At 33.8% G+C, this 144,179-nt stretch overlaps 12 protein-coding genes and 3 long non-coding RNA genes across 24 annotated transcripts; 9 read left to right on the top strand and 6 right to left on the bottom strand.

Moving 5' to 3' along the window:
* Window positions 1-5,539: 5,539 nt before the first annotated feature.
* Window positions 5,540-19,610, top strand: LOC121114849 (macrophage mannose receptor 1). The gene is made up of 20 exons (XM_040708939.2): window positions 5,540-5,655; window positions 5,714-6,046; window positions 6,120-6,284; window positions 6,343-6,582; window positions 6,659-6,859; window positions 6,917-7,183; window positions 7,241-7,399; window positions 7,460-7,690; window positions 7,751-8,134; window positions 8,196-8,369; window positions 8,465-8,730; window positions 8,798-8,913; window positions 8,975-9,463; window positions 9,515-10,586; window positions 13,276-13,617; window positions 13,677-13,863; window positions 13,915-14,358; window positions 15,615-15,692; window positions 15,829-16,011; window positions 19,409-19,610. The coding sequence occupies exons 1-20, from the start codon at window positions 5,595-5,597 to the stop codon at window positions 19,420-19,422; spliced, it is 5,406 nt and encodes a 1,801-aa protein (XP_040564873.1). The 5' UTR covers window positions 5,540-5,594; the 3' UTR covers window positions 19,423-19,610.
* A 31-nt stretch (window positions 19,611-19,641) lies between these two features.
* On the top strand, window positions 19,642-22,424 carry LOC121114856 (uncharacterized). Of its 3 annotated transcripts, XM_071887414.1 has the most exons (6): window positions 19,642-20,282; window positions 20,354-20,608; window positions 20,663-21,625; window positions 21,693-21,838; window positions 21,917-22,168; window positions 22,234-22,424. In XM_071887414.1, the coding sequence occupies exons 1-6, from the start codon at window positions 20,141-20,143 to the stop codon at window positions 22,297-22,299; spliced, it is 1,824 nt and encodes a 607-aa protein (XP_071743515.1). In that variant the 5' UTR covers window positions 19,642-20,140; the 3' UTR covers window positions 22,300-22,424. The 3 variants fall into 3 exon arrangements, with proteins under 3 accessions (XP_071743515.1, XP_040564896.1, XP_040564912.1); XM_040708962.2 differs by having other exon boundaries at window positions 20,354-21,625; XM_040708978.2 differs by lacking the exon at window positions 22,234-22,424 and having other exon boundaries at window positions 19,737-20,282; window positions 20,354-21,625; window positions 21,897-22,089.
* Window positions 22,425-22,532: 108 nt separating this feature from the next.
* LOC121114877 (alpha-1,3-mannosyl-glycoprotein 4-beta-N-acetylglucosaminyltransferase B) lies at window positions 22,533-25,414 on the top strand. 2 transcript variants are annotated; one of them, XM_040708996.2, is made up of 5 exons: window positions 22,533-22,719; window positions 22,818-23,112; window positions 23,275-23,417; window positions 23,492-23,763; window positions 23,813-25,414. In XM_040708996.2, exons 1-5 carry the CDS (start codon window positions 22,694-22,696, stop codon window positions 23,848-23,850), a joined length of 774 nt encoding a protein of 257 aa, XP_040564930.1. In that variant the 5' UTR covers window positions 22,533-22,693; the 3' UTR covers window positions 23,851-25,414. The 2 variants fall into 2 exon arrangements, with proteins under 2 accessions (XP_040564930.1, XP_040564922.1); XM_040708988.2 differs by having other exon boundaries at window positions 22,536-22,719; window positions 23,492-24,112.
* Window positions 24,162-25,166, bottom strand: LOC121114893 (uncharacterized). The gene has a single exon (XM_040709007.2). It carries the CDS (start codon window positions 25,164-25,166, stop codon window positions 24,366-24,368), a length of 801 nt encoding a protein of 266 aa, XP_040564941.1. The 3' UTR covers window positions 24,162-24,365.
* A 3,751-nt stretch (window positions 25,415-29,165) lies between the features above and the next one.
* Window positions 29,166-31,698, top strand: Nhe1 (Na[+]/H[+] hydrogen exchanger 1). The gene is made up of 5 exons (XM_040709030.2): window positions 29,166-29,832; window positions 29,913-30,152; window positions 30,208-30,350; window positions 30,434-31,283; window positions 31,354-31,698. Exons 1-5 carry the CDS (start codon window positions 29,369-29,371, stop codon window positions 31,511-31,513), a joined length of 1,857 nt encoding a protein of 618 aa, XP_040564964.1. The 5' UTR covers window positions 29,166-29,368; the 3' UTR covers window positions 31,514-31,698.
* Snap29 (Synaptosomal-associated protein 29kDa) lies at window positions 31,550-32,754 on the bottom strand. Its single transcript, XM_040709019.2, has one exon. The coding sequence runs from the start codon at window positions 32,595-32,597 to the stop codon at window positions 31,896-31,898; it is 702 nt and encodes a 233-aa protein (XP_040564953.1). The 5' UTR covers window positions 32,598-32,754; the 3' UTR covers window positions 31,550-31,895.
* Window positions 32,755-42,072: 9,318 nt separating this feature from the next.
* On the top strand, window positions 42,073-92,970 carry LOC121114820 (uncharacterized). Of its 3 annotated transcripts, none has more exons than XM_040708909.2 (3): window positions 42,073-42,533; window positions 87,351-88,770; window positions 90,712-92,970. In XM_040708909.2, exons 2-3 carry the CDS (start codon window positions 87,526-87,528, stop codon window positions 92,371-92,373), a joined length of 2,907 nt encoding a protein of 968 aa, XP_040564843.1. In that variant the 5' UTR covers window positions 42,073-42,533; window positions 87,351-87,525; the 3' UTR covers window positions 92,374-92,970. The 3 variants fall into 3 exon arrangements, with proteins under 3 accessions (XP_040564843.1, XP_040564835.1, XP_071743500.1); XM_040708901.2 differs by lacking the exon at window positions 42,073-42,533 and adding an exon at window positions 54,699-54,918; XM_071887399.1 differs by lacking the exon at window positions 42,073-42,533 and adding an exon at window positions 54,945-55,256.
* Window positions 64,810-70,437, bottom strand: LOC121114834 (uncharacterized). 4 transcript variants are annotated; one of them, XR_005863352.2, is made up of 4 exons: window positions 70,106-70,437; window positions 69,270-69,426; window positions 65,766-65,935; window positions 64,810-65,670 (listed from the first exon to the last, which is right to left on the bottom strand). It is a non-coding gene; the product is annotated as an uncharacterized lncRNA (long non-coding RNA). The 4 variants fall into 4 exon arrangements; XR_005863353.2 differs by lacking the exon at window positions 70,106-70,437 and adding an exon at window positions 69,487-70,096; XR_011779430.1 differs by having other exon boundaries at window positions 65,766-69,842.
* Window positions 71,220-71,688, bottom strand: LOC121114843 (uncharacterized). The gene is made up of 2 exons (XR_005863355.2): window positions 71,564-71,688; window positions 71,220-71,451 (listed from the first exon to the last, which is right to left on the bottom strand). It is a non-coding gene; the product is annotated as an uncharacterized lncRNA (long non-coding RNA).
* Window positions 92,971-94,143: 1,173 nt separating the features above from the next.
* On the top strand, window positions 94,144-97,049 carry LOC121114813 (uncharacterized). The gene is made up of 2 exons (XR_005863346.2): window positions 94,144-95,897; window positions 95,963-97,049. It is a non-coding gene; the product is annotated as an uncharacterized lncRNA (long non-coding RNA).
* A 19,564-nt stretch (window positions 97,050-116,613) lies between these two features.
* On the top strand, window positions 116,614-120,324 carry LOC121114792 (major vault protein). Of its 2 annotated transcripts, XM_040708873.2 has the most exons (4): window positions 116,614-116,755; window positions 116,819-116,929; window positions 117,519-117,999; window positions 118,054-120,324. In XM_040708873.2, coding segments are annotated over exons 2-4 (2,580 nt in total). In that variant the 5' UTR covers window positions 116,614-116,755; window positions 116,819-116,927; the 3' UTR covers window positions 120,151-120,324. The 2 variants fall into 2 exon arrangements, with proteins under 2 accessions (XP_040564807.1, XP_040564802.1); XM_040708868.2 differs by lacking the exon at window positions 116,614-116,755 and having other exon boundaries at window positions 116,763-116,929.
* A 48-nt stretch (window positions 120,325-120,372) lies between these two features.
* Phf5a (PHD finger protein 5a) lies at window positions 120,373-120,932 on the bottom strand. The gene has a single exon (XM_040708886.2). It carries the CDS (start codon window positions 120,779-120,781, stop codon window positions 120,449-120,451), a length of 333 nt encoding a protein of 110 aa, XP_040564820.1. The 5' UTR covers window positions 120,782-120,932; the 3' UTR covers window positions 120,373-120,448.
* A 721-nt stretch (window positions 120,933-121,653) lies between these two features.
* LOC121114785 (uncharacterized) lies at window positions 121,654-122,748 on the top strand. Its single transcript, XM_040708855.2, has 4 exons — window positions 121,654-121,840; window positions 121,919-122,044; window positions 122,108-122,347; window positions 122,413-122,748. Exons 1-4 carry the CDS (start codon window positions 121,746-121,748, stop codon window positions 122,657-122,659), a joined length of 708 nt encoding a protein of 235 aa, XP_040564789.1. The 5' UTR covers window positions 121,654-121,745; the 3' UTR covers window positions 122,660-122,748.
* On the bottom strand, window positions 122,671-124,386 carry LOC121114777 (uncharacterized). Its single transcript, XM_040708841.2, has 8 exons — window positions 124,218-124,386; window positions 124,087-124,157; window positions 123,934-124,025; window positions 123,758-123,882; window positions 123,531-123,695; window positions 123,129-123,472; window positions 122,947-123,067; window positions 122,671-122,884 (listed from the first exon to the last, which is right to left on the bottom strand). Exons 1-8 carry the CDS (start codon window positions 124,297-124,299, stop codon window positions 122,784-122,786), a joined length of 1,101 nt encoding a protein of 366 aa, XP_040564775.1. The 5' UTR covers window positions 124,300-124,386; the 3' UTR covers window positions 122,671-122,783.
* Window positions 124,387-124,552: 166 nt separating this feature from the next.
* On the top strand, window positions 124,553-126,342 carry LOC121132089 (uncharacterized). Its single transcript, XM_040727537.2, has 8 exons — window positions 124,553-124,556; window positions 124,622-124,755; window positions 124,825-124,894; window positions 124,963-125,168; window positions 125,222-125,390; window positions 125,464-125,854; window positions 125,915-126,029; window positions 126,098-126,342. Exons 1-7 carry the CDS (start codon window positions 124,553-124,555, stop codon window positions 125,928-125,930), a joined length of 990 nt encoding a protein of 329 aa, XP_040583471.1. The 3' UTR covers window positions 125,931-126,029; window positions 126,098-126,342.
* Window positions 126,343-144,179: the final 17,837 nt, after the last annotated feature.

The raw sequence follows: 144,179 nt of genomic DNA, 5'->3' as shown, positions 1-144,179 counted from the left end.
CTGTAACGGATAAGAAACGTTTAAGTCAATTATACGTAGTATGTCTTCATTAAACATTTTGCTAATAAATACTTTCGTTATACCCTCAAAAATCATAATAAAACAGGCAGATGATAATCACATAAGTATTTTAAAGAATGATACCATATGTCTTTTCCCCCCTTCTCCTTGCACGCGTTTTTGTCTACAATATTATCAACTTTAGTTATGAGTAGTCTTCCTATAATGATGGGTTTGATGTTGTCAAACTAACAATATAGTTCGTCTTAAATTTACAGAATAGAATATACATTTATAAAGTTATTTATTGGGAAATTATATATTAATAATATACAACAATCTCTCTTCCTTCATGTGTAAATAAATAAATAGTTTAATTTAAAGATATATTCTAAACGGTACTCTTTTAATTGAGTTGGAATCGATATTTACTTTGAACTCTTGATCCAGCGACAGATACAATTGCACCACTGTCATATGTAGCCAGGGCCGTACGTCAGTATTGCGCTTTGTCCGCTTCAGCGGACCACAAAAAAAAAAACCTTACTCAACCGTCCACCAATCATATAGGTATGTAAATATAGATGAGAAAAGTTGACGGAATCTAATGAAAACAATCGAGGAAACTTCTTGGAGCTTTTGTCCCTGCGTTCACACGACAATCATATTCTCAAAGATAAACTGGAGGCCGAAGTCAAAAAATTTGGTTCAGCTGGGGCAGGTTTTGCCAAATGGAATTCACCTGACATCCAAAATGAGCTGATAGAGATTATAGCATCCAAAGTGACGGAAAATATAATTGAAGATGTCAAGACTTGTGCCGGCGATGATGACTACTGGTTCTCTGTGATTGTTGATGAGACATCAGATATGTCAAACACGGAGCAGTTCAATCTGTCACTGGGATATCTGACGAGTGAAGGCATCAAGAAAGAGAGCTTCCTCAAGTTTGTAAAAGTTACCCAGATTGACGGCAAATATTTGTTTGAGAAGATTCACGAGGCTGTCAAGGATCTTGGCCTTGACCCAGCCCGCACTGTCTCCCTGGCCGCGGACGGTGCCTCCAACATATCCGGCATCAAGAAGGGTGTTGCCGCCAGGTGGAAGGAAGCAGCCCCACTGTGTGCCTACATCCACTGCTACGCCCATGTCCTCAATCTTGTAGTCAATGATCTTCTCTCAGATATAAGCCTGTTGAGAAATACAATGGGGACAGTACACACTTTATACAACTTCATTGAAGGGTCACCAAAGAGGTCAGCAATCTACAAGTCGGTGAAGATAACAAGTAAAGATGAGGAGCATCCCAAGGTAATGACCCTGAAGAACCAGTCTGCTACCGGCTGGAGTCTCCGCTACGATGCTGTACACGCTGTATCTCTAGGGATGGTCAGAATCATGAAGACCCTTATAATAATGAGAAAAGATAAAGATACATTGTCGAGTTCAACAGCAACTTCTCTGCTCAACAGCATCTTTAGTCACAAATTTGTTTTTGGCATTCAACTGTTGAAGACACTCCTCAGACACACATCTAGCTTGTCAAATGAACTTCAAGGCAGAAAGGTTGACCTAACAAAGGCCTGGAAACACGTCAACCTAGTGATTAGGACTCTTGAAGATCTTAAGAATGAGAAAATCTTTGAATCAATCTGGAAACTTGCTGAGTTGAAGTCGTCTGAGATGAAATCAGTATTTGACCAGGAGGACTCAATTGATTTGGAATTCAAGGAGGCGAAGATTTCAAGGAGAATAAAGTGGAAAGGAACAACTGAATCCTACTTCCGTGAAACACATTTCGATGTTGCAATCAATAAGATTGTATTAGAGCTTGAGAGCAGATTTGCCACCGACGATACAAACATCACAATGGATCTCATTGCAATCGTCAATGACAGTGAAGTGGAGACCTGTGTCATTGAGTGTGTCGCCAAGCACCACAGACTTGAACTCGAGCATCTCCAGTCAGACCATGCAATCTTCCAGCAATTCAAGGTTAATATTATAATGTTTCATTTTGCATTATATGTTTAAAATTTATGTTTCTCTAGGCAGATATTGACACAGAAGACATGGTTTCGTCACAAATTGCTGCGGAGTTAATAAGCTCGGGAGTGTTCCGCCTGATGCCGGAGCTATACAAGGTGATCGTTATCCTGGCCTAAAATGTCCATCCGCAACAGTGAGGCGGAGCGGTCATTCTCCTGTCTCAGAAGGCTCAAGAACCACATGAGGACCACCATGGACCAGGAGAGGCTCTCCTCCCTCACCCTCTTGAACATGGACAGGGTGATGGTGGACAAGGTGCTCCATGAAGACATGGACAGTTTGATTGACACCTTTGCGTCAAGGAAAGAGAGGAAAAACTTCTTCTTCTAATCATGATAAAGAACACATGCATTTTTTCTTCATTTTTTTCAAACACATCACCACGTATACATGCGAGTTAAGAACATCAAGACTTGTGAACATAATTTATTTTCTGTCGATGTAACCGTTTCATGGTACATTATAATCTTGTTCATTATCTTCATCCGTTATTATTTAAAAATATTTAAGGAGGTTTAAATTGTTTGACTTAATTGTATAGTTCAAAAATTTTCTCTCATTCTTGCACCGTGCATTTTATACTCCATTATACTCCTTCCTTTATGAATAGGTCGTCATTGACTTTCCGTCTAGAGTTTTTCCTTTTCATTTTATTTTCCCCAATGTTTGCCTGAAGAAAATAATGGTCAGACAGTCCATTGGACAATATTCTTGCAAGATTTAATCTATGCTGTAGCATTTGCCCTGTTTAAATATCCCACGTTCACCACTGAAAATCAACCGTTCACCCTTGTAAAGCGGACCGAAAAATCTTCCTGACATACGGCACTGGTTGTAGCTATTATATTTTTGAAGTAATTTCCATGACATTCAATGCATCAATGAGTAATTTATTTAGTTCAAATTTTTGGATAGAGTTGATGATCGAAATAGAGTTTTCTTTTAGACACTTGCATACTCTTGCATAGTGGCGTCTCTTAGCACATCTTGTGCATTCGACGCATTTTGCAAAGCAAACTTTCCCATTCTTATGAGGAAATTGGAATCCTCACTGTCTACACAATCTTTCTTGGCTCTTGTTCCACGATCTCCTATAGCTTTGACTTTTTCGATATATGTATATATATAATCCACATGACTTTGTATTTGTGTTAACACCCTTTAATACTAAATCATTTAGACTATTTTGATTATTCTTTGCCGTTTCTACTATTCTCCATTAATATATAGTTCACATATTTTATTTGCATCATCAAATCATCTTAATTGTGCTTCTCAATACAAATGGTCAATATAATATTGGTCATTTTATTATTTCTATGGATAAATTTTTGGCTATTTCTCCACAGAAATAATATAATAACTACTCTTTTAATAAACTATTACTATCAAATAAAATAATAATAAAATAAAATATTGTATTGATTTTTATAATATGTAATTCATTTTTAAAAATGGCGAAGAAATAATATGACAGTGATAGTCCGGGAGTATAAAAGATATAAATGGAAGTTGGCATGATTGAATAATTTGCCAAACTACCAGATGATTTCAGCCCTCTTTTTCTCTTTCTTTTAGGAAGAAAGGTTGGGTGATACAATCAAGGTAACGACGTGTGTTGAAATAAAAATAGAGTAATATTGTACAAAGTCAATGAGGTTTTGCCATTTGATTTTTAACCATAAAATATACACCTCCCCTTACATGAGGAGGTTAACACTTGTTTCACTCCAGATATTAGTAGAACTCAAGGTCAATAGAAATACAAGGTCATACCAGAACGCCAGTACGACTGGTGTTTGATTTCCACCACGCTTTTATTAGTGACGTCATAGTGTATTAGTAGTTGCGTGTTTTGTCAAAATCTGTTTTTCTAGCCCAGCAGTAGTACAATAAATTAAATTGAACATTCTAGCAATAGTGACGTGTTAGACTATGAGTGGTTGCGTGTTCTGTCAAAATTTGTCAATCTTGCCCAGGAGTCAGTACGATACATCAAATTGAAATTCTAGCAAGCCCGAGGAAGACTTGAGGCTTGACTTAGACTCCATAGCTAAGTCTTGTCTAGCTTAGCTAAGTCCATCTTCTGGAATTCGAATAAGCATCTTCTAAGAAGTAAAATTTATTGCACAATCATATCAACACTCCTAATTATATCTCCAGAAAATAACTAAACAGTACTTTTAGCGGACAAAAAAACTTTATGTGTACCAAAACATCTTTCAGCTATTGATCACGTGTGTCCTCGTTTCGATTCTTGGTTTAACACGTCGTTACCTTTATTGGATCAAGCGACCTTCCATGCAAAAAAATTAAAAAAGGTCCCGAAATATTCCGGTAGTTACGCAAATCAGTCAATCACACCGAGAGCTATTTATTCCTTAATTACTCCCAGACTATCATTGTGATATTATTTCTCAACCATTTCCAAAATGAATTATATATATATATATATATCCAACATGTATTTATAGAAATAATAAGAGGGTTAATATATACAGATAATATGCGACAAGGGATCAAGGAAGAATTTGTATCCCTGTCCTTTTGGAAACGGAATATAAGTGTAGAATAACTTATTACTTCGTTTATTTATCAAAAGAATAAATTATGAAATAACCATGACATATCAGGTCAGAGGAGGGCATCAACAGCTGGCAATACAATGAGTAGGGTATTTTTTGTGTTTGTGATGTAACACCTTGTTAAAGCTTCATCCAGGACGACCTATTAAATAATAAACAAAAAAGAAGAAAGAGTACACGCAACAACCGTTTTTCCTTTTTTAATTTTTAATCGAAGTTTTTCGTTACAAACATATCAACTCTAAGGACTCTACTGAATTAAGACCAATTTTCAAATCAGAATATTTGTTAAATAAAAAGGGGTTGTCGAATGTGCTATTTCTACTTTATTAAAGCTTTTTTATTTTATTTATTAGAGCTTAAAATACTCCAGATTTTCATATTGATAATATATATGACGTCTACAAGTTGTAATATTACTAACAAGTTATAAACAGATTATAAAAATTCCAAACAAAAAATGAGATTAAGCATTTCAATTAAGTTTTTTTATTTTTTTGACAAGCTAAATGATTGGATTTTGAATAAATGGTTGAGAGATTAAAAGAGTAACATTTCCCTTCAATAATAAGAATGATTCATTCACAGGTTTTTGTGGCACATTAAATGGTTCAATTCCTTCGAGTTCTATTAATTATAAGTAAGTAATATCTGCTTGATTTTAATAGATCAAAATACCATCGATAAATAGTTAATAATTAAAGAGATTGGTGTTATAATTAACAAAGCCAGTTTAATACCAAAAAAATTGTAACTTGAACAAAAGATATTATTAATAAATGAAATAAAAATTTATAAGCCCCTTCGAATATTAAGGGAGTTTTTAATTTTTATCTCTTTGTAAGTGCAGGTTAATTATTTTTCTAAAAGATATAGACAACCGCAAAAGTTTGATAAGTCTTTTTACTACAAAATTGAACAAAAAGCCTTGTATTAGTCTATTACGGGATTATCAGTAACATGCCAATGAACTGGAGATTCATTTTTTTCATCCTCTTGTACTACTTTGAGTCAACAATTGGTAAAAACTGTATTCTCCATGAGTATAATATGTAAATTCTTTAACTTTTTAATCATAGGAGACGAGTGCCCTAAGGGATGGATCAAGTCAAGGAGAAATGTCTGCTCATTTGGACTTTACAATATTGCGATTAATTATACCTCTGCCTTAAGGTATTGTAGAGAGATTCATAATGCAGGGATAGGAGACTTTGAGGATATGGATGAACTTGAGATGATGAGTCTGCATATTCAGACAGAATCCTTCATTCGGTCCTCTCCATGGATGAATAAAGTCCATGATTTAAGAAAGGTCGAAGAGGGAAAGGAATGCACTGTTCTCACAAAAAAAGGATCTCTTTCCCGTATCGATTGTTCTCAAAAGAGGGGAGTTATCTGCTCAAAATGGAATGGTACGGGATATTCGGAAAAAATCCCAAGATCAATATAATTAATTGCTAAATGTTAATCTATTTTTTTCCATAGCTGAATGCCCCTCATCTGACTATGTTAACATTGATAATCAATGCTACACTTCCATCCAAAACCCTAAACAATATAAAGACGCCATGGGATTTTGTACGGCTCTTTATAATGGGGGCACAATCCTTCCAATCATCAAAACCTCAACACAAAACTCCTTAATTGCAGGTAATTAAAACTAACTTCTAAAAAACCAAATTTAAAACATAAAGCAAATATGTTTAAGAACGATTTGGATCCGTGAGACGATGGATTGGACTCAGAATGAGACCCGACAAAGGGTATTTTCAATGGTCCGATGGAAGTATTCTTGAGGAGAATGACTATTCAAATTGGTCTGGAGATGGAAAGCCACCTAATATAGAAGACTATCAAAATATAGTCTGTATAGTGATGGGAGAGGGAGGACTTTGGTTCATAGAGCCTTGTGATGTGGAAAAGGAATTCCTTTGTCAATTAAATCCATGTAACGTCCAAATGAGGGATTATATTATAACCTAAGTAAATGATATATTTTTTTAACTATCTAATTTATTATGTAGATGACACAGTTCCACCAAACTGTAAGTCTAATCATGACTTAAAATGGATTGAAGATCCTCATAATGGACTTTGCTATACAGTGATGCACAGTCTACTGAAAGGAGAAAATGCAGAGACGTCTTGCCGTTATTTGAGTATTGGAAGTAACACAGGAACCTTGGTCTCCATAATAAATCCCTTACAACAGAGGTTTTTCGAATGTAAGCCAACCACAAGTGATATATACAATTTCTAACATTTTGAATTGATTCTCTTAGCTCACTTACCGAACGACGGGTATTCTGGAACCTATTGGGTTGGATTAAGAAACGTAGAGGGAACTTTCACTTGGTTGGATGGAAGTCCCTATGGATTCATGAATTGGGAGGATCAACCAAGTTATGAAAGAAATCATGAATGTGTTAATATGGTGATGAGGGGAGGATCTGGTAAATGGAGAACAGAAGACTGTGAAGAGAGGCTTCCTTATATTTGTCAAGTAAAGGGCTTTAATTATGTAGATCCACCAGAGCCTCCTTCAATGAGTAAGTTTTCTTAGGGTTTATGTTTTTCTGCGATTATTAGTTATTTTCATTAATTAGATAACTGTCCAATTGGTTGGATTCGAGGAGGATCTCAATGTTTTTACACATCGGAAAAAAAACTTAAATTTGAAGAAGCAAATCAGTTCTGCATCTCAAAAAACAAGGAATCTACCCTCGCAATACTAAGAGATCCAAAAGCTATCGAGGAAATTAAAGGTGAATGCCATTGAATTAACTTAGACACTAATATGAATTGTCCTAACGAATTGATTCCAGGCACGGTTCACAATCACTCATATTTCATTGGATTAAATGATATTAAGACAGAGGGAAACTATGTTTGGTTGGATGGGATAACTGATAAAAAGGAGGAGATTCCATGGGCTCCACATCAACCTGATGATAAAAATTCATCTCAAAACTGCATTGTTATGGATTCAAGCGTAGAAACATGGAATGATGTATCCTGCAATGAGGAAAATAGATTTTTCTGCTCAATGGAATACAGTAAGAGCATTGATAGTTATTTTTAGTACACCTCTTATGAAACCATTCAAATATTTGAAGCTGTATGCCCTCCTCATTGGACCCTTTACAACAATCGTTGTTTTTACCTATCCAAAGAATCTGTACAATGTGAAGAAGGCGAAAAACAATGCAAAGCTGAGTCGTCTCAAGCATCCCTTGCAAGCATTCACTCGTCACATGAAAATGATTTCCTTAAACATTTAAATCCCATTACTACAATTGATATATGGATTGGCCTAAAGAAAAAGTCGAATGAGGAATCATTTGAAAATTGGAGTGATGGAACAAGTATTGATTTCACAAATTTCTCAGATCGTGATGCTTCAATAGATGATGATCAATGTGTACGACTCAACACAAACGGATATTGGTTTCCGGAGGACGCAAACAAAAACAACTTTTATAGCTGTTCCCTAGAAATTAGTAATTAGATTAAAAGGAACTTGAACAAAGCTCATTAAAAAGGTTTTTGCTATATTTACAGCCCATTATATGAATTGCCCTTGGGGATGGAAGAAATCCAGGGAGTCTTGTTATTTCTATATGGATGAAGAGCTGACTTTTCAAGAGGCGTTACACAAATGTGATGATATACATGGATACTTGGCAACGATTCCAAGGGAGGAGGCTCAAGATTTTATTTATTCAGAATTTAAAAGTACGTATATAGAGACATATGAATCTATGAATTTACCATTAAGGGATGTGATTATAAAACAATTAATTAAATATAATATGTATAATTATTATCAGAGACTAGGTTGCAGGCACCATGGGTTGGTCTAAGTACGTCAAAGACTAGTAACTTCTTTCTTTGGAGTGATGAGTCTCCGACTACTTATACAAATTGGAACACAAATTTCCCAAAGCCTTTAGAAGGGACTAGCTGTGTACTCATGAATTTTCAGAATGAAGGAAAATGGGAAAATGTGGATTGTGACCACAAATCACAAGCTGTGTGTGAAACACCCATTCAAATCTCTGATCTACCCCCGTCAAGTGATGCTGGATGCACGGAAGTAAGAGAAAATACATACATATCTATGTATATTTTAAGATATTAAAAATACTCATGATTTTTATTAGGATCAAATGGGCTACGAATCTTTCTGTTATGAAATTTTCAAATCCAAAGAGAACTATTACAATGGAAAATTACATTGTACAAATCTAGGTGGTCACTTTATCACAATTGAGAATGAGTAAGAGCTTTTCCTCTTTTTTAACCTAGATTATAAATATAATTTTTATCTCTAATCTTAGAGTGATCCAAAACAAATTGATTCCTTTTATAAGTAACTCTGGTTCGAACTTTTTTATTGCTCTGAAATATGTTGGAGGAAATTGGGTCTGGGATTATTATGAAACTCCACTTAGAGATTTTGCATACTGGGCTCCTAATGAGCCAAATTTAGAGATAGATGATCCGGAAGGAATCTGTGTTGAAATGATTTCAAGGGATCATTTCCTTGGAAAGTGGAAAACAGTGGGATGTAGTAAAAAGAACGAAGTCCTTTGTCAATTTTCACGAAAGGGTCATACACCAAAACCTCCAACAACAAAAGAGACTCAACAACCAACGATGGACCCTTCATTTAAATGCCCTCCTAGCTATCAAATGATTCGAAATAAATGCTACAAGTTTTTTAATAAAAGTTATAAGAATTTTGAGATGGCAAGACAGGATTGTGGAATTTATGGCGGAGACTTAGCCTCTTTTCAGAGCCTAGAAGAGGAAATGGAAGTGAATAGGTAAGCTAACAAGGGATTTCATATCTTGATCAATTTATTTTAAGCATACAGATACTTTGTGGATTTTGGACTGCCGAAAACATTTATAGGTCTAGCCGAGATCTCAGGACTTAGCGGATTCCGTTGGCTCAACTCATTCATTACATATGGCACGTATACCAATTGGGGACCATTTGAACCTAAGTGTCCAAATTACGATAATAATTGTGCTTTTATCATGAATACACAATGGTCGTGTGGAAGCTGTCAGTTGGAACTAAATTACTTTTGTCAAGTGAACCCTAGTGATCAAGACTTTACTTCAAATACACCTTCTCAAACAAACCCTCCACAACCTCAGTGTAGCCCAGGAGTCGATGATGGATGGTTTGTCATTCCGCATCATGACTCCAATGTTTGCTACAAGTTTAGTAAAAAAGAAAAAATGAATTGGTATGAGGCCCAAAAGTTTTGCCGGAGGCAAGGGGGTGATCTTGTCTCGCTTCATCAACCATCTGAGAGTGAATACTTATGGATTCATTATGCGTCTTCAGAATATGGCAAAGATGATCCATGGATTGGACTTAGTAGTATTGGTCATGAGGGAGAAGGTGGATTGTTTGGCTGGAGTGATGGCTCTATTTTAGATTATTCTAACTGGAAGGAAGGAGAACCATCTGATCACATGGGGATGGAGAGTTGTACCCACTTATACTTATTACAAGAAGGTCTATGGAACGATGATCACTGTGGAAAAAAGAAGGGATACATATGCAAAAAGTTTAAATTCCTTCATAGTACCACAGAAGCATTGCCCACAACTATTCCCTCAGGGCATTGTCCAGAAGGAGATGCAGAGTATGAAGGACACTGTTACATCCTTCCAAAAACAGGTCCACTCTCTTGGCATGAAGCCCATAAGCAATGCATGGACAGAAATTATGATCTGCTTAGTATTCACTCACCTCAAGAAAATGCATTTGTGACCAGCATACTTTTGTCAGAAGTACAGACTGAAAATGTATGGATAGGTGCAACAGATCAACATGAATATAATGTATTTACATGGTCTGATGAAAGTGACTTGGACATAACATTTTGGGGGCAAAATCAACCACAAGGCATGGAGAATAACTTCAATCTAGTAAGTCAGTTTGCGTAAAATTAGTTTCAATCATATATGAGTGTGGTAGGAAAAGTTTCCTATCTTGAAATGAAGATGGCAGTACACGTAAATAAAAGATAGTGACATCTATCTAGCATCTGCAGATAGTTAATCACCAGAGTTTCAGCCATTTTGGACGCACAGTTGTTATATAACAGTCGTTTTAGTAAATTGATATAACTTTTTTTTTGATAAAAAAAAATCTGAGTTTTTTATTTTATTTTTCAACATAGCCTTCTTCTAATACTAAACAATTCTCCCATCAGATCTCCTGATGTAACCCGTTCTGTATGTAACTTCGAAGGGAGAAGTGTGCAGAGTTACAAGGAGACGGTGTTGAAAAATAAATTAAGAAAATCAAACTTTTTTTTCTTCACAAATATACCCACTCGTATTCTCATATAACTCATTCAAACGACTGTTACACCACATGTCCAAAATCCAAAACGGCTTAAACTTTGGTGAGTAACTGTCAAACAATTGCTAGATAGACGTGACTAGCTTATAATTACGAGTGCTGCCATCTTCACGTTGAGGTCGGTAACTTTTCAGACCATTCTCCTTTTTAGCGATAGATTGTTTGCTTAAGAGCGTGGATATCGTGTGGTTTCATGTTAGCAATTGCAGGGATAACTTTTTGATGTACATACAGAGGGTTCTTAAGAAAAAGGGGGACTCATGAAGTAGCTTCAGATAAATACTCACTTTTTTTTTTTTTAATAATAAAAATTTTTATACAACAAAACTTATTAATAAAGCCTTTAATAATTTGGTCACTCAATATGACCGCCATCATCACTAATAAGAGCTTCCACAAGCCGCCGGAAAACCTTGCATAAGTCAATCACAAACTCTATGGATATGTTATCTAACGCAGAAACGGTGAAGGCCTTCAGTGAATCAATACTTAAGCGGGAGCTCTCTTGGTCTACCTCTCCAAGGTACCCCACACAGCAATGTATGGTGTATTCAAATCGGGCTGATGTGTATGATGGTACACCATCATGTGTCTATGTATAACTTATTTCCTGTTGAGGAAGAAAGGGGCATATTTTTGCAATTGGCTAGCACAAAGACCATACTGGGGGGATGGTTTGGTTAAGTACACCCTCTGATACTTTTCTGTTGCTTTTGCGAGCCAGTGGGGATTGTACCAATGGAACACTTGAAAATCTCCTTGCCTTAGAAAATTGTGGATACATAGTTATTGATCCATTTCTTGACTTTCTTGCACCTCTCAAGCCTTCTGGCCTTCAAAGATTATGTCAAAAGGTAGCGGGGATCCTCGTGTATGATAACAATCCCAAGTCGTCCTTTACAGACCTATTAATGGTCTCTTCCGCCACTAAGAACTCGTGGGAGAGGTGATTCATGGATTTCATGGGGTCGTCCTTGATCCTCTTCTCCAGACTGGCCCAAACTCATAATTCCTTCTCAAATTTTATCCTCTACCTCCTGCTTTCTTTGACAGGATTTTTCCATTATTTTTCTTTATGATCATCTTCAAAACAAAGCTCCTTGAACTCTTTACAATGTCCATAATCTTTTCCACACTAATTCCTGCGTCATTGATATCAGAGATCCGCTGCTTTTTTGCTTCTTGCTCACTCGTGATGAAAAACCATATATATAAAATACATAGAGTGATGATACTGAGAGATAAAGAGAGAGTTAATAGTTGACCAAAACAAACCATCACATACTATTTCCTGCTATAAGCTCAAACAATTTTATAATATAGCCTTTATAAATTATATCGGTTTCAAGGAAATAAATAGGGCCTTTCAACCTAATAATGATCACATCTTTGTTTCATCCTCTGAATCAACCCATATATTCACACTAATGAACTCTAGTTCGAAATACTATGGAGGCATAAAGTTATATCATTTGGGAAAAGTGAATGGGAGAGTATTCAAGGGACAAAAGTTCGGAGCCTACTCTTGAATGTTATTCAATTTAAGAATCAATTATCATTTTTTCTTAAATTGCAGTATAGTTAGAATAATCTCACAAATCTATCAGTAATATGTTGTGAAACAAATTAAATTATATTTAAATTTTAGAAATTGGAATAAATATAAATATGATTCATAAAATGATCTGTTAAAATACTTTATTAACCTATTGACATCTCTAAATTGATAAAATTATGGTAATAAATTATTATACAACAATAAATATTTAAAAAAATAAAAATATTTGAAGCATCCTCTGGGTTTTTAACATACCCTACTATTACAATTAGAATGTTTTGGTCAACTATTTATCATTTTTTGACGGGATCAACTACTTCTTCACATCATCACTCTATGTGAAGAAGTAGTGACATACTTTATTATTGTTATTTAATGCACAAAAGACCAACAATGTAATGTTAAAAAAATAACCACAAAACTTCCTCATAATAATGAGAAAACAAGGGTTAATTACCAGTCTCCGTTTTTCTTACGAACCCTGAATGACATATAAACTGTACATCATTGTATATAAACTTGACAAAGTCAAGGAAAAAAATAGCTTAAATTCCTGCCAGTAACAGCTGACGTGAAATCATGAGATAGCAGCTCTCTCAAGAAGAAAAAAAACTTCATCACCCCATATTTTATCATTATGGTTTCACAGGTAATAATACTATAACAATCATTTTAATTTATTTTCTTCAAAGAAAAGAAATTGCGTTTTCATCCGTGTCAGCAATCCTCATGAGATAGGAACATGGGCAAATGAAGATTGTTTTCTAAAAAATATGTATATTTGCAAATCTCCAGTGAATCCAAAGATACAAACCAGTAACTTTAAACTTCCCACCTGTCCAGAGAGATCTGACTTTGTCATCTTTAACAAAAAATGCTTCAAATTTTTTGATACAGAAATGTCATGGCACTTTGCACAATATGTATGCAACAGCCATTCCGCATACTTGATATCTATTCATGATATACAACTCAACGGATTTGTCACAGCTTTTTCAGAAAAGGATTCTTGGGTAGGCCTTTCGAGCTCTGGGGTAAGTTGTATTTTGTACAAGAATTTCATTAAGGTGCATTATCATACCTGTTTACATAGTCATCACATAACTATTCACTCTATTGGGAAGACTATAGTTTTTACGACTATGCAAATTTCTTTGAGGATGAAGTGATACATCCTGAACGGAGTAACTGCGTTCAATTAGAATACATGACCGGAAAATGGAGGGTGAAGGACTGTGGTGAGATGCACTCATTTGTTTGCCAATTAAGAAGTCATGACGGTAATAACGAGCATTAAAAGTAAGCTAAGTAACATATATTTGTCATTAAAGGCACCGTGGATCCATCTTCTATCACAAATTGTCCACCCTTCCCGGACTGGAAGAGTACTCCATTTGAACATTGCTATTTATTTGAGACAGGAGATGCCGTTTCTCATGAAAGGGCACGACTGTATTGTGAGGATGTAGGGGGTACACTCGCAGGAATTCACTCCAAAGAGGAGAATCAATGGCTGTTAGACAACATTCCACAGGAGCAAGGGACTGAGGGTAATTGGATTGGAGTCTATAGAGTCATTGATGAAAATGGTGAAATTGATCAAAATGTGTTTCATTGGAGTGATAGGGAGCCTTATCTGGGAAAATACACAAATTGGGCACCTAATGGACTAATAGAGCAGGGATTATTTGGCGTATTTTTACCACTCACAGGACAATGGAGTCTTGTTCCAGACATGTTACATAGGAAATCATTTATTTGCAGTGCCAAAAAAGGTCAGTTCTTGATTTGATGAATATACTAGGCACCATAGCTATTGACGCTGGTAAAAGGGCGCTGTATCTACCCACTAGCTCAACTTTGATCTAACCTAATTTTACATACAATTGACATTGGCAGAACTGTTTCACTTGAACCGTAACTATAAATGGGTGCATAAAGGGGGTACATCAAAGAGCATTGGTTACTGAGTTCCGTGTGGGAAAGATCAATTCGGAATTTACAGAGTTCAACAACATCCCCCACAATACCCTCAACGATACAAACGAGTTTTGACGATGTATCTCGAAGATGGTGCTGATCCTGATGAGTTTGATGTAAAGAGGGAGAAGAAAAACAATGTGGTAAAGTGCATCGTAACGATGTCGTGAATCAAGATATCGTCAACGATAACATAGACTGTCTAAGAGAGCTATAACTTAAGAAATTGGGTTCTTAAAATTCTTGATGAGAAAGATGATGTAGAAATACATCCAATACAAGTCCTACTGGGGTTTTATGGCCACTTCATGAGCCAAGAGACGAAGGAGAGGCAATACGTGTAGACAAAGAAACTGTTCATCAAGTTCAAGAGTCCTTTCTCAGCGAAAATCATCATCTTTTATTGGAACTTCTCCAAGGACCAAAAATTGAACCAGAAAAACAATTGGTGGTTTCCTGCCACTGTGATGGTCCTTGAGGTTGTGAGCAAAAGGGCAACATCATACCTCCCCACATTTTCGAGACTAGCCTTAGAGTGAACACTGATGTATACATCGACGTCATGAAGAACGTGGTGAAGCCTTGGATGGATCAGGTTACTTTAGGAGAGCCATATCCCCACCCACACCTAGAAGAAGACCCAGTATTGTCTTTTTGAGAACCTCTCCTACTACTGGGACAAGGATGTCTGGCTCCTAGACTTTTTTATGGAGTCTGACTGAGAGGGATACTAATATATACCACATAGAAAAAGGAGTTTCTCATGGCCTCCATCATAGATGTGTTCCACAAGATTTAGAGGGAAGAATTTATGAACACCTATGCACGTGCCCGGTGCCGGCTGTTGACAGTGATTTTTTCGTTAAATCTAAACAATACATATTAATAAATATCCTCAGGCAAATTCAAGTGCTTATAATGATTTTTACCAAAGATATGTAGAGTTTTGTAAAATGTTAAAAAAACGGCGTCAATAGCTATCGACATCTCACCCAGTATTTGTATATTATGAAATATATTAGTGCCATTTATCTTTTCTTTTTTTTTCCAGTGAAACCTTATCATCCCCATGTGAATCCAACTTTAGATCCACCCTCCACTAATTCTACAGAGTCTCCAAAAGGGAATAGTAAGTGTTTCTATCATTAATCTCAGAGCATGTTTCTATCTTTTAATAAAATAAAATAATCCCACATACATCAAAATTATTTGATATCATCATTATTTAAACATCAAGTTCTTAAAAAAAAAAAATCTATTTTCAGATTCGTCCTCTGTAGGTTTGATTGTTGGAACCTTTGTTGCCGTTCTTTTAGCAATTATAGCTTTAAGTGGAATAGTTTATATTCTAGAAAAAAAGAAAATTATTCGACTCATAAGTCGAGTTCGAAAGCCTACTTATAAAGTTCGATATCCAATGTCTGTATCAAATGTGTTACATCGAGAAGGTAAATATCTATGTGTAGCTGGTTAAATAATATATATTAGATTTGATTATGATGGCAATATTTTTGCACCGGTTCGGGTACTAAAATTTGTATTGGCATTACGATACTTTTTTGACTACAAATATAAAACAAAAATGTTGCAGTTCAAAAGAACATATAAGGGCATCCACAGGACTTTTGTCTGGACTTATAGATTGGGAAACTAGTCCATTCTTGGGCTAAGTCATAAATTTAATTACATTATAAAGAGAAAAATTTCAAAAAGCATAAATTTGGACACTACGTCATCGGTGGAACAATTTTTTGAATGATATCATGGCGTTGCATGTACCAGTTCCAATATCCATTTAGCACGCTGTTACCTCACAAAAAATAAAATTAACTTTATGTTTTGTTGTCAACTGTCAATGTTTCTGCTTTTTTTTTCTGCAATCAGGTCTTCAACGTTGATTGGGCAAATTAGAATCGCTCTCGTTAAGTAGCGAACGATTCTCAACAATCGAATAATAATTGCACAGTTGGAAAGAATTGGCTAATTACCAACTGATTTTGTGTCTGTATTTTGTGTATAGTCGGATGAAAGGTTGTATGATACAATAAAAGCATTTAGTGGAGTACCGTTTCCGATGCATCAGTATTTTGGTACCACTACAGGGTCGTTCAGATAAACCTGGACTACTTTTAACTGCATCCTTATCAATAAGGAAAGTTAGTAGAGATTTCAAATTTTATTTACAAGTTCTGATAATACAAAAGAAAAAAAAAATTGAATAGATGTGTGCCATTTTCGCTAATCATTCGCTCGATACGAGGCCTAAAGGATTTTCAGGTATTGACCATGTCCGCAGGGGAGACTTTGTTCCAGTACTTGATGATGGAGACCTTCAAGGAGTCGATTCCATTGTGTGAATTGGCAGAGATCTTCCTCTCTAACTTTCCCTTAAAGAAGTAATCAATGGGATTAATATCGGGGGACTTACAGGGCTAGGTCTGGTAATTCCAAAATTGCATCTTCTCTTCTTTCAAGAAGTTTTGGTCTTGCAGACATTTTGAGAGGGGACCAAGTCTTATTGAAAAAGGAACTCGATACCATTGGCTTCAGCTTTTATCCAAGGTGTCACTCGGTGAGACCAAGGTTAATATAAATACAAGGTTAGACCATGACGTACTCGGGCTTGCTAGAATTTTCAATCTGATGCATTGTACCTACTACTGAGCAAGATATGCAGATTTTGACAAAATACGCAACCACTCATAGTATATGACGTCACTATTGATTTTTAATTTAATGTATCGTACCGACTGCTGGACAAGAAACCCAGCAGATTTTGACAAAACACGCAACCACCCATTTACTATGACGTCAATATTAAAAGTGTGATGAAAGTCAAATATCAACCGTACACGCCTTATGGTATAACCTTGTATTTCTATTAACCTTGGGTTAGACAGGAGTTTACAGTACCTGTCAGCAACCACTCTCTCCTTTGGCTCAAAAAGATGGGGGTGTGACACTGCCGTTGCTCCCAATGTCCCTTTAGGTGCATTGGCCGGAAACTTTTTTAAAGACGTGGGGGACATTAGCTCTCTCTATGTCCAACCCTCTGAATGTTGTTGAATCTGTCTAGTGTTGTGTCAGTAACAAGGACCACTGTCCAGTCTAGTCCGGTTTCCTCCTATCCAGTCTCACTTGTTGGTCCTTAAAGAAGGTAAAATCGTGACATCAATAAGGGTGTTGTTTCTTTTTTTAATGATTCATTATGTAATAGAATCAATTAATTACTAAGTAACAATATAGTATGTTTGTGTTAGAATTTAAAAAATAATACTTTTTACAAGATAAGTACAATAACCTTAATATAGATTTCATATATCTTATGTGGGTTAATAAACCATCGATATTTCTATGAAAAATTGCAAGGACCGATAGTTAAGGACTTGTCCCACGGACCGAAGGTCATAAGCACCCGTCTCAATGATCGACAGTCCTAAGGACCGGACATAAAACTGGACTGGAACGAATAAATAAGGACCGACGCAGCACTAGATCTATCGACATTCCATTGTTTCTTATCCGAATAAGAGATGATGTGGTTATAATGGGACTTGAAATCGATCAGCAGTTTTCTTCCGTGGGCAGACTGGGTGGCATTCATTTTGTCTGGAAGGATATGACCATTGTAGAAGCGGTATGACTTCATCCCCAAGTAAGTCTTTATGATCCTGGAGACTGTTGCACGGATTGCTTGGCACTTTTTGGAAAGAGCGTGAATGGTAGTCCCAGGAGATTACTTCAAGGAACGTTTCAGTTCTACAAGGAAAATGGGAGTCCGTTTATCAGTACGGGACTTGTGGGCTTTTCTTTTGTATGTCACCTCTTCCTTTCAGCGGTTGTAGACGGCGTAGACTGTGCTCTTTGTATATCTGATCATCTTCTTGATGTACGCTGGGCTGTGTCTCGCGCAAGCAAATTCGATGATGGTTTTCCTCTGTGTCTCCTACATTGTAAATTCTTGTTTTGAATTAAAAATTCCGCAACTAACTTTAATCTAAGGCTCGACCTCTCACTTTAAAATTGAAATAACCGACTTAAAGACTTTCCTTATTGCTCAGGATGTGTTAAAGATGGTCCGGATTTACCTGAACGACGCTGTATAGTCTCAGTATACATGTTGTTACTTTTATTGGTAAAAGGTCCAAAATCAGTTGGTATTCAGCCACTATTTTCCAAAAGCAGAAACATTGACAGTTGACATGAAAATACAGTGTAAATTTTGTTTTTGCAAAATAACACCGTGTATATAACCGGCCTATATAATAACTGGATGCACAACCTATACAATAAAAAGTAGAGAACAAGAGAGGTACTCTCCTACTCTTGGAAGCCAACTTGAGTACCGATTTTAAAAGTCGGGAAACAGTTATCGTGATTAACTTTAGTCATAAAATTAATTACTTATAAGACAATAAGGATGGTTTGGGTGGATCTTTTTCGTGGAACATTTGAATATATGGATATGAGTCAACTCATAGTTCTATTCAACTCCTATATGTTTATGACATTAGGATATCCCGGATATCCATAATGTTCAGGGACTTCATCTTTTTAAAAAAAGGTTATTGAGTGTTACCTAACATGGCTGCCGACAGCTGATGGTTGACTCTCCTTTTCTTTGCCTATTGAGTATCCAGTTATTATATAGGTCGATGGTATACCGTATAATTCTATTATAATATATATAGGTATATATATACTTTTACAAGTTAAGTAACAACGAAGGGATGCCAAATGGTTGCTTATATGTATTATTTTACGTCATATGGGAAGAATTATATTATTGGTCAGCCTATTATTGATATAGCTACGAGTTTATTATATATATATTCTTATTTTCAGATCCTGATTTGTAAAGACTCTATCTCTATGTCTTTTAGGAAAGCAAATTATATATATATTTAATTATTTCAGTTTCAATTAGTATTTTTACATATTCATAATAATTATCAATGTACAAATTTATAAATTCTTGTTAAATGATCTCCATAGATATAGGACAATTATTATATAAAATAAAAAAAGTCATTGCTTTACTTATCTACATATGTAATTAAATGTGTAGGAGATAATGTGAAAACATCAAGTGAATAAATTCATCAAAAGAAATATGAGAATACAGTTTGAAATGTCGTGCTGAAGGTGCCAATTTTTTGTAGGTATTTAATTATAATAATTGAATTAATTATTTGGTGTAGGTGAATGACTAGAGACGAGAATATTAGCTCATCTCCTTCTTTATTTTTATATTTTGATGGATGGTTCATTATGGGCAATTATTTTTGAATATGTGTACAAAGGGATTAAAGAGCCTCTTTCCCCATTCGTTCCCCGTCGGCTGAAAGGTAAAACTACGCCTCAGTCTCTCCCATAAGAGCGAATAGTGAATTCAACAATAAAAATAAACCTGACTTAACCTATAAATACCTTTTTCATTTGGTAGAACGTCAGCATTTCAAAAGAGTTATCTCTTGAGTGAAGAAAAGTGTATTAGCTCATTGAAATTTACTTCTAGTCTTGCATGCAGATACGTTTTTTTTAAATAATTATAAACCATCATTTCAAAATTTTAAAATGATGAGAATCCGTCTACCCACTCTATTAATTTTTGTTCTTATGATACCCGTATGGGCTCAAAAAAAGAAATTTTGGTGGTTAAATCAACCTGGTGTATTTTCTGAATCGATGGATGTCTCCTTTACGACTCGAGGCTCTGGTAAATATAAGTTCCTAAAATATGTAAAATAATTCATCACATATATATTCCTTGTTAACCCAATATTACAGTTTCTCAACGCTTGGCACAAGGCGGAGGCTTCAATGATGGCGGTGGTGGATCTAGCGGTAGTGGTGGAGGCTCTGGCGGTGGTGGAGGAGGCTCTGGTGGTGGTGGAGGAGGTTCTGGTGGTGGTGGTGGAGGCTCTGGGGGTAATGCAGGAGGCTTCGGTGGTAGTGGAGGAGGCTCTGGGGGTGGTGGTGGAAGTGGAGCTGGAGGAGGAAGTCCTGGTTTTCAGGGAAGTCCAGGTTTTCCGGGAAGTCCAGGTTTTCAGGGAAGTCCAGGTTTTCCGGGAAGTCCAGGCTTTCCAGGAAGTCCAGGCTTTCCGGGAAGTCCAGGCTTTCCGGGAAGTCCAGGTTTTCCGGGAAGTCCTGGTACGCCTGGTTCAATAGGTAATCCTGGCTCAAAGGGTACTCCAGGAACCCCTGGCTCAAAAGGTACTCCAGGAAACCCTGGTTCAAAAGGTTCTCCAGGAACGCTTGGCTCAAATGGTACTCCTGGAAGACCTGGCTCAAAAAGAAAACCAGGCTCGAAGAAAAAGCCTAAACCAATCACAAAACCAGGCTCAAAGAAAAAGCCTAACCCAAAAAGAAAACCTGGCTCAAAGAAAAAGCCTAGCTCAAAGAAAAAGCCCGGCTCAAAGAAAAAGCCCAGCTCAAAGAAAAAGCCCGGCTCAAAGAAAAAGCCCGACTCAAAGAAAAAGCCCGACTCAAAGAAAAAGCCCGGCTCAAAGAAAAAACCTGGCTCAAAGAAAAAGTCTGGCTCAAAAAGAAAACCCCGACCACAATCAAAACCTAAGCCTCAACCTGTGAATCAGCATCATTACCCTATTACTACTTCTTATGCCCCATCTACACCCCAGGTTTTTGATAGCTTACCTCAACCCACCATAACAACATATCCTGTTACGACAACGACCTTTACACATCCAACTCAAACCATAACAACATATCCTGTTTCAAATGAACCTACTGTAACATACATAACAGACTTACCAGTCGAAAGAGAAAGCTTTGATTCGCATCCTTATCCTCAAAAGACGGTCAGTACAACATATATTGATGATGACACCGTGGTTCCAAGTACTTCATATGAAGTTTCATCCTATCCTACTTCATTTCAAGATGATAATATTTACTCTATAACTCCAAGCAATCCTGCAAGTGGAACAATCAAAATCACTATTGACTGTGCAAAAGGCACTTCTTGTATAAATAATGAGGTCATTATTAGTACTGACCCTCATGGAACATCCTCTTCTTCTACATTACAGCCTGTAGAAGGTAGAAATTATGTTAATTTTTCTATTCATTTCAATTTGTTCATATGCTTGTTTTTCCTCAAATCCAGAAACTCTTTCCATCTCTCAACCAAATGCTCAAACAAGCTATTCCTATGAATCATCATCAAGTTCCATTCCTACAACGAATATATATTCGCATTCAGCACCAAAAGAGACTACATTTACTACAAGTCATTACTCATCCCCCAGAAATGTAAGAACTTATTATTAATACGATAATGTAGATATACTCTGATCTCTTACGATGAAAGCTTTTATTATTTTATTTTAGACGTTTAAAAGTAAACCAAGTCGAAGAGTAATGGTTCAAAAGCCCAAAAACGACCCTTGGGTCATCAAAGCTTCTCAACGTAGAAAAATGCATCAAACTTTTATACGCCAAAAACAAACCTTTTCTTCGAGCTCTAGTTGTCCCTCTGCAATGAAATGTGTTCTGAAAAAGTTTTGCAATTTCCAAGGTGTAATGGTTAATCGAGAAGTGACAACTGACTCTAGATATGACAATATTCGTGTACCTCTTATTGTAAGTATCTACTCTGTTAATTAAACATTATTTATTATTGAATACATATATTTATTCTCTCTTAGCCTTGTGGAAGCGGTTCCGTTTGTTGTCGAGATCCTAGTTACTGGGATCCATGGCCTCGAAGCTAAAAAGCGTAATTCGATCAGAATAGTTTTTTCTATATATATATATAATATTTGTATTACATAAAATATATATATTATAAATTGTTTTTATGGCTCAATAAAGAAATATTTTATGAGGATACATTTTATTTATATAGAGTCATTATTGGGATCAATTAAATGTCATATAAATACATATAATAATAATTCCTTTTTGTATATAATAGAAGTCCAGATAAGCATTAAGATTTCTACATTTATTGAGTGATGTATATCAAATTAGGTATATTAAACTGTAATCTGATGCCTGTAGAAATTGTAATTGGTAACCTCAGAAAAATATAACAAAGTCTTAAAACAAGCATAAAACTAACAACATACTTGGTGAAAAGTCCAAAGGTTGAATAACATCCGTCCAATGCAATTTAGTAAATCAAGTCAAAGGTAGGGAGGACATTGTATTTTAGATTTAAATTAATCTCTGAATGTACCAAATTATTCATTAAAAAGTTTAAATTCTCTATTTTTTCTTCATTCAATAGAAAAGGATTAGATAAAGGATGTCGGATACGAATGATACTATATTTTATCATCTTATTATTGATTCTAACCCAAGTTTATACTCTTCAATACATATTATTTCGTCAGTACAAAGAGAATTTGTTTTCCCAAAAAAGTGAATTGAGCTCTAGTGTCATTGAGAATGTCCAGGATTTTTTTTCGACCGAAGATAAATTTGATAGAGGAGTCTTTGAAACAGTGATAGGTATCTCGTCAGTTCCAAGAGAAGGGCATGATTACTATCTCGAAACCTTAAAATCTCTTCTTGGAGATCAGGTTATAAATGAATCACTTAATATACTTAGTTTATTTCCATTAATGAATTATGTATTCCCAACTACATATAGATTTAATTATATCTTATTTAAATATGGCTGTAAAATCTAGTAAAATAGTATTCCCACAATGTTGAACTAAGTATTTTAAACATGATCATAGAAAGCTTCGAATGGTGAGTATTTATTTGTCTTTATGGTTTCTTCATTCAACCAAACCCTTAAGGCAAGGATCAAGGCAATGCTAGAAAAGCATTTCAAAAGGGACATTCAAAAAGGATTACTCTACGTTTTCTCCCCTAATAAGTAGGTAACTTATAAGCTTTGCATAAACCCTATGAACAAATTTAAGTAATATATAATATTAATAAATTTCTTAGGGACTTTTATCCCCTGTTTACGCTTGAAAATTTCGATAGGAACAAAGAATCAAATTATTACAAATGGAGAGCCAGGCAAAGCTTGGACTACTCTTATCTTTTTGACTTTATTTACCAACGCTTCTCTTTCAAAAGCTATCTACACTTGGAGGATGACCTATTGGTCACAAACTCGTATTTAGGTAAAATGAAGAACTTTATTGATCAAGTCAATAATTCCACCCGTAAATCTAACTGGTCTGTGATGAGCTTCAGCAAGTTAGGATTCATTGGTAAATTATTTAAAAAGTCGGATCTCCCCTTTTTGACAAATATGTTCAGGGCATTTTACAAAGAGACTCCTTGCGATTGGATATTGAACATGTTTATTTACGGGCGAACAACGGATTGTATGGTCACTCAGGATTTCTTTGGAGCAAGGGAGTCTGCATGCCTTAATAATCGGGTTCCCTCATTGAGCCCTTCTTTATTTCAACACGTGGGCCGCCATTCCTCACTACGTGGAAAAATTCAAATTTTAACGGATGAGGACTTTAATGGTTAAATGTTTAGAGTTGAATGGGACACAACATACTCATAGTGTAGAAATATATGTACGTCATGAACATGCGTAAAATTAGACCAATGATCGGATACATAAATTAATAACATCGTGAAGGGAACATTCTAATGAGTTTTTATACAAATATATTTTTAATTGATAAAAAGAAAGTATTGATCCATAGATAAATTTTTAAAGCTTCAGAGTTTACATCGGCTCATCTAAAGAGTAATAATAATATTAATAACTATTATTATTTAATGACATCAGTCTGTAGAGAATGAAAGAAAAAGCTCCAAGATCCTGTCAATAATGCTGATTAATAATTCATTATTAGACGGGTGGAGCAGCCACGTTGAATATACGATACTTGGCCGAAATATTATCGGAAATAATGTGTTGGATCTTTGAAGGGGTGACAGTTTTAGAAAGGTTCTTTTCCTTGGAGTAGTCAATAGTCCAAAAATGTCCTCTCCCCTTATTTTCCGGCCGAGGTACTTTCACAAAGGAATGATTCAGAGACAAATTGTGTCGAATTGAGTTCTGCCAGTTCTTGCAGTCCATTTTGTAGTATGGATAGCGGGCAGAGATAGCTTGATATATTTCATTGAGAGTGAGGCGTTTGTTGGGTGCACATCGTATGACTTCCGTGATCATAGCAGCGTAGGATAACTTGGGTTTTCCAAATGTATTTGTGGATTTGATTCCTCCTCCAGAGGTAGAAGAAGAGGATGAGGAGGAAGTGAGGAAGTCGTTTGATTTGGTTATTTTGGACTTTTCAGGATATTGGAGGATAATATAGCGTTGAGGAGAACTATTGGCTCTGGGATTGGAGGCATCCTTCCCCTGTTCACTGAACTTAGCCAAATCAATGGCTGTTTGAAGGTCTGTATCATGGGAGGTACCGGAGTCGATCACAAGGTTATCGCCATAGGACAAAGAGTCGTTATCCGTAATGTATGCCTCTTCATAGTAGCAAATTGGCTCTTCCTGAACCTCTTGCACGGGAGCAGTGGATTCGGGATCGAATTCATATCTCTCCTCAAATTCACTTCCATTTTCCTGGATCACAATCTCCTCATTCATAATGTCCGGGACGTCACACGTCAACTCTATCTTAAAGTGAGAATCCATCTCAAAACACGGCGATAAGTTCCAAAGGAAATCTAATAATATAATTCCGTCAAACCTTAACAGCCTCACTCCTGAGCTCTAACCAAAAATTCTTAGTCTCATTACTTGGCTAAGAGAGTCCAAAATATCCGGCTTTTCCTTCGTAGTTTATTTCTAGTAGTTCTCGATGTTTATTTTCTTTAAAAAATCTGGTCTAAACAATTCTTCACAGTATATAAAGGCGCATGGATATTTTTGACACCATGAAATACTTTAGTTTATACCCCAGCTCAGTGCTCTAATATTATATATAATAATAATGATATAAATATAAGATCAATGAGTTCTAATGCTATCTGGAGGAGCACAAGCTCCAATCACGCAACCTGTTCTGATGAAAAACATCATTTTTGATAATAAATTCCATATGGTTAACTCAAATTAACTTTGTACAATTATAAGGCTATAATATTTGTCGTAATTGTAACTTTCTATGAACATCACGTGGTATTTAAAGCTACTCTTACATTTTGGGATAATATTTAAAATTCTAAAAAAAATATTTTGAGCAAAATAGGATTTATTGACTTATTGCGTACAACTCAAAATCAAAGTAGATTTTTTTTAAAGGGTTTTTTTAAAGTAAATTTAAAAAAAATTATTAAAGTAATCATTGAAATTGATGAAGATACCATTCAAAAATAAAGTGTCAACTTCAGTTTGGGTTTGTAAAAGATTATGTAGTAAGCTTCATTCAAATAATATAAAGTAATATTCTGCATTCATCATTGAATAATAATATAATTAATTCATAACGATGATCATTTGTATTTTAGGGATAGAAAAATTCATATAGGTTTTATCGATTACTCATAGTCATATGCCCAATTCAAGAGTTTAGAAGGATAAAAATAATGTAGTTTTAAGTTAATTGAGCCAGGAGTTAGTAAAATCGCATGTATTTACGCACGGAGTTGATTAGATTTGAATAAGTTTTATTCAAATAATATAAAATGTTGCAATGATATTGTAATTAATTCATAAGGATGAACAAGATTCTTATTTTGGTGCAGAAATATAACCAATTGGAAACATCAATTAGACTGTATCGATTTTCTATATTCCCATTGATTGCTTAAAATGATAAAAAATAGTATGATTTTTATCAACTGGGTACAAATATTCCACTGAAGTAATAATTATGGCTGATGAATGAGTCGGGAGTGGGAAGAGTCACATTTATATTCTCTCAGAGTCGGTTTGAAACACAGAGAATATGTAAATTGATATATGATTTGGAGTCACAAATTTTAAAATAGCTGCAGATTCGGAGCTAGGATTTCTAAATATTATAGTCCCGACCTCTTGAAACTATTTGAATCATACACTCTAAGATAAATTCAAATTTTCAGTCCCTAAAATAATGAATATACATAAAAACTTCATCAGAACTACACACATCTAAGAATCAATTATTCTTAACTTATAGATTGGAATAATAGTTTATGATTTTGGCTCTAACTCTAACCATTTGAATTAAACGACTTCAAATCCATTTGAGTCATTGTGCAAATACACTCGACTCTATCGACTTTATGAATTAATCACATTATTATTCAAAGAGCAATCGAATAATAAAATTAATATGAATATTTATTAGTTATTTGAATGAAAGGATAACGATCCTGTACAAACCTGACCTGAAGATTTATTTTTGAAGGGCAAATTAGTTTGATAATTTGTTGAACATTTAAGTTAGAAACCCCTTTGATATATAAATCTACTTTGATTTTGTACTATATACATTCAGTCAAGCTATCTTTTTTTGTTAAAGAACAAATTTTTGGGATCTCAAATATTATACCAAATGTTAGAGTTGCTTAAAATACCACGTGATATTAAGAGAAAATTACAACTCCGACATATACTAATGCTTTATAATTTTTTCCAAAGTTCATATGAGTTTACTAGGTCGAATTCATCATCAAAATTGAAGTTTTTCACCACAACAGGTTGCGTGATTGGACCTTGTGCTACTCCAAATAGTATTAGACCCTGGGAATATATAAAGGGGGACTTACAACTTCTTTTTGACTCACAAAACCTATGGACTCGAGTAGGTACAACTTTGAATTCCATTACTCAGTAGTCAGCAGATGAAAGGAGGTGAGGGAATTGTGGATTTGGAAAGACATTTCATTCATCTCTCTTAATCAGATTTATGGATCTGCATCCTTCTCGTTCCTAGGAATATCCAATTCAAACGTATTCTTATACTCTCTTCAAGGGATATCCACTTCTAATGCGAGATCCGTTGAACAAGTGCTTCACTCGGTCGGTTGATCTTGTACCCTTTAATAGAAGGATCGTTGATTGTTGCCTCTTCATGTAAGGTCTGTGATGGTGACTTCGTATCTCGTTAATAATTGTCCCTATACATGAATTCCTCTAGATCTTCTACGGAATCATCGTATACTTCTAGATATAAGAACTAAGGAGTTCCCTAAAACGATAGAAAGGCCCGAAGAGAAATAGAGAGAGTTATCATCCTCCATCCACAGTCCTTTCTTTGAAATTATTTAAAGTCAACTCTACTTTGTCTCCTACTCTTAAGAAAACTATTTCATTAATAAGAGTCGCTCAGTTCTCTTGATGTATTGTATATATTGCAGAAATCACTCATTGGAATCAGATTTATATCCATTCCATTTATAAGTTGGACTTATACGGATAAATATATAACCTGGACACTTCAATCTCACGCCTGATTTCTTTATTACTACTTAGTCTCTTACGTCATTGGAAATAAGTGGAAGATGATCATAGACTCGTTAAGATAATTCTATTCTGATATTACATATAAATAGTTATTTGGAACTGGAGAGTTCCACAAAAAGAAGTAACTCCCGAATGAATGAGGAACTAAGAGTTATCATTTCTCATCCACAGCTCCTTCGTTGAAACTCTTGAAGCCTGTTCCTACCAAACTCGACTTTTTTTCATCTGTTATTCTTATCAAAATATTTCATTGTTAAGAATCCTTCAGTTTCCTTGATGTATATAATGCAGAAATCCATTGAAAAAGTATAAGTCAATCTTATACTCTCAATGAATATGCACCCTTTTTTCTCAATACTTTTGTTTGCAATACATATTAGATTTTGCTGTTATCTGCATAAATAGATTTTGTGAATTGTTGAGTGCTAAGTGATTATGTTATAACAAATCATAAGTTGCCTCTTAACTTATTTATACTTATATTGGAAAACTTTAATATAATTGCAATTTCGAAACTTAGTCTTAATCATCTTCTGAAAAAACGAAATTGCTTATCACCATATTGGAATATTAGGCACATGATAATTTAGGGTCTCCACACTAATAAAGATTATTAATACGAAGTTATTCATTCCCATAACAGTTCTTCTATTTAATTATTATTTATTTTAACAATACCACTTAATGACAAAGATATTCTCATTTATCATTGATAAGAAGCTTAAAACAGCGGAGCATAACAAAAAATAATGGCCAAAAAATGTAAATTTATAGCCAACAAATTTAAGGACGTTCTTTTTTTATTTAATTTCAAAGGATCAATAAAAAAGAAAAGGAACCATAATTGACTGAATTAATATTTTGGAAATCTATCAAAAAATTAATCACAAAGTCTTTTAAAAAGTCATTATATTTAAACGTTTGCTCCAAAAATAATTCTAAAAAAGGAAGAATTTATTTATCTACTTCTTTCACGCAACCTTCGATAACAAATTTATTTTTATAATTTAATAATGACTTTACTAAGCAGTGCTTAGGTACTAATATTTTTTTATTTAAGCTACATCATGAATTCAGCATAGGATAGTAAGATCAAATCCATCAAAAAAAAAAAAAAACCTTTGGATTACATAAAAATATGTGTTTCATTCGATAATTATACTTTAGAGGGAGTTACTTATAATATTATTATATATGTGACGTCATATCATGATGATTGAATATTGCTTTTTGATAATAAACAATCAATTTGTCAACATCATCACCTAGTTAATTAACAAACGTCAACAGATACCTAAATGTTACTTATTAAATAAAATTAAAATAGTGTTAAGTGTTAACTTAACTAATAACTTCTCTTGTATTATTAGTATAATACTAATCCATCAATTATCTATCCAGACCGAATCTTCAATGAAACTTTCTCTGAAGTTATACAATGAACCATGAGACCGAGCTATTGGATAATATTGGCTCTCCTTTTCTTGACCTTTTCCGTGAAAGGCGAAGAGGCAAGGAAAGAGGGAAAGAACACAACACATCTTCAGAGCCAAAGTAATTCATCAACGACAGAGAAAACCTCCGGAAATGAAACAGAAGAAGGTTCTTCGAACTTCCTTCCAGCGGAAGGGGATGCGGAGAAGGAGCATTCAAGCTCTTTGGCCATTCTGTTCCTCCTCTGTATAATCATCATGTGTATTTTCTTTATTCACTGCGTTCTCAAAGCAGACAAGTGTCGATTCTTACCCGAGAGTCTTGCCATCGTTTGTTTCGGAGCGGTTGTGGGTCTATTTATGAAAGTCCTTCCCATTGAGGACATTAAAAAAGTGGAGTCCTTTAGTCCAAACGCCTTCTTCCTTGTTCTTCTTCCACCCATCATTTTTGAATCCGGATACAATTTGCATAAAGGTCTAGAAACTCCTCCCCCCCGAAATTAATCATTCCAACAAGAGTATTTGTAAAAATAATAATATGTATTAAAATTTAGGTGACTTTTTTTCAAAATCTGGGATCCATTATGCTTTTTGCCATTGTGGGAACAACGATTTCTGCTCTCGTTGTTGGAGGAGGAGTATACCTTTTAGGTCTTGCGGATCTGGTCTACAAACTTGACTTTGTTCAAAGCTTTGCTTTCGGCTCTCTCATCTCTGCTGTAGATCCTGTTGCAACCCTTGCGATCTTTCAAGCCATAGACGTGGATCCTATTCTCAACATGTTGGTATTTGGAGAGTGAGTAGAGGTTTCACTTGATAAACGAAAATATAAAATAAATCACTCATTCCAGGTCTATTCTAAACGACGCCGTTGCTATTGTTCTTACGTCAACTGTGATAGAATCTGGGAGTGAGAGTATGGTGGATCTTACAACGGGAGAGCAGGTTATTCATGGAATTTGGAGATTTTTAGTAGTTTTTGTGGGCTCTGCTGGTGAGTCTCTAGTTGTTATGTAAATGTTAAACATTCAGTCATTTCTAATTGTAATAATTTCCACCTTCTCTCCTCTACTTTAGGAATCGGAACCCTTGTTGCTCTCATTAGTTCCATATTATTGAAATATGTAGATTTATATCACAATCCTTCTCTTGAGTTTGCATTCATGGTTTGTTTTGTTTATTCGCCGTATGCTCTTGCAGAAGGGATTCATCTCTCGGGTATAATGTCCATTCTCTTTTGTGGAATTGTCATGAGTCAATATACGCACTATAACCTATCACCAGTCACTCAAATCACTATGCAACAAACAATGAGGACTCTGGCTTTTATGTGTGAATCTTGTGTGTTTGCATACTTGGGCCTTGCACTTTTTAGTTTTCCTCATCGATTTGAGTTAGCTCTTATTGTATGGAGCATCATGTTTACTTTGATTGGTCGGGCATTAAATATATTCCCTCTCGCATCTCTATGTAATCGATTTCGTCAGCATCGCATTACAAAGAAAATGATGCTAATTATGTGGTTTTCGGGCCTTCGGGGTGCAATTGCATATGCTCTTGCTCTTCATTTAGAGTTTAACGAGGATACAAGGAAAGTTATAGTTACTACCACACTCACAGTTGTGTTATTCACCACTATGATCCTTGGTGGAGGCACGATGCCTTTGATGAAATATTTGGAAACAAAGAAAAAACCCAAGAAAAGATCAAGGAGACGAAGAAACAGTGAGATTCGGAGACGTAAGGAAATCTTGCTTTCAAAGACATTTGAAATGGGTGGGGCTCTCGAATCCTCTGAAGTATCCCATTTGTCAGAATTGACGGAAGAGGAAATTGAGACCTCCTCAACTTTCAAGATTGGTAAAAAAGAGGTCCGAGGATTCACTTATTGGAACTTTAAATATATTAAACCCTTTCTTATTCGAAAGTAATTAACAATCCATCATAATTTATGACATACATTTATTTGATCTTTGAATATTTTTGTTGCATTTCAGATTCACGCAAAGAGAACTCAAAGATGGAAAGAGACAGGTTACGGAGCTCACAGATAAGTGGTTCAAAGACATCCGAGCCTCTCCGCTTCTCCTTTCAGATTCAAGCGAGGAGAGCGATTTGGGGATTTGCAATCCAGCTAGTAACCCTATTGATATCTAGTCTTATGTTTATCTTTTAGAGTCGGTAGAGAGAAAATAAAAAAAAAAAAAAAAAAAAAGAGACATATTTATTCAATTTTGTTGAAGTCCTGATTTTTTTTTTATTTATATATATATATAATAATAATTAATTATTTCTTATAGTTGACATTAAAAACTTTAAATACAAACTCAACAAAAAGGAAACACAGTATCGAATAATATAATACGTAATTGACTATAAAAGGTGATTGAATTATTATAAAATATGATAGGGAGGAACAATTATTTCATAATATAAAAAGTCTGATAGTTTGAAGCATTAAAATAAACAATGGTATACGTTTGATAGTAGTGTCTCGGGGCTTTGGAATGTCTCAAACGAGGGTAATATTGGTCCTCTATTACTTCTTGAGTAATTTGTTCATATCCTTATTTTGCTTCTCTATTCTCCAAGAATTCTTAGCCACGCCGTCATCAATACGATCTATGATATCATTGTGTTCGTCCATTTCCTTATTAAGACCATGAGCTAACTGTTTGAGGCGAGAAAGACCCACAGACATTTCATCTAAATTTCTATTGAGAATCTGCTCCGAATTATTGCCATTGTAGTAGATGGGTGGATGTTGAGAGGTTCTAAGCGAGGCGGGATTGTGAGAAGAGGATGTTGTTGATATGGGTGGCGACATCTCAGGAGGAGGAGGTTTTTTCCGATTATTATTAGAATGATTTGTTCCAGAGGAAGAGGGTGGGGCTGCTCGACTGTTTCTTCCCGAGAAATAGTTCATGATCCCCCCTAAAACAGACTTTGCTCCTTGAAGATGTCTCTCGGATTGAGTGAGAGTGGAGTTGATATCATCCAATCGACGCTCAGTGGATTTCAATTGATCCTTTTGACGATTCAGCTCTTCTGCTGTGGCAATCCCTACTTTTTCAGATTCATAGAGGAGGCCAAGACTCCGATGACTTGAGTCCAGGGTTCGTTCCTCAATCTCTCGACGGGCACGAAGGAGCTCCTGTTGCCGTGATTCCACATTGGGGGATGCTGGATTCTGGGGTCGGCCTCTAAGAAACTCTTCGTCAGAGATTTCACGTCCATTCATGTCTAATCAGTGATGGATTAATGATTATCCTCCACGACTTTAATACTAATAAGTAATTTTTTAATTTTATAACTAAGTAACAACTAGGGATTTGACAGTTCAGACAAACTCAAGAACTGATAAAATGAAATTCTTCTACATAAAAGCCAATAGGATATCGGCTAACAACAATTATTCTTTTTTCTCTCTCTTTTCTTCTATTTGATATACAGGCGCCATCTACCGGCTCGTTTATCAATAGTTGTCGATTTATTATTGTCCATAATAAATTAAATGAATAGCGATAATTTGTATAATTTAAAATGATACAAATTGATGTGACTCCTTCGAATTAAAAAAGTAATTTTGACAAATAATGATGACATTATCTGAAATACTCTATACTCGTAGACTTGGAATATCGTGTATATAAAAATTAAAGTAGTATGATATGGGCGTTAGAATAAAGTAAGCTTTACTGGAGAGGACTTTGAATCATTGACATAATTTCTAGACAGATGTATAACACATTTAATTATGGAGGTTATTCACTCACTCATAAGTAATAAAAAAAATGAGTCCATAGATTAGACGGAGAGCTAAATTAATAAAATTTTCTCCCTGATATACGAAGTATAAACCATAGGTATATAATATAATTATAAACATAAATATAAGTTCTAAAAAGGGGAGTGAATTGTCCAAGAAAGAAAGTGTGTCATTTTAAATGTTATCTATTCTTTACTTTCAAGGGAGGACTAAATCATTTAACTTTTTGGTGATTCTTATTTAATACGAGTTAAGTATACTCGGGCCTAGGAGGGAGAGGAAAATCATATGAACAATCGTATGCAGGATTATTATTTGTATTATGTTTCTTTGTTGTTTTTTTTTTGGGGGCTGGAATTTTTAAAAAAATTTAAAAATTTAAATTTTTGGAAATTTTTTTCGAAAACCTATAGCTATTCACAAAAAATTAAACTTTTGTAAACAAATTTCAAAAATTATATTTTTGGAAAAAAAATTCTAAAATCTATAGCTATTTACAAAAAATTAAATGTTTTATCAATACATATATTATGTGTTCTTATTGTGAATCATTTGTAGCGTCTGTCATATTAAGTTATTTGAAGGACGTACTCATGCGGCCTTCCAATCATAGTGCTAAATAAATTGGCCCACTTTATCATGTATACAATCATGTTCTACATACTACAAATATCTTCTATAATACAAATTCTTGCACTAGAATTTAAAAGTCCCAAAATTCAAAAAAGGAGACAGATACAGACTGTAAAAATAAAATAAAAGTTGTTCAGAATTCAAAGTAGGGTACTGAAGGATAGGTTTCAGTGGGATCAAACCAGATTCCTGGGCTCTTAAGGGCAAGTTTCAATTTGGGCCAATATGTTGATTTTGTTCATAGAACAAGATCGATCCCCGTGTCTAAAATGTTTATTTTAGATATTGGTTGTAGATCTGAAAATTCACCAAAAAAACCAAAAATCCAAATAACGATTTATATTGCTAACTGAAAAAGGAAGAATATATATTAAATTAAAAATACGAATAATAAAAAAAAGAGTTAAGGTAATTGACTCTATAGGAAGTTGAAGATTAACCAATTAGTCTTAGAAAGTATTTTCATCATGGATGAAGGACGAATATATTTATTCATGAACGTCTCAAGCACCTGGACTGGCATAGTTCACGAATATATTATTTTATTTATATTAACAGTTTTCAATACAGATTATATGAGTTAATATATATAAATATTTATTCACAATAGGACCATTAATAAGAACTCAAGATTTAATAAGCTCCAATATATCACCATTATAATATACATTAATTATTTCAAAAATAGATGCACACACCAGAAAAATTAATATTCATAACTTCAACATTATCAAATTGAAGTTTGGCAACCTTTCTGGATTTGAGCTAGTTGTCAAATGATTTTTTTCTGCCTTCCTGTCAGATGTTGTCATTGAGTTGGGAAACCAAATTTTTGGCCATCACGTTGAAGAGGATTTGTAAAATCTTGCCAAGAATGTTTTCCCATTTGTGACCTTGATCACACAAAGTATCAACTATTGCTTTGATTGTAGTTTCTGATTTTTTTTTTAAATCTTTATGGTGGATTTCTTTGATAAGAGCTAAGTTAAGGTATAATGTAATGATGATTTAACTCCTAGAAAGTTTATGGGAATTCTGAAGTATTCTTGCCTTTGGAAGCAGTTATAAATATGTTTAAAATTGTGTACAGGATCGACGATGAGATGAACTTTTCTATTGATGTTGTGTGGGTGAGTAATTGAAGTCTGGATCTAACCACCACAAAAAAAATGAGTGAAGAACTTCCTGTTGACTGTGTAGTTATCAACGAATACACCAACATCAATAAATCCGATTTGATTGAGGTTTTTCATAATTAGAGTATATTTGCTATAGATGAATTCAGCGTTTAATTTGGCAACCAGTATAGGAGCCCAAGAACTTACCCCTAACAAACTCAACTCTTTCTGTGGAGTAGACCTCATCAATTATAAGATTAACATTAAGCTCTCTGCTGTTGAGATATTTGATCCTTGTTCCAAGATATTCAACTATAGATGACGGTAGTCCAGTCTCTACGGTAACTGCAGTAGACAGAGTTTTAGGATACTTGGGACATGGAACTGTAAGGTAATTCAACTTGAAGATTTGATCATAGAAGGCCGTACTAACATTTTGCCACAGAAGACAAACAGAGAGAAGACAAGGTAAAAATCTCCTTTTGTTAGTTTTCTTGAAGAGTAATTTCATCTGTGCAATGATGAAAGACAGTTTTGAAGAATGAATTGGCTCCAAGTCTGGGATACAAGTAGTTTGTTCAATAAACCCATGATTATTTCATAAGTACTTTCATTATTCAAGAACTCTTTTGATCCTAAATACGCAGCAATGTTAATAACTTCAGTTACTGATTTGATGACATTAGCCTTTGTGGTAAGACTGAACTTATTGCTTAGTGTATATGAGGCCCATGAAAAATTGGAAAGGTAAGTTCTTCTTGAATTTCAAGGCTAGCCTTAATATCAAGGCCCCTACCTTCAGTCGCTTCCGGCTTAACAAGGGTCAATTTGGGGGATTCAATGAGTATAAATTCCGTCGGTAATGTTACAAGTAACAACTAATCATAAAGCTCGTTAGCAGTTAGCACCTCTTCTTCTCAAAAAATTTTCAGCTCCAAGGCTTCCTGACTCTTTTTTTCGAGCTGGAGTCGTAGGCCACTAGTAGATACTCGGTAGGTCTAGGAAGAAACGTAGGGGAAGAGAGGCAGATCGGAAGGTTTGGGCTCACTGAAGGCGCATTATCTTTTTTCCGTCTTCTGAAATGTTAAGTAATTCAATTAAGTAAAAACAGCATCCAGGGGCATAGTACTGTCATCCCATTACCTTAAACTTAACAGTCACGGTCGGAATACTGAAGTATATATCTTTCACTACTGAAAACAATGACTAATCAATTTTAAAAATAAGCCGTGTGTTGGAGCCGGCGTGCTTTTTTTTATTCATCTGCATGTAGTCTAGATAGCTTGAGATGTATATAGTTTATTATTATCAATGCTGTAAATCCGGTGTGTTTTTTAGCTGGTACAAATTGTACAAAAGCAGTAAATCCTCAATTTAATAGAGTTTGATCCCTTAATTCCAAATATGACCTTATTTTTTCTCTCAGAGCCTCGTGGCCTTCAGAAAAATGTCATATATATTTTTTTATTTTTTGCTATTTTTTTAAGGTTCAAAAATGTTTTATGCCCTCGGTGTTGAAGATAGGGATACGATACATTATGTTAATATATTTTAAAGCCGAGAGTTAAAAACTTCTAAAACCATTTTTAAAAAGTCTGCATCATACTTATAACTCGAGTTATCTTTGTTTAAAGTGAAAAATATGTGCTTTTTATTCAGAGGCTCATAGCTTCAAGACGACTAGATTCAACAAGTTTAAAAGTATCTCATTGAACAGCTGAAAGTATAAACTATATCGTTGTCAATTTAAGATAAGGCCATGACAATATTTCAAGGATAAAACTCATTTTTGAATTGATCTCATAATAAAAGTCCATTGTGCATTAAAAGAACTGTGATTTTGTTGGATAGTGCTATTATTCTATATAGGATGAAGAAACTTCATTACTATTATTTAAAGTAAGAGACCGCAGCCCGGAGGGCCTAGCTTACGGAGCACGGCTAGTTATACTAATAATTATAAATAATATAAATGTTTCGTTTTTTACGAGAAAGATCCAGATTTTTATTCTAATTCTCTTAAGTCTTACTATGATAATAAGGATGGAGTGAGAAATTAACCATATTATATGGTATACTCAAAGAATATGTTCTATTACCTATATATAAAATAGATTTTTTGTCCGTGTGGGTGTCCTTTATAGGTGCCCACACCGTTGGACCTATGAGTTTGAAATTTTGTGGTAGTGATTTTCGAGGGAGTCATATAAGGGGGGCTTATGCTATACACAAAAACCGTTTTTTGGAGCTCAAGGGGAATAGATAGGGGGTTGATCTGGAGATTCGTTTGTATATAGTTTGATTTGATCAAGTTGATCACTTCTCCTTTTTTTCTTATTATTATTAATCTAGAATATAATCAGTAGATATTTGAACTTTAAATACTTTACATTGGTGACTCCGACGTGATTCGAAAAATGCCCCGAAAGCAAACTTCACCATTTGTGTCTCCCCAAAAACAAGCATAGTCGATTAAAACGGAAGAGGAGAATTTAACAATGGCCGTTGCGGAACTCTGCCTTCCTAGGTTCTGTTCTTCGGATGTTGAGAACTGGTTCCGAAGAATTGAACTTGATTTTGCGTTGAAGGGGTTTTGTCATACCAAAGTTATATACAGTTTTATGGCGTAAGCATTGCTGGGTGAGGTTTTCAATATTATTTCTATTAGTGAGAAGAATCTCACTTATGAAGGAGCGAGGAAATCTATATTAGTCCGATATGGGCTATCATCTTCTTCAAGGATAAATAGAATTGTCAATATGATGTTTGATACTTCCGGGCTCTCGAGCATGGAGGTCAAAGATGATGTTGAACGTCTTCTGGATGAGGAATACCTAAAGGATTTACGTGAAAGTTTGATTATAGAGGCACTAATAAGGAATGCTCCAAAGGAACAACAGGGATATTTGAGAGCACAATCAATATTTACGACTAAGAATTTCACAGACATATGTACGGCTGCGAAGGAAGTCACAAACACTTCCATTTCTACTGTCGAGGATCCATCTTCTTCTCCCACTGTCGCACCTTTGATTAAGAAGAGACCTAGCGGACGGAGTCTTTTCGAAGTTCTCAACATCTGCAAAATTTAGAAAAGTATACTATTATCATTCACAATTTGAATTGAATGCAAGTGTGTGCTCTGGTCCTGATTGTCATTTTAATTCATTGATTAAAAAAAAAACTAAATTGTCCTCCATTGCATGGGACCGAGGCATTAAATAAACCTTCAAATTTCTTATTAATGAACGACAATATAAATTCAATTAATTTTCTTGTAGATACGGGTATCCAGGTATACATTATATCCCCGACGAATTGTAAAGATTTCATTCGTGCAAAAATGCCACCTATCTTTGGTTGTGGAGAGAATCCAGTAGAAGTTCTCGGTACTAAAACTCCAAGGGTATAAATAGAAAATCTAGGAACTGTCTTGTAAATTTGCCAATGGAAGTGCTTTGTTCCTCAAAATGTTCAATACACGGTCTGGTTGACCTTGACACCCTATGGAATGTAGATCAGAGGTGGCTTATTGTTGCACTATGTCACACCCACCCAGACCATCCCTGAGCCTGGTCATTGTCGATAAAGCAAATTTTCTCATTAGCTGGAATGTGTTTAAGGTGTCTTGCAATAATCCGGTCATTATGTTTATTACATGCCTTTTCTATTGTGAATATACTTTCTCCTGTACATTTGATAAATGTCCGCATAAATCATGCGTAGAAATTCATGGTCATGAATGGGTTTTGTACAATTCAATTTATCATGCTCAATAAAGGAAGTATATAGTTATTAAAATATCTATATTAGTTACTCAGCAGTTATTTTGAGTTCAAAAAGTAAATGAAAATATGACAAATTCTATTTGAATTTAAAAGTCTTTACATAATCCATATTATGTAAAGTGATCAGGATTATATGCACATGCAACAGATAGCCAATTAGATTTATTCGTCCCTCTTAAAATGTATCACAATTTATATACAGCGTTAAATTTATAGCTATTTTTTTCAGTTGGACATATTCAGTCCCTCTATACGGAAGGGAGTACGGGTAAGTATTACACCACACCTGACTAAATTTTGGTTGCAAATTTGTAGAAAAAAATATTTTTTTCTCAGAAAAGGACATTATGTTGTCAAAATTTTGATGTTTATGACATAATTGAAAAAAGTATTTTCTTAACATAAAAAAGTAATTATTTTTTTATCTTCTACCAAAATTGTCAAAGATTTGTCAAGAAGAAACAAAACCACAATATCCCCAAAGAAAAATCCTAGTAACGACCCTGAACATATTTGCCGTTAAAAAATGTTGGGAAAATGAGTGAGGTCTAGACCTCGCGGACCTCATACCTGTCTACAGCTTCGATTATAATATTGATGAGGGTTAAGAAATAGGATTTCTCTTTTTCGATTTAAGTATTAGTTGAATCCTTTGTCAAATAAGGTATATGTGGCATGTCGGATTTGTCAATCTGCATAAAACTTAACCTGTTTTTTGATATGTAAGAATGCTTTCTCCGCTGAGTCAAGAGGGTGGGGGGGAAGCAAAAGTACATTCCCCCTCCACTATTATTATTTAGACGATAATATCTAGGTCAAGAATACATGCTGAACACATTAATATGTTAATACATAGTCATAATACCTAATAACACCGAAGCATATGTTAAAAGGAGGTTAAGTGGAGTTTCGATTTCCTTGCCTTATTGGAGAAAAAATATTTATAATGCCTCTTCATTATATTATACTGTCAAATGCGAATATGAGAATAATTCAATTAAAATGTTTATCAACCAATAATACTTTACACCATAAACAGGGCACTATAATCTCATGAAAGTGGAGTGAGACTCACACATTTCTAACCAATGTCAAGCTCTTACGTCACACATGGCACTTATCATGCATTTGTATTTTGTTCTCTATTATCAATCATGTTCATGAGTAACAATATGGCGGACCAATCGTTATTATTTACTCCTCTCTATTTTGCAAATTTGCAAAGAGTTTAAGAGTCTTTTTTTTAAATGTTCGGATGAGCAATGTTGTAGAACACATAATTAGCTGTCGATTGCTGAAAAAAACATTGTCCTAGTCCCCACCGTGAGAAGACAGTACGAGTTATAATGTCTCCATGCGGTTGAAGGTAGGGGAGGACCTCATACATTCTCCAGGAAAATCCTCTTCGCAGGAAATCCTCTTCGTCCGTCAACTGCTTGAAGTAGACCTGGAAGAAAAAAGCAAATTCCACAATTGCTGTCATGGCCAGGAAGATTAAAAAGTCCCCAATTGCAGAGTGCAGTACTATAAAAAAGGTAGGAGGAAAGTCTCTATGGCGTATTCCACAGATTTTAAAAACAGTACACCAGAGAAAAGTCCGTGTGGAGCATGCAAAAAAAACCCTGATCCACCTTTAGGGAACCTGTGGACTCATTGTGGTATTTTCTTATGAAAATTCCTTTACTCATGACCCTGTCTTCAGCATGAAAAATGATCAAGTAGTGACATTTGGGTATGTAGCATAGGATCACCGATATATCTCCACCACCAAACACACTGCTTAAGTGAGGATGTTAGGTCTCGTGTGGTTCCCTTTAGGATACAGGCTGATGAGTACGTCAAAATTCTGCACACTAATGTTCTCCCATGGATCAAATCCATGGTTAAGAATTGTCCCTGGGTATTTCGACAAGATGGAGTACCTGCCTACACCACAAATGAAAACCACTTCTACAGCAGCTCCCACCACAGCCTGGGGCTCACCATCAATTCCGAGCACAGATACATTGACTAAAACATTTTTTGGGGGTTCACTTAATAATTAATAAACTTGTTTCCTATTGCACTCAGGATTCTTCCATTGACTTCAATACTTTATGTGTTAAACTGGGTAAATAAATTAAGGTTGGTCCGGTAAAGGGCGGATTTAAAATCACAATGTTTCAAAGGGAGCCACCAAAACTCTTTATTATCAGGGTCTCAAAATTAAAATCAAGTACGTGTTATTATTTTATTCAAAGCAGTGACACTGGAACTATAAGGCCTAGGGGCCATTTCCCCTCTATATTTGAAGAACTTTTATAATTATATCAATAAAAATGTTTGTCATACAAAAACATATTTATATTTCAAAATATTCTTTTTTTTTATTTATTAAATGTATAGGTTATTCGTTCAAATTTAGTCTATTAAAAAAAATTGTCTCTTCTAAAATAAAAGTTATTTGGCAGAATATTAAAAAAATATTCTGCCAAAAATGTCATAAAAAAAGCCCAACCCCGCCCTTCCTCTCGCCGAAATAAAATTCTTAGCCAGGCTCCTTGAAAATACATTCTGGTCGCCCGTGGTACAAAGTTGATAAATAATTTGATATTATTCTAGTATTATTGTTCATTTGTAAGAGTTTATTTAAAAGCTTGTGATCCCAACTGAGTTTCATCAACTAAAAATCACCTTACAAATCAATTTCAAAACTTAAAAGCCCTCCAAACTACTTTGCCTAAAAGCAACATGACGCTTTAGAAATCTGTATAACTTTTGGATGTTATATTCAACGTAGAATATTCTTAAAAAATCAGAGTTTGATGGATACAAGTATTTTTTGAATCTTTCCACGGGCCTTTGACTTTCTTATCTCATTTATTTATTATAATACTGTAAGAAGATTCGTTCACTTGACAATCCCACACTTGATGAGATCGAGAGAGAAAAACAAATTAATCAATTTTTGCTTTGAAATTAATTGCAGATTGTCTTATATCATTGAACAGATTACCCATTTACACTCTAAGTAATCAAAAAATGAGAATATTCTTTATTCAATTTGGACATGATCAACATTTTTACTAGAACCGAGGAGTTGCTCTTATCCAGATTTTGAATTGTATATACAATATGTATAAATATTATCTCCTGAGAGATTACTCTCGAAAAATAAAATGACTCCTGGGAAGGAGTTTACTATTTTTAGAAAGCAGTCAGGGGACTTATTGGATCATGGTTGGTGTAATTACACTATTTTATACATTTTATCGTGTCATTCCCTTGGGTTGATTTCAAATGACGTCATTTGCAATGTTTCTCTCTTTATTATCAGGCAGCATATTATTCCTCTTTTTTCTCCCCCCTTCCTCCCTCCCTCCCTTTTCAAAAAAGAAGAAGGCGTGCAAAAGGGGGAAAGAGAAATGAGGGGGAGAAAGAGGGGGGGGGAAAGGGAATTGTTGAGTGAATTTCGCCTTCTTCTGACTCCATATAACTTATAAGAACAAAAAAAAAAAAAACTTCAATAAATTGCCGGAATTCCCTTTTTGGGCCACTCGGTGCTTTCACTATGGAGTAGTCATCCTCCTCCTCTTCTTTTTCGTAACAATAAATAATGATGGATCAGTGTAGTGTTTCTGTTTGAGATGTTAGTAAAGTGCTTGAAATGTCCACTCGCTTGATGGTATGCAGCTGAAGGCTATGAACTTCCCCTTCACTCGTCCTCTTCTTTTTCTTCCTCATTCATCTTGACAATGAGCAATGACGTCGTGATGATTATTCATCTTCTTTTTTGTTGGAGAAGAGAGCTTCTAGCTTCCTGAGTGTTTCTCCGAAAGTCACTAATCTATCTCAACTACTCACTATCTCCCACCTGGTACCGACATACGGTAAGAAATTCAGTTTTATTCCTCAACCGGTTCGACCGACTAGCTATGAAAGATCAATTCCTACCCTAATCTCACTCAATCTCTGATTTTCCTCCACACAGCTGACCAAGGTTGAGTGTTATATCCTGTTATTTGTATCAAAAGAAAAAAATAGGCATAGTATTTATAATTAATCTCACGTTCTCACGCCGCCACACATTGCATCTAATTTAGATCAAGGGGTATTGCTAACCTTCATCATTTGAAAAGTTATCAACACCGTAATGTAAATTGGTTTATTATACATATATATTAGGTTGGGGAAAAAGTAATTTCGTATTTCCTGTCCCTTTTTAAACGAAGTATATTTTGTTCCTTATTCCTCACATCGGATTATACGATAAGTCGTTATAAAGGTATGAGTGAATACTACAAATTCAGTCGGGAATTATCGTGCGTCGAGTCTCAAATGAAGAAATTCGCCATATTTTACGTCTTTACTAACTGAAAGGGACAAACGCGTCGAAAGCGACCAACAAATTTTTTTATGTATACTAGGCCGATTTTCTCTCTGTTCCTTTGCTCAAAAGTTGTTCAAGTACTTTTGTTTTCGAGTTACTACTCAATTCTCCCCTCTATTGTGAACAACTCGACCATTTGAAACTGGTGATGGAACAACACCACTGTTTATGACCAAAATATTTTAAATGTAAGCTGCAGCCCTTCCCCATCATAAAAGCCTCAAAACAAACAACAAGTGCAGTTAATTGTCGAACCTGAAATCAATAAATATATTTATATTTAGAAAAAGTACTGCGACCTGCCTCTAAATAGTCATTGAAATACTCATAATTGATCAGGATGATGTTATACATAGAAAAAGTTATAATATTTTTACTATAACAAGACAAATTAAAAATTAATCTGGTCAGCATCAGCCTCAATGACAGCCTCCCACCCCTAGCACAGAATGTTAACATAGTTGGCACTGTTGGTTAACGGAGGTCTTCAAGGCATCAATATTCGGGTGGCGAACTTTGCAGGCCTTCTTCTCAATTTGCCACCAAATGGAGTAATCAAGGGGATTCATATCTGGGATCTGAGGGGGCCAAAGGTTCTTGCATCTCAAGCTCATATTGCTAACCATCCTTTCTTCTACAATATTAGCAGTATGGAACTGCTTCATGGTCTTGGGAGTCTATGGGACAACGTTATCATTCAATATTATCAATTAGTCGACTGTGGGTAACTGGTATCCAACAGGAAAACAAATTGGAGGCATTTTTTCTCCAGTGGCCGGATGTCTTGTCTTGGTGACTACTGTCCTGATGTTGTTGTCAGCCTTACCAAAGCATATCACCCGATCAATTTTCTTGTTATAAACAGGATCAAGGGTGAAGGTCTTTTTATCAGAGAAAAAAATTACCCAGTTGACGTTGTGCTTGAGACAATTAAAGAGTTATTGAAATCATTGAAAACTGAGTTCTTCTTGACGTTGTTGGGACAGGAGTAGCCTCTCAATTCTTCTAAGCGTCCTTCCACAAGCCTTTCGGATGGCCTTGTCCACAGTAGACCGATGCACCTTCTTCTTAGTGTATTCTGACATCTTCATTGTTGGGTTGACCTTAAAGGCCTCTATGATGTCTTCACTTTTGGGAGTCTAACACTTTTGGGTTTGCCCTTAAGGTTGTCCCCCATCAGCCAAACGATTTCAGATCCGACAGACTGTGGCCTTGCTGACGTTTAAGGCATTCTTGACGGCCGCGTTGGTCCTCCTGTCGTGGATTAAATTGCCTATGATGGCTCCATTGCGACATGTACGTAATTTTTGTTTTCAACATGTTCTAGAATCTAAGTTATTCAAAAATAATGGGAACTTTGAGATTTAATCAACAACACCTATTCAAAACTGTATTTGTAGAAGGACTCCTTCCTTTCTCTACACCCGGTATCATAACTTTTTTCAAAACTTGAGAGCCGGGTTCATTGATGTCATTATTTATTATGCTATTCATGCCATGTAGTTGTACGATTTAAATACTGAGAATCCTGTAATATGCAAGGGGTTTAGTTCATGTACAAACTCTTCATTTTGATTCTGAACTCTTACATCGGATGTCCATATTATCAAGTCATACTCCTACAATTTTGATTCCAAAGTCCGATCAATTATTAGAATTTGAATTATTCTGACAGTAGTTCCTGTTAAGACACGCATAGATGGATAGAAATTGATTCAAGATGACCATAAAAACTCAAAGTAATAAATCTACATACATTTTTCATAATAATTTGTATCCTAGGAATATAAAAATACTGAAAGAGTAACTAAATTTTTTGGAAACTTTGAGAAAAGAATTAGAAACACAAAGTTGGTTGCATGAAAAATATCTTCTGAATAGATGTTATAATCGAACTATCTCTCTAACATAATTTTAGGGCGTCCGCAGGCATATATTTTAGGGCAGGCTCGGTTTTTTGATTTTTCGAGGAAAAAAAAAAATATCAAAAAATTAAAATTTCTGGAAAAAATTTCAAAAATTAAAATTTCTGGAAAAAATTTCAAAAATTCATAGGTATTGACAAAAATTAAATTTTGTGGATTTTTTTTTCTAATTTCACAGCTATTCACAAAAATTAATTTTTTGGAAAAAAAATTTCACAAAAAGAATAAATTTTTTGGAACAAAATTTCAAATTTTCATTTTTTTTTCTCTGCCGCATAATTTGCCTAAATGACCTTTTTTTTTTTTAATATATTTTTATCCAAAAATTAATTTTTTTGAAAAAAAAAGTTAACAATTCCATACTTATTCACAAAAAGAATAAATTTTTGGAACAAAATTTCAAATTTTCATTTTTTTTTCTCTGCTACTTGCCTAAATGATCTTTTTTTTTTTTTTTTTAAATATATATTTAAAATAAAAAATGTTTACCCATATTTTAATGTAAAATTTTGTCATCCTTACTAAAAAAAAAAAATCTTGTTAAAACAAAAATTCCCTATTTTTTATGGAGAGGCTGTAGCCACTGCGGACTCCTCGGTAATCAGTTTATTTCATTTAATATTCAGCTTTTAATCAATATTTGTTTTCATAACTTCTTCTTCGTTCATACTTTTTGTATATGTATATATTGTGTATTAGTTGCGATTGTGTACAAGTTGTAATTTGTACAATAAAATTGTAAATTTGCAACCAAAAAGTGAGATAAACAATTTTAAATAAAGGATTTACAGTACTTGAAATGAGGATAATTCAATAATGGAATATTTTACGGATGATCAAGTTAACTATGGTGTCATTTTTTACTATTTTGATAAAATTACTAAAACATAAGTATTCTGTGGCACATTTTAAAGTCCAAATGCCCAGGGTTATATAACTAATAAATAAATAATAACCATCTAATTTTAATAAATTGAAATGTAGTGAAAGTATCAACTAATGATTGGTAATTAGACTGACCTATGTAGTAGTTAAATAATGCATTGCAAGACGAAAAAAAGTCAACTTGTACAATTTGTTTATACAAATTGCAACTCGTATAGACATAGTAACCAGTACACAACATATACATAAAATCACTAAGGTACTTATACCAAGGTAATAAGTAATTACATAATTTCCTACAGTCTAGTGGTCAACACCAGTAAGACAGAAGTTGTAACTTCACTGGAAAAACCTTTGAAGAGATTTTTTCCCTTATTGAAGTTCTCCAGTAAATCAAGGTTAATAGAAGTTCCTCGGAAATTGGATGGCCAAATTTTTTTTCAAAGTAAAATAGTTCTTCTTTAACACAACTGTAATGCTATTGGGAGCGAAGTTTTCTTCTTGTGTCAAATCCACAATGAGTCAATAACGGAACAGTTTGGCTGTAGATGAATCAGTTCTATTTCAATAAAGTATTCCTTTTAAGATACTTAAGTTAAATTAAATCATTACATAACAATGGATATTATGATTTTTTTTTATTAAATTCATGATCTCTAGTATATGCAATTATGTTGCACTTTATCACAATGACCTATTCTTTAATGCCGGGAGTGACGAAGTAACACGATCTTTTGTTAGATTAAACTCCACACATTCTCCAATGAGTCTTTATCTAGTATCTTCTATTTGATGAAGAATGCTTATGATAAGCTATAGCCATCCTAACAAATGACAGTCAATACAAATAACTTATAAGTAATTACAATATATACGGATTGAATATATTGTTCTTGGATTGAATGATAGAATTGATGATGACAGGTCTGAAGAGTTAGCACAGAATAGCTAATAAGTAATATACCTTCAATTTAATTTTCCTAATGGATTTGAGGGAAATTTGACAATCTTTTTCGTTCTTCGCTGTAGTCCACAATCACAAAGTGATCCTCTTGAGAAATTGAGACTTAGCTTCATATGTTTCACTACGACGGGGAAGATCCTCAATGGTTTTGAATGTATTTTAATAAAATGAAGACCTTGTCAAATTGTATAATCAAGAATGTAGATTTTTTCTTTTTTTATATGATTGAAAATGTAAACAAAACACGCAATCCCTCATACACTATCATGTCACTATTAAAAGCGGAGTGGAAGTCAAACATCAGTCGTAAACAAGTTATGGTATAACCTTGTATTTCTATTAACCTTGCAGTAAATCAACTCTTCCTTGAGTCTAAATAACAAAACACGATGAAGCGATCGGCATCAACACTATCGAAGAGAGGATCCTAGAATGTATCTCTAATATAACATTGTGGTACGATAGGCACCATATTAGGTAGGGTAAAATATGGAATGCGGTCGAAATACCCCGAGTAGTCCACTTATTTAGGTATACTCCCTATTCACAGAAAATTAAAGACAAATTACAGATCATCCAGGAAAAAATTATATATGCCAGTGTGCTCCAATTTCATCGTGGGGCATAGGTCTAAAAGATATAGAAACCATCTGGAAATCTTTAAACTTTAGATGGTTGTTAGACTCAGAAGGATTTCTGGGTAAAATGCTTGAAAGACAATTTTAAAAGGAATACAGGGTCTCCATTCAACGAAAGAATTCTTATAAGTCCTGCAGAGCGGTTCAAGTCTTCGAGTGTGGTTAGTACTTGTAGGAAGAAAACGAACAATTGATGTAAATCAATTGTGGACTCTGTTCTTCCTATGCTGGGTGTAGAGGAACCATTGAAATTTAGCCACGGGGTGAAACACTAGAGATGAATTCTTCAAGGAATTAAGACTTTCAGCAATTCGACAATTGTGGAGCGAGTCCACAATTGTCACACCAACGACGTTCTTGTATATTTCAAGAATTAAAAAAATGATTAAGCCGTATAATAAAAAGCTTTAAAGCTCTCTTAATTCCGTGCTACATAGTGTTAGAAACCATATCTATTTCAAGTGTTTCCAAGAAAAGCCATCGAAAGCCAAATTGTGGATTCCCCGGTGGATTTGGTGCGTACACTTTTCCTTCGATTAGGCTGTAAATCCTTGGAAGATGTACTGGAAAACTCAAAAGAAATATTTTGCACTCAAAAGAAAAGTGGTTCCACTACAGGATGGCTACTTCAGCCCTTTTTACAAATAAATTGAGAGTCGAAGATACAGTGAGAGACTGCACATTCTGTAAGTCCAGTTTAGAGACTTCAAGATATCTGTTTTGAGAATGCCCAAAAGGGATTAACATTGTGCACATGACCACTGAGTTTTTGAGGAAATACTACAATTCAGAACTAAAGATATGGGATTGTCTTGTAATATCACCGCCTAAATATAGAAAAATAGAATACTTAATAACTAAGGCGCTATTTATTCTTTACGCCGCAAGAAGTAAGAACTTTTATATACCTACAAGTCTGGAACTCCTCCTAAGATCCACAAAGTGCTGGAGAGGTTTGATATGAACGGAAATTGAATTGTATTAAAGTTTTATTTTTTAACTTAATTGTTTAGTAGATTTTCGTTAAGATGTTATTATCTATTTTCATTTATTCATACTTATTTTTGTTTATTTGAACAATGCATAACAAATGATTGCCACTATTTTTATATTAATTAATTAATATTATTTTGTGATTAAGTTGTTACGTTTTTTTGGAATGTGTAGATATATAAAATTAATGTACAGGGAATAAAGTAATTATGCAATTTAAAAAAACAAAAAACATAAATAATTTATTGTTATATGTTAAATTTAAGAAAAACTTTAATATAAATTATTAATAATATAAGGGATACGCATGTTTTGAGAACTACGTATTGAAAGTTATAATAATAGTATTATTTGTAAATCTATATTTAAAGGGTTAAATGGACATTGATTATTTTTTAAAGGGATGCTTGTTTTAGTCTTTGTCTGATGACTGAATTTAAAAGTCCAGAGCTATTCACAAAAATTTTTAAACATTATATGGAAAAAACTTGAAAAATTAAATTTTTTGGAAAAAAACTTGAAAAATTAATTTTTTTGGAAAAAAACTTAAAATGTTAATTTTTTGTAGAAAATTTCAAAAATTCAAAGCAGCTTTTCAGAGAAAATTAAATTTTTTGGAACAAAAAATTTAAAAATTACATCTGGGGAAAAAAATAAAGATTTTTTTTTTTTTGTAAATTTAAATATGGGGGGGGGGAAGGGGTTACAGCCCCTCCAGCCTAACTCCTGCGGACACCCTGTATATACCATCATATCAAGGGTAATGAACTGTTCTTACGTTCTTTTCCATGTTCCATTTCTTCCTCGATATGTTGCAAGAAAAGAGACAAAGCGTTGAATCATAAAGATCCTTATGCGTCTGTTTAATTAGGAAATAGGGTCAAGGTTTGTCATTGGGAGAAATTGTCGTTTGACTTCTTTCTTTTACATACATATATTCATATCGATCACATCGTCTTTTCAAATAATATACCCTTGTCTCAAGGAAAGAAACGATCTAAAAATAATTATAATCTATGTATTTTCTAAAGTTTTCTACTTCGTACTCATTAATATACGTATATATAAATGCAAGGGGATTGTGAAATCATATAATATATTCACGGTCCATGACGTCAAGTATTAGTATTACCTACCTGTTCCAAATTTTTGATAATATTTTGTTTAAACATGCATCATTATCAAAAATTCCACACAAAATATTCACGTCACAAAAAGCACAGAGTATTTTATTTAATTTGAATCCCTGGAAATGACAAGTCTCATCAAAATAATAGATAATGAAGTACAATTAAATTAATTAAAACGCAAATCCCTGAATACATGAAGGAAAATCATATTTTGTATAATATGTCATGTACAAAATGTAACTTGTACATGACATATTATTAGTGATGGGACGACTATCGGAATCGGAGGATCGGGTGTTTATTTTCTACAATCAGAATTGGCATCTGGTAAATAATGTTTAATTTCTGATTCTTACGTATTGTTATTTAAGAAAAAGCTTGTGGGATAGGGTAATCGCATTCCTTTATCCTTTATAATTAAAATAATTCATGTGTGTGAGTGTCATGGCTCACTGCTAAATGATTATGGTAAAAAGGTTGCGGACAAAAACGTTGATGTAGTAATATAGTTGTGTAGTAACATTGCTGTGTATATTATCGTTGTGGGTGATATCATTATGAGTGATTTCATTGCAAAGCAATATTATCATATGTAATTTTGTTGCAATATATATTCCAAAGGATAAAGCTAAGGAATGATGATGAGACATGCCGTGATGGAACCCTTTTAATGCACTATAATCATCCTGACCCAAAGGTTGTGTAGGTGAACTGCTGGTCCCGAGACAAGTTAAATTTATCCACCGCCACTTCCCTTGGCATCAAGGAACCCTTATAATTTCCCAAAATAAGCTCTGGTCCTCAGATTGTACGAGTGAAGTACTGGGCCCCAAGGCAGTTTAAGCTCCCCTACCGCCGCGGTTTGAATATACTTACATCAAATGGACAGAAACAACACAAAATGTTGTATATAAGGTTTTACAATAGGCATTTAGCTATTAAAGGTTATAGTAAATTGTTTTAGTTTAGAATTTTAACATAAATTAGCTATTTTTCATTGGCTATCTTTAAGATAGCGTGTTCGTGCTAGTATAATGTAAATATTATTTAGATTGAATAAGGAAAGCGATTTATTTTATCAATTGTAATTCTTAGAAATTAAGAGCAAAATCATATTTTTTAAGAATTGTTTAAAATCGCATCAGAATGGAAATTTTTTACTAGAATCACGTCGGATTTTTTTTTGAATCTTTCCATCACTACTTACTATTTTATAACATCAATAAAAAAATGAAAGTTTTCAGAACTGAGTATCTAACCTACACGCCAAATTCACATGATAGACCCTGAAAATTTGAATAATGTTTGAGAGGAGAGAAGCTTAGCTGTCATGACCTGGTATTAAATTAGCTTCGAGCAGCTAAAAGATGGAGTAAATAAATACAAACGCTACCACATATCTAGCAATGATATAAGCAGGAACTACAGTGATTTTGATCTTCAATTATATTCCGATTTCAACAAACGCTTACACTTACGAGGGAAGTCCATAGGGGCTGAGTTGGATAGCTGAAGCCCCCTCCCCAATTAAGGAATTTTTGCTTTTCACTATTTTTTTTTTACCTCATTCGGGGAAATTATGGAACAGAGAATAAAATTTAAAAAATAATAAGTTTTTGGTGAATAGCTATGGATTTTTGAAATTTTCCAAAAAAAATCATTTTTTGTAAACAGTTGTGGATTTTGAAATTTTTTTTTACAAAAAAAAATAACTTTCTTTTCTATTTTTGTTATATTTGAATTTTTTTTCGAAAAAACTTAATTCTCTGTGATTAGTTATGGATTTTTGAAGTATTTTCGTGAAAAAGCAATGGAATTTTGAATTTTTTTTCCAAAAAATTTAATTTCTTGTAAACAGTTGTGGATTTTTGAATTTTTTTCTCGAAAAATTTAATTTCTTGTTAAGAACTATGGATTTTTGAAACGTGTTCAATATTATTTCTTCTTAATTTTTTGACCCCTTTTGTACAGGCTAGCATTATAGTATTACCCCTGTATTATAAATGAAATATATTATTATGAAGTTATGAAAAAAAATCATGTTATAAATTTCAAATAATATACTATCATATATGCATGAAAACAAATTTGAAGATGAGAATTCCATCTTTAATATTCGTCAAAAAATTGGCAAATCTAAATTCTTGAAGAAAATTCCAAACACTGTTTTCGTACTTTCAAAAAAAAAAAAAAAAAAGTTATGGAGAATAATGTCGTTAAAAAATGTTTAATAGTAAGTAAAAAAAAAAGATACAGAAATTGAAAAAAAGTAAAAATTATTCTGAAGATGACTGATATTTCAGTTAATTATCATATCAAATTTATGCAATATTCCATTTAAAATTAATTTATTTGCACATAAAAAAAAAAGTGCAATTTTTACTAATTTCTTATTTTGCCCATAACTTTTTTGATTTTGAATAAATTTAGAAAACGTTGTTATTCGTATATGTGTTTTTTGAGACGCTCGTCATTTTTGATTCATAACTCAATCCTATATTTAGCCTCCTTGAGCTCCAAAAAACAACTTTTGTGTTTTGGGTATAGAATTAGCCCCCCTTTTTAAGACCCCTCACGAAATCATAACCCCTGTTTTAGCCAAACACCTTAAAAAAAAGGCAACCATTACAAAGTTCAGCTTTCTTTGTTCAACGGTGTGGGGACCCATAAGGACACACACAAACTCTCTATGTATATTCTCTTTATGTATATATATAGATTTAATTATGCATTTTATATATGAAAAAAAATACCACAAAGATAGGCCAAATGCTTACTTCTGATAAAAAAAGTCAACACCATATTGTCTACATATATTGTTCAAATAATGATCCAAAAATAAGAAAGCGCACCGCACCCTCAGCAACAGTTTTTCCTTTTCCAATTTTTATAGGTAGTTGCCACATTACAAACATGTCAACTGTCTCGCTCCCGCCTTCTACTTGCGCTCTTAATTAAAAATTCCGTCTCTAGGAATAGTATAAAAATGCTAATTAAAAATGAATGAAATCTTGCAGGCGTTTAGGTCAACTCATATTTCAAAAAATGAATGTGGCTTAGTAATAATTGTCATATAATGTTCCGAAGCTTTTATTATTATTTAATCTTGAAGAGAGAACATATAAATATTGAACATAAGCTGTATATTGCGAATTTTTCTTAAATTTTGTTATGCCAATATGTTTTATACCCTATTGAAGATTATTATGGATAAATTTTTTATACTGTCTTTTTAGAGAATTCTATATATATAATTTAAAAAAAGTATAGTTTTATGCCATTTTATGTGTTACGAAACTTCTTATCCATCAGCTGTTCAAGCAACATAATACGTGAGGGAAAAAAAGATTAGAGGAATCCCTCTTTTGTGTACTGATGACTTATTGGTTAAGTTATCTTCTAAATTATTAAAGAAAAATTTGAATGTTATTCGAATCCTAAATACTTATAGCACGGCAACATTTTCAAAACACAATGTATTTCTTTTATCGGATTCAAACAAAATTTGCGTTCACACGAGGAAGACATCTGCTTAATCTAAGCCGATTAGGAATGTTGCTCTTTCCTATTATAAATTGTTAGAGAAGGGAAAATAAGCACATTCTGCGTGTAAAAATTAACTCTTTTTAACTTGTATTATCGGTTTGTACAAGTTACAACTTTTACAAGCAGATTGTACAAGTTATTTTATGCATAAACGGCGTTGTTAGATTTTTCCACTCTAGAAGCATTTTTCAAGATATATCGTTTTAGGTGAAAGGGAACAGCGGACACACAAGCTCAAAGCAGATAAATATGTTTCGTTTTCCTCAGAAAATATTTCTGAGGCGGGGCCTCAGTCTTCTAAGCCTCCGCTCGTAACAAAGATCAGGGGCGTTCGCAGGGGTTGGGCTGGAGTTGCTGTAGCCACCTTTCTCCCAACTAAGGAATGTTTGCTTTTAATATAAAATGTTATATTTGATTTTTTTTTCAAAAAGTTTAATGTTTGAAATTTAATTTAATTTCTTCAAATTTTTTATCCAAAAAAGCCCCTTGCAAATTACAAAATTTAGCTCTTTAGTTGCAAATTTAATATTGGAAATTTTTTCCAAAAATTTAATTTTCTGTAAATAGCTATGGATTTTTGAAATTTTTCTCCAAAAAATTTAATATTTGATTTTGTTTTCCGAAAAATAACATTTCTTATAAACAGCTGTAGATTTCTTATTTATTTTTCCAAAAAAATATTTTTTTGCGAACATTTGAATATACATATATATATAAAATCCTAAAAACACACCTGAATTGTAACTATTTAGGAAAGGATGTTCACTACTCAGGAATTAAAAAAATAATTACAACTGTTAAGGAAAAGAAAAATCCTTTTTCAACCTACCAATTAAAAAAAAACAAAAAACGAGGTGGCTACAATGTTCACCTAAATTACATCACTGTATATACCTATTACCTTGATTTATTTTTCAAACAATCATTCAGGTTAAAAAGAACCTAATAATAGACAAAATTTCTCTAGATATATGGGGGGGGGAGGGGGTGATTGGATAATTCCTTTTATATTTATATTATAAACTTTTAAATATATTGATGTAGTATAAAAGTTTTAAAATGAAAAATTAGAAAAAGTTTTTTGTCAAAAAGAAAAATGATCATTCTACAATAAGTGCTACAAAGTAGGCGTACATAAATAGTATTATTTTGAGGAACGAACGTTGTACCTTTATTTATTTAGCAGATATTCTTTGTGGACTTCCTTATCAAGTTATCAGTAGGCCATTCGTTTCCATGCATTTCCTTGGTTATTATGTGTACGTATATCCCTACTATTGTATGCGCTTTTAGTCTCTTATGATCATCAAAATATGTATATTTGAATATTGGAGTATATATTAAAATAATCTAAAAAGTCAATTGAACTAATCACTCGATACTTCTCCTTTCTTTCTCTCTTTCTTCTTCTTTTTCCTTTTTTTAATGTACATATTCTTCTTCTTCTTATATTCTACGATCAAATTGAATCAAAGCAGCTTGATCTAGCTACGCCGTAGAGTAAAAACGCATACCCGGATAAATCTTTCAACGTGCTCTCCTTTCTATTTCAAGTTTTTCATAATAATAATTTTATTATTATTATTATTTACATCACTCAGTTGTTTCTTTACATTGAGTGAGTGCGTGTCAACTCGAGCGCACATATTTGTTCCGAGTAGAAAAATAAAGATAGTATTTTTCATTGTTTTCTTTCTTCTACGCAAACAACCATTGGCTGTCCCGTTACAATAGATATTAATCATCCATTCTTATTCTTACCTATATATAAACTTTTAGTCATGAGCAATTTGAATCATTAGAGGTAAGAAAATCCCTGAAAAGTTAGCTCGTATTAATTTTATTTAAATTTGTTAAATGATATTTATTTCCGTTCTACTATTAGTTGCTGTTATTGTGACTTCCAGTAACTGAGCGTAGTAATTATATTGTTTTAATTAATCAAATGAAATTATTTCAATGTAAAAGTAGAGTGTTCATTGTGTCCTTGGGTCAGTATTTTATCTATTACCTCTGGTTGTTCGTATAATTGTGGCTATTCGTGATGCCAAAGACGTCTCTCATTCTCTCTCTCCGTATATGTAGATCTGAATGAGATATGTAGGCGTGTTAACGACGACAGTACAAAATGAAGCCTTTTAGGTAATATTATTATGTTGGAACCTGGTGGGGCTCACTCACCTATGTATGTACGATTATAACTGAGTTATGATTACTTTAAAGACCCCACATATCGATGGATGTGTGTGTTGAAGCAGGAACCTACCTAAAACTTTAAGTAATGATGGATGTTGGCCCGGAAATGATGTCTTCTATTTGGCAGTGAATGTATTTAATAATGATGTAGGGCCGTCTGCAGGATTATATTTTTGGGGGCTTGGTTTTTGGATTTACAAAAATAATTCAATAAGTAAAATTTTTTGAGAAAAAAAAATTAAAAAATTCACAGCTGTTGACAAAAAATTTCAAGTATTTAATTTTTGGAAGAAAATTTCAAAAATCCACAGCTGCTCACAAATAAAATAATAATCAAAAATCTATAGCTATTCAGATAATTTTACATACCGCTCCTCCAGAACCCCCCTGCGGACGCCCTTTTAAATGATCCTCTCTCGCTCTTTCTCTCACGGGACTTCGAAGACGACAGACATCATAGTAGCACAATAATAAATATAAATTGTATATAAATGTTATATAATCTTCATTTAACTAAAAATAAGTTAAGACTGATTAGTTATGAAGGATCCATCCATCTTTGCTGCCTATCATGACTTAAGGATTAATGATGATATAATTTATCTTAAGGGTTAAACTAGTCAATATAGTCTATGTGTGACTCCTAGTCAAAAATATTCTCCCAAAATAGCTACAAATTATAATTTAATATCCAATTTATAATAATATTATTTATGTAGTCGAGTAGGAGTTGAGAAGACGAAGGGTTATTAGTGTGGGAGTGAGACTGCTTGTTCATCGTTATAAATCATCAAACTTATTAGTTATTACTCAGAAGGTTTTTATTTAACACATACACACGTCATTATGCCTATTTTTTACCATACAAGTTTGTTATTCCTGGCAACCTGAACAGTGTTTTTTTTTGTTTTCTTACGCTTTCATCATGATATTAACATTCTTGAGGAGGGAACATATATAGGGGCGTCTGCATGACTATATTTTGGGGAGGCCTTGGTTTTTCGAATTTTTTGTGGAAACAACATTCGAAAAATTAAATTGGGTCTGAATTTTTTTTTATAAATCCAGAGCTATTTAGAAAAATTATATAAAATATAATATATATTTTTTTTAAAAGTTCAAAAATCCCCAGCTTTTCACAAAAGATAAAAATTTTTGGAAGAAAATTTTAAAAATTGAATTTCAAATATTACATTTTTTGAAAAAAAATTCTAGTAAGTAGAAAAAAAATCCTTTTTTTTTTTTGGGGGAGTTACAGCCCCTCCAGCCCAACCCATGCGGACGCCCATGATATAAGTATAAAGTGTAACCACTTCAGGAGTGTGTGGAGTAATCCCGATATTTTAATGTTTGGCTTGGCTGGTGTAATTATGAATGACTCATAATTAATATGGCGATAAATATGACCCAGTTAATAAATGACGAAGAGTAACGATGAAGATCTATTGGGAAGGTATCAGGGTGTGGTGGTAATAATAATGATAAAACATTTATTGCTACACTTCAAATAAAATATAGATTCAGCACGGGTACATGTAAAAATAACTTTAACTTTTGGTGCCCTCGCAACAGTTTACAGTATTAGGTATCATACTGTAGTCCATCCTGAACGAGTTCTAGGGATGTTATTGTTCAGTTAGTCACCGATATCAGAATTCATTCAAAAACTGGAGAGGCTGGAGACGTCCCGAGATTCCACGGCTAGATGGATGGGGCTTGAAAAGGTTGAATATTGTCTAAAAGCTGTGTCCTTTCAATCATAAATTTAGGGCATTTATAAACCAGATGAAGTGGTTCTTCATCTCTTAAACAACACCCACGACATAGTTGGCTATCTTCATGGTACTTAATATGATAGTGTGGGCGTGGTACATCTGATAAACTGAACCAAGGGGCTCAGTTTTCCTTTAGAAAAATCCAAGAGATGCTTCCACCTCTCAGGTCTAACTCTTGGGAGCATCGCACGGCTTTGACGGCTATAGTCAAGGCTCGACCAAAGTGTCAGCCTTTGTCTATGAAAATGGTAGTTATACATTTGTATTTGTGTATAATAGCCAAAATTTCTTTATAAAAATAATGAAATGGCGAATATATATATATATCATATAAAAGATGAGGGATCTACAAGAAATTGTATTCCTGTTCTTTTGGAAAGGGAACATATTTCTTTGGTTATTTATCGAAAAGGATAAATTAGGAAATAGCTTATCATGCGAGATGAGACAATCGACAGCTGACAACAAAACACATCGTGTATTTTTGTGTCGACGAGGTAATGCCGTGATTATTGATAATGTCCTTCTTTATTCCCTTCTCTCCTTCCTCCCTTGTTACAGCTGATTGTAGCCGATCTAATGAAACGTCATGCGTATTAATCTTTCTCTCTTCCAAAACATTCTTCAAATTCCTAGGGTTACCATCTTGATTTTCAGTTTCTTTTTTTTTTAACGCCCAATTCTACAATAGATTTTCTTTGCTGGTTATAAGTGTAGGTCCTTGTTGAACTCAGAGTAGAATTGAGGATCAATGACATAGTCATTCCTGCCTATGTCCTTTGTTAGATACGGTGTGCGCCTTGCTCTTATTTCGTTCGTCTTACAGCTACCAAATTTAATCAAACGCCAAGACAGCTAAGAGGCTCTCCTTTCAAACATTCCTCAAATTGTCAAGGTTACCATATTAATACTTAACCGAAATCCATAAGATTTACAACCCTACCTACGGTCTATGGAGTATTGTTGGGTGTAGTGTAAATGCGTTTTGTTTTTTCCTTGAGAAAATAAGCTGGGATCTAAAATAATAGCTAGTGTTATGTCGGCCCTTGTTAAGGACTGCGATCAAGTCCCACTTGTTTTTCTTTTTTTAAGTTATATATAATAGAATAAACTATATAATTAAGAAACGATATAAGACGTTCGTATTATAATGAAAAAATGAATATTTTTTACAAGATATGTGTAGTAATTTTAATACATCTTTCATATATCTTATTTGGCTGAATAAATCTTCGATATTTTTATGAAAAATTCCGAAGACCGAATAATCTTAGGACCGATAATGGTCTCAAGGACTGGTACCAATGATAGACAGTCCTAAGACTGGACTAGACCGAATAAATAAGGACTAACACAGCACTAATATGAAGTACCTAGGTTAACATTTCAAAGAAGTCAATTCTATACTCAGTTTGATGGGCTTTTATTTTAGCTTGCTTTAATGCAAAATATTGCATAAGAAAGAAAGAAAGAGAGGGGCTTATGCCTTAGTAATGACTCCCGCTTCGTCTAATTAAATATTAAAGAAATACTCTCTAGGTAGGTACTGAAGGTATAAGTCGTTAATGTGAAATTTGAGACTTGCGATTACATTATTATTATTAAATGTAAAGGGGAGGGGGCGGCAGTAATCGTATTAAATCTGAATGATTGGAGGAGTTGTATTGAATCTAGGACTCTATTTGATTCATTACATATGTGAGGGGTGTGTAAAGTTTCTGACCGAGCAAAGATACAATACATTTTTATGAATTTTTATTCCTGAACATTGTCTCCGAGTAACTCTACACACACACACATCTCTCAGGGATGCTCCCAACTCTGTAACCCATTCAAATAGTACTAGGACTTTTTTTCTGCGAAATAATTGTTCACGGGACACTTTGGCTCATTTACACGGAGTTGGATTGACTTGAACGCGTTAAATGTTAACACAACAAGCCTTATTATGTCTGCTAATGTTTGAATCTATTTAAAGGTTACACTTTCAAAAGTAAATATTTAATGACGGCTCGATACTCGATTTATTCCATTTTCACGAAAATACTCTCATCAACCCACTCAAACGGCTATTGCATAACAAATACGCGTCAAAAATGGCTTAAACTTTGGTGAGTAGCTGTCAATAGATGTAACTAGCTTTCATTTAATGGGATGCAGCCATCTTCCCGTTAAGGTCGGGAACTTTTCAGACCACTCTTGTACATTACATGAAACTTTTCAGACCACTCTTGTACATTACATGAAGTTGTGATGGGCCGGAAGATAAGATTTTTCCTTTGCAGGACACTAAAGGAACTAATTTTTGGCAAAAACAAAACAAAAAAAAACCCACAAAACAACTTTATTTTTTGAATATTTACGGATTTTAGAAAAAAATTAAACATCAAATTGTATATTTGAATTTTCAATTTATTTTTTAATTCGAAATCGGCATCGTTCAATGTATGAATTTAAAATTAGGATGATTACAGTATATATTGAAGATGTCTGAATATGGAATAAGTCAACTAAAAATAGATTTTACAAAAATACTTGTTGTATTTCTATATTTTATATAAATTCGTGATTAAATGTATAAAGTCCATCCACAAATTCATTTTTATATTTCTCTTGACTTATACATTCTATAATATGTACAGGCTGGGGATTTAAATCAAGAACCAGTTTAGATCTAAATATATTGACAAACCTGAGATGGTCTATGTTTATGAAGGAGTGTTCATCCAAGCTGACAAACCTATATAAGAAATAAAATATTTCAGATGTCCTCCGAATACAAACTCCGTGCGGTTATTAATGTGTGACTAATGTGACATTTGCGCACCCACAATAACGCAAATAACTCCATAGATAATGATATTGGAAAGCTTAAATTGATGTTAACAGATCAAGTGCTACAATAGAACTTTAAATCTTTGCGTTTGTCCAAATTGGGTAATCGGAACCGAATTTATTCCGTAAAAACCAATATTTTTAGGAACTTTATGTTATGGGCAAAGGAAATGGGGCCTACTAGCTCGACGGATCTGAAGCCTTGGACTACTATGTGTGGGGCATTTTGGAGATGGAGTTTTGCAAATAACAATGTTGATTCCTGCGGGAATTCCATTTTCGAGGCAGTGGCTGCAATAGACAAGAATTTCCTGATTAAGACTGTTACAAGTTCAGGGCAAGGTTGGAAGCAGTTATTGAGTGATTGACTCCACTATGGTCTCCGTCATGTAAGTCAGAAGATTGGTGAAATACTGTTTTTTTGAGGGGGGCGGCTACAGCCCCTCCGGTTTACAGCCTACGGACACCACTGAGTTGCATAATTGTGAAATACACATTTATACCTGTGGGTTAAAAGTCTACAGGGTTGATCTTATCTAGTGGTGCCCATTTTATTATTTTCAATCCGGAATCGCCAACACAAATTTATACAAAGTTTTGCACTTTTCTGATAAAATGATCACCGTTGATGCTGCTGTGAATAATCAGCTACAACACAACCGATCATCCAGCCAAATTTCAGCTTCAACGATAACTATCTTGAAAACAAATCTATTCCCCCGAAACCATGGTTTTGGGCGTGGTGGAGTCTGTCTTTTCATTTTTCTGGAGAGGAAGCACAGGCTTAATGCAGACGCCTACATTGATCTTCTGGATAAGAAAGTGCTTCTTAGGACCAAATAAAAGTTTGGGACAACGTTGTTTTCACTCAAGACGGAACTCCGTGTCATTGAGTAGCTAAGATCCAGGCCTTCCGGAGAGACATCTTTCCGTACTTTTGGATCTTAAATTGTGGCCGCCCTCCTCTCTGGACACAAACCCCTTGGACTACTCTATCTAGGTGGTTCTGGAAGGAAGGGTGCGTTCTACTCCTCACTGGAGTGTCCAGTCTTTAGAGGCTTCCATCAGGAAGGAGAGGACGAAGCTCAAGTCTGTCTACATAGTCAAGGTGTGCAAGGGATTTAGGCATCGTATTGAGATTATTATGAGAGCTCAGGGATCACTTATTGAATAAAAGTTGTGCCGAGCACATTTTTCATATAATTTTGTAAAATAACTGTCCTCACAAAACCTCCCATTTAAATTTTATTCTTGAAACAAAGTAAAATGTGTACCACTGGATAAGATCCACTCTGTATGTGTAATCTCGAGAGATTATTCATTTAATACATATTCGACATCTAATTAAATGAAGGTAATTTTATTAAGTAAGTAAAAAAAGGATTCCCTGGGAATTTCCTGTTGGGGTAGTACTCCAATAAATCATAGGAGATAAACCCCGGTTTGTACTTACTAATTATGCCTAAAATAAACCATACACAGGTTGTAAACAAGTTCTTACTAGTAAATAGTAAGGAAATAAACTAACTTCTAAAAATGAAATGATATCTCCACTTTAAATTAAGACTAGTAGCTACAATATAAGTCCTTGAGCTGTCAAAACACTGCATCTCAACAGAATGTGATTGTTCTTTAAATGTTCATAGGCTGAGATCCTTCATCATAAACTGGTGTGTTTACTTATTTATTGCTAGATATAATATATATTATATCTAACAATGTTGTTAGGTACTGGCGCATTTTAAACAATACTGTACTAAATGTATACCCATACTAGCATCACTGCTATATCATTTAAAAAAATACCTCTCGACCAGGTAACCTCTCCCCATTTCGGACGTCAAACAAAATATTTCTGCGGAAATTCCTGTAAGTTCATTTAATTGTACTTAGAGACATTATTCTTCCATATTTTTAATCATATAAGTATCGAAAATTACCAATGTTCCGATACTTTCATTTGTACCGGAACCGATACGAAAAGTTGGTTTCGTGAGTATCTACTAAAGACCCTATACAGCTGGGGTTCTTAACCCTATTGGAGGTTCTGAACCCTGCACCGAACTCCATCATGATTCAAAAAATAAAATATGATTTCTTCAGAATATAAGTATATATTTTATTAGTGCACATAATAATCTTGTGTTCTTGTATTTCCCATCTCCGTGCAGCTTTAGGAAGTGTTCCATTCAGTTTTGCCGGTGCTAGATTAGAATGGTTCACCTTGGCAGTGAAAATCATGCATTGAGGACGTTGACTCCCATCTCTATATTTTATACACGTGAATCCATATTGTGCACACTTGTCGGACCACTTTTTTGGGGGGAATTGGAAGATTAAAAGCAATTAAGAGATTCCGTACAATTAAACCTTTTAGATTTTGACTACTGAGCGCACACAGTTCCCTACAGTGCAAATATCATAGCTTAGCAATGAGGCCTGATCAAGCGGAGCGTAAAATCACAAATAACAGGAAACTTTTTTGAATCTCACAGCGGGTCCACCCTCCTTGTTCTTTCATGTTGGTATACCCCCCCCCCCTCTGGCCGAAAGTCACGTCAGTGGATGCAAGGGGCTTGCCTAACCCGGTTAAAGCATTAAACGTAAAAGTAGCTGAAAAATATATTGGTGGACAGAAACTATTTTTTCTTCAATAGAGGTACAGTTTAGTTATTTTTTGGCAATCAAATTAGGAGTTATTATGTTTTCTAATATGTTTTACTTTATACAAGATTCGAAGTCGGGAAGAAGGACTTAGCTTAACTATAGAAATTTTTTATGATATGGAGTTTTAGTTAACCAAATAATTTGTTTATTCTAGTTCAAAGATTATGATGTTTATTCTGCGTTATTTTTTCATTTATAATTAATGTAAAAATATATATTTTATATTTAACTATGGAGTCCAAATCAAGTCTTATCTTAAATTAAACATTTATTATTTTAAATTAATAAATCATAAATGAAAACTCGTGCCTCTTCTCTTTGGTGGGGGGTTCAAAAAAGGAAAAATCAAAGAAAAATAATATAATTTCTTCCTTCCCTACTGCAATTTTAGAGTGTGAGCTAAGCGTGCTTCATCAATAAATTATTTATTTCTTAAATTACTCTTTATTACGTCCACGCCTACGTCAGTCGTAAGAAAAATGACAGAGTGAGGTCATATGAAAAGCGACATCTTGTGAAAAAGTGTTGAAACGCCTCACCATTGTATCTCCTGAGGCTAACAGTCATGTTTCGCTGCTTCTTGGTCTAAATCTTTAAACCCGGCTAAGACCACTGCTCTAAAGGATTGAGGAAACAAAGACGGTGGAAATAAAAATGAATAAAAAGAACATGAATCATAAGTATTATCACACCCGCGATCAAAAAATAAAAAGGGATGGGGGATATTTGTTGAGCATGAGCAGAGGTAAACTCTATTGCTTCTTTAGAATTATTCCATCACAAACAATGACACAGGCAAAAGATAAACATAGTTCAATTGGACAATTTTTGTACCTATCAATATTCAAAGTGAGGTTTTTTTCCCTCTCTAGTATGTCTGTCGCCTCTTTGCATAGAGCCTCTTGTGTACATACTACTGAATAATTAACGACAAGATTGATATCCCATTGGATGGTGATATTAAATCTACATATTATTGAGGCTGTAAATTATGACTAATTGATAACAGTATTCTGTTGCACATTTAAGTGTCCAGTCAGAGTCATATCTCTCATATTCGTTCATTATATCTATCTGTAAGTAATGTCTATTTATAGATCAAAGTGAAATGATAACATCCATTAACATTTGCTACAAATTACAATCTCTAGTGTTGTACTTTATATAGCAGATAAATTGAAAAGATATTTAAAGGTTGATTACGAACGAACTACATGGAATGAACCATATTTTTTATTTTATTTGAAAGCTACGTTTCATGCCATTCAATTATTTATAATTAGATCCGCCCCTCTCGATAACTTGGGCAACATGGTGCCGAAAGCTTTGGTTGGCCCAAGAGACCTCGTGAAGATGTTTTAGCACTTTAGGCACTTCTTGGATGGATGGAGTATCTGAAGTAAGAAATTACACCTTCCACCACCCCACAAGCTAATAAGGGTGCAGGATGTCTTGAAAACAAAGTGTTCTCACTTTTCCAGCCTGGAACCTACAAATAGCACAGAAATGATCCAGGATCGAGCATGAGGCCTGTGTCAAGTATGTGTGGATCCCTGAAGGAGTTCCTTACCCGTACAATGGAAGAGCAGGATCCGGACGAGGTTGCCAGGGTCTGCCAAAGCTTCCGGCTCCGCGTGGCTGAGGATATGAGATCAAATGAAAAAATGGCATCAATTAACTAGCTTTAGGATACAAAAATTGCAACTTGTACAATCTGATTGGTACAACTATGCGTATGATTTTAATATAAATTCATGAAATGTTTGGTTTTTATTAAACTAATAATTAATGGGGGAAAATTGACGTATTCCCCATAAAAACAAGATTCCAAACATAATTTACTCCCAAGAAAACAATAAAAATCTATTATTATATTTTTTATTATTTCAAAATATGTATTAAACTCTTCTCCTCCCATCTGAAAAAATCGTCAATGATCAAACTCAGTTCTGTCCTGCTCTGCTTTTGTGAAAACCGAAGATTGTCACTTTGTGGGAAACCCAGAAATCTCTAGCATGGGTCCTCAAGGATTTGAGGGGATTGGCCTGTGCCTTTTCTTTAACTCCTTGGGCTACAGTTTGACTTTTTTGACAGAGCCCTTCTTCTTCTCTAACGTTTCGGACTAGCTGACGACGTAAACGGTTGTCCTGGAGACCCCCACAACTACTTAGAGTGCGAGTACGTAAATTCGTCGATTAAATTTTCTCGACTTGTTAGAAAAGTTAGCATGCTCAGGTTTATATATTTTGTTACTAATATATGGAAGTATTAATTAATTTTAATCACTCAACCTTAATTAATCATTGAATTAGTCAGTGTTCAGATTTAAATGGACCCCTGGTATTATTAAATCACTCAGTGGCAGGAGGGCCACAAAACTCTACATATTTCATGAGTTGTAGTAATAAAAATCCCACCTACTCAATAAAATATGTTTGTTCGAATTTGATAAATTATCCACCATTTAAATCGAGTCAAACCGAGTCCATAATTGTTTTTTTGAGTCTACACATTACTTTAAAAAAAAAAGAAGGATTTTGCATTTTTTCTTTGCGAAATACTCCATTTATGGTACAATTTGTATAATATACCTATGTATACAAGTTGCAACTTGTATACATAGGTATATTATACGTAAATCACAATCCATTCCAGAGATATATCCCCCAAGGTCACTACCACCAGGTACTACAACGGTACCATTGCTGCTACTACCTTATTATACCTTAAGCAAACTTCATCGCTAGAGGAGTATCTATCTATATTAAAATGTAATTTATTTGTTACATAGGGTTTCAGTTTGAAAATCCTAGACAGGGGGAAGGATAAAATCTCTCAATAGATTGAGACTAAAAAATAAAGTCCACTAGTGGGAGAACGATTGAATTTCCGTATACTTTCTGAGATCGGTGTTTGGACCGAGCCGTTGAAAAAATTATGTCTTGGTCCAACTCTCAACACTCAAATACATTGATGTATTTATTTGTTGGTTCATTCTGATTGGTTATAATTCCTTTATTTCATCATCCGCCTTGTTTATTGTTATTTATAATGGTTATACATACCTCCTACATTGTACATAACTGCAAAAGAAAGACAGAATCAAAAAGGTAGAGCCTAGTCCTTTTCTTAGTGCTGAAGGTTCTTTTAAAAATCTCAGTCATGATTAAAAACATACCTTGAGATGTATATATCCTGTTGAAGTTTACAGTAATACCTTCACATACGAACGAGTTTAATTCATACTATGGCCGCTACTAGGATTTTTCTTTGGGGTGATGGGATTTTGTAGAAAGCACAAATTTGACGAATAACATTCTTCCTTACAACCAAAAATTGACAAATAACCTAAATATTTGACAACTATGAATATTCATAATTTACAAATTGTGACAAGTTAAAATTAATTTGACAAAAAACTTTATTTTTTCGACAAGTTTGACAAGAAGGGAAGTTTACCATCACATCCTACCTAGTATGTACAAAGCCTGGTTTGTTTGTCGAAAAACTTGTAAGTCAAAGCAATTTATCCCATAAGAAGTAACTAAAAGAAATTATGACTTAAGGAGCTTGTATGTCGATGGAAATATTTGCTCGAAATCAACCTCGCATTTAAAAAAAAAACACTTCTTTGTTGGTTTACTTTTATCTCAAGGTATACATGTATTATTTTTGTAGTAATAATATAATATGTGGTATGTCAACATCTTGAACAAAAAAAGAAGAAACTCAAAATGATTTTTTTACTATATATATATACATACAGCCCAATATATCATATACATATTTGAGTTAATTATAGGCTTTGTATTCAAATTTGTGGAATGAGCTAAAATACGTAAGAGTCTTAGATTTATTTTAGAACCTTTATTTGATTGAAAAGACTTACTGGGTCAATCGTTATTATTTACCCATTTTAACATCCAAAGTATTAAAGTCCATCCTGGTTCCTGGGTGAATTAGGAAAAAAGTTTATTAACTATTAATTATTAAGTGAAACCGAAAGAACATGTTTTAGTTAATGTAACTGCCCTCAGAATTTATGGGTAGCTCCAGGCGGTGGCGGAAGCTGCTGTAGACTCTCTGGATATACTCGGCGCTCATGGAGGCTCAGGCCTTGTTGAGGCAGGTCTTCAGGGTGTGGGTACTGTTGGGACGTCCCCTGTAGGCCTTTGACTCCACGTGCGCCTAGATAGAGTAGTCTCTGGCGTTATCGTCTGGGCTCTGCGGCGGACAAAAGTCATTTGCACTGAAGTACATGTGTACCCGGACCCACTCTCGGGGGTTCTTTGCGGTGTGGACATACCTTTTGTGTCCATAATTATGACGTACTAATCAGTTTTCAGCCTGTGTACTGAAGGGAACCACACGGGATTCATATTCTTCCCGTTAGATCCACTAGTCCTAACATCATCACTGAAGCAGGGTGTTGGGTGGTGAAGATTGGAAACATATCGGTGCTCTTGTGGTACATAACCAAATGTCATGTCACACCTAGATCATTTTGCCCATCAGTTTTCTCAAGGTGGTTCAGGATTTTTTTTTTTTTGATGCTTTCCGATCTTAATCCGTATGGATATATTGTAAATTGTCTTCCTCGATGCTTTAGTCTGCTCCCAGATAGTCTTCTGGTACAACCCTGCACGTTGAAGTACTGCTATCTCAATCCTCTTCTCTTGCTGTGTGCTCATGGTAGCGAGTTGGACAAGGTTTTTTTTAGGAATATACATCTAATTATGTGTTCTAAAACATTGTTCATCGGAATATTGTAAAAAAACTTACTTTTAACCTCTAAAAATTTGCATCATAGATATGAGTAAATAATAACGGTTGCCCCAGTATATTGGGCCTAACTTGCCCTTTCAAATATTGTACAAAATAATTTATTATTTTATTGTATATAATTTGAAAAGTTACATTTTTTGGGAAAGAAAATTGAACGATTAAATTTTTTTGAAAAAAATTCAAATATCCACAACTATTCATAACAAATTAAATTTAATGAAAATAAATTTCATTTATTAAATTTTTTGGGAAAAAAATTCTCAAAATTCAGAGCTGTTTACAAAAAGTTAAATTTTTGTCCAAAAAATTTCTTTATGGCATAGTTAATCCCAAAAAATTATTTTTTATGAGAAAAAAATTTCAAAAATCCGGAACTGTACACCAAAAATAAATATTTTCGAAAAAGAAAATTGAAAAATTACATTTTTTGTAAAAAAAAATCAAGTATGCACACCTATTCACAAAAAATTTCAAATATAAAAAATATTAAAAAAATATTTCATATATTAAATTTTTTGGAAAAAAGTTTCCCAAAATTTAGAGCTTTTTCCAAAAAATTCTAAAATCCATAGTTATTCTCTAAAAATTAAATTTATTTGAAAAAAATTTCAAAAATCTAGAACTGTTCTTGGAAAATAAAGTTTTTTGGAAAACAATTAAAAATATTAAACTTTTTAGAAAAAAATTTCTAAAGTCCATTACTATTCACAAAAAAATTCAATTTTTTGGAAAGAAATGAAAAAAAAAGATTTAAATTTCAAAAATTACATTTTCATGTGGGAATAAAAAAATTCGTCATTTTTTTTTTTTTTTGGGGGTTTCAGCCACTCCAGCCCTCCCCCTTTGAATGCCCCTGATATTTATAGATTAAAAAAGCAAACAAACGTGTTGTCTTGTATATTATATATCTACATACTTTTGAAGTCTAAAGGGTGAGAGGGAGCGAATGAGGGTGGGGGGGGATGGATCTATGGATGGAAGGAAGCGTCTGATTATATGTACAGCTTTGAGTGTAATTCCATCTCATCTCTTCTTCTCTCTTCCCCCCTTCTCCCCAATTTTGAGTCATGTAAACATCATTAGTAAACGGAAATTTTAATCCAAATTCGATACTTAATAATTTATTTCCTTCTCTTAAATAGTTAATCTCACATAAATCCTCTTTTTTTTTTTTTACTTTACATTGGAGGAGAGATTTGAAAGAAATGATCGATATCAATTATTTTGTACAATAAAGATAGTTTTTGGAAACTGTATATCTACAGGGATGTTTGCAATTTTTTTATTTTATTTGGGGGATGGAGTTAAAAATGTCTTAGAAAAATAATTGAAAAATTAGATTTTTTTGAAAAAAAATTTCAAAAATCCATAACTATTCTAAAAAAAATTCAACAATCTAGAGCTGTTGACCAAAAATAATTTTTTTTTTTTCAAAAAAAATTCAAAAATCTAAAGCTGTTTACCAAAAATGTATATATATTTTTTTTTAATTTCAAAAATCTTGGGCTGTTCACCAAAAATTAAATTTCAAACATTACATTTTTTTAGTAGGAATAAAAAAAATTTGTGGGGGGAAGGCTTAAGCCCCTCCAGCCCTCCCCTTGTATACGCCCTATGTGTATGGAATTAAAAAAGCAAGTGAATGAAATTATATGAAGGAAAATTTGAAAAATCTATAGATATTCACTATACATTAAATTTTTTTGGAGAAAAAAATGGAAAATTAAATTTTTTGGGAATTGTTTTTCAAGAATTATATTAAATTTTCTAGTAAAAAGCAAAGATTATTTAATCTGTGGTGATACATGTAAAAAACAAACAAACAATAAATAGCATTGTAACTCTAACCATATCAAGAATGTTTGGTAAAAAAACAACTTTAAATAAGCACCCTCACCATATCTAGCAAGGACATTTGTAAGCAGGTATTACTCCGACGTTGATCTTCAATTAAGCTCTGAGTCTTGCACTTATCAATAAATGTACAGACGCGCGAGGGATTAGTTTATAATGAGATGTTTTCTCTTCAAGAATGAACGAAATAGGATAATAGCCTAGGAAAGAGAAAAAAAATATTCAAATGGCCATCTAAAAAAAAGAAAAAAATGTCGTACGAATTTAGGTCATATTTAATACAAATCTAAGTTATATCACTCAGGGGAGCTTCAGGTCGATCTGTCTTCTGGTACTGTTATACTAATTTTGCCCTTATTAATAGTGTTTGGAAAGACGTTGATTGGATGTACTCAAATTAAACTATGAATATCCCTACTATTGAATGTTATGATTGAAATCAGTTCAACAGTTGGAAATAATGACGTGATTAATTTACTACCTGTTCATTCCCAAATTTTTTGACTTGTATGTTTGTTTTGGACTTGCACCCCTAAGATTTAGGAAGGCGGGGCAGGGGACACCTCTAGTGAGTAATAGTGATGTGACGATCCCAAACAAAATTGGGATGCCGATTCTGATTATTTAATATTTCAAATAATAGTTAATAAATACCATTTTGCTATCATGGGTGTCGGAAGGCTTATATTTTAGTGAGGGCGTGGGTTTTTATAATTTTTTGATTTTTTATAATGATTAAAAATTGAAAAATTTTTTTTTTGAAAAAAAAATTGAAAGATTAAATTATTTGGGAAAAAAATTTGAAATATACACTTTGATATTTAATTTTTTTTCAAAAATCCTCAACTATTTACAAAAAAGTAATTTTTTTTTTAATACCTTTAACAAATAAGAATCTGTATCGCAAATTAAACATTCTTTTTCATATGACGATCCCAGAAAAACACGAGATTATCTGATTCTAATTAATTGTCAGATCACTCCTAAATGAATCGAAGCAAAAAAGAAGGAAAAAGGAGGTCCTCTAACTTCCCCAAAAGAGCTTCTTCATCCTCGACGACGACAACAACAATATAAGAGTATCCTTAATATAACATATAAATATTATTGTCTTGTGTCTTTTTTGTAGTGTGTACTGACTGTCAATATATTATGTATTGACTAACTAGTTATACTGTATACTATGTTTTTATCTTTAATAAACACGTCTCTCTATGTAGCCTCTCCCCCCTTATTATCCCCTTTTAATTAATTAAAAATACTGATTTTTTTTTCCACGAGGAATTGAAGCTAAATACATTAAGTTGTAAAAAATATGAACTGCCAGTATATTATAGATAAGACGAAGAAGCAAAACCGAAAATGAACGTAGTCACTCCAGAGGCGTCTGCAGGTTTATATATATATACTTTTTCTGAGCTCTCTTGCTTACGTGCAAGTCGAGAAAAGTACACTTGAACGTGATCGACGAATTTCCATTCGCACACTCCAAGCAGTTTGGTGTCTCCAAGACGACCATCTATGCTGTTAGCAATTCGAAAACGTTGGAGAGGAAGAAGGGCTCTGCCAAAAAGGCCAAAGTGGATCCGAAGGAGTTAAAGAAAACAACCCGGCCAATGCCCTCAAGTCCATAAGAGCCCATGCAAGAGATCTCAGGGATCCACATCAGACTTTTGAGGATAGAGAGGCCACTTTTGACGACACAAGAAATGAAAGAAACACATCTCATTTGTTACAAAACTCTATTGAATAAGTCTTTTGAACTCTTTTTGACACTTTCACCCCCCTACAACCTTGATGCCAACCTCCTCGACTACGCCTTTTGGGTGCATGTCGTAGGAAGGCCTGCAGTGTTCTTCATCCGACACCAAGGTCCTCAAAGTCACTGTCAGCCAGCACTGGGACCCCATGACCGAGGACTACATCCACAGCAGTTTATAGGCCTGAGAGCTCAAACACACATCTATTTATAGTACTAATTTAGAATTTACAATTCTAATCATGTGACCATGTCATATATTTTGTTTACAAAAGTTGTCATGTCAGGATTTTAATATTTTGTTTTAGGAAGGGTGCAAAGTTTTCTCGCCATTTTATGTATAACTCCGAATAGACGGTACTTGTTGATTCCATTGTATTACTTTGTATGTTCAACTTAACCTAAGACAATTCATCTTCTTTTTGATCAAAGACACTCACTCCATATTCCTTTGTAATGGTTTAGCCTATGAGTATACATAATATAGTAGTTTGCATGCATAATCATTAAATTAAGGAACCTGATAGGCCTGTTTTTTTATTTATTTTTCTTCTAATATACATACTGTTGATACTTACCATTTATTCCAAGGGAAGGATGATTTTACAAAAATAGGAAAAATACATAATATAAATGTTTTCGTCCCATTAAATTATTACCTACTGTTGTTCTGCTTTTAAAATATGGTAGTCATGGTTAGGCAGAGCACAATCCACTCAAGAAATCATGAGCGCTCTCCGGCTCCACTCAGTTACTTATTTTGTGAGCGCGCTCTCGCTCGTTTTTTAAAGCAATGGCGCTTAATTTTTATATATTAATCATTACAAAAAATGAAGAGAACTAAGGTTAAGGAATAAATAAAACTTAAGATCTAAAATTATATTTAAAATAAATAAAAAATCCCCCTGAAATGATTAAATATTTGAATCATTGACAAAAGTTTTTTGTTTTTTTTCTTCAAAGTTTTCATCTTATAAACTATGGCATCTATTCTTAAATAATTAACTTCTTTTAGAAAATACTCTCTCAACACTAGCTGAGATAATTCCGCTACAACTAATCGATGACATCATCTTGTATTTGACACGTTATGAAAAATAAACTGAAGATGACGATATTGATTATTTGTAAACGTTAGACTTACTAATATCTTTTTTAGATCGTATTGTTATGATTATTTTCCTACGTACTAACAAACCTTAACCACCTAAAGTGTCTCATCAACCTACCTCCAACACCGACTTAGTCCGAAGCCAAACATTTTCTATCCCGATCCAGCTCTAGTTTATAGTGATCATATGAGATATTATGTCATCTCTCAAAGATATCATATTTTGATTACATTCTCTCATGTATTTGCACACTCACCGTTATTTGGACAATATCCTGGCCATGGTACATATTATAGAGACATAAATAAAAGCTATATCCCGATGCATGTAATAGTATCAGATGGCAGCCTGCTTATAATACAGGAATATTATTATCAGGGATTAAAAAAAAAAAAAAATCTCTCCGTATTTGGAAATTGAAAATATTTTTTTTATTTGCCAAAGCTATCACCATGATTCTTTTATTCTTGAGGAGAGAACAATAAGTATACAAAATAAATTCAAAGATAAAAATATTGGAAAAATTAGGTCCTCATAAATAGTGCATACCTTTGAAAGACCTTCGAAATTGAGTAAGCTATTTATAATTGTTTGCATTAAAACACTTTCAAGAGTAAGACATTCAACTCATATTTCATAAAAAAATGGCATATGTGCAAAAAATTCCTCTGAAAACATTATTCTAAATGAAAAAAAAGGCCCTGCCCTAACCAAGCTTCAAAACTGATTTCACCAATTTTTTGTAAGAACTTGAACCTGCTCATATTCAATATTTTTTGCATACATGCCATTTTTTATTTATTATAAGTTGAAGCTCTTTTTCTTGAAAGTATTTTTATCCTTTAAAAAATGAAATCAGATTATTTTAAATGGAGTTATGGATTGCTCATGTTCGATGGGATATCTATATCCGGACCAAAAATTATCAAAATAGGTAATGGCAGAAAAGTGTGTACACTTGTCATTAGTGGTGTGTCGGTCCTTATGTATTCGGTCATGTCCAGTCTTATGACCGGTCCTTGGAATTTTTCATAAAAATATCCATGGTTTATTAAGACAAATAAGATATGTAGTAAGATTATTTCACATATCATGCAAATATATTTTATTATTATTATACAATACCTTTAATACGAACATTTTGAATAAGTTATATAATTTAATCGATTATATAACAAAATAATGAAAAAAACCCAGGAAAACACGCTCATTGATGTGACGGGAGATCGATTTTATCTTCTGTAAGGACCGACAAATGGGACCGTACTGTGGTCTTGAATAAGAACCGACACAACACTAATTGTCATGGAATGACCCAACACCTTTAAAAAAAAAACACTGCTCAGGTTACAAACAACAACGCAACTCGTACACTAAGAAATGCTTATGATTTACAAACTAAGTAGTTCCAAATTACTCGATTCTATTCATAACCCATCCCTATTATTTATGAACGAATCTACATACTTTGTGACTCATTTGAAGGAGAAAGTATTATAATGTACTACAAAGAGTCTATACATTAATAGGCAGTTATATTTAGTTACATATATTCAAATTATGGGGTTGAGCGTGCTTTCCTTTCCTCTTCTTTCATGATGCAATCTGTTGCAATTATTAATATATCATATTCACACATTAAAAGAAAATGTGTTAACCTGTCCTTTCAGAGTTGTTGGTTATCAATGAGATGAGATGAAAGACGTACTCAGATCCATCAGACATCTTTTGTTTCTATTTTTATAACAATATTGTAGAGGGTTGATCTGTTTCAGTGGTACACATTTTATTATTCGTCTTCAGAACAAATTATCCAGTTGTCAGCAGAAGCGAAACGATTTTCGTGGACAGGAAGGAGTGGCTCAATACAGATGCTGACATCGAACTTTTGTATAAGAAATTGCTACTTTGGCCCAGATAAAAGTTCGGGGAAATCTTTGTTTTCTCTCGAGGTGGAGCTAAATATTATCGTGCTGTTAAGACCCAGACCTTACTGAGAGACAACTTTCCGTACATTTGGGACCACAACATGTGGCCAACCTCCTCTCCAGACGCAACCCCTTGGGCTAATATATCGAGGCGAGTCTGGATTGGGCGCGCTACTCTTCAGAAAAGTTTTCCAGTATCTTCAGCCTTCCATCAAAAAGGAGTGGGCCAAGCTCTAGATTGACTACATAGTCAAGGATGACAATGGTTTTAGGCCTCGTATTGAGACTATTATTAGAGCTAAGGGCTCACATATTGTTTGAAAGTTGTTCGGAGCTCTATTTTCAGCTGGTTTTGTTAAATAAATGTCCTCACAAAACCCTCTGTTTATATTTTACTCCTGTAAAATTGAAAAAATAAATAATATGTGTACCAATAGAAAAGGTCAACGCTGTGTATGACATTCCAGGTAATTTTTCCTTCCTTCCTTTCTAACTGGTTTGTTTCAATAAAGACAATGAAAGAGTAATGACTGGAGGTGCTGCTCTGCCTTACATACATATGTATTAATAAGAAACTGGTTGAAATTGTTTATATTATTGTTGTAGGCTCTTTCATTAGCAAAGAGGAAAAACAATCCAATTCAATGATTTTTTTGTTCATTGTATGTACCTGTTTTGTCATTTTAATATGTATACTTATAACTGTTATAAGTTTCAAGTTTTTACTTCCCTTCTACGGAGTTGATTAAGATGTACTCAAGGTTTCGGATCTCATTCCTCTGAGTGGAGGGTGAGTTTCTTAAGAGTTTTTCTTTAGAGAGGTATCTTAATTGACTCAAATTCAATTCAAGTTATTTTTTGTTGGGGGCTTTTCTGAGTAAAGGAATTGAGCTCTTTAACTAATTTTGTATTAATTTTCCTTACTTTTTGATGTTGGATTTGGTTTTAGAGGTTTCGAGATACAAACGAATATAAAGATATAGATAATTTGTATAGTTCCGTCTTTTCATTATCTGTTTGCTAATGGGTAGCTGTGAACAATTCGGAACGAGGATTATTGTTAAATGATAATTCTATAATTGGGAACAATTGGGCAACTGCTACCAACTGATTTTGGGCCTTTTTTCTGTTTTTTTAATTTTGCTTCTTTACTTCTAATCAGTGTTCTGAAAATTGATTGGTTCGCTCTTTTTAATCTGTGAACAGTTATCTATTACTATTGAATAGAAATTGGGCATGAGCGTTGTTTAATATATTAGTTTGTAAATAAGGCACAGAGAGTGGCGCTGTATTTCGACAAAATAATACAACTACTGGAATTATCATTATTACATTCGATGATTTAAAAAAAAAAAAAATCCTGATGCTGATTCTAATGCGATTCTAGTAAAAATTCCCGATTCCAATACTAATTCTAATTCTTTAATATTTTAAATAAAGGTTAAAAAGTACCATTTCGCTATCAACGGAGTTCACATGATGAGAGGGGTTGTTTTCTTGGATTTTTTTCGAACAAAAATCTGAAAATTAAAATTTTTCGGAAAAATATTTGAAAAATTCCATTTAGAGAAGAAATTCAAATATAATGATATTTTTATGCAAAAATTCACAACTATTCTCAAAAACATAATAATTTAAAAGTTCAATTTCTAATATATAAATTCTTGAAAAACAAAAATCTAATATTAAATTTTTCTGGAGAAAAATTTCAAAAATACATCGTTACTTACAGATAATTGAAAAATTGAATTCAATTTCAAATATTAAATTTTTTAATAAAAACCTAAAGTTCCTTAATTTTGGGGAGGGGTAAAATAGCCCCCCGACTATTTTGCAAGGATTAAGTATAGGTAAGTCTTATAGTATTACGATTTTTCTATTTGACTTAAGAATAATTTTTGAAGTCCATATATATAAAGTATATTTCCTTCTCTAGGAATGACAGGGGAGCGAACTATATATATCTATATTTGAAAATACGTAGCTCAATGAACAACGTGCAGGATAGAAATAATTATCCTGAACTCAAAGTGTGTAAGTTCACATATATGTATATGAATTGATATAAGTATGGAGTAGTTACGTCTAAGCTTGCTCTAGAAAAATAGAGAGTAAAGCCGAGGACTTATCGTTTATATTATGAAAGCAAAATAAGTATTTTAGACAACTCCTAATTAGCCTGTTACTACCGCTATTATTTAACAAAATTAATTAAATATCTATTTGCATGGCCGTCTTTCTTGGTAGTATAGATTAGATGAAGCAGAAAGTGGAAGGATTTAAGTGTTAATGTAATATTGTAGGCGTGTGCATATAGCATCGAATATTCCTTTTTCTGTTTGTTTTTGTTATATCTCTCTGATGTTTATCATAATCCATATGCAGCATTTACAGTTTAGATTTCAATAAAACATAAAAGCTGGTATTTAAAAAGGAATTAGCTCTTGCTGGCGTTTTGTATGTAGTTTTGCAGTTTTGTTAGTGAGTGCTCTAGAGGCTAAAGCATTCATCAGTCATTCCAACAAATTCTATTTTTCCCCCTCAAGTTTTGGACACATTTTGATGCTCTTGATTAGTTTTACCCCCTTATTCTCAATCCTATTTTGTAATCAATTGTAGCTTTTACCGGGAAATGAAATAGGTATATTAGCCCAAGCAATTCCAGGAAAACGAGATCCTATGAAAGAAACCTTAGTATTCACCTAATAGCTGAGGAAACTCAATGAAAATTACTATGAATTATCTTATTTCTTTGATGAATAATAATCATAATTATTATTTGATTATATGCTGACATAGTACAGTGATATGATATTAAATAATATGGCAATTGTATATTTATTAATCTGTTTATCTATTACGTAATTCGTAGAGTGCTTTTATTTATTGTCGTACTCATTTTGTGAGGCTTTTTACTATGTCAAACAATGTTTGTATGTGTACAAGGTGGTCGAGATTTAATTCAGAAAAGCTTAGAACGAACATACTAGATGATGGAGTAGAACCCTAATTTTATAAATATGTGAAAGCTACTATTAATGACGTTCAATTATTCATAATGTGACTCCCCTCTCTTGATAACCTGGGCCACACCGTGTTGGAACTTTGTCAGGCTCGGACGACCTAGTCCGGATCCAACTTTGCCATTGTAGGGCCTTCACAGCCCCTACAGATGAATGATGCCTCATTCTCGACTCCTTTCAGGAGATAGAAATCGTATGGGTTCTGGCGCTGGCTGTTTGCAGGTTCCGGCCTCCAAAAGTGAGGAAATTTTGTGTCCAAGACATCCTGCACTTCTTTTCCCTTGTAGCCAGTGCATTGTTTTGCTGGAAGGTATTTTTTTATCCTTGGGATACTCCATCCATCCAGGAAATGTAAATTAAAAGTACTAAACTCAGAACCTGCAAAATGGTAAAACTGGATCCATGCACGTCGCCCAGTCATGCCAAAACTTCTCTTGCTGTTTGGACGAGGTTATCAGGAAAGGTTGTTCTGGTTGTGAATAATGGAATTTCATTAAAAGTTCCCCCCATGTAGTTTGTTCGTTATAAGTATTTAAAAAATTTCCCAGTTTATCTGAACCACCCTGTATATATTATTTTATGTGTTGGTTAACCTCTTGTATGTCGGAATATACAGAATACTTGTATATAATAAGAGCAAGACTATGTTTCCTATGATTAATCATACATAGGAAAGTTATCACAATAGAGTTAGGTGAACATTCGACTCACTCACTTCCTTCCCCTAATGTGTAGTAGATATTGGCGTACAATATTAAGTATAGGGGTTGTTGTGTTGCTTGCTTTCTTTCCCTTCCCACCCAGACGACGACGTCTAAATCCAAAGAAGATCAAGGACAGTATATAGTCAGTCAAACTTGCAGTATATAGGTTATGCTAGAAACCTAGTTTCAGGTATTATATGATTAGAGTTGTAGATTCTAAGCATTTATTTGCTATTTTTTTTGTAATTGGCACTTTGAGAAGTGTTTTATTTTTATTTTCCATAGCTGTTATCATTATTCATTCATTCTTAAAGAGGGAACATATAAGTAGTAAGTCCTTGTGCTCAGGAAGGACTGTGAGTAACACGGAGGATTTGTTGGGAGATATTAGTTCAATTTTTGGTGGAGGAACAGGCAAAAATCGACTATGCCTCATTGCCTTATTGATCTTCCCGATTGTCGGTATCATTTTGAAAAAATTTCTAAAATTCTGAGATATTTACAAAAAAATTTAATTATTTTGATTAAAATTTCAAAAATACAAAGCCATTCTCAAAATTTATTAAATTTCAAAAATCCGAAAATTAAATTTTTTGGAGTTTTTATTTTATTTTTAATTCTCATCATTTCTCTTTAAATTAATTTTTTGAGAAATAAAAAATTGAAATATTAAATTTTCTACTTAAAAAACAAAGATTCCAGCACAGCCCCTTCGGACGCCCCTGTTGTTTTTTTCATCTTTGAGCCATGTAAATTAAACAGTACACAAAATCATTGCCTTCAAACTTTTTATTCTTCAACGAATACTCATTACTCCAGTCAGTTTCAAAGCCCAGAACTGTTTAATTTCCCACACCATTCATATTTACTGTGTAAACGTTGAATACATCGGCCCCCATATTTGATGACTTTTTAGGGCAGCTAGCTTAACGCCCCTAACTATGAGTATCCAAATACTTTCAGTTTTACAAAATTTAATTAATTAATTAAACATTGCGATCCCCCATTTTGAGGCCATAAGAGACCACAAATCAAATACTGACAAAAACAGAAATTGTTAAAAATATTCTCAGCTTACGTTTTTTTTGACTTTTTTAGTATAAGATATTTTAGTCTTTAACAGCCTTCCTCGAGTGATTCTTAGGAGGTCCATTAAATTTATAAGTACCCAGCTCTTCATTATTAAAAAACCATGGTTAATTAGTAATAATAAAAAAAAGATCATATTTTTATTTTACCCAGTTACAAATAGCGCCAAATTACAGACTGATTTATTTGTTCGTTTTCAACTTTACCACGAAGAACAAAACTATCATACATGCCAATAAGGTTTTATTAATAAAGAAATAAATTCAGCCGAAGTGATCTTACGGCCAATAAACTAGCAGGGGTTGTCGTTTTAGTTCTTTCATTTCTTTTTTTTCCTTTTTTATATCTAATAAATAGGAATAACTAATCTCTCAACTCTTTAGAAAATCAAAATTATATGTTTGTGCTACCGGGTGGTTCATTGAAATATGAACAATTACTAATTCAATCATTAATGAAGTTTGAGTGATTGAAATTAATTCATATTTCGATATATTAAAGCATTAATATTTCGTAATTAAAAAAAGAAGCTAAGCTCTTTAGCTTACGTACAAGTCGATAAAATGTTACTTGAACGTGATTGACGAATTTACATACTCGCACTCCAAGTAGTTGTGGGTCTGCAGGACAACCGTCTACGTTGTGAGCAAGTCCAAAACGTTGAAGAGGAAGAAGGGCTTAATCAAAAACTCCATACAGAATCGGAGGAGTTACAGAAAACAGCCCAGGCCAATACCCTCAAGTCCATAAGGGAGAAATGATATCTCGGAGTTTCGCACCAGAATGTCCAGATCACCTTCAAAAAAGTGGGTGGGAAAAGGGAAGAGCCCACTTTTGACAACAGCAATGAAGGAAACCCATCTTTTCCGTTACAAGACTCTTTTGAAAATGTCATAGGAACTCTTTTTTGATAATTATGGTGCCCCTATAGCCCTGATAGCAACCTCCTGACTACACTTTTTGTGTGCAAGTCGAGAAGAAGGCCTGCTGTGTCCGTCATACAAACACTGTGCCCTTCAAAGCCACTATCAGCCAGTACTGGGACTCCATGACAGAGGACTACATCTGCAGTGGGTGCCAGACCTTCCACTGCTGCCTGGATGCCATCATTAGTGGCAAGGGCGGCTTTATTACTGATTAAGAGAGCCTAGACACACATCTACTTATAGTATTAGTTTTGTCAAAATTCTATTGTTAATTAATAAATTATATCTTGTTGAAGTTTAAAATTCAAAGTGTTTAGATTTTAATGGATCCCTTGGTATTAAACCTTAAGAAACACTTTTAAGCTTTAAACTCTCTTTATATATGTATTATGAAATTATAACATGATCACACCCTCAAGGTAACATAAGCCAAAAATAGAAAATAGATAAATTAAGTATTACAATTAAGGATCTGGCTATTCAGACTTGCCTCAATTTAATCTGACCTGTTTGTTGATATAAATGTATATAAAGCAAAAAGGGATCCACATCCCTTTTGCTCTATATAAAGTACACAGGTATGCATATTGAATATTTGAATATAATAAAAGTGATTGACTCATGATATCACATATTATGTAAGTGTTCCTTTTATCAAGGAAATACTTTTTGTAAGAGTATGATTGGAGCTAGTCGGATTGTAGAGGTACGCATGACATGAAACCTCTCCCTCCCCTTTCATTCTCCTCTCGCACTGACTCTCACTGAGTCATTTTCTTTCCTTGTCAAGAATATGTTGCTTTTATCAGAAGAGGAAAAGTACTATTTTATATTTATACTATACTAATTAAATAAGGCCAAGGACACAGATCTCCCCCAGGGAGTCTAAATTTAATATTTGTTATTTTTCAAAAAAAAAAAAAAAAAAAAAAAAAATAACCAGGCAATAGTATCATAGAATCCATGTTTTCCCAGGAAATTATTTTTGAGTGGGATTCCGGAGGGTAAAAAAAAATAGGGTTAGCCCAGTGGACAAAGCACCTTAGAGATATATCTGGAGCACTTGAACTCAATGTGCGTAGTATATTGAAATAATGCTCCAATGGAAGAGAGACCAGTTTTTTGTAGTTGCTACCAAGGTTATACCATAGCGCGTGTACGACTGATGTTTGACTTCCACCACGCTTTTAATATTGACGTCATAGTAGATGAGTGGTTGTGCGTTTGTTCAAAATCTGTTTTCTTCCCCAGCGGTCCGTACTATATATCAAATTGAACATTATACTAATAGTGACGTCATAGACTTTGAGTGGTTGTGTATTCTGTTAAAATCTGCCTATCTTACGCAGCAGTCGGTAGAATACATCAAATTAAAAATTATAGCAATCCCGATTACATGATGGTCTAACCTTGTATTTCTATTAACCTTGGTTGCTACCTAAATTTAGATAGATATATATATTTTTTAAATTTCTAAAGCTGTTCTCATTATTATTTTCATTCTTGAAGAGAGAACACATTGTACGTATAAACTATAAAGTGTAACCACGATGTGTTTGTTCATAAATGACAGAGAGTACCGCTGATGAGTTATAAGTATAAGCGTTTATTGAACTCGATTTATAATTGAAACGTCTGGTTTATTTTTTTTTTTTCAATGGGAGACAAATCAAGACTGTTGGCAGGCCATGTGCCTTTGCCCCAGAAAGAATCCAAGTAGTCTGAACACAACTTTTAGTGCCTTTTTGGAGTGGTGAGCAGAAGGCACCATCCTGCTGGAAAATGGCTCTTGATGTGACAGACAACATTTTCCGCTTCAAAGGAGGTCCAGTTTCTTCAGTACGAGACAAAGCTGACATCAGAGACTTGCTAAGGATTTCTGTTACGTAGTACTCGGCCGTCACAGTTTGTTTTCGTGGAATCTGACACTGCCTGGTGGCTGATAACCGCCCAAACCTGAATTTTCAAAGGAAATTTCACAATTTGAGTGAGTTTCACATCTCCCTTTTCTCTTGCCAAACCCGATCAGTTTGGGGATTTGGAGCACGAAATAGCTCAAATTGACTTTCATCACTCAAGAGGATACATTTCCAGTCATCTACAGTCCAGTGTTTCCACTCACGACAGAATTGAAGCCGGACCTTCCTTTGATTTTCTGAAAGTTTGAGATGCAGACGAGGTTTGTATGGTAAAGCATTCAATGAGTGCCTCAGATAGTTGTAGACAGATGACTTGGATATTAGATAGCCCTTTGAAGTCAATCTGCTGAAAGTTTCCTTGTGGATTGCCTCTTTGGTTAAAAATTTTGAAATCACCAGTCTGCGCACGAGGAGAAAGTGGAAGGTGTATTACTGAATTAATATCTTAGTTAATATGAACTGCTTTTTTAAGCCTGGGGAGGAGAGTGGAGAAAATTGAATTGCTCCTATAAAGAGGAGAACCAAAGTTGTACTGTAAATATTTAATCGAAGACGATATTGCCAAGAAATAGTTTTTTTTTCTTTTATCGTTGCAAACAATGGTTTTTCTCTACTTATAACCCATCCATAATAGTAATATATATTATTGTTACTTTTTTTTTAAAATAAAACTATTCCTTCATCCTGTTTTCCTTTAGCTAATATTAGACAGAAACTTTTATTTCCCCTTTCTTGCTGACTATACATAGAAAAAAAAAGAATAATGAGGAAGGGGGGAATAGAGGAGAGGAGGGGTATGGGATGGAAGGGGGGTTTGAAGAAAATAATTTTCTTCTTCATAGTATACGTTCCCCTTTCTAATTTTTTTTACAAACATAAAGTAGTTTTTGTAGGAGCATGTTAGTTTTTTTTAAAGATAGAGTAAGTAAATGAAGAGTTATTTTAAGAGTGAATGTATCAAATCTGTACCGAGTGGTCCATTAAAATCGGAACGTTTGAAATATTAAACTTCAAAAAGATATAATATATTAATTAACAATATAGTTTGAACAAAATGAATACTATAAATAGATGTATGTCGGAGCTGATTGGCATCAGTGCTGTAGGGAGCTAAAAGTGTCAATAATGAGTTTAAAAGACTCATTCAAAAGAGTTGCAACAGAAGAGGTAGGATTTTTTCATTGCTGGTGTCAACTCTCCACCTCTCCACCCCAGCAAGGTTCTTTCTACCCACTTTTTTGATACCTCTCTAGACCGTCTGGTATTAAACCCCGATATCTCTTGCATGGACCTCATGGACTTGATGGGATTGGCCTGGGATGTTTTCTTCAACTCCTCCAATTCCAGTTGGCCTTTTTAACAGACCCCTTCTTCCTCTCCAAAGTTTGGAATTGCTGACGGCGTAGACAATGATCCTGATCCCAACTTCTGGGAGTGTGCAAATGGAAAGTTCGTCGATCATGTTCAAGTGTATTCTCGACTTGTACGTAGGCTCAAATTTGTTTTGTTTTCTAACTAATATATCGAAATATGAATTAATTTCAATCACTCAACCTTTATTAATTATTGAACTAGTAAGTGTTCAGATTTGAATGGAAGACCTGGTAGTATGGACCAGTGATTTATAGTGTAAATTCTATTATATGTTTACATTGAAATTTTATCATTCAACATCATGGAAAGTACAGTCATTTACTCATCAAAAAATATTATTAAGTTGGATTTTTATTATTGCTAGCTCAAATTTAATATTTTGCAACTGTTGCAACCATCCCCAGCTACGGAAGAGTTGCAAAGGCTGATGAGTTTCATTCCTATACAAATTATAGACAAACTACTCTCGGGACTATCCTTTTAATAGTTTTATAGAATAGCAGACATATGTAGGGATGTTGTGTTCCAATTTTGGTATTCTAAGTCAAACAATCTATTGAAGAGGTTTGGTAACTTTTTTTAGCGTTACCCCAAAATAACTTGTTGTAAAATAAATTGACACCAAGTTATTAGTGCAAGGGCATCTGTCGGATTATATTTGTAAGGGGCTTGGAATTTGTATTTATTTATTTTTTAATTTACAAAATCAATAGTGATTCACAAAAAAAATTAAATTTTTTGGAAAAAAATTTGAAAAATTAAATTTCTTGCAAAAAAATTTCAAATATTCTGTTTTTTCGAAGAAAAAAATCATAATCCACAGTTATTCTCAAATAAAACAAATGTTAAAAAAATTTACAAATATTCAACATTTTTGAAAAAAAATTCAAAAATCCATAGCGTTCACAAAAAAAAAAAAAAATACCCCTTAAATCCCGTAAAAAAATTTCCTCCTCAACCAAAAAAATTCTAGAAAAATAAATATTCCTTTTTTCGGGGTGGGCTACCTCCCTCCCCCTTGCAGACCTTGTAGGGGCATGTTGTTTATTTCTTTTAACACTAGAAAGTAGTACCCCCATTACCACCAAATTTTTCTAAATTACCCCAATTGGCGTATTCACCGATCACAGATCTAATGGAACCAAAAACAAAAAGTGTTCAACTCACCTAAAAATATTAACATACCAGTAATTTTATTTGCATGAATGTATCAATAATATCTTAAGAATAGGAAGGCTCTCGCAACCTTTCATCCCTCAATGACTCAAAGCGATTCAAAATACAAGTAACAATATATAAATATTAAATTATAATGAATAACGCAGCATTCAGTAGGAAACTTGATATATTAACTTAAAATACAGCGTTTGGTTTATTTTAGTATATAATTATGGGAAAGATATGTATTGCACCAGGGTTGTTCTAATAAATAAAGACCAACTAAGTTCGAAAGTATGGAAATTAGCTCCGAGAACATAATAAAACCACATTTGTATATGTTTCCTAACGATGAGTCACTAAGACAACTTTAGATTCAATCCGTACGAAGCCACAATTCGGAACCTTCAAATAATGTGAACTTCATTTTATCTCCTCTGATTATTAACTTGAACCCGAGGATACTAAAAAAATTCCGTCCTAAAGATCCTAACATAGTCAAAAAAAGTATTGTAAAAAGATGCAACACCATACCAGTTTTGGAAATCTTCCTCTTTATTACTCTAAATCAATTCCAACACTTAGATCCCAAACTTATCTTTCTTCATCTCGGGCCCTTAAGCAAATAGATTTTTTTTAATGCCATAACGAACTTTGAGATTATTGACACAGTATCTTCCTTATAATAATTTTACATGAAGCTTGATCGACCTTGTTTAACCAAAGAAATTAATGAATATTTTACAATCCTACATTTGTGAATGTAACTGTGGGATTTAGTATAAAGTCGATTTTAAATTGTCGATTCAAATTTGGTAAGGAATTTAATATTTTAAAGAACTTTTCCAATTGAACATTAAATATTTTTTTAATTTTAGGTACAAAAATAATGAGCTTCCATTTCACTGCTAATTTGCATAATATTACGAACAATTGTATTCAAAAATACAACATATTACTAAATATACAAGCTTATTTCAATTCCTTATTGTGTTTTTGAATTTTATATTGAATGATTCAAAATTTATTGAAGATATTGATCATGTAAAATTATCTTTACATATCAACTGGAAAAGTTTAATGTTAATTGGTTTATATATAAAAATGATGAAAACGGCAGAAAGTCACTTCTTCATAATATTTAAAAAATAATATAATTTTTTTTATGAAAATGTTAGCAGATGACCCTTATTCTTTTGATATTCTGTAATAAATTTATTTGTCTGGAGATCCTAGGTCTTGAGAATGGTAACATTTCAATAAGATGATAAATAATTTAGTAATCCAGTAAGGAACTAGAGAGTAAGGCATGAAGTGTCCAGGATGTATAGTAATTAATAATAGTTGCGTACAGTACAGCACGAATTCATTATTATAAATGGAATTGCAATCAGATGAGTGTGCTGGAGATGATAAATTTGTTTGTTAAGGACACTACAGAACTCGAATCAATAAAATATTCCTTGTAGTAGGAGACGAAGGGGAATTGACTGTAGAAGGAATCACTCTGAGATTTAATTAAGGAACAGTGGATGGAGGATGGACTCAGACTGATGTTATTGATCGATGTTCCACGAAGTTAGACGTCATTGTCAGATGGCCTTGATGCAAAAAGTCGTCTCAACAATGAATGTACCTTCCATAATTGGTGGTGAGATCCACCAAGTAAGGCATGAGATCCTCTTCATAAAAGCACGATATCCCTGAACATCAAGTTCAAGGCTGTTGGTGTGTGGCTAGGTTATCCAAATGAAAGTACATGCATTCAAAGAAACAATGGGTAGAATCAGGTCCGTATAACCAGAAATTCATCTTATTGATCAATAAATTAGAAGAACAACCCGTCATAATATTAATTTATACCTCACAGACTGACCATCAACAAATACAATTTACACGCTTCTATCTTTTCTCCTCCCTTTTTTCCTTTTACTTGTATCACTTATTGTGGTACCCTCGGCAGCCTTTCCTTCCTTTTTAAAAATATTCCTTGGAATATATGTACAATATACATACACAATGTCTTAGCAGTAGTAGTAGTAGTCAGGCTCTTCCAAGTTTAAGAGCAAATATACAAACTATTTATGATGACTTTGATTAATTTTGGCGCCTCTGCCTCAATCAACTGTTCAAATTGTTATTTTGGACTTATCACCGTCTATTTATATTGTATGCACTCCTATGTCTTCCCCCAATTCTAAGAATAATCCATTAAAAAGTTTAAAAGGAACTATTTTTGTTTTATTTACATACGTATTAAAAGTAAACCTGTGGGAGTTGTAGCCCAAGGAATTTTTGGTAGATTTTTTTGGGGTAGGATACAAAATATTTTTCCAAAAAATTATCTTCCAAATCTGATTGAAAATTCGTGTGTGCTCATAAAAGATAGAGCGTTACCCTGAGGATTTGTAGCAGAGTTATAAATGGAAGTCCTTGGTGGGGGTCAGAGTAGAATTAGAGATTGGCATTGGAGTAATTCTAGAAAATGTCCTTGTTTAAATCCTTTTCCCCTTCACAGATGATTTAAGCTGATCTAATGAAACATCATGACCATTATTCTTTCTCTCCTACCAAACATTATACAAATTGTCAGAGTTACCATGTTGTTTGTCGGTTTATTTTAATTTTAACATTCGCATTCTACAATGGATTTTCGCGTTGCTATGTATTTTTTTGGCAGAAATCCCATTTAATTTATAATATGAAGGAGAGCATAGCTCCCTAGGTCTCCCTACCAGACTACTTCTGGTCTGGTTATAAAACTAACATAATTTACTTATTCTAGTAACTTTCACTAATTAGGTCTGGACCGATATCGTATTCGAATTTAATCTAGTTTTAATCTATTCCTACTTCATTCTTCTTTTGTTTTTAAATCTATGAATTTTTTTTTAAATATTGGTCGAGATCGGTCTAGAAAAATCAACGATAAAGATTGAACCGAAAAAAAAATATATATTTATTTCAGACCGAGTCTGAATACCAGTTTTTATGTAGGTATACTAAGAAACTTGTCAGTAATTTTATTTTGGCTAATAATGAGTGATCCTTTATGAATGAACTATAAGATGTGTAGATGCATAATATTTATGATGTAGCCTACTAAAGTGATTAATTTTTTCTTTCTTTTAGGAGATGATGACTACTGCACATGAATGACAATGATGGACTTCTCTTCCTTGAATGATCTTCCTCCTTCTCTTGGAATCCATGCACAAATCACTTTGACTCACCAAAATTCAAATCAATTGACTATAACATAACGTAAATCCCTCTTCATCAACCTCTCTGGATTTTCTTCGTTTTTATGCATAAGCCACAGGTTATCACGAAGTCCATTAATCCAGGTAGTAAAGTCGTCGTTCTTACATCTTCGTCTTCAAATATTCCGAGACGACTCCTTACGACTTCCCCTTTCTCACTGCCTCCGAAATCCTCCTCTTCTTCCTCCTTTCACCATCTCCGCGGAAGAAGGAGTAGACGAAGACGTCGAGGAGGAGTGGTAGTTGGCTCTGTTGACATGAGTCGCTTTGAAGGTGGGGATCTGGATGTTCTATACTTCAATAGTGGTGACGATGAAAAAGAAGAAGAAAAATATTTAGGAGAGGTACAGCGGGGAAAGAAAGAGCTCTACTACAAGACTGTTCCGGACAAAAGAAAGAAACGAAGACTCTTCATAGCTACAAGATATAGATCTTCTCTTCCTCCTGGAAATATACGCACCATTGAGCGGCTCCTTCTCTTTTCCTCACTTCATTGGGACTTTAATGCCTTTACTCTAGATCGCCTTTCTCAGGGAGATGGACTAGCCTCTCTCTGTACATATCTCTTTCATCGCCATGGACTGTTAGCCTATTTCCAATTGGATCCTCTCATTGTTTGGAAGTTTTTTAGCTTGGTGGAGGCGGGATATCGTGCTTCTAATCCATATCACAATGCCACACATGCTACAGATGTGACTCAAGCCATGAATATATTCCTTCAAGAGCCTCTCATCAAACGATCTCTGACTCCCTTGGAACTCATGAGTGCACTCATTGCAGCTGCCACACATGATTTAGATCATCCAGGACGTAATGAAAAGTTCCTTGTTGCTACTGGAAGCCATTTAGCAGCTCTCTACTATGAACCTGAATCTGGATCTCTTCTAGAGAATCATCACTGGAGATCAGCTTTATCACTTATGCACGAGTCAGGATTTGCAGAGACATTGAGTTCTTCTCAACTCGTGGAAATCACTGATCTAATTAAAAGTGCTATTTTAGCTACGGATATTGCCAAACAAGGGGAGTATCTCACAAAATTTACCAAGGGAATCAATGAAGGCGAATTTAACTCCTTAGCAGAGGTTTTAAATAAGCCCTCCAGGACTTTTATTGTACAAATTGCTATGAAATGTGCTGACATTTCCAATCCATGCAGAGCATGGAACATATCTAGACTTTGGTCATATCGGGCATCCGAAGAATTCTTTCGTCAAGGAGACAAAGAACGGGAATTGGGCCTATCTGTGACTCCTCCATTTGATCGACTCACTATGACAGTTGCCAAGGTAGATCAACTTATACTTATGATTATTATTTAACCATTTTCATTATACAGAGTAAGAGCCCAAAACTTGCAGTAGGATTTAATTATGATTTTATTCCCCCTATTTTTAATTACGATGTTTTTATTACTCAAACAAACGTCAGCTGAAACAAAAATAAATAAAATTTATTTTCATCCCATGTCTTTAAGTGTAAAAAAACAAAAAAGAAACGCGTGTGCAATCTCCCCCGTGCCGGTGTCATTGGAGAGGAAGCTGCAGATACCGTTAGCATCTCCATCTGGACTGCCATCAAGAAGTCCATTAAAAGAAAGAATAACTTAAAGTTCTGCAGCAACAATACGGCTGATTTCTGGCCTCAACCCCCTGGACTGAATTTAGTATTTAAACATAATACAAATTGGTGTTTTATTCCAGAAAAAATCCTGTTTTTCATTATTTAGTCATGCTAATCCAAGTTTTGAGTCAACACCATATAAATGTATATAGATACTAACAAGGGGTTACCCGACGTTGCTTGGGCCAAGTTGGAAGTGGGAAATTGTATTGACAATGGTCAATGCAATTTTCTCAATTTTTTTTAATGCTTTATAATATATAATATGCTCTATATTATATGAAATATATTATGAATTTTAACAAATATGTCATAAAATTCAAATAGCATACCAACATATAGGCATGAAAAAAATTGTCTATAGGAGAAGTCTATCTTTTAATATCATAATAAAAATGGTCGAATCAAAATTTGCGAAGAAAAATGGATAATTATTTTTTGGGCTTATTTTGTAGAACAAAATTAGTAAAGAGTATTTATTGACCATGTAAAGAGAAACACAAGTCTACCAAGATTATTTTCGTAATTTCCAAACCAAAAAGGTTATGGAGAATAATTTCTTTCAAAAATAACCCTCGATAACTGGTTCATTTTTGCAAATATTGTAAAAATTATGTAATAAAATATAATGATATTGAAATACTGTGTAAAGTTACGTTTTGAAGTTTATGCTCAAAATGCATTGTTTTGTGCCATTTGTTCGTAAATTGACGTTTGATGAAAAAAAATTGATAAATTATTCAGAAATTGACGGCAGATATTTCAGTTAAAAAGCAATTCTTAGGTTTTTTGAATTTATATTCAAACAAATCTCCAGACCAAGGTTAAAAAACTTCTTTTTTTTTACAAATCCATTTTTTTGCACCTAAAAAAACTGGAATCTTCAACGGTTTTTTTTTTTTTTTTTTTTGTCCATAACTTTTTTGTTTACATAAATTTAGGAAACGTTATTATTCTTATAGTTGTTTCTTGTAGACGCCTTTTTAATTTTTAACTCAACCCCCTATCTGGACTTTTTGACCTCCAAAAAAACAGTTTTTGTGAGATACCCATCCAAAGTTTCCGCCTCCTAGGTCCAACGGTGTGGGCTCCCATAAAATACACACAAAAACTCTGCATATTGTTGAATATTTGGTTATATTTTGTTTATTTGGGAGGACATAGAAAAAAAAGTTCTTGAAGCACAGCTGTCAAAAAAGGTTTCACATTAAACCGGCCCTGCCTAGCTCCCGTAATTTATCCTGCAAAATTATTTTCTGAAAGAGAAGAATGATATGAAATTAAATTAAAAATGTTGAAAAAGAAAGGAAAAGACTTGTACATTTATTTTTATCTTCACTCACATTAGAATCGACTCTGGACCAGAGTTGATATGTCTATCGTAATGTTTTTTGTATGGGTTGAAATGTCTATCAATATGTAGCTTCTTTTTTTTATTAGTATTTATGAAAAACAAAATCAAAGTAGTTAATATATACTTAATATATTAGTAAATGCATACATGATGACCTGAAAAATAGATTAAGAAAAGCTGAATATCCGTGTTTGTCGTGCTCAAAAATAATATTTTCAATTACTTATTTTAATCATATTTTTTTTTGTTATAGATTCAAACTGGTTTTTATCGAATGGTTGCATCCCCTTTGTTCGAGGAATGGAATCGCTTTTTGGGCTCAAGCCTCTCAAATGTCATGTTGCACAATCTTACGACAAACCACGCACGATGGGACCTTATCATTCAACAAGAGACCTCATCTGTTCCAGACTCTCTTATGTCCACGTCTTCTTCATCTTCTTCTTCTTCACAAATCCCTACAAATCTTCGACGTAGCTCCTTTGAGCCCTTCCATCATTCTGATGATGGGGAGGAAGAGGATGAGGACGATACATCGGATCGATCATATCCATATTTACCCCTAGACTCCTCATCTAACCTCAACATTCGTAGGCGGTTCTCTCTCCCGCTCACTCCAACGCCATCGGATGATGTATTTTCTAATATTGGTACACCTTTGCTCCGTTGTGGTCATAAACGACGACTATTTGCAGCATCTGCTGCTGATGAAGGAACGTCTGACGTCTCATCTTCCTCTCATAGAGTCACTTTTCATCTGGGCAACTCTCTCGATGAAACATCCACATTGAATGATGAAGAGCGGATCATTGAGGAGGAAGAGGGTCCCAACAAAGTTCCCAAGATATTCGAGGAGGATAAAGAAAATAGTAGAGTGCTTTATGGTGCAGGTTTTGCTGTTAGGCGGGGCTCTGCTCCTTCTGATCTTCTTCTTAATCAAATAGCTTCTTCCAAGAAGAAGAATTCCTCCTCGAATCCTGGAAACAAACAGCAGCGGGACGTCTCCCCAGGAAGTATTATCAATTCTTCAAAGGACCCCATTATTGTTAGAGTCAATCATCAGAGGCACTCTCGCCTTCATAAGATTGATCGCCGAAGAGGTTCTCTTCCTGTTTTTTCTCCTGCAGACTTCATACGGATTGAAGAGGAGCTCCTGACACGCTCCAAATCTTCAAATGTATCTGACTCACCATTAAAGTCAATCATTAGTAGCAGCAACCCCTCTGCATCCTGCTCTATTCATAACCAACATTCAGTGTATCATCATCCAAAGTTAAGCCCCAGCTGTTTTTCTTCTTGCTCCTCCTCCTCCACCTCATCTTCCTCTTTCTCCTCCAAAAGAACATCGTCTTCCTCACTTGTTATTAATACCACCAGTCAGACTAATACACCTTCCTCTTCTAGTGGGGGAGGATCCTTCTCTAAGGAACGGCGCAAGATCCTACGAAGAAAATCTGGAGGCTCTGAGACCCTTCTCTCATCTTCCCAATTTAGTCTGGAAAAGTCCTTTCTTCGTCGGGGATCTCTTCGACTGGGAGACGTCCATCTTCACAGCCACCACCACGCCTATGGCCATGCTCACACCTCTCATCATCGCCATCGGCATATAGTTGTCTCTCAAGAGACACTTTTGGATGAACTAATCAAGTTTTCAAATCCCTCATCATCATCTTCTGCTATTCCAAGCCGCGTACAAATCCTGAGAGGGCTATCACCTGCTATTGAGTCTGAACTCCTTCAAAAATTCAGAACTAATCTAGCCCTCAACAACAATAATACCTCACCTGGAGTAGGAGGATCAGGTGGTAGTGGTGGAGCTGCCAAGAGACCTCCCTTGACTTCTTATAGCTCCAACAAAAATAGCGGCAAGGGTCGTCGGGGATCCCTCCCCACGGAATTATTATCTTTTGTATAGTTTGACTCTGTTTTGAAAATATTATTATTACTATTTGACTTTGTACTTCATATTCATCTACAGTCTACATATTTTTACTTACTTAGTTGTTTTGTTCGTTCTTTGCTGTTGAAAGTATTTATCAAACATTGTTAAATTCCTTTTTCTCAATTTATACCTATAATGATTCATTACTTTTTTTATATTGCCTTTACACTTATATATATATATATATACATATATCTAAAATCTACATTACATATCAAGAATATCAATATGTAGTGTAGGTCCCTCTATACATATGTATTAATTATGTGGTTATACATTTTCATAATAGGTAGTTGTAGTAGTATTTTGAGTCGTTACTCTTTTTTATATATCTGATTATAATTATTATATACATTGTACATATGTTCAAAAGATCAAATTCGAAGTCCTTCATAAATAATGAATTAGAAAGGGGGTGGAATGGAATATATCTCAGCACCCATTAAGCTTTGGATATTTGAAATTTTTTAGCGAAAAATTTAATGTTTATGAACAGCTGTGGACTTTTTAATTTTTTATTTAAAAAATTTTGATATTGGAAATTCTATTCAATAAAAATGTAATTTTCAATTTTTCGTCACGTCTAGTTTATTGAATTTTTATTCGAAAAAATTTTATATTTGAAATTTCATTTTTGATTTTTTTTTTTTGAATAAATTTTATTTCAAAAAATATTTTTCTGAACGACTGTGGTTTTTTGAATTTTTTTTTCCAAAAAATTCCATTTTTTGACAACTATATCTAAAAAAATCATATTTACATTACATTATTGATTTTTCCCCCGTAAAAATTAAATTTTTTGGGATCAGCTGTAAATTTTTAATTTTTTTCCCCCAATTTTTGAAAAAAATATTATAGTTTTTGAATTTTTATTTAAAATATTTAATTTTTTTCAAAAAAATCTTCAATTATTTAAAAGAATAATAATTTTTGGACATTTTTTCCAAAAAATTCCAAAAACCAAGCGCCCCCTCTCAAAAAATAATATATATATATATAATCCTGTGGACGCCCCTGATTATGGTCTTAAAAACAACAGCTTTTCAATTCAATATACACTTTTTTATACAGTATATAAATAATATATACATAATATTTACATCGATACTATTATACAGTGTGCATAACCGAAATCTGATCAAATGTCATTAGAACAATATTTGATCATATATCTCAAGAACGAGATAGAAACCATTTATTTTATTAAATAAATCATAAATTATCATTTATTCAATGTGATTCCCATATGTGATGCTATATCAGCCTTCAAACGGTTCTGAAAGACAGAGCAAGTCTTCATGATGTTGTCCACTTCCATTTTGTCCTAGGCTGCAAAGATGGAAGCCTTTAGGTCCTCCACCGTCCTAATCAAGGTTAACAATTTTCTCTCACCACATGCGTGTGGTTCTTTAATTGGGCTATACGTACCTGTTGGGGTACTTGGAGGCACTTCAAGGGGTAACTGAGATTTTGAAATAATGTTTAACAAGGTGTATATAACTCAGGGGCGTCCGCAGGAGACGGACTGGGGGATCTGTAGCCCCAAACTTAAGAAATATTTCTTTTTTACTATAAAATTTAATCTTTCAACTTGATCCATATACCTCATATATCTCCCATACCTCTTGCAAGGTAGTGCCCAACTGGTGAACAATGCTCCAGGGATTTATTTCCGCGCAAAGGGTTGTTTCGTTTTGTTTGTTCCAGGGATTTAAATTGAAGCAAAATATTAAAAAAGTTACACGCAAGTTTTCTTCATAAAATCATTGAACCTCGTTAGAAATTGCAAACTTGTAACTCATCTCCTTATCCTCATTTTAACATTTTTATGCGTGTTCAGATTTCGGTTAGGTAGACTGTACATAAGAGGACCGTAGAAAAAAAATTAGACTTGTCACATCACGTCCTTGGCTTTATTGTATAATACAATTTTTCTTTCTACAAAAAGAAATAGAAAAAGGCCCAAAATCAGTTTGTAGAAGTTAGTCACATTCTTCCCAATTATTAAATTGGTATTTTATATTTCTTGAAAAGTGTTCATCGCTTAAAAACAAGAGTCTATTTTTTTCTAATTGTGTAGAACGCTTATAATCACGCCCAACTTTTTATCCACTCTCAACCTCGATGGTCTGAAAGAAAAAGGAAAGATTTAGTGATAGGGTATGAAATTACACGAATTTTTAAACGAGGGCCCTTGATTGATATAAATAAATGTTTAAGTCCAAATCCTCCTATATAGTACCTTTTTTGAGTTCATAATGGGTAAGGTCAGCTGTTTTAAATCATGCAGGAGTCACTTATGAAAATTGATGAAAGGAAAATAAACATAAACTTCTGTGTAATTAGAAAAAAGTGAGCCGTAAAGGGGGAAATAAACAGCTGAGAATAAAAAAATAAACTGTAAGCTTTTGTGCTAGTGGTTATGTGGTAACGCAGAGACGAAGCTTTAAGCAAATACAGTTATTTGAAAAAGTATATTACCACCTAAGATATTTTCTTATTTTTAGCATAAAAGAAATGTATTACAAAATACAAGAAAATATGACCTGTTTCGTCAAACGACATGAAATAACACTTACTTTGCATCCTTAATGAATCAAATTAGACTGATTTTTGTTTTTTGCAGGAACTAGAGGAAGATCTTGAAACAGTCAACCTCATCATGGTCTCATCTCTCGTGAACATTTACGATTGAAAGCCTGGTTTTTTCGGATTAAACCCCAAATTTTGCAATTTACTAATGGCAGTGTGAATAACTGTTTTGCTACAACAAATCTTGACTACAATTTCGCCCTCATATAAAGTCACTATTTTAGCTCTTTGAACATCAGAAAAGGTAGTTTTTTTTGCCAATTTTTAAAGAATATCAATTACAGCTAATATGCGAGCAAAACCTTTTCATGCAAGCGTCATTAGGCAAAAGTTTGATAAACACACGCGCTAGATCCAGTGGAACATGACACGTGCCATACTTGTATGATATGCGTTCATACACGTCCAGAAATCGATTATTATTGAATTAGGTGTTCTTAAACTTTTGCAAATGACTGTATAGCTATTTTGACAGACATTATTTCTTTACAAATACAGTCAAACCTGCTCTAACCGGCACCTGATTTAAGCGTGTCACCGCACTAAGCACACATACCTAGTTCCCATACAGGAAGTACATCGCTTAAAGAATTAATTTTCTTCTCCTTCAAGAAAAAAAACCGTATATAAATTAGATAAAAGAGAAAATGCAGATTTTGTTGGAGTGGTTTCATTGGTTTAATATTCGAATCAGTGTGATTGACTCACCAGTTCGAACCGTATCGTTATAAGGTAATTACCACTGTTACGTCGTAGAAAAACAAATACATTACTGATTACTCCAATCGATGGAAATCTAATTTTGATTCTTCGCCGGTACTCCAATGTATCTTTTCGTTGCTCTTCGCTGCATCCATCCAGGGAGCACTATATACATGGAGAGTTCACGCCTTTTCTGGAAACACGTAGGTTGACATTGACAATTCTCTTTAGTATTTCTATATGGTTAATTTTTTATTTATTTTATCAGATTATGGCCATGGGTAGTGATTTAATTAATTACTTGAGCAAACAACTTCATATTTGGGAATCTATCTATGTATTCACAATGAACGTTTGTTTACCAAGAAGAATCCCTCTATTCGTCTCCTAGCCTCAGCTTTCCTATTTCTTCATAAATAGTTCCAAGATGAGTTTCGAGTAACTCTCCTTATCTTCACTTAGATGATAATGTAAAATAAGTCCAAAACTTGGAATATTGACTAAAGAACTACTCATGTAGAAAGTGAAGAGCTCTTATAGTTTTGGATGAGGATTGGATTGGACAAAAGTCAAAATCATTGCTATTGAGGAATAATTGCTTTTTAGCTCATAAATAAAGGCAACGACAATATTTATCAAGAATTTATTTCCAAACATTTTATAAAAATATAAATACTAAGTTAATCGGTGCCCTCTGATATTTTCTACTATGGAAGGAAATATTGATGTTTTAATATTTTGTTGTAAATTTCATTTCCATGCTTTTCTGAATTAGAAGCTCTTGACTCATGCTTATCAATGTCTAATTTTAAATTAGATGATTTAAGTGTATTTGATTACTTGTTTGAATATTATAACAATATCAAAGATTAGATATAATTTGAAGTTATATTTGATTCCCACACTATACATAGTTTTGCTTAAGAAAGATGAATTGCATAAGGAAAGAGATGATGAGGATTCAAACATGGGCCTGGTAAAAACAAATTCAATAATAGCCCTAGTTTTCGGATGCCAAAGTATATTTCAAGTGCACTAGAAAAAGGGGGGAATCCGGGCAAGCACCTCCACTCCCTATGCAAAAATTAATTTTTCTTATAAATGTTCATTTAATCAAATTTTACTGGTTTTTTTCCCCAAATATTTATCAAGAATTTATATTATTGATGATAAATTTTATATATTCTATGGATCAACATGTAACTTATAGTACAGGGTCTACAGGAATTATGGTTCATGGCGGTCATATGAATTTGCACATAATTTGGTGTGGAGGTTTACCGTTGTGCCGTGATTATGCAATTTAATCTTTAAGTTTTACTATTTTACTCAAAATATAAGCCTAATCCAATGAGTTTTGCTTGCATTATCATTTGAGGGGGTAGATTTTCTCTTAATTTATCTAATAGTGACACGTATTATCAGAGGTCTATTTAATATAATCTTTCTTACGATTAGCAGCATCCACAAATTTTTGAAACAATAAATGAAATACTTAAAATCAAGGAACTGTATGTTGATTTGAAAACATTTCCCAACTTCCCGCCTTTCAATTAATTTAAACAGAATTGTAAAAGTAATTGTTCTTCCCAAACTAACCGAATGATTTAATCGACAGAGGACATATGTTGAAGGATTTGAAGATTTGATTATGATCAGAAGATTGATCATATTGTAACAAAATAAGTTCAGAAATGTTTTTAAGGATTAGGGATAAAGTTATCATTAAATACAATTGTAAATGTCTTTGATGGTGATAGTCATACAAGGTTGAAACTATAATGAAATGGAAACTTTTGTTTTATACTGTCATCTTTCTACTGGACATTGATAGTTGAGATTAAATTAACTGGAACCAATCATTCTGAATCATGCCCAAGATTGTTATATTTTATTAAATTATTTATATTGAGCGATTTACTGGCAATGATAAGTATGGTTTCTTTTAAAAGAAAAGTATATGCTAAATAAGTCCGAATTCTTTGTATTGTACTATGTAATGGGGATTTTGAACGCATATCTATGTACATTGTACACCCTAACTCATAACGACTTTTTTTTCTTCAAAATGAGAAATATTGATTATATTCATTAAAGAAAAGGCCGTTGAAGAACTAGAAAAGTTTAGCTAAAATTGAATTTGCTCATTTTCATTCATTAACACCCACCTCCCCTACTCTAAATCTTTGATTGGAAATACATTGGACTATTTGAGACCTAAAATTGAGTGTGCCAATAAGGGTAGAAATTATAATAATCTTTAAATATTAACAAATATATAAAGTAAAACTTTTACACGGTTCTTATTTGATATTCAACAGTCTCAATTTTTTAAATCATAAATAAACTCTATAAAAATAATTTTTACTACATAATTGTAAGTAAAGAGTTTAATACGAGAAATCAAATATCAAGTGTTGAGTATTTATTAAGCTCCTGATAAGTGAGAATATTAAAATAATATAATAGAATGATAAATGAATGTAAATCATTAAAGTATGCTTTAAAATTGGCCATTATAGAGGTATACAAATCATTATTCAATTTCTCGAAAGGAATATTATAATGCTTCATTGAATAATAATGAACACAAAATCGTAAAATGTATCATTGACACTTAATATACTTTCGAAATGTCCTTATGTTAATCATTCGTCACTATGTGCCAAGGAGAAATTCATGAAGGAACTATATTCTTGTTCTCTTGAAAAAACCATACAAAATTCACTTTCTTCATGAGTCGTTCCTTTGCCACTAAGCAAAACCTATTCCGAGGTTTGGACTTCTTTTACATTAACATCTAAGTCAAGATAAGGAGAGTCCCTCGAAACTCATCTTGGAACTTTTTCTGAAGAAATAGGAAAACTGAGGATAGGAAACGAAATAGAAGGATTTTTTGTATTAAAAAAAAATGTCAATTGTGAATACATGAGATAGATTCTCAAATATGAAGTCGTTTGGTGGAGTAATTGATTAAACCCCTACCCATGACCATAATCTGATAAAATAAAAAAATATTCACGTAGAAATATGTCAATGTTAACCTACGTGTTTCCAGAAAAGGCGTGCACACTCCATGTATATAGTGCTCCCTGGATGGATGCAATGAAGAGAGACGAAAAGATTCCTTTAAGTCCTAGCGAAGAATCATATTTAGATTTCAATCGATTTGAGTATTCAGTAATGTATTTGTTTTTCTGTGACATACTTTAAACTTCAAGCATCTCGTCTCTTTGAAAAAGCTATGAATGATACAACTTCAACAGCTGAAATTACATAGTTAACATAAAAACTCTAAGAATAGGTTCTAAAACTGAGTAAATTAGTCCGTACCAGACTGATTAGACTGCAGTCTTATTAGTTTTTTAGACTGGTCCAAAACTGCCCATAAATTTTATTATTTATTGTATTCATTTATTCACTATTTTTAACTTTTGAACTGTTCCAAATTAACAAATCCGGTTTAAGATTTCACCTGCCCCCGGCTGTGACTTTTTCATTTTCCCTACCATGACTCCTTAATACAGGTTGGGCTATGTACAAAAAACGAAAACGTACTAAATGTACACTTTTCGCCAGGAAATATTACCTCCAAGCGGGGAACACGCCTTAGTTATTCATTTGATCCCAGCATTCATGTACTGAAAGAGTTCAATGAGACCCTTGATATTAGAGGCAGTGTACACGACACGCCTTGGACTCGATATGCAGCCTATGGGGTATTTCAATAGGTTAGTATTAGGGCTTTACAGGGCCAGGGAATCTCTTTATCTGTGAAGTGAAAATTTACCTTAAGAAGAGCTTGGGTCTTGATAGATATGTAGGCAGGTGCCCCATCCTGTTAGAGGATTATGTTTCCATGTGGTGGGTTCGTTCTAACTGATAAATAGAAATTCAGGTAGTGAGTCGAATTAAACTGATAAACAGTGTAAACCAGATCAGCTCCCTTTAGGCCACTTCTATAATTCCTTTTGATCTCATTTTTCTCTTAGTAGTTTCTTCAAGTATCGGCGGTACCCGAAAACACCCCTTCCCCCCTCCCACATTCGGGGTACAAATGTCATTTCATAAAGTATATGTATGTACCTATTCATTATGCAGATTAATTTCATGCGAATACTTCCTTCCGAGAGCTGAATGTTAGGGGTGTTACTGTCTCGTATTTGACAATAGCGCTTGCCTGTAGCTCGACCTCTATATGTATATCCTCTGTGGCTTTGATGAAGAGGTTGCATAGTAGAGGGTCAAGGAAACAGCTGTGCTAATGTTTTTGTCATCCTCTTTCTTTATTTAATAGCAATGACGCCATAAATAATATACGATTGTCAATTCATATATAAATTAATTTATCGGAACAAAATTATACATCTACGCAACCTCGAGTATATTAACTGTATTAACGAACAAATTACAATACTTAAAAGATACAAAATACAAAAAGATGAAAAACATCAATGTTACCAGAACATAATTAGAAGTGAAATGTTCTAGTTACATTGAAACGCATTTTCTTTCCATGATTTAAATTGTAGATATCAACATATTATCGAGCGTTGGAGGTGAATACTCAGAATTTACAAGAGTACTCTGAGTTTTAATTAATTAATATGGACATGACAGATGCATCTACAGAATTCATAGATTTTTCAGACTTCACCCCTTGAATATTGCCAATAGTTGTCCAACTATTGATTTTAAGTTTTTATAAAACTCTCTTGATAAAAAATTCGGATACTAGAATAAGTTGATGCTAACTTCTTGATCAATACAAATATGGGATTGTTTGTTGGATTTCCTTCTAACATGTGTTCATTAAGAACATGAAAAACTTAATTCTGTTTTTCACTAATACTTTTTAGTACTTGGCTGGCAATTGAAAAATGAATTAATTTTTTATTAAAAATAGCAGCTTTGTCCATTAATATCAATTGAACATAGACTCCCTCATTTTCATGACACACAACAATTGTATCTTGTAAAGGGGAGATAAGGCCTCCTAAATCTTTTCTTTTAGTCAATGCTAAATTGCTGTGATCAACTTTGGATGAATTTGTCAAAGCTGATTTGCAAGGTATGCAACAAAGGATAACAATGCCAGTGATATAACTAATCACAGCTTCCTTAAATAAAGAGAGTGTAGGAGGTAAAGGATGTGGAATCTCACGTTAATCATGTTTTTCTTTAAGCGGAGGAAGGTCTAACTACATAATTAAGGAAATAACTCCAGAGTCTATCTGCTTAAAGTTGCCAGGAGCAAGCATAATAGCGTCATCCACAATCAAGCAGTTTACTTATCCTCCTTTGACTCCCTGATGGACAAGGAGCCTTTTACAACTTACCTAAAGTGATGTTAAATTTTAATTATAGAAACACAAAATATTATAAACTTACCATAAATTGACGTGCTCTTGGATTATTATTTTGTCCCAATCTGCAACGTAAAGCACCAAAAAATAGTTCTAGGTGATCTTGGGACATTTTGTGAATCAAAAGATATTGCTGCTAACCAGACTTTATGTAAGTATTATAAATACCATAAATGACTTTATGGCCACACAGAAACCAATGAAACCAGTCTTTTTCCTAGATCCGTATAAAAATGTCGAACTATCAATTTTTAAATTCTTAATATAATCAAAACTATCTTCAACAAATGGCTTTCAAAAATCTTGAGTGAAGCATTTTAATGGTGCATTAAAGCCTCTTCCTAAAGAATTCCTACTATTGCACCAATCAAATAACCCATCCATAATTTTTTAAATTTCACTGTGGCTTCAGATTCTTTGAATTTCCATTAGAATCATAAATGATCTTACAAGCAGCAGGACTATTTCTCACTAGTTTTATCATATGAACAAAACCCAGAAGGACAAAAATTCTTTTATCTGTAGTTGCTGGATTAGGGAACCATTGTCAAAAATTATCCAATAGTAAACTTGCCCCCAATATTGAAATCATGGAGAAGTGTGCCAATGGCCCATCATTTACCAAAGCTGCTACTATTATTACAACATAATGAATTTTTTGTATGCACAAAGTAACTAAGTTAGCCTTTTCCTCTCGAGATAGACTATTTATGAGAAAATAGTCTTTTGGCAATTTGTAGCTACTATGAATGCTGGTTACCATGAAAACAAGTGCATTTTGAGAAACCGAATCTGTACTTGTTCTAAGGTCCACATATCCATGATACCGTGTACCATCAAACTCTATGTGCTTTTTGATTGCCAATTCATCTATTACTTCCTAAAATAATAATAAAATAAATAAACATTTTGTACTTCAAGTTTCTATTAGTATTAGTGATATTATTTTTTTACCTTTATGGACTTCACCTTTTTCTTAGATTGGTAAGTATTGGCTTTTAGCTTTGTTTGCAAGTGCTCCACTCTTTCAACATTTTCCAGGCATTTCCTTTTGAGTGTTTAACATCACTAAAGGAATAACAATGATGGAGAACAACATTTTTTTGAAGATTTTTTAATAATTATTGCTGCCTTATTTTCTCGTTTTGCCTATCAGAGTTTCTTGTAGCAATTTTTCTCCCCATTCGTCAGGCCTAAAGGACTCAAGGGAAAGAGTGGACAATCAGTAGAAGAAGAGCATGTTTTTTTCTTCTCTTTGCTGATTACCTTAAAATTGTAATCTGCCATCAGTTTACGTTCTATTTTGTCAGTTTAATTTCACTATATTTGTTTTAATGAGGCAATACTTATTCATTACAATATATTGTTCATAATGGTAACGTGTAGGGCAGTGTATTGTAATTATAGATCAACTTTGACTAAAAAGTTTCCTGCCTCATCGTCCAAGAAAATGTTAAATTTTCCAAAAGAAATCAATCGTAGGAAGTTGTGGATCAATGGCATCAAACGTGCGAATTAGACTCCCACCAAAGACTCAAGAGTTTGCCAAGTAATATAATCAACATTTTTTACAATGTGAGGGATGTTAAAATTAAATTAATGGATTGTTTTATAATGATGCCACTGGGTTCCATATTACAATTATGCATACTTAAATTATTCGCTTAGTGCTTACTTTGAAGAATCAATGTTTCTGCGGGAGTCTTCATAAGGACGGTGGCGTTTGGTACATAATGTAATTCCTACTTTATTTGAACATATTAAGATAAAAAACAAACCAAAGCTTCCGTTTAACCGAAACAGAGACGCAGAAGAACTTCAAAGGAAGCAAATAATTCTAATGTTAGAATATTGGTATGCCAAAACACATGGGATATCAAATAAGTAAGACTATCCTGATCAAGAAGCTCAAACCCCATTCTCATCAGACATTTTTATACAAGAAGTCCCTGTATTGAAGTTTCAACATACGTACTCTAATTGTATCAATTTAGTAGTGGGAAATAAATCTTTATCTGTAAAAATACAGCCTCTTCAAGCAAAACTTGCCAGAAACAAGGCTTTAATATTATCAACTAAAAAAAAGCCGTAAAAAGATATCGAAAAAGGTGGTATCTGTAAATGACACAGTAGTATATTATTTTTATCATATGTATTGTTTTAGGCCCATGTTTTTTCGCAAAACCTATATTGAAGGGTTCTTGAATGGTGTTTTTCCAAGAGAGGAAATAACTTTAGAATCAATTGGTCAAGTCCAACAGTTAAAAAAGCACTAAAATTAAGGTTAACAAATATATAGAATGAATGAATTTACGATTCTTTTATGCCTTATTTTGAAGCTATGTCCTTTCTTATGAGTTTGTAATGGTTTATTACACTTTTCAGATTTGATTGTGGTTCATCAGGGTATGTATTTCTTCTTGATCAAGGATTTCCTATAGCCTCGTTGAGGACACTGAAGGCATTTCATTTGAAAACGGTATTTTGAATGATGTTTTTGACGTTTAAAATAACGACCTTTTGTGTAAAGACAAAAATTGTGTACTATTGATGGATGAAATAGTCATGAAAAAGTCTAAAGACTATGATCAACGGCTAGACTGTCCAATGGGACAGGTTACTCTTCCAGAGCACACAAGCGAATATGAGACACAAATTATTGTGATCATACTCGCTGGAATTGCATGTGGATGGAAAAAAAATTGTTGGTTATTTCTTTACTCCAAATTCAGTTAATAGGTCTGTACTGGGAAAAATTACAAAGGATGTCGTCATAAGAGCTTCTGAAATTGGTCTACGTGCAAGATCAATTAACACAGATATGGGCCCATCACACCATGCAATGTTCCATTGGTATTTTTTTTTAGTTAATTTTGGAAGAAAAAATGAAATTGTCAACTTCGTCCCTCATCCAGCAAATCCGAAAGAAAATTTATACTTTCTTAATGATGTTCCTCAGGTTCTAAAAAATCTTTGAACATCTTTATTGAACAATATTAAAATTATTTTGCCATTATTTTTTGGGGAAGAAAGACATTTATCAAACCATATTATTTTTGTAAAACATCTTCAAAAACTAATAGAGTTAGAAAAAGTTCAGGAATTGAAAATTGTTCCAAAGCTTTCTGTAAGTGTCATAAACCCCAGCCACTTTTCTAAAATGAATGTTGCTGATGCAATGACTTTTTTCCCCCATGCAATAAGTGCAGGCTTGAGATATTCGACACTCCAGGAGTCTGATGGGTCAATCTTATTAATAGAAGCATTTATTGATTTGATTCGTTCCTGGTTCGAACTCATGACCTCTCGTTCACCGATTATGGCTTTAAGTCATCAAAATCTTGACAAATATCATTAAACTATTCAGACTTTAAAAAAGGTAATCGAAGTCATTTGTCAATGTCATGTAGGGAAAAAGGTTATTGGAAGCCATGGCAAACTGGTGCCATTTTGTCGACAACGTCTCTCCTTTAGTTGCACGAGGAACTCCTTTATGAAGGATTTTCATTCATTTTAACAGGAAGAGATGCCGTGGAAAATTTATTTAGCCTTATTAGGTACAAGAGTACAACTCCAACATCATTAGAGGCTCAAAACAATCTAAGAGTAATTGCTTTAAGTCAGTTCATGAAGGAAAAGGGATCTTCCAATCATCAATATAATGATGGTGAATATTTAATCAATTTCTTAGATGATTTAAAAGAAAGAAAAAATAAATCCGACTAAGCGGATAATTCATCTTTTCTTCAAGAACTAACTCCTCATCTATAAAAAGATACTGCGTTGTCTGAACAACAAACTGATGTTTTATATTATATTATAGACTATATTTTAAATCAAATTAAGACATATCAGTCTGTTTGTTTGGATTGTCTTAGTTTTGTTATTTTGGACACTAATGATAGCGGCCCGTATTCAAAACTCCTTGATCTAAAAGATTATACCGGCCAATTTTTATGCCGCTGTAATCTTCGAAAGTAGATTCATTACAGCCGAGAAGCGATTTCGCAATTTTATTGAAGCTAAAAAATAAATGATTTAAAAAATATAACAAAAATCCTGCAAGATATAATTGAAAAAAGAAGTAACAAATATATTCCTACACGATTGTCATAATATTAAGACAAAAATTATTAGAAAATATTGCCAAATTCGCGTTAAGATGTTTGCAAAACTTTCTCGAAAGAGACGAACAGAGGAAGGAGGAATGAGGATCAATGTTCGGGCTAGCAAAATTGCAAGTATGCATGAAATTGTGCAACACATATCTTGATAATTGGCATATTTAATTATATGTATACTTCATATTTGTTTAACAAAAATTAAATTCTTTAATAAAGATAATCAAACAAAATAAAAATATTATGAATTATAAGAGAATAACAACTATATGTATAAATATGTAGTTTCTCCAGAATAATACACGCTTCTTATGATTACTAAAATATAAGTTGTATTCTAGAGTAAACGTGAACAACTGAAACAGTTTATACAAAATAATAGATTAAGAGATGCTCTCGGGAAGAACATGGAATCAACTTGTATAGCTGAACGCTACACTATTCCCTTCCCGGATTGAAATTACAAACCACGGGTAAAATAACAATTATAAAATTATAAATGTAATAAAAAATGTCAAAATACTAAACTAAATGGAAACATAAGCTACTTTTAAGCGATTAATTGACTGTTTTGAAGGGATTCCTCTTCTGTTTAAAATAATAGTGATCATGTTTCTCCAATATTTCGAAAGGACCCTCATATGGAGCGTCAAGAGGTCTTCTGATTGGGGCACTCATTATGAAGGCATTCTTGGCTAATCGCAACTTTTTCTCTTCAGGTGAAGTCTCTTGGCTAAATGAAGAGTGATGATTTGTCCTGAAATTATTATTCAATGTTTTCTCCCTTTCGAACATATCAGGGAGAGAGCGAGAACGAATTTCTTCGCCCTAAACTTCTTGAGCAGGAGAAACGCCGGAATCCGTACGAGGAGTAGTTCTCAGATCCAATAAGTTCATGTTCAGTGCTTTTATCCAATTTTCCTCGTTCTACAAAAGACGAGCCCTCAAAGCCTCCGCCAATGTCCTGTGTGCTCTTTCAATCAAACCATTGGATTGCGGATGATATGGTGGTGTATATTTATTTTCTATACCCAAATTACTACACATGTACCTCCATACTTCAGAGATAAATTGTCTTCCTAAATCTAAAGTTATTATAGACGGGACACCAAATCGGGACACCCACGCTACTTGAAATGCATCCGCTATCACTGGAGCAGTAGTATTCGAAAGAGGCACTGCTTCTAGCCATCTAGTCCTTCTCTCAATTATAGTAAGCAAATATCTCATTCCATTTACTTGGGTGAAGGGGCCAACTAAATCGACATAGACATGGTAGAATTTCTTGTTAGACGTATCAACCACTGACGCCTTTTTGTTCACGTGGGTTGTGATCTTCGTCTTGGCACAAGTATTACAATCACAGACGAACTTTCTTACATCTTCTTATAAATTCTCCCAAAAATAGGAGGAAGCTATTTTCCTTGTTGTGGCTGGTGCCCCTCTGTGACTTTCACAGTAAACTCTAGCAATAATTTTAGTTACCAAAGACGGTGGTACAACTGGACGAGGGACAGGATTAAAGATGTCACAAACTACATTGAATCCATTCACATCACGATCTAGACAGTTTTCATCTAAGGTCACACATTCTCGCCCCTGAAGTGACAAAAATTCTTCACAATCCACCACGTCGATTAGGATATTGTTGAGTCTAGGGAGAAAATCTGCAGGTATATGGTCTTTGCCACTTATCGTAACGTGGTTCCATACTCAGACACTTCTGCGAAATATCGGTGCACCTTGTTAGACCACGTAGGATTTCTAGCCTTGAGGTTGTCAATGAGTGGATTATGGTACATAAAGACAGTTACAACACGTCCTTCAGTAAAATATTGAAAGTGACGCAGGGCTTCTCTAACACCAAAGAGCTCTCTTTCAAATGTAGAGTACCTCCTCTGTGTAGGGTTCAGAGCTCTACTAAAGAACCCTAATGGTAGGAAGTCTTCCTGGCCATCTTGCTTCTCGAGAACACCTCCAATCGTTTGGTCAGATGCATCGACCGTAAGGAAAATCTCCCCGTCCGAAGAATAATGCTTCAATGTGGCAATGCTGGAGAGGGTACTTCGCCATTTGAAGAAAGCCTTGTTACCCTCTTCCGTCCACTGAATCTTGGAAATTTTAACTTTAGGGATTAATTTATATAGAGGAGCTAACAACTCCCCCAGACTAGGAATAAATCTGCGATAACAATTGACCATTCCAATGAACTTGTGAAGGTCCTTGCCCTTACCAGGTCGATCAAGCATCCCGATTTGCTTAAGCTTTTCTTCAATGGGACGGATACCCTGTTGACTAATTTGGTGCCCAAGGAACTCGGTCTCCGGTCTGCAAAACTTGTTTTTTTCCATATTGTAGGCCAGGTCGTTATCTTTTAAAATTGAAAGTACTTATTCGATGTGGTCATTATGTTCGTTGAGAATGGAATGAGAAGCTATCATGATGTCGTCGATATAGGGAAAGAGATAGTCAAAATGTCCAAACAAGGAATCCGTCAATCTTTGGAAAATATCACAGGCGTTGCGTAGTCCAAAGGGCATTCTTGGGAATTCATAAAGCCCTGCGCACGTCATTATTGCATTTTTCTTCGCTTGATATTGGTACCTTATAGTAAGTACGCTTTAAATCCAATTTAATAAAGAATTTACAGCCTCCGCTATTCCTTATAAAATCATGAATATGAGGCATCGGGTAACGATCTGGAAGGATTAGGGTGTTCAACTGTAGGTAGTCACCAAACATGCACTATGAACCATCCTGCTTTGGTTCGAAATTAATTGGGGAAGACTTATTGGATTTTGACCTGCGTATAATTCCAGCCGCCAATAGTTTAGAAATTTCTTTCCTCACTATAGTCTCTTTTCCAGAAGTTAGAGGGCGAGTACGTGAAAAACAGGGATTCCCCGTTGTGAAAATTTCGTGCTGAACTGCAAGACGTGGCTTTGGACGGAATTCTTCCTCAGACTGAGGAGTGGGATATCAAGCTAGCATTTTCCTGGCAATGTTGCACCTTTTTTCTATCACTGAAGAAGTAAGTTCGTTCTGTTGCAGTAATCCTAGTTCCATTTTTACAGATAGTTTGAAATGGCTCAAGAAATCGGCACAAACGATCCCATACTCAATATCCGCCACGACAAATTCCCACTGGACCTGGCCCACGGGGTCAAATTTGACACATAATTTTCTAGAACCATGAGTTCTAACAGGAGTTCCATTCGTGGCAACGAGCTTGGGGGATACTGGATTAATTCTCCCGGAGACCAGGCCCCTCGGAACGATCGACCGCTCTGATACGGTATCGACAAGGAATTTTATCACATTACTATAAATAAATAAAAGAACATTTCTAAAAGGTGAGTCCATGGAAGGTGAATTTATGTTTAACGTCGGAATAAGGACCCGACAATTGCTTAGTTTTTGGAGTGATGAGCTTTGGACAGATTTCAGGAGTTTCGCACATTATGGTCTTTTTTCCCCATTTCCTGTGGTAGAAGCATTCCTTTTTCTCCTTAATTGGGGCATGGGACCTTAAGTTCTTGATAGAATGAATCAGGCCTGGGCCTTCAACCATAGTTGTTTGACATTTGACGTTCCTAATGAAATCATTCAAGCTAAGATCTGAGAACTGGACCGATTGTTATGTATTTCATATTTTCTTTCATGTTCTTATCTTCTTGTATTTTCTTGTATGTATTATAAGTACTGTATTTTACGTAGTATAAATAGTCATGTATTTTCTAAATAAATTAGAGTAAGGTTTTTGTATTAATAAGAAGACAGATGTTCTTGTAAAAGTGTTTTACTCCTCCACGCATTTCTTCTCGTCATGTCTCTCGGTCATCCTGGATCTCTCCTACTATAAATAAGTTTGTGCCTCTCCCTCGTCAAGACGCAACACCGATAAACCAGCCCTTCTGCTTTCGAGGAGACTCCTCATAAGTATTTGTTTGATTATAGCCTCACGGACATCGGGAACATTTGAGAGGTAATCCCTTGCCAGGCTCACAATTTCATCAATAGGGTGTATATGTGGCGCTTCAATGAGCTGGAAGAGCCTTTCAATTTTATCCTGGGTGGCTATTTTGTGCTCATCCAAGACTTTTGCTTTCAGATCGGAGTAAGGGGTTGCACTTAATGTGTCTTCGCTCTCATCATCAAAAGGGTCGAGGACTTTGTCATCGATGGCACACAATAAATGATGATACTTCTCCAATTCTTTCTTTACTTGGTATAATTGAAACTGGGCTTCGATGACACAGAACCAAGCTGTAGGTGTGGTCGGCCAGAACGGGCAGACTTTGAACTGCCCTACAACGTGAGGGACTTCATTCGACTTCGGTATTTCGGAATCACCAGTGTAGTTTCTCCAGAATAATACACGCTTCTTATAATGACTAAAACATAAGTTGGATTCTCGAGTAAACGTGACCGACTGAAAAAGTTTATTCAAAATAATAGATTCAGAGATACTCTCGGGAAGAACGTGTAATCAACTTGTATAGCGGAATATTGTCGTTGCAATAGTTGTAGATGATTTGACCTTATTTCTTTCCTTCATATTTTTGTTGTTTTTGATTTTTTGTATGTCCGTTCTTTCCTTTGAGTCCTTTAGTCATACCTAATGATTGATATAACTAAAATTACAATTTCTACATTGTAAGAAGAATTATTGCCATTGGTATTAAATTTTAATTCCATTCAAAATGTTTGGAATGACATAATCTTTTGGGCGAGGTCGCTCAGCCCTGAGAGTTCAGTAACAATGAGCCTCAAAGTGACTTAAACATATAATTGCAGTTTAAGAGGATTTAAAGTTAGCCCTCCCGGTGTTTCGGATCCACTCTTTAAATCAAATAATGACACAACATAAATTCCTTCACAGCTGAGATGTACTTTGAAGAATTAATCATAAATTTACCTTTTAAGGGACTCATCCTTAGGGAATCTGTCCTTATTGGTCATTTTAATAGCAAACTATTCACTTCTGATGAGTTACGTATTTTTAGTCCATCAAATACACCAGCCTTTTTGACATCTGGACTGCCCTTCTAACTCTTCATATATATTCTTTGTCCTTGCCTGCTTATGGACGGAGCGCATCAACACGCTTCTATTCATGGAGCGAAACCTGGTGAAGCACCTGCATAGTTTTGGTGCTTGGGTGGTGATGTAATGTATGATTGTACCCCCAATCCAATCGTCCCCTTTATTATCTTTGATTCCGGTCCGTTACTTCCGTATTGAGGTAGCGTATGTAAAAGACAGATTTTTTTCTAAGTGTTATCCATTAATTTTGGATTACTCATTGTATAATATATCATATTAGCGAATTAACGGAAAAATTTTAGGAGATCTCAATGTTAATCAAGTATTGCTAAATTTGAAAATTTGGACTACTTTTTATACTAACTGTTCTAGTGTAATTTAAAATATAGAAGATTCTCAATTCTAGAGTAGAATCACGTGATCCAAAACTGTAACTTTAATCTCACTCTCCCTTTTTACACGCACTCGCTCGATGCCCATCCCTTGATAGTTAAATTAGCCCAGGCTACAGAAAATCACGCCACCTTGTAGGTAAATTATATATTTTTGTTTTTTCATGTCCTATTGATTAATGATTAGTAGAGGGGAACACCAAATTAAGCCAAGAATATAATTTATCTTTGAGCGCAAAATCCAAAACTGATATCAGTTTTTTTTGGGTCGTCAGGTTTCAGAAATATCTGAGAGTAGAGTAATTCGAAACGAGTATCGTTCAGAGACATTTTTCCCATTACGACAATCACCAAATGGAAGTACAACTAATAAAACTGATGGTTAAAAGGTCTTTTATTATTATAAAGGGTTTTATTTATTATGTATCCTCTTCTGAACTCGACATATTTCTATTTTTAATATGAAAAAGGATGAAAAACGACACTCTTCTTGGAACTATTATAACATATTCATCAACTATAGTGATAAGGAGTAACATAGCTCATATTATAGAAAAATATTGCATCTTTTATTTAAAAAAAATACCTATTTAAAAAGTCAGGATCTCCTAGGTCTTTAGTTGACTTTGGTATTTTTTGAGAGATCCCATTTATAAAGGGGGGGAATACAACCAAATATGCAACACTATCTTATATAGTTTATGATTTCATTGTCCTCATAATGACGTCATACTCCGTAATACACATAATAGCGCGCTTCGCACAAATTCAAATAAAATAATTATTAATTACGAATGAGGTATATTTTGAATATTAAAATTATCTACTCAAGGAGTCTACACTCTTATGAAGCCTTTTAGTTTTTCCCCGATGAATTTTCATCCCGTCATCCCTCGTAGATTACGGACTTCCGAATAAAACTTAGAGCATTTGATGAGATGGATGATCAAGTAAGAAGTATCCTCCTTTGGTCCTAATTCTTGGAGAACATCTTAGGCTTTAAAAATTGTCAAAGTAAAATTGCATTTTAATTTCAAATTGTATTATATTTTAGTTTTATGGCTATAACTTCTCATTGCTGTAGTATATAATTAACAAATTATTAACAATATATTTCACATCTAGAGCATTTCATCTGAGTCTGAAAGTAAATGGATCCCGTCATAGTTTCAACTGATGAATATATTCATTGTTCCATATTGATGGATAGATTTCAACCAATGTAAAAAGTCGGCTCTACTAAATATATTATAATCTAAATATAATTATGTTCGGTTTTCTTCTTCAGATAAATTTTCATCCTGTTACACTCCCGTATATTCAAGCATCTCTTGTTGAGGATAAAGTATCTTGGGTCTCTTTTTTTTTGTCCTAATTCATAAAGAAATTTTCGTCTTAAAAGATCAATCTAAGCAAATGACAAACACTTTTATATTTATAATTTGTACCTCCATTTACACAAATATTTTTGAATGTTATCCTTTAATATATTCAAATTTGTTCAGATAATACCTAATATTTTACTTAATTATAATTAGATATATCACATCAAGTCATTCACTTTATTCAATTAGAATTGTATTGTCTCGAAGAGGATGTATAACTTGACATTAACCAATTGAGCATACATATTTTATCGGTTACAAATAAATGTAACAATTACAGGACCTGTAATTGAATTGTTATTTTTATAGTTTACAAGAGTACTTTTTAATGACTATTGATTAATTTACCAGTAGTATATATAAAAATTTTATTTTTTAGACAAGTTTGAAGCGGGTCCACGTAATATGTTATTAGATAAATCCTTAATGCAGTCATTTTTGGTACTAATAAGCGGAATTGATCTCTCATTAAGACATATTAAAAACAATAGCCCCATTGAAAATTCGAAAACAGATAGCTATTAATACTTTGTCAATTAGTGTTCTTTTTTTTTCTCTGGTAGATATATAAATACAAGTTTTTATCATAATCTTTTAAATATTGATAGTTCAGATAATTTAAAATCTTAATCAAGACATGAAAATGATCTGGAATTATTTAACCTCTAAGTATTTGTTAATTTCATTTTATTTCAATAAATTTCTTGACGATCTCTGCTATATGTACTGATTTTCTCCTCATTTTCATAAGACCCGAATATTTTCATTTTGCAAAATGTCTTCAACTAATACTTCCATACGTATATGTGATCAAATAATCCAAACTTATTTCGTTGTATATGTGGTCATTACACATTTATAGGTCAGAGGAAGAATATAAATTATTTAACAAAGCCTATTTACTATTTATTTTACTTACCCTATTTTAAAATGACAATAAGTAATCAAGATAAGTCGTGGGCACCTTATATAGTGTTAAACTTTTAAAGTAAATTTAAGTAGATGGATTGAAGGAAAACTGAATAAAATGCCGTTAAAAGATCATTTCTGTGATTGTTATTTCTGTCTGTTAAAGACATTTGGATTACCGAATAAAAATAAAAGTCATATAGTTTATCAAAATTTATGTTCAACAATCAGACCCATCCCTTATTCTGATGAAATTCCGATACCAACATATAAATCCCTTCTAGAAAATCAAGGCAACGTTGAAGAAATAAATGATACAGACTTTGAAATTTTAGAAGACACATCTTGTTGGTCATAAAGAATTTGACTAGCAAGAATTAAATAATTTAATTTGTGATTAGGGAAAAAAGCATCTCAGCTCCTAGTGAAAAAAAAATCCTTAAGCCCTTAAGTGAATGAAATGAGAAAACAATTTTTTGGAATACTTTCAATGTAAGAAGGCCCTTGTTTATTGCCACAACATTCCTAGGTTGCTAAAGGAATGATAACTTCTAGCTTATTGAAGAATAGCTCAAAATTTGTCCTTTAACACAATATAAATATTTTGGTACAATTCTCATTGGACATTCTTTTATGCTTTTTGAAGTGTATCGGGACCTTAAGAAAGTTCTTGAACTAATTCAATATAATAAATACAAGTGAATAATCTGTGTTGATCTCAAAATGCTATGTTTCCTTCTTGCCCAACAGCTTGGTTACACTTAATATCCCTGTTTTCTATGTTTACAGGACAGCAGAGTTAGAGACTAACATTGTGTTAAAACTGATTTGTGCCCGAGACTAAATTTAAACCCTGGAAATAAAAATATTATTAATGAGTTGCCAGTTGAACGGATAAATTTATTTTCCCACCTCTTCACATAAAACTAGGACTCATTCAACAATTTATCAAAGCTCTACCCTATGATGGAGAATTCTTCAAATAAATTATATCGAAATTTCCAAAACTTTCAACAAAGAAAAAAAAGGCTGGTGTATTTGATGGACTAAAAATACGTAACTCATCAGACGTGAATAGTTTGCTAATAAAATGACCAATAAGGACAGATTCCCTAAGGATGAGTCCCTTAAAAGGTAAATTTATGATTAATTCTTCAAAGTACATCTCAGCTGTGAAGGAATTTATGTTGTGTCATTATTTAATTTAGAGTAAAAAATAATATCACTAATACTAATAGAAACTTGAAGTACAAAATATTTATTTATTTTAGGAAGTAATTGATGAAATAGCAATCAGAAAGCACATAGAGTTTGATGGTACACGGTATCATGGATATGTGGACCTTAGAACAAGTACAGATTCTGTTTCTCAAAATGCACTTGTTTTCATGGTAACCAGCATTCATAGTAGCTACAAATTGCCAATAGGCTATTTTCTCATAAATAGTCCTTCTGGAGAGGAAAAGGCTAACTTAGTTACTTTGTGCATACAAAAAATTCATTATGTTGTAATAATAGTAGCAGCTTTGGTAAATGATGGGCCATTGGCACACTTCTCCATGATTTCAATATTGGGGGCAAGTTTACAATTGGATAATTTTTGACAATGGTTCCCTAATCCAGCAACTACAGATAAAAGAATTTTTGTCCTTCTGGGTTTTGTTCATATGATAAAACTAGTGAGAAATAGTCTTGCTGCTTGTAAGATCATTTATGATTCTAATGGAAATTCAAAGAATCTGAAGCCACAGTGAAATTTAAAAAATTATGGATGGGTTATTTGATTGGTGCAATAGTAGGAATTCTTTAGGAAGAGGCTTTAATGCACCATTAAAATGCTTCACTCAAGATTTTTGAAAGCCATTTGTTGAAGATAGTTTTGATTATATTAAGAATTTAAAAATTGTTAGTTCGACATTTTTATACGGATCTAGGAAAAAGACTGGTTTCATTGGTTTCTGTGTGGCCATAAAGCCATTTATGGTATTTATAATACTTACATAAAGTCTGGTTAGCAGCAATATCTTTTGATTCACAAAATGTCCCAAGATCACCTAGAACTATTTTTTGGTGCTTTACGTTGCAGATTGGGACAAAATAATAATCCAAGAGCACGTCAATTTATGGTAAGTTTATAATATTTTGTGTTTCTATAATTAAAATTTAACATCACTTTAGGTAAGTTGTAAAAGGCTCCTTGTCCATCAGGGAGTCAAAGGAGGATAAGTAAACTGCTTGATTGTGGATGACACTATTATGCTTACTCCTGGCAACTTTAAGCAGATAGACTCTGGAGTTATTTCCTTAATTATATAGTTAGAACTTCCTCCGCTTAAAGAAAAACATGATTAATGTGAGATTCCACCTCCTTTACCTCCTACACTCTCTTTATTTAAATGATCAGACTAAAAGATATTATTTGGCAATGATTTACAACAAAACAAAATGGTCAAATTAGTTTTTTATACTTCTTGAAATTCTTTAAATCAAACTCCAAGCACTCAATGTTGAGTGGTCGCCATCCAATCCTCACAAAATTTTATAGGGTTCACTACAAAAACTCAAAAAAAAGAAGGAAAAAATGAGCTCAAATCTAATTTTGCACATTTGAGCTGTTTCTGGTAATAATATTAAAACCCTGTATTAGGTTTTCTTCTGACCCAAAACTATTTGCCTCGTAATAATATTTGGTATCTTTCTAATTAGGTACAATTTCTCATTTATTTGAGATAAATATTGCAAATTTTATAGCCTACCAATTTCTAGGACGAGAAATCCAAAAATCAAATAAACAAATGATTCTTTTATTTATTAAAAAATAGTTTTAAAATAAGCAATAATTGATGACTATAGAATTGAATCAATACAAATTTGTTGTCTAGACTAAATAAGATGGCTCAAAACCCACGGCCATTAAATGTTTCCAAACCCAATTAGATATTTATTATTAATTATCATATAGCTATTATTATGCAAAAAGAATCTTTTTTCATTTTTACCCTCAAGATCAGAGCAATGTCCAAAAAAATACATCTCTATCAAATTTAAATCCACTTGTCACACCAGATGTACATTTTTAAGAATTTTGTTAGTTACAATTTTGTACGAGTTTTAACTTGTAGACGCGTTTTAAATAAATTGCATATTTTTTTTGTCTCAAAATGCCTTATTTCTCCTGTTATGCATCATAAAAATTAATTCCCCTCTTGTGAATTTCAATGGAAGTTGATGTGGGAGAGATGATATTGTATTGATCGTGGAGGTCTTTAGAAAAAAGTCATAAGTTAAAATAATGAGAGTCCCATATTTCCTATTTTCATTATATCATTTAATGGTATACAAAAGTTTAATTAGCAATTCGATTATAACTTTCGGGTGGTCCAGGTCTAATTCATCAGGGGCGTCCGTAGGTGGGGGGTTGTAGCCCCCCCCAAATTAAGGAATTTTGACTTTTTATTTGAAAATTTCTGTGAATAGCTATTTTCTCAAAAATATTTAATATTTGAATTTTTTTTCCAAAGAAAATAAATATATATATATAAACATAATCCTGCGGACGACCATTATTATTTACATTTTATCCATATCTACAAGTATTTATAATGTTTATGTTATCAATAAATCATTTGTTTGCCTTGATTACCTTATCTACCTTTAAAATCTTGTCTTGGGGCTTTTTGATTAAAATAACTATTTTTAGATAACACAGAATGATTCATTCGACTTTGTGGCTGCTCCTTCAAAATGTGCGGAATAATCATACATACCATACAAGTAACAGAAAAGAAATTGCGGAGACAAAATATTACATTGTGGCTATGACTGAGATATAGGGAGCCTAGGTACCTTTTATTTATTCTAAGAATTTCAACACGTTTGATATAACTTAATTATATTAAAAATAGGACGTCTGTGACTGTATTCCTAAGTTAATTTTTCAAGGAGACGGAATCAACATTTTGTTAATTAGAGAACATCTCCTCTGATCCCCATATTTAATAATACATCGGAAAAATGTAAGTCGTATAAACTCATTTAATGTTATCATATCGCTAACCTATCATTGAATATATGTGTCGTGTACCTCTTGCGAGCCAGAAATAAGATGAATAATTTAAACCCTTCACTGTATTAAGTATTATATGGCACATTATAATAACCCTATTATTATAAATACGTCATTTTAATAGATGTTGTAATTAAATGAAGCGTAATAAAACATATAAATTGTAACTTGTTCCATCTGCTCATGCAAGTAGCAAGTTGTACACGACACAATATTTAGGAGTAAATAACGGAGTCTTAACATTGCTTTGATCGTAATGTTTCAACTTGAAAAGGTCAAATAAATCCTATTTGATTAATTATATATGATTTATTAATTAAATATGCCATATGCAATATACCTACATAATTAATATATTCTTTACTGGGCTATATTTTATTTATTCGTACATATTGATATGGAGGGACATACTTTGAAACACAATTAATAAAATACAGAAAAAAATAAAGCATATTATAAAATACTGTTTATTGTCTTCCTTTACTGCCCCTGGGTACTATATAATAACTCTTATTAATACTTAACCTCGGATTATTTAGGGAAAGTTCGAACACTATGGATTCAACTCCCTCATTCTATAGGATTCCACCATTTTTTTATTTGCACGTTCTGGATCAAACTACCAATGTCACATCAGTAGAAATAGGCCCCCAAACATATCATGTAAAGGAACATGACATAGTTGTTCTTCCGCCTACAAAAATGACAATTATTCCTCCTGGTTATTATTGTGTCGTATCGAATCCAGTTATTACAAAGGATGATGTTGTTGAAAAGGATACATACGGACAAGCTAAATTGTCACATGGAGACGAAGAAGTGCGATTGGAGAGAGATCCGTTTCCATTATATCCAGGAGAAGAGTTAAAGGTCAAGGTCACACCATTGGCAATCGTTCATACCTCAAATGCCCTTTTATTAAAAGTTATAAGAAATTTCACGGACGAAAATGATGTTAAACGTGTGGCTGGAGATTTATTTTTGTTTGAGGGACCTGGAACTTATATTCCAAGGAAAGAGGTACATATAATTATAATTAATGATATAGTTTATGGCTTTAATTATCCTTATTAGGTCGAGGTTCTTAAAACCATTACAGCACAAATTATCCATGAAAATGAAGCCCTTAAATTAAGTGCAAGTCGTGAAACCATAGATCGATCCGGAATTAAACACGTTGCAGGTGAAGAATGGCTCATAAGAAAGCCTGGAGCTTATTTGCCTTTGGCTTATGAAAATATTGTGGAAGTTGTTAAGGCACATATACCCCTTCCAGATGTCGCAATTTTGGTAAGAGCAAAGGCAACTTTCAAGGACAAGTTTGGTGTTGAGAGAAAAAATGGAGACAAATACTTGATTACCTTTGAAGATACATCAGCATTCATTCCTGAGGTACAAGAAGAAATAATTGGCACAGTGGATGCTATCACACTGGATAGTCGACAGTACTGCACAATATTAAATCCACATGATTCAGAAGGGAAGGCAAAGCTTGGACACAGAAAAATTGTAAAAGGAGAAATTTCATTTTTCCTGAAACCAGGAGAAGTACTCGAGGACGGTATCAATGAGGTATACATTCTTGGAGAAGATGAAGGTATCGTTCTAAAGTCTTTGGAGAAGTTTGAAGATAAATTAACAGGCTCTTCAATCGTCAGAAATCCTGGAGATAGATGGATGATTAAAGGACCAATGGAGTATACACCGACAGTTGAAGTAGAGGTTGTTGACGTACGAAAAGCAATACCCTTACATCAAAACGAAGGAATTTACGTTAGAAATATTCAAACTGGTTCAATCAGATCCGTTATAGGAAAAACGTACATGCTCAAAGAGGATGAAGAGCTTTGGGAAAAAGATTTGTCATCTATGGTTCAAACTTTATTAAATAAAAATAGGGATGTCACTGCTGATAGAGGCGAATGGATTAATCCAGAGAAGGAGAAAAGAGCTGCAAAGGAGGGTTCCAGTAGCAATGATCTCGATGTCATGGATATGACAAAAGTTATAACATTTAAAGTTCCTCATAATGCCGCTGTCCAAGTCTATGATTATAAGAGTCGACAGTCCAGAGTTGTTTATGGACCTGATCTCGTACTGTTGGAGCCCAACGAGGAGTTTACACAACTTTCTCTTAGTGGAGGAAAACCTAAAAGGGCTAATTTAATTCGTTCCTTGGCCTTGCTCCTAGGTCCAGATTTTTGTTCAGACAATGTAACCGTTGAAACGGCAGATCATGCAAGATTAGAATTGAAACTCTCTTATAACTGGCAATTTCAAGGAGAAAAGAATCAAGAGAACGGAGTTAAATTATTCAGTGTTCCTGATTTTATTGGAGATATGTGCAAATCCATTGCGTCGAAAGTAAGAGGGGCCGTTTCATCCGTATCATTTGATTATCTCCATAAAAACTCTGCACAAATAATTATTTTAGCTGTATTTGGGAAGAATGATAAAGGTCAACCAAATGAGGTCCTGGAATTTAAGACAAACAACCTTATAGTTACCTCAATTGATATTAGAAGTGTCGAGCCTGTGGATCAGCGAACGCGTGATTCTCTTCAAAAGTCTGTAACCCTAGCCATAGAAATAACTACTCAGTCACAGGAGGCTACAGCAAAGAGAGAAGCAGAAAGGGTGGACCAAGAAGCAAGAGGCAGACTAGAGCGACAAAAAATTACGGACGAGGCAGAAGCAGAAAAATCCCGCAAACAACTTTTAGAATTACAAGCAGAAAGTGCTATAGTGGAAGCAATCGGTCATTCAAGTGCAGATGCTAAAGCTCAAGCAGAAGCAGCCAAAATTGAAGCAGACTCAAATATCGAAAATGCAAAACGTAAGACTGAAGCCCTGGCCATTGAGGCAGAAGCAGAACTGAATCGACTCAAAGAGGCCAGAGAGGCAGAGATCCAATATATTGAAAAACAGAATAAACTAGAAATAGAGAAAAAAAGTGAGCTGATGAAGATTGAAGTGGAAAAATTTAATGCTATGGTAGAGGCTGTAGGACCAGATACAATTCTATCTATGTCTGCACTGCCACGAAAACACCAGATTAAAATGTTGGAGTCCTTGGGTTTGAAATCTACTCTCATCACCGATGGAAAGACTCCTATTAATTTAATTGATGCTGCCAAGGGACTTGTGGCTGTGCATCAACAATCATTCTGAAACTAATCCAAATATTGATTAGTAATTTTATATCAAATAATAGTGTCAGTATATATCAAAAGTTGCCATGACCTGGATCCAGTTACAATATATCATCTCATTGAATTTATTCACCCTTTTCTTTTATATATCAATATATCTATCAAATAAATAAACTCGGTTTTCTATCATGAATAATGATTAATATTTAATAAACATCCTTTAGTGGATTAAGCTGGAACGTGGGGTTATGATTATTTTATTTAGAATAGTAGAAATGTAATTTGTGATTGATTAGGGAATGTGAAAGTAGTGGGACTCATCTTTTTTTAAATCCATACTTTTTCCTCTCGTAGAACAAGTCTGTTTTGGAGGATCCCACATTCACAATTTTGGGACAGCCCTCACGATCCTTTTCCTGAATGGTACACTCCTTGCAGTAGTAGGCATCTGATATACCAGGGCCTCCACAAATCACACAGCGGCCTTGATAGGATCCGTAGTTACATTCATCACAAATTCGGACCAGGGTACAAGGACGAACATAAGAATCACAAATCACACATTTTCCATCGCATTTCTCGCATAAACGCCCTATGGCTACTCCTGCCTGCTTACGGCAAAATATCAAATCCGGATGATGCTTCGCCATGTCGTATTGCTCAAGACTTTCAAAGAACGAACTGTCAGAGTTCTAGCTGAAGAACAAGCAGATTCCTGATGTACCGGTGATGAATCCAGCAAACAATTATTATTAACAAATAACAACACAACAACTTGTGTATAATTATGAATCATTCATGAAATAAAAAAATAAAAACAATACACAACAAAACAAACACACTATTAGAGCAAACTATCTATCCTTTTTATCACTCAACCTTTTACATTTATGAAAAATCATTCTATCTATCCATTAAAATTAAATTCCACTATCACAATTGCTGAAAAATGATGCATTAATTAAACAAATGACAAAATATCAACCACCAACAAGTGAGGTTCAAGCTTTGATTTTTTTTCAGTGCCTTAGAAAAGGAGATGCTGGCCATCATGCCCGTATCTAAAGGGGAAAATACGAACTAATAACGTAAAAGCCTAAACTCACATGAATCAGAGCACTATAAGTTATAACTCATAAGTATAATAGGGCTCTACTCCAAACAACCAACACATTCATTTGGCGCTCTATCATTTACTAACTGTATTTCTGAATAATAACAATAGAAAAGGATAGGGGATAAAGGGTCAAGGGGGTAGTTGGCGGGGGAGTAGGTGGCCTGTTCATGAATTAATGTATTTCTATGGAGTTTAAAATCTTCTTTTCTCTCTCCTTCTGCTGAAAAATGTTTAAATTCAAACCTACACGCGTCCAAAGGTTTCTTGAATCAAAAAGAAGTTACTATAAACATTGGAAGCCGCCATCATAGAGAAAAATTTAAATGCCCCCTGCATATAACCTGGGACAAAATTAAGGACCAGTAGTTTAAGGTTTCGAGATTATTTATAAATTTTTGATGAGTCAAGAGGAGAATTCCATGATTATTATATTTTTTGAATCAAATAATATTGAATAAAAATCCTAGTCATTCGATATTCGATATTATATCAACACGATGAGTGACGGAGCAAAAGTTAAAACTTGGATAAAATGTATACAAGATGGGGAGTTTCATCGATTTCAAGAGGAAATGAGTCAGGATCTAAATAGGTGAATGCAAATAATCCTTGGGCTTAAAAGTCGTCCGATATTTCTGATAATTAATTGTTCAATTTGCATCCGTTTCAGGAATCTTTCCATACAAGATGAGTCTGGTCGAAAGATATTGCATTGGGCTTCATCCCTTGGGTCTTTTAAACATGTAGTATGGCTTCTTCAGAAAGGTGCTGACGTGGATCCCGTGGATGAAGCACTGTAATGTAGCTCCTCCGACAATTTTCATTAGTATATTATTTTTAAGGGCTTCTATTTTAATAGTTGGACTCCGTTAATTATTGCAAGCTCTGCTGGAAATGAAAAGATTGTAAGAATTCTTCTTTCCTTTGGAGCTTTAGTGGATGCTAAAACGGATCAGGGAAGAACTGCCTTATTCTATGCTTGCTCCAGAAATAGAATCTCTATTGTGAAATTGCTAGAAAATGTCAATGCGGATGTAAATGTACAGGATAAATTGGGAGCTACTTCTTTACATAGAGCAACAGGAGTTGGTCATGTAGAGTATGTACATATATATTTGATTCTTTTCTGAATATAGAAAGAGCTTATCTTAATTCTAATTTCAGGTTGATGAACTATTTACTAAACCATTTCTCCAATAAAATAAATGCCAATTTACAGGATAACATTGGAAATACTCCCCTACACATTGCATGTGAAGAAATAAATTTTCAATGTGTTGAAGTACTTTTGAAAATAGGATGTGATCCATCTATAACTAACAAGGAAGGAAAAAAAGCCATAGAATTGGCCCCAATCGATATGCAGAGGAAGTTGCAGTCTTATATTGATCGTTTTGTAATACCAAAATAAAAATAGTTGGATTCAATTTTCTTATAATTCTTTTTTATATAACCTTCATATTATTAAGTCATATATTATAAAACATTTACAATTACAAACTGTATGATTTCATTAACATAATGAAATGTCTTGGTTAACATGGAACCTGCGAATACCTTAAATTGAATCCAGCTAAACCATCGGCATCTGCAGCAGTTTTTGCTCGAAAATCAAATCTAAAGGGAGTTGTAGTACCTAATTACGGGAGAAATGAAGACAAGATTAAAATTGGTATTATATTAAATATTTCAACTCACTCCTTGCAACACCATGTTCAGTTTGAAGGGACTGTGTATTGAATTTTCCACCGCAGAACTCTAATAAAGTAGGGGGAGCAGCTGGAACAAGAACAGTTGGGATAACAACTGAAGTCTCTTGCTGAAATGATAAAATCATTGTTTGTAAAAATCCTCTTCTAATTTAATAGAGGAGTACTTACACAATCAATCGCTATCGCTGCGTCCTGTGATTTTATTGCTGTAGCTGCTTTAAGTAAAAAGTCATTATCTCCAACTGCAGAATAATCAATGCTACAAAAGCCCTCTTCCTGTCGAATGCAGTTGGAGTACAAATGCCCATCGTTGATTTGACCACCATCAAAGTTATAGGACTTAATAGAGCCAGAAGGCCCTGTAAAATATTGAGTACATCCTTGAGGGGGTCTGTTCATATCATCACAGGCTATTTGGGTAACTTTAATGTTCCACGCACGATTTGCAATGGCCGCTGTTCCTGCATCGACATTAAACGTGACGGCACCAGCTAAAGTTGTATCGACATACACTAAGAAATAAAAAGATGAGAATAAGAAGCATTCGATTTACACTATGTATTGACTTACTATGCTGTCCTGATAAACCATCTCCACAAAGACCCCCGGGGCCAGGAGGACTAAAACCACTTGGGCTGGTAATTGTAATTTTATCAAAGTTGTTTGCTCCACAGGCTCCGTCAGCAGGCTCGGAGGTAATAAGGTTTTCAAAGTCTAATCGTATGGAACATATGTCTGTAAAAAAAAAAAAAGATTATAGTCTCATTAAACCTTGGTGATTCCAAGATAAGACATACTTGACTGACAACGTTGAATTGTGAATGCACAAGCCGTTGCTGCTGTTACAGTAAAGGCAGTTGGAAATCCAGGACTTCTAAAGTAACTGTTATTGCGACTGATGGTTGAACCACACGTATCAACTCTGTGTATAATAAAAATTAGATTATTTTTAATCCAATAATTATGTACTTACATGAATAGACAACAAACTCCAAATCCAGCAGCACAGTTTCCAGCCGCTCTTCCTCCTTTTTCAGCGCATTCAGAGCTGGAATAGCATGTTCCCTACAAATATATTACAAAGAATTAAACAAAAATCCCTTTATTACTATGTAACTCAACGTACACATCTCGCCGAAGTATCTGATGATGTACACTCTGTGTTATCGAAAGAAACTACGCTGAAGAGAGACAAGCCTTGGGATCAAAAGAGTTGAGAGTTAATCCCGAGTAGAATATAGGGGTAAATAAACTTACGTCCATCACGATCCTTTGACTCACCCCATACCAGAATGATATTCAAAAGAAAGAGTACAAAAATTAATTGAAGTCTTGTCATCTTCAGGACAAAATAGCTACTTCCTTATGGGTTTCTTAAATTATCAAGTACTACTAAAAATATATTTCCCCTTTCGTATAAAAATGTTAAGTAAATTGTTATCCCCCACCCCTTTACTTACTCGTCGTTTTCCCGATGGGTGAGGGTCAAAAAAAAAAAAAAAATGTGCTTTGTAAGGATCAAAGGTACTTTTGAGGTTTCTTAAAAGGTCTATGAGTGTTTGATTAGTATTTCCTAATCATTTAAACTGAATATGTGTAGGTTAAAAACTATTTTCGATTACTGAAATATATATATTTTTTAACTTGTATTTCTTGCATAGATTCCCCTTGTTCATTTATATCACTGTTGATTCTCTTGTGTACAATCAATGAGCTGGATGCGACAGCAAATGATGTAGTGGAGGATAAGAAAGATGAGAAGCTTCTCTCCATATTCAATGTCGTCACATTCCCGGTTAGTTAATTTTGTGTATATATATATTTCTCTCCTGATATTGATGGATTAATATATGTACGATTCTAGAACACTTTTTGTACAGGTAGTGCAAGTAAAAACGGAACTTGCTACACTGCTGATGAATGTGAAACCAGAGGTAAGTTTCGGATTTTGAATTCAGAAAAGGAAAGTCCTGATATTTTCCATCTAATATCTCATCTCTAGGTGGAACCGCCTCCGGATCTTGTGCATCAGGCTATGGAGTATGCTGCGTCATTACATTGTCCTGTGGTGGAACCTCATCTGACAACTGCACCTATATTGAGCAATCCTCATTTACGAGTACAAGCTCACTTAACTCGAATCCATGCACTTACACCATATGCAAAAACAGTAATATGATTTGTAGGATTAGATTGACTTTACGGTTTGTATTTATATTAAATACAACTAATATTTTGACTATATTTTACTTCATCTCCAGACCTTTACCATTGCAAATCCATTCACTACACCTGTAGGAGCTGATGCAGCCGGGACCACGATCACAAATGCTGGAGCTACAGGGGATTGTGTAACAGACAGTTTCAGTTTCACATCTCCAGGAAGTAGAGGATCTCCAGTTATTTGTGGTGCTAATAGTGGACAACACAGTAAAAATTTCTTCTTATATCAATTCCAGCATTCTTTGCTAGTATTATTTCTACTTACTTTCATTTTGAACAGTGATTTTGGATGCAAGTGACGAGTGCAATGTCTTAAACTTCAACATTGGCTCCTCCGCAGCCACATCCCGTTCATGGACCATTAAGGCAACACAATACACATGCGGAGATTATGACTCTCTTGGTGGACCTCCGGGCTGTCTTCAATACTTTACGGGAACCACTGGTAAAATTTCCTCCTTTAATTATCCCACGTCGGAGACAACAACAACTACATCCTCCTCTCACCTTTCGAATCAATGCTACAGTATATGTTTCAGACAAGAGGCAACTAAATGCTCCATTTGCTTTGCAAGTGCAATAGCAGGACAAAATACATTTGGATTGAGTGTAAGCCCCAATGCCGCCTCAAAAGTGCCGTGGATTCTGAATGTACCTCTGATTACCTTCAAGTAAGTTATTATCTATCCGACTTTTTAGTTCATTATTCCTAATAATTCCCATTTTTAAAGATTCCAAACGGAGTAGCTAAAGGTGCAGCTGCTGCAGCAGTGGCAACTACTCAAAAGTTCTGTGGTCGTATTCTTAATCTTGAAGGGAATTTGGCAGCAGAAACATCTGTGTGCAGTAAGAGAAACCTTCCGCTCCTTTAACAGGGTCATAATTAACATCCTCTTGTTTCTCACTATTTTTAGGCTTCAGTCTTCCTTTCAGAGTTGATTTCAAAACAGACGCCGATGAGGTTTGTACGGCCAATACGGATGCAAGTACATGTGAAGCTAGTCTTCCTCCAGGTGGCTCAATTGGATTTTTCTTGGCCTTTGAGCAAATACCTTGTGCATGAAGAAATACAAATTCCTTTCCCTTCTTGTTATTGTATTCATATTTTGTTATACAAAATATACTTTAGTGGTAATTTCAATAAATAAATTAAGTAAAAAAAGAATTCAAAATGCTGGACAGTATTAATTTTATTCACCTGTTTAGTGGATCTAGGAAAGCTCGCCTACGGAATATTTGTATAGTGAAATTTTGTACTGGGATTACTCAGACTTGGGAAATTTTTACAGAATAAAGCTCGCCGTGGGAAGATGAGTCTTACTCACATTCATTTATTTAATGTTTATAATAATTTTCTACATAATTTTTAAAGTACACGAATAAATAATATTAAATATATATTATTCAATTCTCGAATAACCATATTCATTCTCAAAACTAAACTTTTAGCACTTGTTTGAAACGTAAATTATTAAACTAAAATATTTCATCTATGATCAGAAAAATTACAGACACATGGTATTAACCATCCATGTAGTATTTAAACATTTTAATTGTAACTCATTACTAATAAGCGATACTTATGAATAGATAACAATTCAATTCATAACATAACATGTCCCAGAGAACTGCTGGGAGCTTTTCTCGGGTAAATTTAATAAAGTTGAAAAGTCATAAGTTGCTAGACATTACGCGCCTTCAACTATATCAACCTAAAAGGATTAATTTACTAAATAATTGAATATATTAGTAAATAACTCCTTATTAAATACTTCTATTAATTCCTTAATTTATAATGGTACAATAGTTTCTTATACTATATTATTGATAAGCTATTTAATTTTACAAATATGTAAATAGAGAGATGCAATATAATAATATATTTTTTTGTATTAATTGATTGAAGAACTGGCAAAGGCAATGTTAATTGGCATATTATTTAAAATTCCATAAAGAGGATTATTATTCAAGTTGATGTAGAAAGAAAATGTACCGAATTGGTCAAGCTGCAAATCCTAATCTCATTTAAAAAAAAATATATATTATACAACGCAGCAAAACGTGGACTCGAGAGGTGGATTTAGAAATACATCAATAATTTTATATTTTCAAAAATGCGGTAGACCAGGTTTTTACAAATATTTTTCACCTTCATTATCAATCATGCTGGAGTTGATGACAAACTCATCTGACATGTTTTCCCATGAAACCACTATGGAGGGCTTCAGTACATCAATATTTGGGTGTGAGGTTCTGTTGGTTTCCCTCTTCAAAGTGCCCCATACAATAAAGTCAAGTGGCTTCAAATCTGGTGAGGATGGGGGTCATATCTCTTTGGACCAGAATCGACCAATGTTACCGATGCAGAACTTTTGGCAGACGTATAAGAGAGGGTGCCGTCCTTAGTCCCAACATTTTCATCCTCCGGGTAGTTTGTCTTCAGCCATGGCAAGATGGTATACCTAAGCACCCTATAGAAGGCATCCTGGTTTTCTGTCGGGCCTTGAAAAAGAACAAAGGCATATTACTTCTTACAAACGCCACAACACCAAGGATCATTGTTCGGGCTGGATATTTGGTGTGGTAAGCCTCTTGGATCTTATCCTTTGTTTCTGTGAGTCAGCGGTTGTTCCAACAGTTGAGCAATTGATCAACTGTGAAAATCTTCTTGTCTGAGAAAATTTTCACAATTTACCCATTTACCATGATCCATATGAGGATTTTCTTGTACCTCTCAAGCCTCCTGGCTTTCATGCCCTCAGTCGGAAGGTGGCGTGGGATCTTTGTGAAAGAAACTAATCCAAAGTTGTGCTTATAGCCTCCTGATGGTCCTAGGAGCCACAGAGAAGTCGTAAGCGAAGCAATTCATCGACTTAGTGTGATCTTCCTTTATATTCTTCTCCAAACTTAACAAAAACTTCGTATCCTCTTTAAATGATGCTCTCCACTTCCTAAAATCCTGGAGAGGTCTTTTTCATTTTTTTCATCTACTCCAAATTAAAAACTAGGTTCCTAGAACACTTAACAATTTCAATAATCTTTATCACATCAACTCCAACATATTGAGATATGAGATGTGCTGCATTTTTGCTTGTTGCTCGCTCATGATAATGAAATGACTAAATTATTAGTATAGTTGGTTTATGTAAAAAGACGGCAGAAACAGAGTACGAAAAAATAATCACTATACCTTTTTATAGTAATGAGAAAATAAGCATTAATTAACAGTCCACGTTTTGCTGCCTTACCCTGTACAAGAAGCGGGATTCGACTCGTTCATACTTTTCCTGTTCATTACTGAAAATTCCCTGTTCAAGCGGTCATTCTTTCTTACAAATTATTTATTAACTTGTAACCCACAAAATTGTTCATGTAATTATTTCCATTATCTCAATCTTGAGGCTCTTAATGGTAAAACGGTGTCAAATCTAAAGAAGATTTTTTTCAATCCACCTGTACGCAAAAACAGATTCCATGTTCAACGACTTATTGGTCAAGTACCTTTTGATCTCTTGCTCGACAGTGCCACTCTTTATTTGTAACTTACAATAGAGACCATTTCATCGTCTTTTAATTCGAAGCTGGTTTAAAGTTGCAAAATCCTCCATAGCTTTGAGATCATAAATGATAAATTTTTTAGACTTATCCTTGTGACTATAATTTTTCCAGAATTCTATTTTGAATTCGGAGAGACATTCAGTGGAAAGGAGAAAATCTCTGGATTTAACAAAGAGATCAAATCATTCCTTGATACTCTTCATTTTTGCATTATCCATTTTTGACCTCGGCCTCCAGCAAATAGCCCTTTAGATACTGAATGGCAGAAGGAGGTGGCCTATAAAATGTTTTTTGTTCCTGGGAGGTGGTAAAGAACATCAGACGAAGGCTTCATTAGGATGGCCCACTCATCCAGGAAGACATACACTTGGGGTGCGAAAGGTCTATTATTATCTGCAAGCAAGGCGGTTGCAGAAAGCATTAGGATCCTTGCTTCCCTAATACGATTGATGGACTGGTTGTAGTAATTCTAGATCTTAGTCATCTTGCAAAATGTATGATAATATGCAGTTGCATACTCTCGAGTAATTATCTCAGAGCCTTTTTGTATTACTTGGTGTTAGTCAAATCGAGCCCATGTGACGCAAGAGGCAATCATAAATTAATAGTAAATAATAATAATTTTCATTTGAGACCAAACCTAATTTTTGTTTTTGTACTTCTTACGCTGATAAAATGGCTGCACCGGCAGGAAGTTTTTATTTACGTCTCTAAAAATAAATCCATGCCCAAAATTAAAAAAGGAGCTAAGAAATGAACACCATTTAAAGATTTTTTCTGTTAATTATTTAAGTTTGTTCCTTCTTTTGGATGTTCCAAAATGAACAGACAGCAAGAACTGCGCTCAATTTCCAAGCCTGACTAGAAGATACGAATGTTATTATTGTGGTCTGGAGACAAGAGAATAAAATAATATAATACTCCAACGTGGGAAGATGCAGGAAATGAGTTGATTATGAAAGACTAGGGTCATGCACGAAGCCACAAAGTAATAATATACTTGCTACATTCCAACTAAAATATTTAATGCAAGGTGATAAAACAGTGCAAGAATTCTTAGACAAGCTCCAGTACTTAATTAATTAATTGCACCACATTGCATATGTATACACCATTATACCTTGTACTGATAATTACACGCTTAGTGATAAAATCTCAGGATATTCTTTATCAAAACATTTCTATAAACTTTTGAATGATCCAGTTAAAAAGTTTTACCTAACCGCATGGACTTGAATTATAGCACTTTTAGTTTAAATACAGGAATTTTAGATATAACTTTTTTGTTTATACCTGGACAAAAAAAACCATTGGTTATTCGTAATTACATTTCTGTAATTTCCATTTTTGAGAGATATTTTTTTTGACATATTATGTAACTTTTATAATGTACAATAATACACGTTCCTAGCATTTGATACAGAAGGAAAGGGGGTTTTGTCTTTTTCGATTGCATCAGCATAAAAAATTTCTAAAATAATAGGGTTCAATCCTCTTTCATTGACATATAAACCTAGGATTGTGAATGAAGGTGGAACTTAAAATGGGCAGGGAACACTTTGCATGAAATATTTATGTATAAATCTTGGTACTTTTGACTCGATTCACATTTTGTATCCTAAAGTGGGAATGTTTATTAATGTTTCTTTATTAATTCTTTGAAATCCGCACGATTTTAAATATGGGCAGAAGATGAAGCGTAGAAAAACTTTTCTCTTAAATCTGGTCTCTTCAAAATAATATTTAGAAATTTGTTTATGTAGCAAATTGTCAAAAAGAGCACATTTGAAGGTGTAACAAGTCCTCTTCTATGAATAAGTTCAATTAAACTTTATTTGCTCAGCTTTTTCTTCAGCTGCAGCTTGATATTAGTTATGTCGAAAGATTTCTCTTCAATTAAAATATTTTTGCAGCTGATTTTTTTTTTAGAGACCGACCTTATAATGAGCACAACGAAGAAGTAAAGTGGAGCATTGAGAGTGGTATCTTCATTTGTTACAGTATTCGTTGTAGATGTTCAAATCAAAATCTAAGTCTCCTTCACATTCCAATTCATTGGCTTCTTCAAATATTCTGAACAACTCTGTTATTGGAACTTTGTTATATTTTAAAAGCTCTCAAGCCAAGAGATTTTTCTGCTTTAAGAAGTTGTCTTATTGAGATTTCATAGTTCGCCTCTGCCAACATTAGTTATCGTCCAAATATCTGTTCAATGTAATCCAATTGGAATTTTCCAATGAGTACAAAATAAAAACACCAGATATTTATCAGATAAAGTGCCAAAGATGAAATTACTTCCATGGCTCAGTGCGTTTGATGTGTCAGTAAAAATTTATATTTATATTATAATATTTATAATTTATATATTTACTAATGAATGGACTCACATTGAATACTGCATTTGCCCATTGAATATATGTTTTATCTAATGCTGTAGGTGGCCAGACATTTTTACGTTACTACCCGAGCAATTTTGGTCCCCGTTGTAATTTCAATATTATATAGTTCTTGGATATGAGAAAAAATAGTGTTCCCATTTCCTCAAAACAGAACCGTGGCAATATAAATTTTTGGCGGTCATCCAATTGTTATTTAATGGATTTAAAGAGAAGATTCGGGTAAAAATTCTGAAAATTTTCTTTTCGACACTGATTGGTTGAGAGAAAACTCCATGAGAAGAATGTTCTTTTTCGACATAACTGCGATTTGTGCAATTATTATTACCTCCAGATTCCATGACATGAAATCCAATTGCTTCAATTTCATGGAACAATGTATCAAGATATTTTCTCTGTTTGAATATAGCAAATATCATGAAAGAACCACCAAGATATAATATTATGACACAGAAAACTGTATTTGTCACAAAAACTAGACTCTTTGAGAAAAATAAACTTAATTAAGAAGGAAAATAACTACACACTCTTGACAATTAAGGTTAACTTCAAATAAACCTTCGTGTGTGGATGAAATCAATTTCCAACTTTTAAAGTCTGCATCCATCAGTCAAGTGTTTTTCGAGATGGGAAACTCAAAAATGGGGCATTGACTAGAAGAAGTTGTATGGAGAACTGCCGATAAACCTAGTAAAACTGGGATAATAATTTCTGAATGCAAGACCCGAATTACATTGCTCAATCGCAAAATCCAACTGCGTATTCTTCTCATCAGGAAGAACAGCCACTTTAATTTTTCTTCCAAGTTATTCAGTGCCTCTTTACTCAACATAAATATTGATGAATAAATAATTATTTTTTCTAAATATGTGCCACAACCTCGGGGGCTATCATTTTGAATGGATACCTCCATTCAGCCTTGTCAGGATAAGACAGGGTGGTACTTTTTTTTTTTTTTTTTTTTTTTGGGGGGTCGTTTATTCTATACCTGAAAAACAAAAATTGTTCTGTGAAGCTCAAGGAGACTAGATAGGGGGCTCAGTTATAAATCAAAAAGTGACTGCCTTTTCAAAAATAACTATACGAATACCGACATTTCCTAAATTAATTCAAAATAAAAAAGTTATGGACAAAAAAAAAAGAAATCGGTGAAAATGCATTTTCGTTTTTTTAGGTTCCAAAAATGAACTATCCATGAAATTTGCAAATAAAGTAAAGTTTGTAGAAATTTGTTTGGAGATTCGTTTGCATATAAATTTACATTGCATAAAAATTGATGTTTAACTGAAATATTTATCATTTTTTAAATATTTTTTTTTTAAATGTCTTATTATATTCCTGTTGTATTTCATCAAACGTCAATTTTCATTTTTTTTTAAAAGAGGAAATGCTACAAAACGTTGCATTTTTTACATAAAATTTATAAAAATGGCTGTATTTCTGGATCATATTATATTATAGTTTTTTTCAATATTTACAAAAATGAGCCAGTTATCGAGGGTTATTTTATCGATAACATTATTTCCATATTTTTTTGTTTTTGCAAGTAGGAAAAAACATTGTTAGTCTTGAGTTTCTTTTTACAATATTAATAAATACTATTTACTACTATTTTTGCAAAATTTGTAAAAAAGTTTATTGAAATTGTCTTTGTGAATTTTGATTTAGAAATTTTTTCTCAAAAACAAAGGATGGACTTCTCATCTAAAGACTTTTTTTATATTGGCCCTGGTCAATGTGATTTACCGCTCCCTCCTTGCCTTGAGCAACTCTGAGTAAACCTTTGCTAATATGTCCAGGGTGAGGACTCAAAAATTAGAAAGTTGTAAAAGCCGTTTTCACTTCTACACATTTTTATTTTGTGCCATTTTTATGCCAAACTTTTGAATCAAAATTTGGTAATTCTACAATTTTTATTATAAATATTCCCCTCTATTTTGAATGATGATTGAAATACGGGGACAAACAGAAGCACAGCTGGCCTTGATGAAGTCTGAGGACAAGTTGTTCCACTCTTCCGTGATCACGACCTTCAGGGCATCGACATTCCGTAGAGAAATCTTGTTCGTCTTGCCCTCCAAGACACACCAAGCAGCAAAATCCAGGGTGTTCACGTGGGAGAGGACGAAAGCCATAAGTCTGCTGGCCAGTGGGCAGTCATATTCTCTATGCAGAAATGCTGTACCTTCTTGAACGTGCGTGCTTGGGCACCGTCTTGGGTAAACACATAGTTGTCCTCGGGGAACGTTCTCTTTAACCATGGTAAGACATTGTACTTAAGAACCTTGTAGTGGACTCTCTCGTTGGCCTTGAAAAGTAGGGAAGCATCTTGCTGCTGTTGGATGCCACGACGCCAAAGACCATTACCTGAGCTGGATGTTTGGTCCTGAAGGACCTCTCGACCTGTGCTCTTTATTCAGTCAAGAAGAGATCATTTCTTCTAATCAGAGCAGCGTCCACTGTAAAGAGCTTCTTGTTGGAGATCGACTAGTACGTGGAAAAGATTGCACACCCTCTGCCATGTTGCTTGTTGCTCGGACATTTTTTATCGAACAAAATAAAACAAACATCAAATTGTAGCTTTTTTGTCTGCTTTTTCGAATGGTGGCAAGTACAAATTTGCCAGGCTTTTAGAACTGATGTTAGACGGCCTTGAATAGGATTATAATTTTTGAATCCTCACCCTGTTCATATAAGTAGTTTCAACCTGTTATCTAATCTGATGTACAAAATATGAGATACTTAGTTGTGGAATAGATGCGAGTCTGTTCTGAAAATTTTCCTACCTAACAAAGAGACAATACATTTTTTCTGAATTTTTTATTTCATTTTTTTCCGTGGTCTCTTCTTAACTCTATCACTTCTCCCAGCGATACTCCCATCTCTGTAATCCGTCCAAATAGTACTTGGCGTTGTTGTCTGCCAAATAAATTTTTGCCGGGACACTTTTTGTTTTTTATTCTCCGAGTTGGATTGACTTGGACGCGTCAAATTTTAACAGAACAAGCCTTTATATGTCTGCTATTGTTTGAATCTATTTAAAAGTTACACTTTGAAAATCAAATATTTAATGATGGTTCGATACTCGATTTGGTCCATTTACACAAAAATACTCACATCAACTCACTCAAACGACTATTACTAAACAACTACTGCACGTCCAAAATGGCTGAAACTTTGTTGAGTAACTGTCAATAGATGCTAAATAGATATAAAAAGCTTTTATTTACGGATGCAGCCATCTTCATGCTGAGGTCAGAAACTTTCCAGAGCACCCTCGTATATTAAAATAAAGACATACGTATTTAGAAGTAACGCTATATTTATTTATCGAATAGCTTCGAACCTTCCCGTAAATAACTAGATCTTCGTTAACCGGAGCCAGTACACATTTCCATCTTGGATTTCCTTTTTATTCCTACTGAGATTCCAATCTTTTGACTCATACGTGAAATCATGGTACCAAAAATGAAGTGAGCTTACCACTTCAACTTTTTTAATCATTTTTCTTGATAATCTCGGTTGTCACAAACTTTTTTGATATCATCAATCCACTTACGTCCTTCAATTGTAACACAACCCGGGGCAACACAAGCGTTTGGGATCGTCTGAATTATAATCTAATTCACGTTCTAGTCAACTGTTGTAGAGAAGTAGAAAATTACACAACTTTCGTCTACTGCTTGGATTGTATTAAGGAAGAAAATGAAGGAAGTATGAATATTATTATGGAGTCATATCGTAGCAATGAAGGGATATACATATTATTAAGTCATTTATTATGAACATTTTTCAATAAATTTATTTTAATTACTATAATAATGAATTTAAATTAGAAACTTGAATATTTAATCAAAATCAAATAATAATCATGAATATAATTTGAAAGGAATTATCCAATTTTGCCAAATACATATATTCATTTTCAGTTTTTCTAATTCTAATTTTACTATGGAAGAATCTCAAACCCATATAAATATATTGTTTTTATATATCCGGATACAAAGGCTCTTCCATCATTAAGTAGTTTTTCAAAATTAAAAATTGTGAAAACACTATGAGCTATTTCATTTCTGAGAAATGAATAGCTCATAGTGTTGAATTTTCTGGCGAAGATCGAGATCTCAAGATAATGTTATTAGGGAGACCTTAAAAGGGGCTTCAGAATAATTAAATTAACTCCGTTTACGATATGCTATTCCCAGCGACAAAAACTCCACAAGTTTTATTGACCTCGACAAAAACTCCACAAGTTTTATTGACCTCGACAAATCCAATGCCATGTTTACAAAGCTATTTGTCAATTTATTAGACACGGGAGATCCCTATTAGATTGAATTGTAAAAAACATCATTTTGCTCATTATATTGCTCGAGTTGGATTTAATTATTTTAATATATCTAGCAAAAATCTCATAAATGAGGCTACTAGTAGCATACACTCGGGTGTATAAAAAGGTCGAATTCTCATTGTGCAACTTCCAGAAGAAAAACTAACTAAGTTATCTTCTAAATCTTGAATTTTCATTTTGTTTTGTTTAATAAAGGATTTACTCTAAAAAAGTGTTTTATTCAGATCTTAAAATAATAATACACTTTCATAATATATATATATATATATAGGTATAAATCCGAGAAAAGCAGGATAAAATACAAATAGTTAGCTTTTAATTTTAAACATCTATATCATTGTCATTAAGTAGTATTTTGAAATAACTAATAATTAAAAATAAGAACTGTTATAGGAAGCATTTATTAATAATCATTATTAGTGTGGAGATCTTATATCTTCATGAGGGTAATATTCCAATATGGTGATAAGCAGTCAAGTATTTTTAGAAGACGATTAAGACTAACTAAGTTTTGAAATTGCAATTATATTAAGGTTTTCCAAAATAAGTCTATGGGAATTAAGAGGTCACATAGCACTCAACAATTCACAAAATCTATTTATGCAGATCACAGCAAAGTTTAATATGTATTGCAGACAAAAGTATCGAGAAAAAGGCTGCATATTCATTAAGAGTCTACACAAGATTGACTACTACTGAAGAAGTCCTAACAATGAAATATTTTTCTCATAAGAATAAGAGATGAAAAAACAGTCAACTTTGGAAGGAATATGCTTCAAGAGTTTCACCGAAACGAGTTTGTACTTGTTTTCCAATGACAAAAGGGACTCAGCACTAATAAAGAAATCAGACGTAAGATTGAAGTGTCCAGGTTAAATAATTATCCGTATAGACCGTATAGTACTGAACGACTCTTATTAATGAAATAGTTTTCTTAGAGTAGGAAACGAATCAGAGTTGACTTTCAAGCATTTCAAAAAAGGAGCTGTGGATGGAGGATGAGAACTCTCTCATTGGGTCTTTCTATCGTTTTAGGGAGCTCCTTAGTTCTTATATGTAGAAGCATACGATGACTCCGTAGAACAGTGGCTCCCAGCCTTTCAAATATAGCGACCCATTTTAGAACAAACAATCAGGAAGCGACCCCAATCCTTAAAATAACTTATACAAATGTATTCTTGCGATTTATTCGTGAAGTAACAGTACATTCTGTAAATATATGATTAATTAAAAATTTATTCATAAAAAATTTCAAAGATCCTACAAAACATTAATTAATTGCAAATTAATTCCAAATTATTCGAACAAAACAAATTTCACATCGTTATGTCAAGTATGTTTATGAACTGACCTTAATGAGACAGCTGGTATTGTAGTTTTTTAGCTAGCGATTCTATCCTGGGCTTTGTTGTCGATATGGCACACCTCAAGTCGTCTTCCACATCTAATTTATTTCAGTACTTGTTTTGAAGGATGAGAATTTGGGAGAATGGTGATTCACATAAGTAAGTTGTTGGGAACCGCAATAAATTCCTTATTGCGATTTCTGATATTACTGGGAGTTTTTTGAAACTTTTCCCCCAAAATTCTTGTATTTGCAGTTCACCAACCATGATTGAGCTTCAAAGCTAAATTATAAGGCGTTGAAGTCTTCTTCTACTGCTTGAGGGGCATCAGATACACTGGCATTAAAAGGGTAATTATGAGAGGAAAGATTTGGAACATTCATGAGGAAAATATTTTGTTATTGAAACAGTAAGATTTTTCAAATGTTCTTCTATCAATCCATACAAGTATTCGATGTCAATTTCATTTGCCACTTCTTTAACAAGTTGGGCAAGTGTTGGGAACATGTATCATTTCTTTTGATTCATTTTGTTGATCCAGAGTTTCAATTTCATTTCGAAAGACGATACATTTTCAGACAAATATATTATCGTATTATCTTTACCCTGTATTAATATTATTAAATATCGCAAAATGTCGACCATGTATGCCAATTTGCACAACGTAAATTCATCCGTAAACAATGATTCATATATTCGCTTGCATTTTGAGAATCAAGAAATATTTGCAGCTCTCCTCTCAATTCAAAAAATATCTTCAATGCCTTTCCTTTCAAGAGCCCCCTTACCTCTATGTGAAACAATAGTGCTTCATGGGTTGAATCCAAATCTTCCCATAAAACTCTGAGGAGCCATGTTGCAAGTGGCCTTGATTTAACGACATTTACGGCTTTTATCACTCGGTTAAGAACTTATTTGAATGGTTCAGACAACGTCTTGGTAGCTAAAACTTGTCGATGAATCATGCAGTGAGTCTCAATTACTTCTAGACTCACCCTTTTAACTAACCATTGGAAGCGAGACTTACAACCGAGCATTGCAGGTACCCCGTCAGTATAAACTCTGTACAATTTCACAAATTCGATTGAATGTTCTTTGAAGAAATCATCAATTAAATCAAAAATATCAGCAGCAGTTGACGTTTGCAGAGGCTTACAAAAAAGAAATCTTTTTTATTTTCTTATTTTTAAAATAACGAACATACACAAGAAGTTGTGCAAAGTTTGTCACATCAGTAGTTTCATCAAGTTGTATGCTGAAAAGCCCAGTAGGAGTTTCTTTTAATTCTTGAATAATTTGGCATAAAATATCCTGGGACATATCTGTTATCCTTTGTTTTACCGTATTGCTTGATACGGATAGAGGCGATAATTTATTTACTGCTTCAGGACCGATCATGAGACGCACAATATCTTTGGTACATGAAAAAATAAGATTCTCAGCAATTGTGTGGGTTTTTTAAGCTTTTTCTATTCTTAGTGCAACCTTTTATGAAGCTTCAATGGCGGCTAAATTTTTGTATTGAAATAATGCACGTCTATCAAGGCGGTAACTTTAGACGCCATCAACTTTTGCTTTAAAAAAATCAATAATTTTATATTTCAAAGCCGGGTGCTTAGATTCGAGATGTTTTTGAAGTTTAGCTGGTTCCATAGACTCATTGGCAAGAACTTCCAAACATACCACACACTGTGGTCTTTCCATACCAGCATTAACTATGTCAGTGAATCCCCACTTCAAGGAATCATCGCTGTATTTTCTCTTTCTTACACTCATTTTTAAAGAGTTAAGAATTACTCGAATAAAACTAACAACGTGTCACTGCAAGTGCGACAACAACACTGATGGGAGGAGCGACAGCGGTGGCGCAACCAAAAAAAACCTAAACGAACATGTTCAATACTGTCTCAGACGTTGTGTTGAGTGACTTAAGGAACTGTTACATTTATTTTCATAGTGTGAATTTATATAACTGTCTTAATTTTATTTTCTTAACGGTCTTCAATTTTTACCGTGTTTTATATAATATTCACGTTCGGGTCAAAATAGATTAGCCACCCCATGGCATTGGTGTCTCGACCCCGCTTGGGGTGGCGACTCACAGGTTGGGAACCACTGCCATAGAGGATCTGGAGAAATTCATGCATAACTAGAATGATTAACAAGATCATAAGTCGCTATCACGGACCTTGAGATGAAGAGGCACTTGCACCAAGGATCCTTCCATTAAGGGAGACGAAATCCACTGAGTGAAGCACTTGTTGAAGAGATCTCGCCTGAAGAGTCAAGATCCTTTGAAGAGAGTATCAGAAGACCTGTATAATAATAATAACAGAATGTATTTATCTGAAAATTTTGGATATAAATTTTCCATAAAAAATGTACCTTAATTTAACTACGCTTTCAATATTAACAAAAAAAAAAAAAAAAAAAAAAAAAATAATAATAACTAAATACATTAATAAAAAAAATTAAGCTTCGACAATTATTCATTGATAGTCTTATTTTTATAAATTTTTTTATTAACTAAACTTTTCGTATTTTATTAATAACATTTGACAAATTATAGTTATGTTTAGTTAATTTTATGAATGACTTTTTATTCAGCCTAGAATAAGTTTTAATCAAATTCATTAAAGTCAAAAGTTTCAGAAAAAGTTTAACATTATGTATTTAAAAAATTCTTTCCATATTTTATTATTAACTATTAGCAATTACATCATACCCTTAATTTTTGTTCCTTCTTTATGATTCAAAATATTGTAATAATTGAATTTCATGTACTATCTTTGAAACTTAAAGAACTTTACAAAAAGTTGATGTAGAAAGAAAATGTACCGAATTGGTCAAGCTGCAAATCCTAATCTCATTTTAAAAAAAATATATATTATACAACGCAGCAAAACGTGGACTCGAGAGGTGGATTTAGAAATACATCAATAATTTTATATTTTCAATAATAGGAGAAAAAAATTGCGGTAGACAAGGTTTTTACAAATATTTTTCACCTTCATTATCAATCATGCTAGAGTTGATGACAAACTCATCTGACATGTTTTCCCATGAAACCACTATGGAGGACTTCACTACATCCATATTTGGGTGAGGTTCTGTTGGTTTCCCTCTTCAAAGTGCCCCATATAATAAAGTCAAGTGGCTTCAAATCTGGTGAGGATGGGGGTTATATCTCTTTGTACCAGAATCGACCAATGTTACCGATGCAGAACTTTTGGCTTTTGGCAGACGTATAAGAGAGGGTGCCGTCCTGAGTCCCAACATTTTCATCCTCCGGGTAGTTTGTCTTCAGCCATGGCAAGATGGTATACCTAAGCACCCTATAGAAGGCATCCTGGTTTTCTGTCGGGCCTTGAAAAAGAACAAAGGCATATTACTTCTTACAAACGCCACAACACCAAGGATCATTGTTCGGGCTGGATATTTGGTGTGGTAAGCCTCTGGGATCTTATCCTTTGTTTCTGTGAGTCAGCAGTTGTTCCAACAGTTGAGCAATTGATCAACTGTGAAAATCTTCTTGTCTGAGAAAATTTTCAATTTACCCATTTACCATGATCCATATGAGGATTTTCTTGTACCTCTCAAGCCTCCTGGCTTTCATGCCCTCAGTCGGAAGGTGGCGTGGGATCTTTGTGAAAGAAACTAATCCAAAGTTGTGCTTTATAGCCTCCTGATGGTCCTAGGAGCCACAGAGAAGTCGTAAGCGAAGCAATTCATCGACTTAGTGGGATCCTCCTTTATATTCTTCTCCAAACTTAACAAAAACTTCGTATCCCTCTTTAAATGATGCTCTCCACTTCCTAAAATCCTGGAGAGGTCTTTTTCATTTTTTCATCTACTCCAAATTAAAAACTAGGTTCCTAGAACACTTAACAATTTCAATAATCTTTATCACATCAACTCCAACATATTGGAGATATGAGATGTGCTGCATTTTTGCTTGTTGCTCGCTCATGATAATGAAATGACTAAATTATTAGTATAGTTGGTTTATGTAAAAAAGATGGCAGAAACAGAGTACGAAAAAATAATCACTATACCTTTTTATAGTAATGAGAAAATAAGCATTAATTAACAGTCCACGTTTTGCTGCCTTACCCTGTACAAGAAGCGGGATTCGACTCGTTCATACTTTTCCTGTTCATTACTGAAAATTCCCTGTTCAAGCGGTCATTCTTTCTTACAAATTATTTATTAACTTGTAACCCACAAAATTGTTCATGTAATTATTTCCATTATCTCAATCTTGAGGCTCTTAATGGTAAAACGGTGTCAAATCTAAAGAAGATTTTTTTCAATCCACCTGTACGCAAAAACAGATTCCATGTTCAACGACTTATTGGTCAAGTACCTTTTGATCTCTTGCTCGACAGTGCCACTCTTTATTTGTAACTTACAATAGAGACCATTTCATCGTCTTTTAATTCGAAGCTGGTTTAAAGTTGCAAAATCCTCCATAGCTTTGAGATCATAAATGATAAATTTTTTAGACTTATCCTTGTGACTATAATTTTTCCAGAATTCTATTTTGAATTCGGAGATACATTCAGTGGAAAGGAGAAAATCTCTGGATTTAACAAAGAGATCAAATCATTCCTTGATACTCTTCATTTTTGCATGATCCATTTTTGACCTCGGCCTCCAGCAAATAGCCCTTTAGATACTGAATGGCAGAAGGAGGTGGCCTATAAAATGTTTTTTGTTCCTGGGAGGTGGTAAAGAACATCAGACGAAGGCTTCATTAGGATGGCCCACTCATCCAGGAAGACACACACTTGGGGTGCGAAAGGTATATTATTATCTGCAAGCAAGGCGGTTGCAGAAAGCATTAGGATCCTTGCTTCCCTAATACGATTGATGGACTGGTTGTAGTAATTCTAGATCTTAGTCATCTTGCAAAATGTATGATAATATGCAGTTGCATACTCGAGTAATTATCTCAGAGCCTTTTTGTATTACTTGGTGTTAGTCAAATCGAGCCCATGTGACGCAAGAGGCAATCATAAATTAATAGTAACGAATAATAATTTTCATTTGAGACCAAACCTAATTTTTGTTTTTGTACTTCTTACGCTGATAAAATGGCTGCACCGGCAGGAAGTTTTTATTTACGTCTCTAAAAATAAATCCATGCCCAAAATTAAAAAAGGAGCTAAGAAATGAACACCATTTAAAGATTTTTTCTGTTAATTATTTAAGTTTGTTCCTTCTTTTGGATGTTCCAAAATGAACAGACAGCAAGAACTGCGCTCAATTTCCAAGCCTGACTAGAAGATACGAATGTTATTATTGTGGTCTGGAGACAAGAGAATAAAAAAATATAATACTCCAACGTGGGAAGATGAAGGAAATGAGTTGATTATGAAAGACTAGGGTCATGCACGAAGCCACAAGGTAATAATATACTTGCTACATTCCAGCTAAAATATTTAATGCAAGGTGATAAAACAGTGCAAGAATTCTTAGACAAGCTCCAGTACTTAATTAATTAATTGCACCACATTGCATATGTATACATTACATATATACCTTGTACTGGATAATTACACGCTTAGTGATAAAATCTCAGGATATTCTTTATCAAAACATTTCTATAAACTTTTGAATGATCCAGTTAAAAAGTTTTACCTAACCGCATTGACTTGAATTATATCACTTTTAGTTTAAATACAGGAATTTTAGATATAACTTTTTTGTTTATACCTGGACAAAAAAAAAACCATTGGTTATTCGTAATTACATTTCTGTAATTTCCATTTTTGAGAGATATTTTTTTTGACATATTATGTAACTTTTATAATGTACAATAATACACGTTCTTAGCATTTGAAACAGAAGGAAAGGGGGTTGTGTCTTTTTTGATTGCATCAGCATAAAAAATTTCTAAAATAATAGGGTTCAATCCTCTTCCATTGACATATAAACACAGGATTGTGAATGAAGGTGGAACTTAAAATATTATTCATCACCCCCATATAAACCTTAAATGTGAATACAGGTGATTAATTTTGAGGTAGAAACAGGTCAAATGTTTGTTTTATGACTATGATTAATACTCTTGCTTACTTTCACTATTATTTCCTTACCAGAGTTCAACATATTTTCATGATGAAACTGGTTTCCATTCCATTTTTTAAAAGGTTTCTTTTCTTTCTTTCTTTTTGACATGTCTAAAATTATTAGCATCGCTGTTTATAAGAGCTCTAGGGGATTGATTGTAGTTAGCGCCCGATTGATGTATTGAACAAATTCAAAAATTTAAAACTTTTTTTAAATATAAAAATGGGACGAGTGAGTCGTTTAAATTGACATTGTGTTTGCTCACACAGAAAGTTGATGAGGTGGGTTTTGTGAGGTCGGAGTCAAATAAAGAAATTCTAAATCAAAAACCCAATCTTAAAGCATCAAACTTTACCTTGGATCTTCCTCTGTTGTATTTGACGTGATAAGAGAGTCTTCCAAAATCCCAGTTAAAGGCTTGATCGTCAAACTTGATTTTGCAAGAATGAGAAAGTAATTTTCTAATTTCTTCAAATTCAGACATACTCGCTCTACTCGTAACAAATATTCGATCAGCTTAATGAATATCAAATTCTTCTCCTTGGCTCAACAATATAAAATAACAAAATAATATAAGATCATATCCTCAATCTGTTAAAATATCAGATTTAAATACTTCCCTAGATTGTGAAGAAGTCTTCCAGAGAGTGACCTACGCCTATCCAGGATATTACACATATTTCGCACACATTTGCGTCACGGAAAGGATTTACTATCACCTAAGAATTCAATACTTTCAATAGAGAGTGAAGCATATGTTCTCAAACCTAGTGGGGAAGAGGATTTTTAACAGACCAAGATCTTCAAATTCTGAAAGTAACACATCCTCCGCTGTAATACAGACTGTTGCAAACAAAACAGGACAGTGGTAGACGACACGGGATATCCGACAAAGATATGCAGAGTCCTCCTTGGAACGCTTGAATATGATGTTGAATATTATCCAGTTTATATGATAAAAGTACGTTATATCGAGATAGTATTATTGTACTTCATTATTGGTGCTATAAATAGCTATACTTTATTTCAAATGTGGAATTACATAAAAAGTAAAATCCATTAACTAAAACCCAAATTATGGTCCCTGAAACATCAAGCAAGTACTTAAAGGACATTCAGTAATTATAAAAATATATTTATTGCATCGACGATCTTTTATTTCTTCAACTATTTAAACCAAAAGTGTCTGAGAGTCATGAAAACTATTTGTCTGCTGTTTCGAGAAAAGTTCCAGACAGGAAAAGCTATTAGAAATCTGGTTTTAATTAGT

Source organism: Lepeophtheirus salmonis, chromosome 1 (assembly GCF_016086655.4).
Source record: "Lepeophtheirus salmonis chromosome 1, UVic_Lsal_1.4, whole genome shotgun sequence".
Taxonomy (NCBI): Eukaryota; Metazoa; Arthropoda; class Copepoda; order Siphonostomatoida; family Caligidae; genus Lepeophtheirus; species Lepeophtheirus salmonis.
This window is presented reverse-complemented; position numbering and strand designations above follow the sequence as displayed.

Excerpts from the sequence above, each read along its gene's own strand:
- LOC121114849 (XM_040708939.2), top strand. The coding sequence starts at position 5,595 with ATGCCAATGAACTGGAGATTCATTTTTTTCATCCTCTTGTACTACTTT. Across the intron at positions 8,370-8,464 it reads TATTTATTCAGAATTTAAAA|AGACTAGGTTGCAGGCACCA; the intron begins GTACGTATATAG and ends AATTATTATCAG. Across the intron at positions 9,464-9,514 it reads GAGGAAATGGAAGTGAATAG|ATACTTTGTGGATTTTGGAC; the intron begins GTAAGCTAACAA and ends TTAAGCATACAG.
- LOC121114856 (XM_040708962.2), top strand. The coding sequence starts at position 20,141 with ATGATGAGAATCCGTCTACCCACTCTATTAATTTTTGTTCTTATGATA. Across the intron at positions 21,839-21,916 it reads ATTACTCATCCCCCAGAAAT|ACGTTTAAAAGTAAACCAAG; the intron begins GTAAGAACTTAT and ends ATTTTATTTTAG. Across the intron at positions 22,169-22,233 it reads ATATTCGTGTACCTCTTATT|CCTTGTGGAAGCGGTTCCGT; the intron begins GTAAGTATCTAC and ends ATTCTCTCTTAG.
- LOC121114877 (XM_040708988.2), top strand. The coding sequence starts at position 22,694 with ATGCAATTTAGTAAATCAAGTCAAAG. Across the intron at positions 22,720-22,817 it reads TTTAGTAAATCAAGTCAAAG|AAAAGGATTAGATAAAGGAT; the intron begins GTAGGGAGGACA and ends TTCATTCAATAG. Across the intron at positions 23,113-23,274 it reads AATCTCTTCTTGGAGATCAG|AAAGCTTCGAATGGTGAGTA; the intron begins GTTATAAATGAA and ends ACATGATCATAG.
- LOC121114893 (XM_040709007.2), bottom strand. The coding sequence starts at position 25,166 with ATGGATTCTCACTTTAAGATAGAGTTGACGTGTGACGTCCCGGACATT.
- Nhe1 (XM_040709030.2), top strand. The coding sequence starts at position 29,369 with ATGAGACCGAGCTATTGGATAATATTGGCTCTCCTTTTCTTGACCTTT. Across the intron at positions 29,833-29,912 it reads GGATACAATTTGCATAAAGG|GACTTTTTTTCAAAATCTGG; the intron begins TCTAGAAACTCC and ends TAAAATTTAGGT. Across the intron at positions 30,153-30,207 it reads AACATGTTGGTATTTGGAGA|GTCTATTCTAAACGACGCCG; the intron begins GTGAGTAGAGGT and ends CACTCATTCCAG.
- Snap29 (XM_040709019.2), bottom strand. The coding sequence starts at position 32,597 with ATGAATGGACGTGAAATCTCTGACGAAGAGTTTCTTAGAGGCCGACCC.
- LOC121114820 (XM_040708909.2), top strand. The coding sequence starts at position 87,526 with ATGCATAAGCCACAGGTTATCACGAAGTCCATTAATCCAGGTAGTAAA. Across the intron at positions 88,771-90,711 it reads TCACTATGACAGTTGCCAAG|ATTCAAACTGGTTTTTATCG; the intron begins GTAGATCAACTT and ends TTTTTGTTATAG.
- LOC121114792 (XM_040708873.2), top strand. Across the intron at positions 118,000-118,053 it reads CTTATATTCCAAGGAAAGAG|GTCGAGGTTCTTAAAACCAT; the intron begins GTACATATAATT and ends TATCCTTATTAG.
- Phf5a (XM_040708886.2), bottom strand. The coding sequence starts at position 120,781 with ATGGCGAAGCATCATCCGGATTTGATATTTTGCCGTAAGCAGGCAGGA.
- LOC121114785 (XM_040708855.2), top strand. The coding sequence starts at position 121,746 with ATGAGTGACGGAGCAAAAGTTAAAACTTGGATAAAATGTATACAAGAT. Across the intron at positions 121,841-121,918 it reads ATGAGTCAGGATCTAAATAG|GAATCTTTCCATACAAGATG; the intron begins GTGAATGCAAAT and ends CATCCGTTTCAG. Across the intron at positions 122,348-122,412 it reads ACAGGAGTTGGTCATGTAGA|GTTGATGAACTATTTACTAA; the intron begins GTATGTACATAT and ends TTCTAATTTCAG.
- LOC121114777 (XM_040708841.2), bottom strand. The coding sequence starts at position 124,299 with ATGACAAGACTTCAATTAATTTTTGTACTCTTTCTTTTGAATATCATT. Across the intron at positions 123,696-123,757 it reads AATTCAACGTTGTCAGTCAA|ACATATGTTCCATACGATTA; the intron begins GTATGTCTTATC and ends TTTTTTTTACAG. Across the intron at positions 123,473-123,530 it reads TGGTTTATCAGGACAGCATA|TGTATGTCGATACAACTTTA; the intron begins GTAAGTCAATAC and ends TTTATTTCTTAG.
- LOC121132089 (XM_040727537.2), top strand. Across the intron at positions 124,756-124,824 it reads TCAATGTCGTCACATTCCCG|AACACTTTTTGTACAGGTAG; the intron begins GTTAGTTAATTT and ends GTACGATTCTAG. Across the intron at positions 125,169-125,221 it reads TTAGATTGACTTTACGGTTT|ACCTTTACCATTGCAAATCC; the intron begins GTATTTATATTA and ends CTTCATCTCCAG.